This window comes from Gopherus evgoodei, chromosome 2 (genome assembly GCF_007399415.2).
Source record: "Gopherus evgoodei ecotype Sinaloan lineage chromosome 2, rGopEvg1_v1.p, whole genome shotgun sequence".
Taxonomy (NCBI): Eukaryota; Metazoa; Chordata; order Testudines; family Testudinidae; genus Gopherus; species Gopherus evgoodei.
In genome coordinates, this window is record NC_044323.1 from 90,457,693 (window position 1) to 90,601,871 (window position 144,179).

Below are 144,179 nucleotides of genomic sequence, written 5' to 3' on the forward strand. Positions count from 1 at the left end.
ATGACTCTATTAATAATATTCAGACAATTTGCACCAAAAATATATTTATACAAAAGGCATTTAATATAGCTTGATCAACCAAACCATTAGTTTATGGGCCCGCACTGCAAGGATAGCTTATTGCTTCATATTGCAACGCAAAATAAGTAATTAAGTTACATTAGGGTTCAGAAGTTCAAATGGTAGGACAATCATGTGGGAAGCCTATAAACTAGTCTTCTCCTTCAGCCTATGCTTTCTCTACTCATTAGTGTACTGTACATGGCTGTTTATTAGATTTGTAAAAGGGAGAGTAAATGTGACTAAACAAAAATGGCTGTTAAAAATGTTAGTTTCTCAAAGACTTGCACTGTGCCCGAGGTAAATAAAAATAATCTAATAAGAGAAATATGGAATTAATGACAGTTATCCATTTAACATAAATCACTGGATAATACACATTTTGAAAATAGAATGTGTTTATTATTAATGGTCCCAATCCTACAAACATTTATGCACACAAAAAACTTTATGCACAAGTAAGCCCATGAAAATGATTGGGGCAAACAAGGTCTACATTTGACAGGATTGTTCTCCTGTTTCCTCCCATATCCCTTCACCTCTGAAGTTCCGCCTGAGCAGATACCAAAAGAACAAAACAAAACAAGAAAAACCCAAAGAAAAAAAAACTTCATTAAATTTAGAACACATCTTGCTAGGTTTAGGAAATATTGATGAAGGAGATGATCAGCCTCAAAGAAGACTATTATAATCTCCATTTGACTGTATGCCTATAATGCAGAAAAATGTGGATTAACAGAGTGGTTAAAAACTCATGAATTTTATACCCTGCTTACATATAATTGCCCTGGTTGTCATTTATACAACATAATTCTTGTTTGGACTAAATCATTTTTGTGCAGTGATCACAATAGCCAGGATTTGAAACCAGCTGGAAATTGACTTTCAAATAGAATGGAACTTTGACCCTCTTTTCACTTTTCATGTCAAATGAGGGGGTGAGAGGGAGTGAACAGAATGAAATGGTTACAGCTTTTTAAAATATTCATTTTAATAAAAGTGAAATATAGTAGAGTCTGTAATACCATCTAGTCAGTCTTCCTTGATTACTAGTGGCAACTAATTGATTTCACTTGAACTGTATTTCAATCTATGAAAGGACAATTAAATAGACTAAGCCCAAATGTGAAGCTTTAGAGGAAAAGTATTAAAAACCCTTATGCAATGTTTTCAGTTAGTTTAATTTTGAGGGACAGGTTTCTTTTGTTTTTTTGGTTTTTTTTTAAATTCAACACACATGTATAGGGCACAAACCTGAAAACTAGGAAGTGACGCTGACCAATCTAATTTAACTGATCAAGCTGAGTTAATCACAAAAAAGAAGTAAAAAGTAAAAAATGAACCAGATTTTACAGATATCATATGTAAATAATTAACAGAAGGTGTAAGGCAGTAGAGAATCAGACCAGGTATCCTTATTTTTTTTTTGTACAGGGTGCTACACACACTGACTGAGGTATGATTATTAATGATAACTAAATTAGTAATACTGTAATTAAACTATTTGTTTAAATTTTGCCATTTGAATGTATCTAAACACTTATTTCAGATACCAGATTTCAGCTGACCAGCAGGCTGATTCTTATTTACACTGATGCTTCTTTGCACCATTCTGGCAGTGTCCAGGGGCCTTAGAGTGGATGTAAATTATACCCAGTGTGACGCTACTGGGTAGTGCCAAACTGGTATAAGGGATTCAATAGAAATAAGAATCAGGTCCTAAGTTCCCTCTAAGATGTGTGGCTGCGCAGCTGCCTATTAAGCCTTGCGCGGGGGTTCAGGGCTGCAGCAGGCAGAGATGCCTCTCCCCACCGGCCAAAGCACAGACCTGCTGGGTGGGGAGAGGCGTCCCTCCCAGCCGGGCCCAGCACAGACCTGCCCTGGACTTGCCGTGGCAGGGGGAGAGAATCCCCTCCCCCAGGTCGACCCAGCCGCGCTGGAACTGCCAGAGAGAGGAGCCCCTCCCTCGGCCCAGCCCAGTCCCACTGAAGCTGCTGCGGCAGGGGAGAGGCACCCCTGCCGCAACCATAAGCTGCTGTGGCAAGAGAGGGCTGGGGGGAGTCCTCTCTCCCCTGCAGCCCTGGGGCTGCCTGCACCCCAAATCCCTCAACCCTGGCCCCACCTCAGAGCCCACATACCCCACACCCCAACCCTCTGCCCCAGCCCTGAGCCCCCTCCTGCACCCCAAACCCCTTATCCCCACCCCTCCCCAGAGCCTGCACCCCAGCCAGAGCCATCTTATCCCTCTGCCCTCCAGCCCTGAGCCCCCTTCCACACTCCAAACCCCTCGGCCCCACCCCCATCAAGAGTTTTGTTATGTGCACCAATATAGAGGTCATGTGTCATATTACCTCCATATTGGTGCACATAACAAAATTCATTCCACACATGGATGTAAAAAATTAGAGGGAACACTAGTCAGGTCCAAAGATATTAATAAAGTTTAACACAGGTCTGACCAACCCATGTTCTAACATTGTTCCCCAAAATGCACACGTCCTCAGTTTATGGGATTCTTATCTCAACATCCTTTTTCTCCGTACCAATAGATTTTGATCTGATATTTTCCTACTATTATACCTTTTACACTAACATTCTCTTAGTGTTAGATTAAAAGATTTTTTGTAGCTTTGAAATAAAAAATCCCTATGCCACTCAAGAAAGATCAAGGGGACAAGATAGCATAACCTCCAAGATGCATTACTCACTTTCAAAGAAAGATGTGCCTCGATCACTCGCAAAATAATGCCTGGGGATATAGTCACTGACACTCTCTACAGCTTCCTCTTGGAAGACTAATTTTTACATTTTTTTTTTATTAAGAACAAATCTCAGTAAATTGAATAATTGAAACTTAAAACTTAGGAATGAATTTCCACTCTAATCAATATTTTGGGGTTAGGCTCATGATTATGTTTTGTGCCTAACATTACTAGTGATATTTGTAAGGAAAGGAAAATGGAGGTTGGAAGCATTTTTTTAAAGCGTTAGAGACTCCTGATTTGTTCCATATCATTTGGCAAAGACTATTATCTATGTAGCTGTCATACCTGTACCTGACATGATTATAATAAATTCTATAAAATATGACGTTTATGGTGAGTAAAAATACAAAAACACATTGCATGAATTTTTTTATTTAACTACATACAAGTACATGTGAACAATTGGCATAAACCCCATAAAAATACTTTTTTGTGCTGTAACACTATTTAGTCACAATGTTTATATAGAAAGATATCCTTTTTACTGCTTTCTTGAAACTCATCAACATATTTTAAAAAATTCTCTTCTCCTAAGCCCTTTTTAGTGATCCAGTTTCCTTATAGAAACGTTACCAAAAATACATTTTTGTAAAAGTTAAAAAGTTAATATGTATTTTCAACCCTTTATCTGCACCCTCCCAATAAAGCAATTTAAAAAAAAAATCAAATACATAAAATACTGATCAGCTTTTATTCCACAGTTTTCACATATTTTCAACATTTTATTACTACTGTCACAGCTGTAAAAGGTTTATTTCTACAGCATCTATAACTGCTAGATGCAGTCAAGGCTGAATATCTAGTACAGCCACTTAGACCACTGTCATATCATTAGGCTGCTGATTGAACAATTAACATTTATATAGTCTCAAACATTACAAATCTACATTACTTGTGATGTTTTCTAGTGGCTGTAACATATCGAATTTATAACATCTTGTTTGTTAATAGTCTGTACGGTATCCTTGCTCTACTATACTGGGAAGTGAATTCCCCTGTGAAATTAAGTCCTGTATCCACAATGTCAGGGCCACATTATGGTGAGAGAAATAAGAAAAAACTTCAAAGAAGGAAGGATAATTGCACTCTACATGGTCAGACAATTCAAGGAGAGTATATTTAACATTCGGTTTAGTGATTAAATTTACACAAACTTTTGACCATAATCATAGTACAGTCAGGTTGATTTTGTTACAAGGTTTTTCTTCAGTATTATTTGGATACTTTTAAAAACTATTTTTAAAAATCAGGATTAGTTAAATAAAGCTAGATGTCCAACATACAACAGAATCTTTAAACAGGCTTTAATAGATGAGGAAAGAAAATGTGATCTGAACTAGATGCAGCATTGCCTACAGAATTAAGATGTAGCTCTAGCACTGTTAAGGCAGTGCAGAGTTTATTCTATTACCTTACTAAAGCTATATAACAACAAGAATAAATGAAAGATTTTGCCTGAATAAACTATTTTCCCTTCTTAAACTTCACATGTGCATGTCTGGTTGTTTTGAATGTACTAGAATGTTAAAAATCCTTGGGCAATCAGAGGCTAAGCTACCGGTCAGTTGCATTTGTTTAATTATTTTTTAAAATTAATATTGAAGTTAAGGTTCCAAGCACATGCAAAGTGCACATCATCTAAAGTATGCAGTTTCAAGATTGTTTAAAAACTATTTCCATTTAAAAAGACAAACTTAAGGCCTGACATGTTTTTAAAGTGATCCAAAACTATCAGCAACTCTTCTTCAGTTTCTCTTAAAACTATCCTTCACACAGATATGGCTAAAGAAATTGTGTGACTTCTTCAGAAATGTGTGATCAGTATCATGTTATCCAAAGAGGAATACGGGGAGTGATCATCATACTGTGATGGTGATTTAAGAAGTCTGCTGCTAGATGCTACAGCGCCATCCATTAGTTCATAATTACTAGCACCAATGGTTTAAATAATCTTGCTCTGCTAAGACAGACTGACAGCATTGTTTCACAATTTGATTGGTTTTGAGAACTGTTGTTACTTTCTACAGCCACTTAACTTTTTTTTGGATCAGTATTTATTAAAGAGAGTGTGCAAACATATAATCATTTGCATAGCAAACCTTAAGAGACTGACCCTGAAATAGAAATCCAAACTGTCAGGTTAAGGTACTTCTATAATCAGAATTCCTTTAAAATGACAAAAAATTAAAAATACACATTTCCTCATTTTAAGTTTAGTATAAAAGGCGTTTCTGATTTAGAATTTTGATATGGTTACCAGTTAAAGTTGAAAAAGTTTGACAGTTCTTTGCACTGAAGTGTTATTCCCTTGTAACCTTCAAGATTCTGTAAACACTGTTCTGGAATACTGTGTTGAAATATGGCCGGGGATCCTTACTCATAAGGTTACATAAAGGAATTTTGCCAGCATTGGCAGGGTCTTCCACATCCCAAATTTCAGGCATACTGCAACCGGGTCTAGAAAATATTTGAATATGTAAACAAAAATAAAGAAGGACAGGTGAGGAAATGTAATCAAAGAAACATATGGCAAGTTTGTTTTATAAACTAAGGGTTAAAAATGACTGACCTACAAAGGGGAAAAAAGAACTCTTGCTTCTTTATGACGAATTATAGAAAGCACTTAGGTTTTCTTTAAAAGGTTTTTTTCACTTGTCTTTACATTGGAAATACAAGTCAGATTGGAGAATAAGTGAAAAAATGGTTACCTACCTTTCATAATTGTTGTTCTTTGAGATATATTGGTCATGTCCATTTGATTCTAGGTGTGTGCGCACCCATGTGCGTGGTCGGTCATTATTCCCTTAGCAGTGTTCATAGGGTTGGCTGTGGCGCCCTAGAGTGCCATGCTCACATCAGTATATTTGGTGCTGCCATCCCTATGCCCTCTCAGTTCCTTCCTGTCAGCAACTCCAACAGAGGGGTGGGTAATGGAATGGACATGAGCAACACATCTAGAAGAACAACAGTTACGAAAGGTAGGTAACCATTTTTCTTCAAGTGCTTGCTCATGTCGATTCCATTCAAGGTGACTCATAAGCAGTATACATGGAAGTAGGCTCGGAGTTCTTGGTCTTGCAGCTTTCAACAGTCCTCTGCCAAAGCCAGCATCGTCTCGAGCTTGATGGGTAAGTGCATAATGAGACATGAACTTATGGACAGATGACCAGGTAGAGGCTCTACAGATCTCTTGGATTGGCACTTGTGCCAGGAAGGCCGCTGATGACACTTGCACTCTAGTCGAGTGTGCCATCACAAGTACTTTTGCTAGCTCATAGCAGTAGCGGATACAGGCTGTGATCCAGAATGAAATCCTCTGAGCAGACACTGGATGACTTTTCATCCTGTCTGCCACCACCAGAGGCTCAAAGGGAGGCCCCATGAGCAGTGACAGCACAAGGTTCAAGTCCCAAGGAGGGACAGGACCCCAGACGTGAGGGTAGAGATGCTCCAGAGATTTCAAAAACTAGGCCATCATGTTTTGAACGAAGACCGACCTGCCCTGAAGCAGAGGGTGGAAGGCTGAAACAGCGGCCAGGTGGACCCTGATAGATGACAGAGACAATCTTTGTAGTTTGAGGTGCAGCAGATAATCCAGAGAGACCTGGATACATCATTACAACGCCCAGCACATGAACCTTTTCCACTTGGCCAGGTAAGTTGCTCTGGTGGAGGGTTTTCTGCTACCCAACAAGACCCGTTGAATCCGGGCCAAGCATTCCCATTCTTCCGCATTCAGCCATACAGTAGCCATGCTGTCAAGTGCAATGCCACCAGGTTTGGGTGCAGAAGACTTCCATGTTTCTGAGACAGCAGGTCCAGCCAGAGAGGTAGCTGCAGGGGGACGGCTATCGAAAGATTCAGCAGCATGCCAAACCAGTTCTATTGCGACCACGTGGGGGCTATCAGGATAACCTTTACTCTGTCCTGTTTGATCTTCACAAGGACTGTGGATCAACAACACTGGTGAGAAGGCATATACATCAGGGCTCCTGACCATGGGAACAGAAAGGCATCTGACAGGGAGCCCCTGTCCATACCCCAGATTGAACAGAACACGTGGCATTTCCTGTTCTGACAGGACAGGAACAAGTCCACCTGGGAATTCCCCAGAAGATCATACTGACCTCCTCCAGCTGGAGAAACCACTCTTGGCAAGATGAGAAGGTCCTGCCGAGGTGATCTGCTAACACATTCCTGGTCCTGGGCGGATGCATGGCTACCAGATGAATGGCATGCTGCGCACAGAAGTTCCAGTGGTGGAGAGCTTCTTGGCAAAGGGCCAACGACATGGATCCACTGTAAATGTTGATGTAATGCATTGCAGCAGTATTGTTCATCAGGACCTGCACCACCTTGCCTTCAGGTGAGGCAAGAAAGCCTGACAGGCCAGGCAAACCGCTCTGAGCTCCCTTGACTTGTTGAGGTGTAGCAAGTCCAGAATAAGTCAGGTCCCATTTTGCTTTCAGAATTAGGAAGTAGAGGGAGTAGAAACCTTTTCCTTTTATGTCCCAAGGGACCTTCTCCACCGCCCCCAGGTGCAGGATATTCTTGACCTCCTGAACAAAGAATTGCTTGTGAGACGGGTCCCTGAAGAGGGATGGGAAATGGGTGGGGTGGGAGGGAGGGACAGCCAAGAATTGCAGGGTGGAGATACTATCTCTAGCACCTAATGGTTTGAGGTGATCCATGACCAGGACGAATGGTAGGGATGAAGACGACAATTGAGGAAAGAATGATGTGGATCCAGGGAGTTAACGGGGACGTCACTCTCGAGCTCACCTTCAAAATGAGAACTTCTGGCCCCCAGGATGCTTTGCGGAGCTGGGTTGCTTGAGTGAGCAGGAGGAGGAAAGGTGGTGACGACTAAAGCTCATGTTTCTACCCCTTCTCCTTGCAGATTCCTGTTGAGGCCGCCAAGGCCTTGGCAGCGGTGGTGGCCGAAACTGCTTCTTCGCCAATTGTGGGGTATGCAGACACAGCGAGTGAAGGGTGGCCCATGCAGCCTTGCATCAGTCTGCTCCACAAAGAGACCATTCCCATCAAATGGGAGATCATGAATTGAGGCCTGCATTTCCTAGGATGGGCCAGCGGTCTGAAGCCAGAAGCTGCGCCTCACGACTACCATCGATGCAAACACCCTAGCCACTGAATTGGCCACATTCCACACCATTTGAAGGGAGCACCTTGCTGCTGGACCCTCCTCCACCAGGGTACCAAACTCCTGGGCCAAGTCCTGGGGCAGGGACTCCTTGAACTTATGGATAGTCTCCCATAAGTTGAAATTGTTTCTGCTGAAAAGTCTGGTGGTTCACCACCTGGAACTGAAGTCTGGCCATTGAATAAATTTTCCTTCCAAAAAGCTCTAGCCTCTTGGCCTCTATTTTTGGGGTCAAACTGGTGTGCCCGTTTGTCCTTCTCGTTAGCAGCTGAAACGACCAGCAAGCCTGGAGGCAGGTGGGTATATAAGTACTCGAACCCGATGGCTGGCATAAAGTACTTTTTCTCAGCCCTCTTGGAGGTGGGAGGGATGGACGAAAAGGTTTGCCAGAGGACCTTAGGTTTTTTTATGATCTCATTGTGCACTGGTAGTGCAATAAGGGCAGGGCTAGATGCCGAGAGCATACCGAACAGGATGTCTGCCTGTTGAGTCATCTCCTCTACCTCCAGGCCCAAGATCTTGGCCACTCGTTGAAGCAGGGCCTGGTGCACTTTGAAGTCATTTGGCAGGCTGGCCCTCAAGCCCCCCCCCCACCTCATTCGGGAATGGGGATAATGACTGGACCATTGGGGGAGGCACTGGGGCATCATACCCTGAGGGGAAGAGGGTTTTGGGGTGGACACTCACTCTTCTATCCCGACCTCTAAGTGCACTTTGCGCACTGAGCCTGGTGCCGCCAGCTGTTGCTCTGAGGAGACAGCCAATGAATGGTGAGAAGGGGGCATCGGCATCACAGGCATGCTCCACGCACTCCAGTAGGGCCACTGTCCTGGCCACTGGCTGTGTTGCCAAGATGGCATCGCTGAGATCGATGCAGCCTCAGGTGCCCAACTGTGCCAGTGATGCCTCAGCAAGGGGCTGAATTCCCTCTCTGTGCCAGAGGAATCCCCCTCTGGTGATCAGGTGGGGCTGTCGATGTCTGCATCTGGTGGCTAACCATTGCCACTGGAGACTGGCATTTTGAATAGGAGGACCGGAGGTGGGAGGACTGGTACCGCGACAGAGACCGTTCCCAAGCTGCGGGGTGGCGGGGATCTATGCCGAGAAGATGACCAGCAGGAACGGGACAGGCGCCTCCCCCTAGGCGATCTGCGTTGAGAGGGAAAAGACCGCAACTGCGGTGCAGGTGATCTAAGGCAATCCGCGGAGGACCTGGGTTGTGAAGCCGGAGATCTGTGGCGCAGAGACGGAGAGCGTTATCTTGGTTCTGGGGAGCGACAATGTTCATTTGCCCTCTGACGGGGCTTGACAGCTGGCTTGACCTTGTAGAGAGTCTTTACTGCTTCCTGAGACACACATGGCACTGGCGACGCTGGTAGAGGCCTCAGCACACCGGGAAAGCCTTGGAAGGTGTCAACCCCGCCATAAGCCTGTGTCCCCAACTGCTCCCAGGAGTTGGTAGTGGATCTGTTGGGGGGCATGGGGCACCCATTAGGGAGGCACATCCATGTGGCTCTAGTGCTGCCCAAACTGGGTCCTTTGCCTGATACCCCAGGGCCTTTCTTGTTCGGTGCTGGGGAGCCGTCTTTCTTGGACTTCTTTCTGGGCACCAGTGCTGGAGAGTGGTGCCAGGGGTGCATTACGCACCAAGGCCGAAGTGCTAGGGGTACAGTATGGCCGGGAAGGCCTGGAAGCCCGGTGGAGAGCAGTTTCCATAAGGCCCTCAAATGAATGTCACGCTCTTTCTGGGTCCTTGGTTGAAAGTTCTTACAGATGCAAGACTTGTCTTTCACATGCAATTCCCCCAGGCGGCTGCTATGGGGGTCACTAACAGGCATAAGCCTGTTGCAGTCAGAGCAGGGCGTAAAACCTGGAGACCGGGGCATGCTCCACCTGGAGCGAAGTCTGTGTTGGGACTCTAACTTCTAACTACTCTACTTAACGACCACTTAAACACTAACAGCTATGAACAAACTGTTTACAAGGCCCTAAGGCTTGAAGACAGTAGAAACTAAACAGATAGCTCTTGCTAGGCAAGGAAAAGGCACTCTGACTAACCACCACGAGAGGTAAGAAGAACTGAGAGGGCATAGGGCTGGCGGCACTCAAGAGGGCGCCACAGCTGACCCTCCGGATACCACTAAGGCAAAAATCTCAGATGACCATGCACATACCTAGAATGGAATTGACATGAGCAAGCATCCAAAGAAAATTATATTACAAGATAAAAAATATATATATATAGTAAAAAAAATCTTGTTTGGGTTTTGTAACATCTATTTCATTTCCAGGAAAACAAAATTGCAGAAAAAATTCAACACCTTTGGACTTCATCATACATACACATCTGCAACTGCCTTCATAGCATAGTGATCTGCTTGCTCTGCATTAACTTTAATTGTGTTCTACAATTAGGTTTAAGGTTATAATCCTAAAATGTTCACACAGAAGCTTAACTTTACACATATGAATACAGTCAGTCAATAGAACTACTGTGTGTAGAGTTACATGTGTATTTGAAGGATCTGGGCCCAAATTTGTTTCTCGTACTTAATTATGGTTAAGGATAAATGTAAATTCAAAAGGCATATCTAACACAAATTAGCTAATATCTAATGTTCATGTACCTGTGGGTGTTTGAACAACATACCTCAACGTAAAGAGGCTCAGTGACTGTGAAAGTTCTCAGAGTTGTAAAGTCTGTTTTTCTATTCACACATCTCAAATCTGTTTGTGTAGATAGAGAGCCTGGCTCTGTCTGTATTAATTCAATTCATACAGTTTAAGAACTTGTGCTAAATGTGAAATAAATCTGCAAGTTCTAATGACAGGGTTACTATAATTCTCTCATCAACCTCCACAATCCAAAGACAAGATCCAGTATATCCTCAGCTACACTTGGACAGAATATTGATGCTGAATACTAATACTCACTTAGTTCTTCTTATGCACCACGACTCTTCTAAGATGTAATAATTCACTCCTAGTTTTAACAATTCTTTTTTCACTTCTTTTGCTGGTTTTCGACTATACATGGAATACACTATTTTAGTTCTGGCCCTTTGAAAAGAAAAGAATCCATAAAAGTTGTTAGCAAATCAGATGGAAGGGTGGGGAGAATGAAATTATTTAGGATGGATAAAATAGCCAGACTGGAGCCTGGTCTACACTACGAGTTTATATCGAATTTAGCAGTGTTAAATCGCATTAACCTTTCACCTGTCCATGCAACGAAGCCCTTTATATCGATATAAAGGGCTCTTAATACCGGTATCTGTAATCTTCCCCGACGAGGGGAGCAGCGCTGAAATCGGTATTGCCATTTCGGATTAGGGTTAGTGTGGCCGCAATTCGACGGTATTGGCCTCCGGGCACTATCCCACAGTGCACCATTGTGACTGCTCTGGACAGCAATCTGAACTCGGATTCACTGGCCAGGTAGACAGGAAAAGCCCCGCAAATTTTTGAATTTCATTTCCTGTTTGCCCAGCATGGAGCGCCGATCAGCAAGGGTGACCATGCAGTTCCAGAATCAAAAAAGAGCTCCAGCATGGACCGTACGGGAGATACTGAATCTCATCTCTGTATGGGGAGATGAATCTGTTCTATCAGAACTCAGTTCCAAAAGACGAAATGCCAAAGCATTTGAAAAAATCTCCAAGACTATGATAGACAGAGGCCAAGGCAGGGACTCAACACAGTGCTGCGTGACAAGCTAATGGAAAGCCAAAGAATCAAATGGATGCTCATGGAGGGAGGGAGGGAGGGGGGACTGAGGACTCGAGCTATCCCACAGTTCCCGCAGTCTCCGAAAACCATTTGCATTCTTGGCTGAGCTCCCAATGCCTGAAGGGTCAAAAACATTGTCGCGGGTGGTTCAGGGTATATGTCATCAATCTCCTCCCCTCCTCGTGAAATAAAAGGAAAAAAATCGTTTCTTGCCTTTTTTCAATGTCACCGTATGTCTACTGCATGCTGCTGGTAGATGCAGTGGTGCAGCGCTGAACAGCAGCATCCCCTCCCATTTCCTTCCTGATGGCAGACGGTGCAATATGCTTGGTAGCCGGCCTCACTGTCCGTGAGTGCTCCTGGCTGGCCTCGGTGAGGTCGGGCGGGGGCACCTGGGTCATTCCCTTCTTTAAGCTTTGTCTCCTGGAGATTCAGTTCTGCCTGGACTATCATAGCAGCTGGAGGCTGCGCTCCACCTCGTTCTATCTCAAAAAAGTCAGTGTTTCTTATTCATGTATTCTATATTACTTCATCACACAAATGGGGGGATAACTGCCATGGTAGCCCAGGAGGGGTATGGGAGGAGGGAAGCAACAGGTGGGGTTGTTGCAGGGGCACCTTCCCCCATGAATGGCATGCAGCTCATCATTTCTGCGGGATGTCTGGGGTTCTGACCCAGAACGGCTGTGCTCTCTGGTTCTTTAGTAGACTTGCCCGATATTCTAGGCAGGACTGACTCTACCTTTAGACAAAATGTAAAGAAGGGAATGACCTGGGGAGTCATTCCCATTTTTGTCCATGCGCCCCGGCTGACCTCACTAAGGCCAGCCAGAAGCACCCACGACAGCAGCAGATGCTACAACAGGACTGGTAACCGTCTCTGCTAACTTGCAAAGGCAAGTGAATGCTGCTGTGTAACACTGCAATACCACGTCTGTCAGCAGCATCCAATAGACATACAGTGACAGTGAAAAAAGGCTAAATGGGCTCCATGGTTGCCGTGCTGTGGTGTCTGCCAGGGCAATCCAGGAAAAAGAGTGCGAAATGATTGTCTGCCGTTGCTTTCACGGAAGGAGGACTGACTGACGACATTTACCCAGAATCACACACGACACTGTTTTTGCCCCATCATGCATTGGGATCTCAACCCAGAATTCCAATGGGCGGGGGAAACTGCGGGAACTATGGGATAGCTATGGGATAGCTACCCACAGTGCAACACTCCGGAAATCAACTCTAGCCTCAGTACATGGACGCACACCGCCGAATTAATGTGCTCAGTGTGGCCGCGTGCACTCGACTTTATACAATCTGTTTCCAAATACCAGTTTCTGTAAAATCAGAATAATCCCATAGTGCAGACATACCCTGAGATACTATAATGAGGGGGGATGTATAAAAAAGGCAGACCGTTTTGTAAGAAAAGCATGTAATAAACCCAAGTACTCTAACATAAATATGAGTTTAACATTTCTTAAGTTATTTGCCCTCCTATTTTAGGCATGGCACCAGGAAACACTGCAGCTTATTATTTCATTCCGACTGTGTATCACTTGTGGGAGAGAAGCAACGATTTTCTACTGAATTGGCCTTTAGGACACATTTATATTTTAGATGATTCAGTTCCAGCCATTTTGTTCTAACTTCATTGAGATTCATTCCACAGATTTTGACTGAAGTAGGTTACGTTTCTTCTGGTTTAATGAGAAACAAGATGAATGTCCTGGGTGGACCCCTGTTTGCCCTCCCAGGAAAGTGAGCTTCCTTAGATTTGTAAAAAGAGACTTCGAGACAGAACTTGTTTCTTTCCATTTCCCACTAGACTGAACAGAACATGACTTTAGTTTAAAGACAAGAAAGGGTGAGCAGAATCACCAAAAAGGAAAGCCTGGCATTATAATCTACTGTCAATGCACTGGAGTAATGTACATAACCATATAATAACCTTAACAGAATTCTATTTGTCCTTAAAAGAGAAGGTTAGTGAAAGTCTGAAGACATGCAGTGAATCATTTAGAATATTCTCCACAAAACCCTGTCAGTCTTGTGCTCATATGATTGTAGGGTGGGGAAGTAAGGCAAATAGCTGTTTTGCAGACTTGTCCCAAAATATTAAGGCTCTGATACCAAGTAGAGTTGAAGGGGATTGTCTGGAGACAGAGAGCAACATGATCATAGTTGGGTCTTACATCTGAACATAAACATATGATAAACATGTGGCAATATCTGTGTGCTCCCCTTCCCCTATCCTCTTTCCACAAACTCGAGTTGCCAAAGACTGTTGCAATGATACTTGAGGATAAGATGCTAGATGTTAAACTTTAAATAAATGAATTTCAGAAGTCAATTTACACAAAAAGTTTAGGTTCTGAAAATTGCAAGGAAAACAAATTAAGCCATCAAATGTCATATGAATGAACTGACCAAAAAAGTCTGTGCAAAATTTGAATTTCAATCAGTCTTAATAAAAGAAGTTCCTAACTTAATAATCAACATTTAAATAATATGATTTAATACATCAAGAAAACACAACCCTTGTTTACAGTAATATTTAAGTCAATAAAGCTGCAGTCTTGAGAACTGGTCTGTTCACTGGGCCATGGGAAAACAGAGCAACAAGAGGTAGATTTAGTAGCAGGATGTTGCTTCAGACTTCATAATTACACAATATTTTTTATTACTAAGGCTACATTTAAACTTTAAATGCTACAGTGGCACAACTGCAACTGCATTACTGTAGCACTTCAGTGTATTGACGATCTATGCTGACGGGTGGGCTTCTCCCATTGGTGTAGGTAATCCACCTTCCCAACAGGCCGTAACTCAGTCAACAGAAGAATTCTTCTGTTGATCTAGAGCTGTCTACACCAGGGGCTAGGTTGGTTTAACTATGCAACATGGTGGTGTGGACTTTTCATGCCCCTGAGCGACATGGCTAAGTCGACCTAACTTTTTAGTGTAGACCAGTGTTATAACCTTATTCCCAGATTCTGGACCTTAGCGTCCAAAATATGGGGGTTAGCATGAAAACCTCCAAGCTTAGTTACCAGCTTGGACCTGGTACTGCTGCCACCACCCAAAAAATTAGAGTGTTTTGGGGCACTCTGGTCCCACTGAAAAACCTTCCCTGGGGACCCAAGACCCAAATCCCTTGAGTCTCACAACAAAGGGAAATAATCCTTTTTCCCTTCCCCCCTCCAGATGCTCCTGGAGAGATACCCAGACACAAGCTCTGTGAAACTACGCAGAGTGATTCCCCCTCTCCGTTCCCAATCCTGGAACAAAAGCACTTTCCTCTTCACCCAGAGGAAATGCCAAATCAGGCTAGCAATCCAACCCACAGCTCTCCCCTTGATTTCTTCCTCCCACCAATTCCCTGGTGAGTACAGACTCAATTTCCCTGAAGTAAAGAAAAACTCCAACAGGTCTTAAAAGAAAGCTTTATATAAAAAAGAAAGAAAAAATACAAATGTTCTCTCTGTATTAAGATGATACAACACAGGGTCAATTTCTTAAAAGAATATTGAATAAACAGCCTTATTCAAAAAGAATACAAATCAAAGCATTTCAGCACTTATATTCATGCAAATACCAAAGAAAAGAAACCATAGAACTTACTATCTGATCTCTTTGTCCTTACACTTAGAAACAGAAGACTAGAAAATAGAACTACTTCTCCAAAGCTCAGAGGAAACAGGCAGACAGACAAAAGACCTCTTACACAAACTTCCCTCCACCCAAAGTTGAAAAAATCCGGTTTCCTGATTGGTTCTCTGGTCAGGTGTTTCAGGTGAAAGAGACATTAACCCTTAGCTATCTGTTTATGACAACCAGCCTTAAGTCTGAACCATTACCGTGTCTCTACTACTTCTATCCCACAATGGACTATTGTCCTTCAACTTGTTGATGACTATTTTAAAACAATGTTGATTACTCAAATAAAAATATGGTCTAGAACTTCATGGATTTAAAAAAAATTGTGCTAGACAACATGATGATCATTACTATTGTACATCACAAGGCTAAAATAGTTAGAGGAATAAAACTGAACTTCGAAATTTACCTCAGCCCTGCATCTTCATAATGGGGATGATTTACAATAGGTCGAAGGGCAGACAACTTGACACTTGCCATTGTAGGCATTGCTCCTGCAAAAACAGCATCTGAAATATATAATGAAAGACTTATTTAAAGTAAGGATAACAAAAAAGGGGAGAAAAGATTTTCAGTTTCAGATAGCCAAACCAGCATAGTTCTAGGACAATTCAACAGAATAAATGTAAGGAAGGAGAGAATGTTGCACTTAATAAAAAAAATAAAAATCCTTAAATATAATTGCTCTGAAAGCTTGGTTCAAATAGCCTGTGAAGAGATGCTCAAAAGACAAAGGCCAACGACTTTCAAAACTAACTATTTATTTGTGATGATAAGCACCCAAGTACATGAATGCTGTTGCACTTAAGAACACAAGCATTTAAAAAAATATTCATCATATTTCAGGAGAAACTTTTGAGACAAATATTGAACTTTCCTTTGGGAATCTTTTTCTTCTGAATAGAATTATACCAAGATTTTAGCCAAAATGTGATTGTCTTCAAGAAAAAAGGCATACAAGATGGTTACTAACTTGTACTGTAACTGTTGTTCTTTGAGATGTTGGTACAGACATGCACCCAGTACGCTAAGCCAGAGAACTTTGCCTAGCAGTACCCATAGACGCGACATACACATCCTCTAGCTCCTTAGTCCCTCCCTAAGCTATTTAAGGGCAGTGCGGCCCCAACCTCCCTCTCAGTCCCTTCACACCAAACATCAAGAAAAGACGGTTACTCACCTTTGTAACTGTTGTTCTTCGAGATGTGTTGCTCATATTCATTCCAGGTAGGTGTACGCGCCACGCGTGCACGTCTGCCGGAAACTTTTTACCCTAGCAACTCCAGTGGGCCGGCAGGTCGCCTCCTAGAGTGGCGCCAGTATGGCACCACATATATACCCCTGCCGGCCCGCCCGCTCCTCAGTTCCTTCTTGCCGGCTATTCCGACAGTGGGGAAGGAGGGCAGGTGTGGAATGGATATGAGCAACACATCTCGAAGAACAACAGTTACAAAGGTGAGTAACCGTCTTTTCCTCTTCGAGTGATTGTTCATATCCATTCCAGGTAGGTGATTCCCAAGCCTTACCTAGGCAGTGAGGTCGGAGTGAGAGGTCGCGGCCTGGAGTACTGCAGAGCCAAAGGCTGCATCATCTCTGGACTGCTGAACCAGGACGTAATGGGAAGCGAATGTGTGGACCGATGACCAGGTCGCCGTCCTACAAATCTCTTGGATTGGCACGCGGGCAAGGAAAGCCAGCGATGATGCCTGTGCTCTGGTGGAGTGAGCAGTCACGCAGCCCGTCGGAACATGGGCCAGGTCGTAGCAGGTCCTGATGCAGGAGGTAACCCAGGAAGATAGCCTCTGGGAGGAAATCAGCAGCCCCTTGACCCGGTCCGCTACCGCCACAAATAACTGGAGGGACTTGCGGAAGGGTTTGGTCCTGTCCAGATAAAATGCTAGCGCCCGACGGACATCTAGTGAGTGGAGCTGTTGCTCCCTGCGGGACGAATGGGGCTTTGGGAAAAAGACTGGGAGGAAAATCTCTTGGTTAACATAGAAAGCTGAGACCACCTTGGGAAGAAAGGCAGGGTGAGGCCTCAGTTGTACCTTGTCTTTATGGAAGACGGTATACGGTGGGTCCACTGTGAGGGCCCTCAGCTCTGACACTCGTCTAGCTGAGGTAATGGCCACTAGGAAGGCGGTCTTCCACGAGAGGTAGAGCAGGGAGCAAGTAGCTAATGGCTCGAATGGAGGGCCCATGAGCCAAGATAGGACCAGGTTGAGGTCCCATGAAGGGGCCGGAGGGTGGATTTGTGGATAGAGCCGCTCCAGTCCCTTCAGGAATCTCGCCACCATAGGGTGGGAGAAGACAGAACATCCGTCCATTCCAGGATGAAACGCGGAGATGGCCGCTAGGTGGACCCGGAGGGACGACAACGCCAGACCCTGGGTCTTGAGGGACCAGATGTAATCTAAAAGAGTGGTGACGGGAGTCTCCATAGGGCGAAGAGCTTTCTCTGAACACCAGCAGGAGAAACACCTCCACTTAGCTGAGTAAGTAGCCCTGGTGGAAGGCTTTCTACTGCCCATGAGAACCTCCCGAACCGGGGTAGAACAGCGCAACTCGGAGCCTGTCAACCACGCAGGAGCCATGCCGTAAGGTGTAGAGATGGAAGGTCCAGGTGACAGAGCCTGCCATGGTCCTGAGTGATCAGGTCCCGATGAAGGGGTAGGGTAACCGGATTGGCCACTGAGAGGTCCAGCAACATGGGGTACCAATGCTGTCTGGCCCATGCTGGAGCTATGAGAATCACTCGGGCTCTGTCTCTGCGCACCTTGAGGAGAACCCTGTGCATCAGCGGAACGGGAGGGAATGCGTAATACAAGTGGGCTGTCCATGGGATCAGGAATGCATCTGCTAGAGACCCTGGTTCCCGACCCTGGAAGGACCAGAATGCTCGACACTTCCTGTTCTGCCTGGACGCGAAGAGGTCCATCCGGGGACGACCCCACCTCTGGAAGAGTGAGAGGGCGACGTCCGGACGGAGGGACCACTAGTGCGAATGGAAGGATCTGCTCAGCCGATCCGCTAGAGTGTTCCGCACTCCCGGGAGATAGGAGGCGGAAAGGTGAACCGAATGGGCTATGCAGAACTCCCAGAGACGCATGGCCTCAAGACACAGGGGAGAGGACCTGGTGCCACCCTGCTTGTTGATGTAAAACATGGTCGTCGTGTTGTCGGTGAACACCGCGACACAACGACCTTGAAGGAGATGGACAAACGCTTGACAAGCAAGGCGGACCGCTCTCAACTCTCATATGTTGATATGGAGGTTGATCTCTTGAGGTGTCCACAAGCCCTGAGTTCTCTGGGTGCCGCCGTGTACCCCCCAGCCCAGATCTGAGGCGTCCGTGGTCAGGGATGCTGAAGGTTGGGGTGGATGGAACAGGAGCCCCGCACAGACTACGGACTGGTCCAGCCACCATCGAAGAGAGTCCAGCACCCGCTGAGGAACGGTGACGACTGTGTCCAACGAATGTCTGGCCGGCCGATACTGCGCAATGAGCCATGATTGAAGAGGCCTCATGCGGAGTCGGGCATATGCCGTTACGAACGTACAGGCTGCCATGTGGCCTAGAAGGGCCAGACATGTTCGTAGAGAGGTCAGCGGGGCCGCCTGCAAACGTAGAATGATGGCCGACAACGACTGGAACCTGGGCAAGGGTAGCAAGGCCCTGGCCAGGGTAGAGTCCAGAACGGCCCCGATGAACTCTATCCGCTGCATGGGGAGCAGAGTAGACTTGTCCACATTGATGATGAGGCCCAAGGCCGCAAAGAGGGTGCTGATCCTGTCGACATGGTTGCAGACCTGCAGCTCCGATGTGCCTCAGATCAGCCAGTCGTCCAGGTAGGGGAAGACGTGAATGCGGCAACGTCGAAGGTGTGCGACAACGACTGCCATGCATTTTGTAAACACCCTCGGGGCCGTAGAGAGGCCAAACGGAAGGACTGCAAATTGATAATGTTGGCGGTCGACCACAAAGCGGAGGAAACGCCTGTGTTGGGGGGCAATGGAGATGTGAAAGTAAGCGTCCTGCATATCGAGGGCGGCGTACCAGTCTCCGGGATCCAGGGATGGGATGATGGTTCCAAGGGATACCATGCAGAACTTCAACTTCACGATATACTTGTTGAGTTCCCGCAGGTCGAGGATGGGCCTGAGGCCGCCCTTGGACTTGGGGATTAGAAAGTAACGGGAATAAAACCCCTTGCCCTTCTCATTTTGCGGAACTGCCTCTATGGCTCCCTTGACAAGGAGCGCGTGCACCTCCTGACGGAAGAATTGCTCGTGAGAGGGGTCCCTGAAGAGGGACGGGGATGGTGGGTGGGAGGGTGGAGGCGAAGAAAACTGGAGGCGATAACTGGCCTGCACCGTACGCAAGACCCAACGGTCCGACGTTATTCGGGTCCACACCGGGAGGAAAAAAGAAAGGCAGTTGGAAAACTGTGGGGAGGGATCCGGAGGGGAAACTGGTCCTGCGCCCTCGGGAGCACCTTCAAAATGAAGGCTTAGGCCCTGGAGGGGCCTTGGCGGAGCCTTGGTTCTGCCCCGTTTGACCACCAGACTGCCTGCGGCGGTTGTTCCTGCCTCGGCGCCTAGAGAGGTCCTGCTGTGGGCGGAACTGAGGGTACGGCCGCCGCTGCTGCTGCTGGTTCTGCTGCCGGAATGGCCTGCGCTGTGTCACCGGTGTATGCATGCCCAGCGACCATATTATGACCCTGTTGTCCTTGAGGTCTTTTAGTCTAGGGTCTGTTTTATCCGAAAATAGGCCCTGGCCTTCAAAGGGGAGGTCCTGGATTGTATGTTGGAGCTCCAGTGGAAGGCCAGAGATCTGCAGCCAAGAAATTCGGCGCATCGTGAGTCCCGAGGCTAGGGTCCGAGCGGCCGAGTCGGCAGCATCAAGGGAGGCCTGTAGCGATGTTCTTGCTACTTTCTTGCCCTCGTCCAGGATGGTGGAAAATTCCTGGCGGGCGTCCTGAGGCAAGAGCTCTGCGAACTTCCCCGCCGCTACCCACGAGTTGAAGGAGTAGCAGCTGAGGAGGGCCTGCTGGTTTGAGACCCGGAGCTGTAGCGCCCCTGCGAATAGACCTTGCGGCCCAGGAGGTCCATTCGTCTCGCCTCCTTCGACTTGGGCGCTGGGGCCTCTTGTCCGTGGCGCTCCCTGTCATTCACCGACTGGACCACCAACGAGCAGGGTGTCGGGTGAACATATAGATATTCATAGCCCTTCGAGGGGGCCATGTACTTTCGTTCCACCCTTCGAGCGGTCGGAGGGATGGAGGCCAGTGACTGCCAGATGTTAGTGGCGTTGGCCTGGATTGTCTTTATAAAGGGCAGGGCCACTCTGGTGGGCGCGTCCGCGGAAAGGATGCTCACCACCGGGTCCTCAATTTCAGACACCTCCTCCGCTTGCAAGTTCAGGTTCTGTGCCACCCGGCGGAGGAGGTCTTGGTGTGCCCTAAGATCCAGTGGGGGAGGACTGGAGGATGAGGTACCCGCCACTGCCTCATCCGGATAAGAGGACGAGGAAACCCCCGGCAACAAAGTGTGCACGGGGGGTTCCGTGTGGGGCTGCACCTTCGTTTCTGGAGGGAGCTCTGGGTCCCGGTGACCGGACCTGCTGTCTGCTTCCCGGGAATGAGGAGGTCTAGATACCGTCGCCTCCGGTGGTCTGCGTTCCCCCATAGGGCGGGGGGTAACGTGTTGCGGACCCTGGGCTTGGGAATACGCCTATGGGGTCCAAAACCCCCACTGTTGAGGCCCTCGCTCTTGTGGTGGAGGGTCCTGGAACAGGGCCGAGTGTCTGTCCTGTCCCATGGCATAGGCGCTGTCAGTCTGGGAAGAGACTGATGGCTCCCTAGAAGACCACGGAGGCGCTGAGCTTGGTTGGTATACAGCTCTGTGCGCCGAGACCGACGCTCCCCTCGGTGCCGAGGCCCGGTGCAGCGACCTACATCGGTGCCGGGATCGGGACCGGGAACGGCGTGATGACCAGTGCCGAGATCCGGATCGGGATCGGGAGCAATGTCGGTGCCGGGAGCGGGACCGCGACCTTCGATGAGCGCGGTGCCGGGACGGCAGCGGAGACCGGGACCTGCCACCGGCGCGGTGCCGAGAGGTCGACCGGGGAGCTGAACGCCGAGGTGAACGGTTCCTGGAGTCTCTGTGCCGGCGGTGAGACGAGCCCGACCGGGACCGTGCAGATGGCGATCGGTGCCGCGAGTACGACCGGTACCGCCTGGGAGAACGGTGCCGGGATTCCGAGCGGCGACCCGAGCGCGAGCGTTCACGCCTCCGGGGTGATCGGTGCCGGGACTCGGGAGACAGCGCTCGAAGCATCGGCTTACCCCTGGAGGTTACCCGTCCCGGGGGTGCCGGCTGAGGCTGAGATGGCTCCGTCAATGCGATAAAGTCCCGAGCCGAGGCAAAGGTCTCCGCCGTAGATGGTACCCGTAGCTCGACCCCTGATCTTAAGGGGGAGCTAGGAGGGGCTGGACTCGACAGACCTTCCGGGCCCGGAGTCGACAGCAGTCCTGTAGGCGGTGCTGCGGCCAGGGTAGGTGCCGGGCGCTCCACTCGGACCTGCCTGGATGGTGTTGCAGACGCCGAGGGACATGAGTCTGCTCCCGGTGCCGGAGATGGTCGGTGCCGGGGAGTCTTGCCGGTGCCGGAGTAGAACTGGCTGACTGCGCCGCCGGTGCCGGAGACAGAGCCTCTTCCATAAGGAAAGCGCGAAGTCTTTGGTCTCTCTCCTTCTTAGCGCGAGGCTTAAAAGCCTTGCAAATGCGGCACTTGTCGCTAATGTGCGATTCCCCCAGGCACTTAAGGCACGCATCGTGGGGATCGCTCGTAGGCATCGGCTTCTTGCACGCCGAGCACTGCTTGAAACCCGGTGAGCCAGGCATGGGCCCGGTGCCGGGTGCCGGGGAGGGCAACGGCCCACCCGCAAGCGGTGTTAGATAACTATTTACAAGATTCTAACTAACTACTATGCTAACAGTCTATCTACTACTTAACTAAGAACTATTTACAACTAAAAACGACGAACAAGAACAGGAGAGATAGGGACGTGGAGGTCAGCAAGCCGCACTCCACAGTTCCAGCAACCGACACGGCGGTAAGAAGGAACTGAGAAGCGGGCGGGCCGGCAGGGGTATATATCTGGTGCCATACTGCCGCCACTCTAGGAGGCGACCTGCCGGCCCACTGGAGTTGCTAGGGTAAAAAGTTTCCGGCAGACATGCACGCGCGGCACGTACACCTACCTGGAATGGATATGAGCAATCACTCGAAGAACAATTGAGGCTTCTGTGTAGAGTTACCAGAAGGTGTGTCATAAAATACATGTCTGCACCCACATCTCAAAGAACAGAGTTCAATCCTTGAGGGGGCCATTTGGGGACTGGTCCTGCTTTGAGCAGGGGGTTGGACTAGATGATCTCTGGAGGTCCCTTCCAATCCTAATAATCTATGATTAACTATGATTAACAGTATATGTAAAATAACTGTCCTTTCTTTGAGTGGGTGTAGACATGTATTTCACTTAGGTGACTGACAAGCAGTATCAGGACATGTGGCTCACAGTCTATTCTGAGAGCAACTGCAAGACTGCCTTCCCCAAATTTGCATAGTATGTGATGTTTTTTAAAGTTATGGATGGAAGACCAAATAGCAGCCCTGCAAAGGTCCAGTATTAAAATATCACCGAGAAATGCAACTGATATCACTTGGGACCTCGTTGAAGTAGTGATGGTCACATGAAACACTGTCTTTTGGCATAAAAAAGACAAAAAACAAGTTGTCTGGGGCTCAAATGGAAAACCCATGAGGGCAATCAATATAGTGCTAAGGTCCCATTGATGAATCACTTCCTTTACCAATGGAAAGAGACAAGTGACCCCTTTCATGAATCTGGCTACAATGGAATTTGAAAGGACTTTCTACTACTAAGCTGAACCTGTTGAACAGCTGTGGAACAGTGCTCCTCCTGATCTAACCATGCAGTGAGATACTGACCGATTGGAGCTGGATATCAACAATAAAATCCCAGAAAGAGTGAGATAAAGAAGCTTGAAGTAAACTATCACACTGATTGCTCCAACTCTAGCCATGCATGGTGAGAAGGAACTGATGGGGGTCAGGGGGCACCGCCTTTAAATAGCCTGAGAAGGAGCTAAGGGGCCAGAGGACACAAGTGCAGCACCTACAGTTACCTCTAGGAAAAATTCTCTGGCTTTGGTGCACTGGCTACGTGCATACCTGAGTGGAATACATGTCTGCCACTTGCAGAACAGAGGATTCTCACTTAAAGCCAAGTGAAATACAAGCAATGTATCCCAGCATTCCAAATATGTTAGTTAAAAAATGTGTTTAATTTAATGTGTGTCAAAAACCATATCGTGTAATAGCACAATAATATTTTGAAAAATGCAGTTAGCATTTTAATTGGCTTAATCTTGATTCAATTCCAGCATCTAATAAGATTTAACTGCTCCTGACTGACTGCATTTTGACAGATTATTGTTAAAAATTGCTTCAATTACAGCTCAAATAAGGATATCATCACACACAACTAAATAGTTTACCTTGTCTTGTACTAGATTTTATCCATTCTAAAAGTTCTTCCTGTGGCAAATTGCTAAATTCTCCCATGATGTTCCACTGATTCTGAAGGTTTGCTGATCCCTCTATTGCCATTATTGCTAAAATAGCAAAGACCAATGTTTTGGGCTGAATTTTGCCAAAGAGCCATCCAAACAACTGAAATATAAAAGCGAGTTAATTCCCAGATACCTAGAGTATTACATAATATTCATGTCTTATTATTTTAATTTCTCCAGTAGAAACCTGTCACACATATTACAATCAATCAAAAGTTGTTCTTTTAGGGCCCAGTCCCGCTTCTATTGACATCAATAGAAATTCTGCCATTAACTTCAGTGAGAGTAGGATTAAGACCTTAAATATTCACTTAAGTTGACTCCACTGTAGTATGTTACTCCTACTTTTCTTATACTATAAAATAAGACAATATGCATTAATGCAAACTTAAATTTGCAGGGAAAATAAAGTCAGGGAATGCAGCAGTTAAGATTCATTCAGCAATGTCAGCTTCTAAATCTCACATATGTAGTATTTTATATTCTTGTCAAATGGACAGTTCTGTATATTTCTGGTCACGTTAAATGTATTTCATAACAAGATACAAGATAAGTCAACTTTTTTTTTTTTAAGAACTTGCAAGCAAATCAGAAAGGCAAAAGTTAACGGTAGAACTTTACTGTCACATCACATCTACTCTTTCCCTCTTCTACACTGAAAGAGATAGACTTTGTTTGAACAACAGTGCAAGTGGTTTGAAGCAGACTTTGAAGTGCGCACCTCAGTAAAATGAGTACTGTGGAGAGAAATTGTAATTCTGTTTCAACTGTTCTATTGTTGGCTTGATCAAGGACAACCTATCCCAGCCACACTTGACTTAACCCCCCAAGTACCCACAAAACATATCCCTTAATTTTTATTGGCAATTTGTGAATAAAAAAAGCAAGGGTTTACACTTTATGCTTATGACACCTGGTTACACTGTTTAACTGCTTGGCACTAGCTAAATGCATTCCCATTAATCAGAATTTATGTAACTACTGTACTATAAAAGCAGCAGGAATTACCAATCACTGTTAGGCTAAATTATTTAATTTCCAATTCAGACCTCCCAATAAGTCAGCAATATCAATTAAACATGTGCCATATGAGATAACAGTATTTTAATATTTATATAATACAGTGCCTTTGGCAGCTGAGAGGGAACATGGCCAAAGTACCATCTTCCTGCAGGGTACAACATATACTCCACTGTTTCTCCAGAAGAGCTAGACAATAGTCTGGAGCATTCATTGTACAGAGTGTATCTAGCTTCAGCGTGGTTGCAGTACAGGAGTAGGAGGGCCGTCAACGCTTCTTGTTTCTTCTCTCCTCCTGAGTGCTTCTCTACAAATCTGGGCATTAATCAGACCACTAGTTTACATAACCCAAAAGGAGCAACCTGCAGTCTGATGAATGAATGTAGCATAAGGAGCTTCTTCTATGGGCTTGGGATGATTGTTTTAATATTAAAAACTTCTATTTGGAAGGATGAAAAAAAAACTGTAACACCACATTTAGATGGTCATAACTTATGTCACTTTCTTAGGGAAGTAACTGCCCTGAGGGGCCCATGTTTACAACAGAGAACAAAAGTAAGTAGCCCAATTTGTAGAAGTCAGAATACCACAAAACCATTTTATGGACATTTATAATCCTACCAGTCTCTAAAAATTAATATGTCATTTTATATAAATATAATGGTGTTGACCCATTAATTTGACTGCTGATCTGTTTCAGCATTTGGCAGCTCTTTGGCAGACATACTAACAACTACATGGCAATCTCAGTTTGAGTGAGAATGCGTTAGAACATTAAACTCTTTAGTCAGTTTGCTACTTTTCATGTGAAGAAAAACCACAGTCCCATAATGGTTCTATAAAAACTTGATAAAATTAACAGTATTTTGTACATATACACAACCCAAAGTGATTGAACATGCATAAAATGCAACAAAAGCATCTCCTTTTATATGAGGTTGTGACTAGATTAGGATGATTCTCATGTGGTACATGATTCATAAATATGCTCTGCCAAATAAATCTTTAAATGTTTGCAAGGAACATTTTCTTAATTTTCAAGTCCATCAGAATGTTTTCTGCTAACTTTTAAAGTTCCACTTAGGATGGAGTAATTCCTCCTAATTTAGAGAGCAAACACACACAAACAACATACGCTTTAACATCAATGTGTTCCACCCCGCAAGATGCTGCACTGAGCAAACTGTGCTCAGTTTGATAATGAAGGGTTATAATCATCCATGTGATGGCCTGAAAGAAAAACAACCAGCTGCAGAACTAATCCCACTCCACAGATGCCCAGTCTCAGGCTGTGTATTCTCAGACAAAAAAAGGTGTTTTTACTGCAAGGATAACTCCTGTGTGTTAGCTATCATGCTGTAAAACTCTTAGTGGCGACAGAGATTGTAGTTTTACCATGAGGCAACCTAGATGAGGTCAACCACGGATGGGATTATAGTGCTGATCTCGCCTAGCTATTTCACAGCAAAAACAACTGCCTTGTTTCTGCTTAGGAGTTTACAGCAAGATATCATGCATTAGTTATCTCACTGTAAAAAAACCTCCACATTTGAGGTTTTATCTTCACTGACAATCTCCTTCCTACTGGCTTGTCTTGGGGACTAGATCAGATGGTCCAGATCCCTTGCTGTTCTGACTTATCTTACGAAGATTTAGGAACATGTTTTCACCCTTACCACTCTCATAACTGCTTAATCCTGACATCCATCCCACAGATATCAAATCCTCCCAGAACCTTATTCTAGACAAGTCTGGGCAATCGGTTAGTCCTGACTCCCCTCTAATTCTGGTCAGCCCAAAAAGCAATTATTCCTTCTGGTACTTTTTATACATATACAGCCCAATTCTTGAGTCTGTCTGAGCTATTCTTGGCTGAGAACCCAATGGGGCAGGCTGAAAGCCACTTTTACACTTCCTCGGTCCTGGAGGCAGTGCGAGGTCTTCTCATCCCCTTTGTGTAAAGTAGGGCAATCTCATGTCTGCTCTAATCTATGCTGGATGCAAGAGCTCCTAGAGCCATTCCAGTCAGTGTAAGGCATGTTGACAGAAAAGATTATGGCTAACACCAGATTTAATGCCATCATTGTCCCCTACATGTATCAGATGTGCAGCCCCCCTTGTGCCACAGGAACAGGGCAAAGAAACTAGGCCAGGAACAGAGAATCTGGCCCACATTTTTCAGGTGCCACCCACCTTCAAATTAGGTAATGTTCTAAGGGTTAAATTATCAAAGATTTTTCCTTCTCTTGATGCATGAGAAAAATGCTCTAGGAAGAAGCTAGTCTCCGTGTGTCAGACTTAAGTACTGAGCCCCAGTACCCTATCCTGAATGTGTAAATACAATAAATGGAATAAGTACGTACCCTGGACCCTTTAATTAATGAAAGGTTTTATACTCAGTATGCATAAAATGTTAACGTTTGCAGAGTAACTATAAAAATGGATGGTTTGTCATAATGCTTTTCCCCCCACATGTTGTAACACTGGTTAAAAATTAAATTGATGAGTGGATAAAATTTTGATTATTTCAAATGCTCATTTACCCAGAACATTAGAGAGAGTAGTATTTGGACCTCAAATTAATATGCAAATAGCTAAATTATTCAATTAGTCAATCTGAAAACAACCAGAGAAGCAATATACGCAATCTGATGGGGTCAGATCAGGATCATAGTTCTTATGCTCAAAACTGGATAATGCAGATGAGCAATGTATAGTTAAAGCAAAATATATTACATTATGAAACAGTTAATTTATTAGCTTAAGAATCTCAACTTCCACTGATTAAAAAAAGAAAGGCCAGGACATAAAGCTACACAGCATATGCAAGATTATGCATCTAGTGTTTTTGTTTACTTGAAAGATATTACACCTAATGACACATTCTTAGAATTCTCTGCACATTTCTAGTTTGGATGCTATAAGCAATATAAATATATTTCAGTTAAGCACTGAAAAGTAAGACTCAATTACCAAGTTTCATATCCTGTGACGATACACATTCTATGCAACAGAGGTCACTTTGCATTTATAGATAACGTTCATTGAAACCAAACCTATATCCATGTTTAAAATTCAGGAATACTTGCTTGGTAATTAAATTGTAACATACCGGAATATTCGTTACTAGTTACAAACAGCAGTACCTAAGCTTTCAACTTTGGTGTGCTCTGTTCACATCTAATTTAAATAAGAAAGACATGAGCATACTGTGTGAGAGCAAGGCTTAGGAGTGAATTGGAAAATATAGAAAATTGAAAGCCATGACAAGTTTGTCAAAAATATCTGTTTTGCTATAGTTTAATTAAATTTGCAGAGCACAAACATTTAGCTAACTGCTGAAGGAAAAAGAATGTTTGATTTAAACTAGGGCTGTCAATCACAGTAAACTCATGCGATTAAATCAAAAAAATAAATCATGATTTAAAAAATTAATCGCAATTAATCGCAGTTAAACAATAGAATACCAGTTGAAATTTATTAAATATTTTCAGATATTTTTCTACATTTTCAAATATATTGATTTCTATTATAAACATAGAATACAAAGTGAACTGTGCTCATTTTATATTACTATTATTATTACAAATATTTGCACTGTAAAAATGATAAACAAAATAAATAGTATTTTTCAATTCACCTCATATAAGTACTGTAGTGCAATCTCTATCATGAATGTGCACGTACAAATGTAGATTTTTTTTGGTTACATAACTGCTCTCAAAATCAAAACAATGTAAAATTTTAGAGCCTACAAGTCCACTCAGTCTTACTTTTGTTCAGTCAATCACCAGCACAGACAAGTTTATTTACATTTACAGGAGATGCTGCTGCCTGCTTCTTATTTACAATGTCACCTGAAAATGAGAACAGGCATTCACATGGCACTGTTGTAGCCAGTGTTGCAAGGTATTTACATGCCAGATATGATAAACATTTGTATGCCCTTTCAAGCTTCGGCTACCATTCCAGAGGATATGCTTCCATGCTGACGATGCTCGTTAAAAAATAATGCATTAATTAAATTTGTGACTTAACTCCTTGGCGGAGAACTATACGTCTTCGGCATTCTGCCATATATTTCACATAACAGCAGTCTCGGATGATGACCCAGCACGTTTGTTTTAAGAACACTTTCACCGCAGATTTGACAAAACGCAAAGAAGATGCCGATATGAGATTTCTAAAAATAGCGACAGCACTTAACCCAATGTTTAAGAATCAGAAGTGCCTTCCAAAATCTGAGAGGGACAAGGTGTGGAGCATGCTTTCAGAAGTGTTAAACGAGCAACACTCAGAAGCTGATGCAGACTCTGAACCGCCAAAAAAGAAAATCAACCTTCTGCTGGTGGCATCTGACTCAGATGATGAAAATGAACATGAGCTGGTATGGACTACTCTGGATGGTTATTGAGCAGAACGCATCATCAGCATGTATGCATATCATATGGAATGGTGGTTGAAGAGGAAGGGACATATGAATCTTTAGTGCATCTGGCATGGAAATATCTTGCGTCGCTGGCTACAACAGAGCTATGCAAATGCCTGTTCTCGCTCTCAGGTGACATCATAACCAAAAGAGGGCAGCATTATCTCCTGCAAATTGTAAACAAGTTTGTTTGTCTTAGCAATTGGCTGAAGTAGGACTGAGTGGACTTGTAGGCTCTAAAGTTTTACATTGTTTTATTTTTCAGTGCAGTTTTTTTTTGTACATAAATTCTACATTTGTAAGTTCAACTTTTATGATAAAGAGATTGCACTACAGTACTTGTATGAGGTGAATTGAAAAATATTTGTTTTTACAGTACAAATATTTGTAATAAAAATATAAAGTGAACTATACTCTCTGTATTCTGTGTTGTAATTGAAATCAATATATTTGAAAATGTAGAAAACATCCAAAAATATTTAAATAAATGGTATTTCATTATTAACGTGATTCATTTTTTTATTTGCGTGATTGTGATTAATTTTTTAATTGCTTGACAGCCCTAATTTAAACAGATCTGTTAATAATTTCTTAAAAGGTATGGAACAGTAAGACCAAACAACTATTCTTGTGAATCTGCCAAAGAAAAATAGCACTCTGCGTATGGAGTGTGGACTTAAAAAAAAGGAAGTCCTAACTGACTGGACACTGTTTACATGTAAAATGAATTACTACATTCCAAAAAAACAATATGTATCCTATTTTTATGGCTTTAACAGCTATTTTCCGGCCCAACTGCAATTTCTCTTGGTCGCCTTTATGTATTTGAACTCTTTCTTCTTATGCTACTTTTTTTTTTTAAGAGGTTATTCATAATTTTATCAAATGTCTGAACTGTACACAAGGAAAGAAAAGAGCAGAATGTAATATATTAGGCACTTGCAGAGTTAAAAAAATTAGAAAAAATCTCGTGTCATGAATTTTGTCTCCATTTTTAAGTTTCTGGGATAGCGGGGAAAGATGATTCTACAGAAATGTTTTTGTACTCTTATGAGTAAATAACCACTTGGTCTTTTCTCCAACCATGAGATTAAAAAAAAAAAAGAGAAAAAAGAAAAGAAAAAACTTAAAAAGCTGACAGGGTTGAATTGCTGGCTTCATTCATTTTTCTCCAACAGATCCCAGATGATCATGATGGGCAGCTTCTTGACGGTTCTCACTACCTATGGAGCATTGCAGAGTTCATTCTACTATTACCAGTGAAGGAAACAGTAATTGACTACATCAGTAAACTGATGACACATCTCTACAGGCACATCTTATCTAGTGCAAACAATGCTAGCTCCCAACTGTCTCAGTGTTCAAAGGAAGTTGGAAATGGATGAAAGCCACTGGCATAAACTAAATCACAGAAAGCTGTTGATATTAATAAGATACTATTAAACTCATCCCCCCAATGTTCAAAAAGTGAAGGCATGGAGGTGTTCCTGCTGGACTCATTGCTCCTGAATATCCAAATGGCATCAGAAACACTATCTTTCATTTCAACTGACAAGGAGATCTTTGTTCTGGTAAAGTAACATAACCCACAATGATCGAGACTGAATTACTGCCATTCCCTCACTCTAATACTTAAGGCAATTATATGAAAACTTCAGCTAGCTCACCTATTAAATCAAAACGCTAAAGAGTCTACATATCACCAGTACTTTACACCCTAAATAGCTCCTCATTCAACTCTTGATCCATTTTAAAGTACTATTTTTTCTCTCTCTGAAACCACTTCTGTCTTCATGCGCTACCAGAGCAGTTATGAATGACGAGAGGTTCACAGCAGACTAGCTCCTTAACTCTGAGTTAAAGTCTAGCAGAAGATCCTAAACTGTGGCACACATTTTCTATGCTCTAATAGCAGAGTTCTAGTCTTGTCAAGATTTGAGCAAGATACAAAGATCCATCTGCTTACACAGGCTTTCCAATCAACAATAACAAAGCAGCAGAAGAGCCCAACAACATTCTCCTGGGTAACAGAAATCAACACCTAAAATAAGGGAAGAATGAAGAAGAATTTAGGCCTATTTTGTACAGAATTGACTATGAATCAATGTTTTAACCACCACCTACATATCACAATGATGGGCACATTAGAAGTAGGAAGAGAGAGAGAAAAAAGACTAAACATTTATTTTATTGCTTTCCTGGTTCAAAGGGCAACTTTTATGTCAAATTACAATACACTGACATTTTTATGGCTAATTTATGGACCCCTGAAGACACAGTTTTAGAATCTCTATTTTGAGACTCTTAATGGAAGTTCTGTTAAAATACTATTACTCACAAACAAAAAACCCACACCTTAAAAACATTACGTTGCCAGTGCACTTTACAGATGGAGAACAGAGGCACAGAAAGATTAAGATCAAAACTTTGCACTCATTTTGGGTGCCCAATTTGAGCCTAGGACCTAATTTTTCAGGGTACTTAACATTATATAGCACTTTCTATGTATATATCACAGCTCCCACTGACTTCAGTTCCAGTTGAAAGTGTGCAGCACTTAATCAACTCAGACCCCAGGATATCAAGACAGGCACCCAGAAAATAAGGAAGACACAATTAGTGACCACCTATGAAAAATATAATTTACGTGACTTGTCCAGTATCACATGAGAACTCTGTGGCAGAGGCAAGAAAAGAAGCCAGTTCTCCAGGGCTCCATGAAACTGGTTTAATCACAAGATCATCTTTTATCTTCCTGCAATCCCTTGACTCATTTACTACACACCTTCCAACTTTGGCAACAAACAAGGCAAGGGTCTTACAGACAACCACCTCCTTTTCTACACAACCCCCAGAGCAGCTCTATCCTGTTTACTGAACAAGGCAATGGAATGCAGGAAGGGAAAGAACACAAAGTGGTCACATAATAAGTAACAGTTACTAACCTATTCCCTAACTGTTGTTCTTTGAGAAGTGTGGTACATGCCCATTCCACTTCAGTTGCATGCATGCCCAATGCACAGCTGTTGGAGATTTTTCCCTCAGTGGTACCTGTTGGGGTGGCGGCGCTCTGCTACTCTCTGCTACTCTCATGCTGCTGCATGATGGTATAAAGTGTGGAGCTGCTCCAACCTCTTCCCAAGTCCTTCTTAGCGGACAGACTCCAATACAGAAGGGCTGGTGGTGGAATGGACACATGCAACACATCTTGAAGAACAACAGTTAGGGAACAGGTTAGTAACTGTTTCTTCTTTGAGTGATTGCACATGTGTATTCCACTTCTGGTGATTCACAAGCAGTTCAATCTTTATTCAGGTAGACTTCGATCCCACCCTCAGATCAAAGGACTACATGTTCAAACTTGGCATCATCTCTAGATGCTGAGACACTGCACTCTCCAAAGGAGTCATCTGCTCAGGTAGGACCACTGACACTGGCACTGCCCTGTTGAGATTAGATGGCATCTTTCTGTGCCTCTTTCTCAGTACTGGGGAAGGAGTATGGATCCAAGAATTAGCAAGACCACGAGAAGCACTTCTGATGGATGCAGATGTTTGGTACCCACTATGAGTGAAACAGCTCCAAGGATGAGTGTAGGGCTGCCTCCATCAGCAGAAACTTAAGCTTGGCCTCTCTGTCCTTTTTGGATCAAAATCCTTGCAAGGTAGGCACCAAAACATGGACCTGAGTCTCCCCAAGACACTTCAGGCAACTGGAGTGTGGGTCACTCACTAGAACTGGTTTCTTGCAGGAATGGCAGGGCTTAAAACCCAGTGACTGAGTCATGCCCCGGCAGAGGTAGCAGCACCCAGGAATGGGTACTTCTATAACTATCTAACACTATGAACTACTAAATCAAGGAAAAGACTTGTGATAGTAAGACCACACTCTCCAACCACCATCACAGATGGTAAGAAGGAACTGATGGGGTTGGGGATAGCTCCGTCCTTTATACCACTGCACAGCAGCACGAGGGAACAGAAGCTACCTGTGCTGTCCTGATGGGCATTGCTGAGGGGAAAAAAAAAATCTCTGACAACTGCACTGGGAATGCACACACTTGAAGTGGAATGGACATGTGTAATCACTCAAAAAAGAAAAGACTATCATAATTCATGTGCACAATGAGGCTGAATTAAAATTATAAGCAACCTTAATACTGGCACTTCCTAACTAAGTGATTGACTTTGAAACCCGAATAACGTTCCAACCGTTTTTTACTGTTTAATTGCCTAAGTTTCCTAAAAAAACAAACGGAAAAAAGTGTTCCAAATGTGATGTGATATATACTGACACCCATGTGATTCGTCAGTAGGGTTGGAACATGTAGATCCACTACATAGACTTCTGGCACTTACTCTAAGAGAGAAACTGATCAAAATAATTAGGTTGTTAATCACTACATTCACCAGCACTAGAGCGGGAGGAGACACACACTTTGCCAGTATGTTTCACATATATTTGCTTACAGCAGTGGAATGGTGAGATTCAGGAAACATGGGTTCCATTCCAGGCTCTGAAAGTGAGTATGCTTTAACAGGCACAGACCTGTGTCCCTCAAGCTTGAGGCCTTCCCTGCCCTACTATCTCCTTGCTCTAGTGCTATTCTCTTTGTCTATTCTAATCCCTGCCTCCACTACTCAGGGTTCACATCCAAGTCCCAGTTTCTTCACCCAGCAAATCCCAGTTCTCCCCCTGCACCCCAACACTCTTTCAGAACCATCTTCTCTGCCCACTACCCCCACTCCCAGGTTTAGTTCCAGTCTCCTTGCCAGAACAGTCCCAGTCTCTCCCTTCCAACTCCCAGTCACAGTTGCTCTTCCTCCACCACTCTTATTCCTTTCCACTCCCTAGTCTGGCTTTTGTCCCTTCTGCATTTGAATCAGACCAGATTCCTTCTCCACACTGCCCGAGTGCCCACAGGGGGGTCATTGATAGGACAGGGGGCACAGACACTCCATTCTTTGTTCCAGTGCCCAGCCCAGAGCACTGGGAGCAGACATTACTGGGAAAGTCTGGTTTTGACCCTGCTGCCATGCGCTGAAGTATATTCTGTCACTCTGTGGGGCTGGCGTATGTGCAGTCCTGTTACATACAGAAGCTGTGAGGAGCTGGGGCATGTCTAGTTGTTCTGTGGAAATGGCACATGTGCAGTCCAGTCACACACAGGAGTTGTGAGGGAGGAAGCGTGCACTCTGGTCAGCACAAGAAACAGAGAGACGTATGTTCAGTGAAGATAAAATCTTTGGAGATTTACTGCTAAAATCTAAGTCGTCTCTATGTGTGAACTGTGATTTCTCAAAGGCAAATATAGTAGTAGTCAAATTTGGGCTGATTTTCACAGGGATGGTGTCACAGGATAGCTGGTCTCCATGAATAGACTGAGCCCAGCTCCCCTGTACTGGAACAGGTGAGCGTAATTCGGCTAATTACAGAACCTGGGCTACAGTTGGGCCTATAAAGGGCTGCTAGCAGACAGCTGAGGAGGAAGGACTGAGACAGGCTGAGCCATGGTTGGCAGAGGCCACACTGGAGTGAAGTTAACTCCTGTGGTGGGTCCCTGGAGTAAGGGACCAGGGGCCCAAGAAAGCAACCCAATGGCTGCAGCAACAAGAGGAGTTAGAGGAGGCAAGGAAGTTGCCAGGAACTAGACAGCCAAAGACCTTGGGAGGGGTGGCCCTGAAGTCTGGGGGCCAGGTATTGATTTAAGACTGCCTTCTGTTTGTTTACCTTTGTTATAAAAGCATAAATCTCCTTAACTGAGACTAGGTGTGGCAGTGTATGCTTGGAGATGGGGTGCCATGGCAGCTCATCAGTGACAGGTGGCAAAAGGCCACCCCGCCACCCCTGCCCCAAAATGGACATGTTTCAATACCCTGCTTCAATGCATGGAGGTGCTACAGCTTGCCAGGATTTCTGAACATGGATTTTTTTCTTGGAAACCACTGAACTGTTTTGGTGGAAATTTTTCAAACACTCAGCCTGAGATAGACACTTGGCCATGGAAAATTTCATCTTAACAGTTAAAATTTGACAAAGTTATAAACAAATGAAAAGAGGGTATATACGGGAAATTGCCATGTCCCACATATAAAAACAATGCAGTTGCATACTATAGTACTGTGTGTTCTGTACATGACAACAATCAGGGAGAAGTGGATTTAACAGATATTTAACTGTGGTTCTAAAGACAAACTGTATTCTGGGTATGAGGATCACCCTTCAAAAATGTAGAATACTTGTCTGAATAGCCAGTCCCAACAAATATTCCACATCTGAAGAAATCTGGTCTGCTTTTCCACTACAGGTGATTTAAAACTAGAAGAATCTTATCTTCATTTTGCATCCCAGTTCAACTTCAAAGCAAGAATATGCTTTCAACACTCAAGCCTATCTAAAACTAAACTTCCACTGAGAATAGATATGTATGCAATGAATCTAACAGGGAAAAATGGTGATTATACACCAACATTAATTTTTGATAAAATTAGAGTGATACAAAACCAGCAACAGCAATGAAATGTACAATTAAAAGCAAAATGTAACACATGCTGTCCTATAACTAAGCTCAGTACAAGGCACAATAAGACAGACTTATGCTGTAGTTACACTATTCCAAGTGTTTGTTTCAGTTGCAATACTGTAAGTGGAAAGCTGATTTTTTAAAATGAACCTGTGTTTTCATTTTAACTAATAAATATTATAGTTAAAAGATTCAGCAGTTATGAACAATAATAGAGCAGTTTATATAATTTTGGATAAGAGTTCACAGAACAATGTGTTATGGTAACATTAAGGTTTGAGAGAATTGCAGGGTTAAAGTACATCTTACCTGTTTTGAACAAACCAAGGAAGCCATAATGCATAAGTGAGGTGTCAGAAACAGTTTCAGTCTCATAATTAAAATACCAAGTACAGTATATGCCAATAGCTGCAATGCATGGTATACCAGCTGCCAAACAAAAAAAAACAACCACATACACAAAAGCATAAGCTAACATTTTGATACATTTTCATTTGATATTCAAAATACATTTTGAAAAATGCAAAAAACTTATTTAAGAGATTTTTTTAATGTATTGCAAAGTAAAATAATCTTCCAAATTTAAGCAATGGATAAGTAGGTTTTTTTATTCGTCCTCCCTGAGGATTGAGAGGTTTTTTGTTTTTTTTAAGTATGCTTACATGTGAATAGAGAAAGGAAGGAGGAAAACAGGGAGATCAGATAGCAAATGTGAAAAATCAGGACAAGTGGTGGGGGGTAATAGGTGCCTATATAAGAAAAATCCCCCAAAATTGGGACTGTCCCTATAAAATCGGGACATTTGGTCACCCTAGAGGAAAAGCAGCATAAAAGGGCTAGCTGGAGAAATGGCTGGATATACAGGAGGGCAAACTGCAAGACAAGCAGGCAGGCAACGATAGATGCAATGTTCTCTGCATGGCCATCTCCTACCTCACAGGCAGGAAGAGGCTTAGTTATTTAACATACAGTAACTCCTTGCTTAATGTTGTAGTTATATTCCTGAAAAATGTGACCAAGTGAAATGATGGTAAGCTAATCCAATTTCCCAATAAAAGAATTAATGTAAATAGAGGGGGATTAGATTCCAAGGAAATTTTTTTTCACCAGACAAAAGATTATTTTGATGATTGGTTGAAGTGGCCAAGTCAGAGGTTGGGATATTTCCCAGGGAATGCCTTACTGCTAAATGATGAACTAGCTTTTGGCTGAGCCCTCAAGGGTTAACCCATTGTTGTTAATGTAGCCTCACACTCTACAAGGTAGCAGGAATGGAGGGAGGGGAAACAACATGGCAGACAGAGAGAGAGAGAGAGACTGTGTGAGAGAGGGAGAGAAGCGCATTGCTCCTTGAAGTATGCTGACACCACTCTAAGTACACTACCTTGTTAAGTAGATCAACAAGTTGAGACAGCAGCTGCTCCCAGGAAGCTCCCTCCTCCTGAGCCCTGTTGTGTGGTTCCCCTCCCCTCCCCACTTATGGAGATGGTGTAAGTGGGGAGCAGAGGAGAGGGGAACACCCTGACATTAGCCCTCGTCTCTCTCTCCTGCACAGCAAGCAGGAGGTTCTGGAGAGCAGCTCCAAGGCAGGGGGCAGGGGCAGCACATGTCAGTGGGGGGAAGGACAGCTGAACTGCAGACAAATGATAGCCTGCTGGCCGGTTGCCGGTCCACCCTGGTTCCAAGCCCCCCACCCCTCAGCTAGCAACAGGCTGCTCTTCCTGCAAACAGTGGACAAAGCAGGCAGCTGCCAAATGACTTTATAAGGAAGCATTGCACAACTTTAAACAAGCATGTTCTCTAATTGATCAGCAAAGTAATAACGAAACAATGTTAACTGGGAGGACTTTAAGTGAGGAGTTACTGTATCTAAAATACTTAGTGATCCAGAGATGAAAGGTGTGACAAATACAGTTGTCACCATTACTAAATTGTGTATCCAGTGACAAGGCCAGTTATTTGTAACATAGTGCTCTGATACTCTTAAAATCAAATATCAGAGGGGTAGCCGTGTTAGTCTAGATCTGTAAAAGCAGCACAGAGTCCTGTGTCACCTTATAGACTAACAGACATATTGGAGCATGAGCTTTCGTGGGTGAATACCCACTTCGTCGGATGCATTGATCTTAAAATCAAATATCAATAAGTTCAACTCAGAGTATCAGTGCCAGATTTTTACCTCTTGACACACAACCTCAGACACACATTACCTGAGGAGAACTTGTGATAAAAATGCAGCCACTCCAATCAATAACTCTACCTATTTGAATCATTTTAATATTTTTGGATGAATTAAGATGTTTCTAAAGAGCAAAACAGCATGATGCCTCAAAATAAATCAGGAAAATAAATAATTGGGTGCCAAGCAGCTCATTAGGAAGCTTTTTTTTTTTTCTTTGAGCATGGAAGGAGATTCCTGCCTCCAAATTGGAAGCAACTATCTACGGGGTGTAGGCTTATTGGAAGCTATTTTCTATATCCTAACCACTAGATTCTAATTAGTTTTCTAACTGTAGTAAATATGGAAGGATTTTGTACTTCAGCCCAGGCTTCTTCAGTGCAAACTTAATTTCCTCAGTGAATGCTTAATTTCTAGTGATCTGACCCCTCATTTTACCCTAGTCTTTCAAACGGCCTCCTGGATTAAAGAATTTGAATGCTAAAATGGGATATAAGCTGGTCTACCTAAATTTTGATGGCTCCACCCATCATCAAGCAGATGTCATATTAAGTCGGGCTGACTTTTTGAACTTAAAATGGAAAAAAACCTCAAAGAAAAGCCATCATTCAAGAACAACAAAATCAACTAAATACCGAAAAAAATGACAATTACTTATGTTAATAAAATGTTAGGAATAACTGATAAAGATCAGAAAGTAAAGTAATAGGCTTAACTACCACACACAAATCCTAAAACAAACAAGACTACACAGGTAGTCTTCAAACATGTTAAGAAAAAAATGAAAAGTTGGAATCCAGGATATTCTATTTATATCATTAAAACAAAGTGTAAGACTTTTCCGCATTACAAACAGGATGTCTTTTGTATGTGTTATTTTAAAGAAGTTATTCTGGTGACACTAACCAAGGAGTAGGGAATTAGACAAAAAAACTAAACTTTTGAGAAACATCATACAAAGAGAATTCTCATTTAAATTATATTTAAAATGTACCAGTACTTATTCAAATTAAGGAGTCACACATGAAATCATAAAGATGAAGTCTTACCTCACCATGGTTAAAATGATCCTCTCTGGATAAAAAAGAAAAACCACACAAATACATTATTTGTCCATAGCACAGAATCATTAATATGTTCTACAGAACGCTCCTTGTGACATTTATGAAATGATCTGATAATTATATATCACTTATATAGCCCTTCTCAGCCACAGATTTCAAAGCTCTTTACAAGTTGGATAAATATCTTTGTCCCATATTTATGTTTTGGCTTATCTCCAAGGCTGAAAAAGCACTTTAATACTTTAATTACTTCTACAAACAATCTTTACAGCAGATTAGCTATTTGGACAAGGAGCTAGAAACTCCCTAACAAAAGATAAGTACACAGAATATGTCCTACTATGTATTGTTAAAACAAGTTAACTGTTTACTTAGTTATGACATGTATGGTTTCTGGCTCCTTAGGAGGAAATCATGTAAATGAAACATTGTTTTTACAGCAACATATGAAGCTTATTGAGACCTTAAAAGAGATACTTCCAGAGAACCTTAACTTTGCTACTGAATTATTGTAAATCTGTTTCCATAAACTGATGCATGTATGCCTAATGTTCCTGCAGGACACTTGTGAGAAAAAAGAGCAAACAAACAGAAACTATGGTAATTTAACTTATCAATAAGCACAAAAACAAATACTATTTTGTGAAGGCAATACAGTGAAGGAAAAAACAGTTCAATTTAGTGAAAACTCAACAGCTCTCCAAAACCAGGTCAATACACTCTTTTGGATCGAAAGCATCTGGCATATATCAATTCAAATGAAAAGAAAGAATCCTAACATTTGTTTGGTAGCAAAAATAAAGGCTACTTACTGGTAACCAGAGTTCTTTGAGATGGCTCTGCATATTCACACTTACTGGTATTACGCCACCTAGTGGTAAAACCTTTTACAAGCAGTGTCCCTTAGACTCTAGAGCAGGGGTCAGCAACCTTTCAGAAATCGTGTGCCGAGTCTTCATTTATTCACTCTAATTTAAGGTTTCATGTGCCAGTCATACATTTTAACATTTTTAGAAGGTCTCTTTCTACAAGTCTATAATATATAACTAAATTATTGTTGTATGAAAAATAAATAAGTTTTTTAAAATGTTTAAGAAGCTTCATTTGAAATCAAATTAAAATGCAGAGCCCCCAGACCGGTGGCCAGGACCCAGGCAGTGTGAGTGCCACAGAAAATCAGCTCACGTGTCGCTTTCGGCACGTGTGCCATAGGTTGCCCACCCCTGCTCTAGAGTGCTCTCTAAACAACTACAAACCTTCTGCTGAACTGCTCAGTGTTTCTGAACACATTCTAAAGGCAAGGCCATAAAATGGGGTGCTGCACCCTCTACCACCTCAGTTCCTTCCATCACCAACCAAGAGATAAAAAGAGGGCTCTGGTACAGAGCCACCTTGAAGAACTCCAGTTACAAGTAAGTAACGAGTGGCTCTGAATATTTCCACTTATGGGATAGTATCATAAGCAGTGCTGAAAATAACCCAGAGGAGGGAACAGAGTTCTAATTGAATACAGACTGAAGCAAAGCTCTACTAAATCTAGCATCAGGCCTACAGGCCACATTTAGAGCATAATGCTTATTAAATGTGTATGGAACTCCAGGCTGCAGACCTGCAAATTCCAACACCAGTAACTTGTTTAAGGCAAGCAAGAAAAGCTGCCATGGCTCTAATGAAATATGATCGTAAGTACAAGAATTTCTGCTACCACGTGCAGGGGCAGCTCCAGGCCCCAGCACGCCAAGTGCATGCTTGGGGTGACAAGCCGCGGTGGGGGTGTTCTGCCGGCGCCACGAGGGCAGCAGGCAGGCTGCCTCGGAGCTTGCCTGCGGAGGGTCCGCTGGTCCCGAGGTCCACCGAAGCCACGGGACCAGCGGACCTGCCACAGGCAAGCCGCCAAAGGCAGCATGCCTGCCGTGTTTGGGGCAGCAGAATTCCTAGAGCGGTCCCTGACCACGTAACGAAGAACAATACATTGTTTAATCCATCTACATGTATTCTGGAACGACATCATACAACCCATGTGATTCTTAGTGTAAAATATGAATAATCTAATCTAGGTATTTTCATGCAACAGCCCTTCTTGCATCAAAAGTATACATAAAGGTGATTTACCCTCATTAGTATGTGGCTTTGGAAAAAATACCAGCAAATTGACAGCACTTTTGGAAAAATACTGGGACTCAGGCCTAAGAATCACCTTATCTCTATGAAAAGATGTGAATGGTGGAATGTAAAAGATGAGCCATCAAGGTATTTAATTCACTTCACCCTTCTGGCTGATGTTGTGGCAACAATAAATGATGTCTTAAGAGATAAATAATATAACAAACACTCAGCTAAGGATTCAAAACATGACTTCATAAGTGTAGCCAAAACCAAACTGAGATCACAAAGAAGAAAAGTAGGGCTTGGCAAACTGGGCCCACGGGGCTCAGGCTTCCCCTCATTGGCTGCAGTGGGACTTCACTTGGCCGCAGCGCGGATTCCTCCTCTCCAGCCCCTCCCCAGTGCTGGGCTGGCAGGCTTCTCCCCTATCCCGCCCTCCTGGCCCCTTTCCTCTGCCCATTTACTCAGTTGGCCAGCTGAGGACTCCAGTTTCAACCCGTCTCCCATTCCCCAAGAGTCTGGAGTGGTGCAATCTATCACTGGTGGTGTGGCAGCCTGGCCCACCATCACCTGAAGCAGAGCAGAGTCCCTCCAACCCTCCTTAAGCCACTCAGTCTCAAGCAGGGGCAGGGCCCGGGCCCGGGGCCAGAACAGAAATTCTCCATGTGACATGACATGTGAGTGAGTAGGGGGAGCCCGCGGGGCCAGGTAGGCGGAGAAGGGGGAGCTGGGCAAGGCTGGGAACAGAGGGGGGAGGGGATACCCGGAGAGGTTGGGAAGAATGTGGGGAAGCAGAGTTGAGCTCAGAGAGTAGAGCCAGGCAGAGACTTCTGGGAGCAGGTGGGGAGGATGGGCTGGGCATTGAAGTCTTAAAGGGGGGGAGGGAGGGAAGACACGCATGGAAGGGAAGGATGGAAACAGTGAGGTTTCCTTGCTTTATTCTCTTTGTGTTGTTACTTGTATGTGTTTAAGAAGGATGAACTGGTTCCCTTTCTTATTAAACTGCATGTCCCAAGAACCTCTTTACTTTTCAGGACTAGAGAGAGAGCTATTTAGGGAGAATTAAAGGCCATTTGGGAGGTGATGGCCCAGAGCGGTGCAGCCAAGGGCCTGGATGAAGGCTGGATTCAGCCATTGATATCAGCTATTTCTTTTTTGTCATTCAAATAGATTTTGGGTCATGACATCCCAGACATCATGTAAAATGCTTCCCTGTGGCCTTCTGACATGTGCACAGAGGTATCTCACTGCCAAGTCCCTATCCTGGGAGGGAAGACTGCAGGGTCATCTCCCACCTCTGTGCAGCCAGTGGCCTATGCTTACCACTGCAACCATGCTGGAGCCTCCACGTTTATTTATTGACAAACAAAATTTGTAGAATTTTAAAATATTGTGTACAGCATTTTTTATTTTTTGGTGCTGAATTCCCTCAGAAATATGGTGTGCTGGGCAGTTGTGGTGGGGGGGGGGCTGTGAGAGGAGCAATGGGCAGTGAGGTGGGGGTCTGAGGGTGAGAGAGTACTGGGCATAGGGATCTGTGGTGGAGATCTCTGGGTGAGGGACCACTGGGCATGGGTGTTGCTGGACATAAGGGGGTGGAAGGTACTGGGAAGGGGGGCGGTGTGGTGGGACATACTGGCAGCGCAGGGCTGGGGGCACAGGTGGGAGGGAAGTACAAAGGTTGGGGTGAAGGCAGCACTGTACAGACATTAGGGTCAAAGGGGGCACAATGCAGGGGTTACTGGCAAAGGGGGCGCAGGATGGGGATGTAGGGGTTGGGGGGCCAGGGGCACCAAAACAGAAGTTCACTCAGGGCGGCATTTTCCCTAATGCCGGCCCTGAGGGGAATACACATTAGACAAGACCTACATAAATTTCTTAACTGTGTTATACACGAAAAACAATCTACCATCAACTAAAAAATGGTAACCAGAGATATCTTTGAACGTTCATTGGGTAGCTAAGTCAGATAACCCCCTACAGATTTTAAGTGCATTAAATATCCTAAAATACAAGATATAAAAGCTGAGACAAGAGAATCAGAGTTTTCTCTCATCCAAGCCACAAACCTGGTCTATTTCAAATGGTAGCTACACAGTTTTCTAGAGTTAAGAAATCTGACTGCTCAAGAGTAGACAGAGTCTAAGTCCAATGGTCCATCCAAGCCATTAGATGAAGAGACTGTGGATCCGAATTGAGAATCTGAGAAAGCAGATCTGGTGACAAAGACAGATGTATGAAGGCCTCACCAGATAACTGAAGGAGATAAGTAAACCACCGCTGATGTAGCCAAACTAGGGCAATGAGAATTATCTTTGCCCCATCCCAACATATCTTCGTCACTACCTTCTGGATCAAAGGAAAGGTGGAAAGCATACAGAAAATTCCCCGGTGCAAAAGGAAGCCTCTGATATGGATTCACTGTTTTTGCCTGCTCTGGAGCAGAAGAGTCAACACGTTTTGTTGAACCTAATGGAAAATGAGTCCACATCTGGGTGATCCCAACTGGAAAATATGTCCTAAATCAACTGATCCTTCAGTGGCCTTCATGAATTTTAGAACTGTTTCTGCTGAGATAGTCTGCAGTTATATTATTCTCTCCTGCTAAATGCAGAGCCACAAAATAAACGTTGTGAAGAATGCACCAGTTCCATAGTTTGATTGTCACTGCACAAATGAGAGCAGACTAAGCACCTCCATTTGTTGACATAATACATATCAGATGTATTATCCGTTACTCGTTGCACAACCCTCCCATGAAAGAGGGAGGAATGATCTGAGGGCCAGATTGATGTGTTGCAACCCCAAAACAAGGTGCAAGCTTCTCTTTTGAGAAATCCAGTGACCCTGAATTGTAAGATCACTCAGATGCACTCACCAACCATTGTTTGACAGATTCAAAATTACCTTCACCAGTAGACTAGATGCTCTTCTGTATATACAAAAGCTTACAAATGGAGAAGCATTACATTAGGAATTCATGCACATTTATATTGACCCATTATGCACAAATGTACAAACGATGGGCACACAATCTACTTCTACTGGTGCACAACCTTCAGTGAGAGACTGATCTGGTCAGCAAATTTCAACTGAAAACAAAGGAAGTTATTATAATCACTTGTGAGATATTTTGACAATTAAGAATATGTAATGAGCAAAGGGTGGTTACATTAAATTCCAAAATATGGCCCATTCTGGAAAATTGCCACACGACTACTCTCCATCAACATGAAGGACAACTGAAAAATTCCTATGGTAGTCCCCAGTAACGTCATGGAGCCCAGAACTGCCAGTCTCCCCAGCAATAGATTTAAACCTGGCCTTGCATTCATGATAGAATGCACTGGAGACAGAGGGAGGCCAGAAACAAGTGGAGAGAAAGATCTTCGTGGAAACTCTGTAGAAGTCTGAGAAGGAAGAGTTATAAACGGTCAGGAGAAAGACTGACAGACAATCTCCTCTGCTCTTCTCCTTTAGTCAGGTGAAGAAGATGCAAACCTCAGAACTGACAATGCCTGTCTGTTCTAAAGACCCTCTGTTTTTTCACTCAGATCTGAGGAAAAATCATAAGCTGTACAATACACATCAGCTAGCACCAACACAGTAAAACGGACCTGAAACTGGGACTACGGCCAGACCCAAAAACTTAAATGGGACTGATCTGACACAATCCTCAAATCCATCCTTTTGGATCCTGAGGCAGAGACCGGAACAGACTGATTTTGAAGCTAGAGAGACTCTGCTGGAATCAGATGGATCTGATAATGAGGCACATGATCTGGCACTGTTAACAGGGTCTGTCTTATCCACACACCTCTTCCTCTTTGGAACCAAGACAGCCAGAATCGATAGCATGATCCTTGATTCCGACACAGGCACCTTCAAGGGCCTGACGGATGGAGCAGTGGGAACCAAAGCCAGATCCAACACTAGTTCTGACTTCCTGGAACCCTTCAACTGCTTTGATGGAAATCACAGGAGACAAAACTGGCCTCTTGGACTCTGGATCCAACAACTGTCCAGATCCAGAGGGCTTAGCCTAAAGAAGCAGCACCTGGAATCTATTCTGCCTCTCCTGGTAAGCTCAGAGTTAAAAGTCAGGCAGATGCAACACCCAGAAGGAGAATGGCTCTCTCCCAGGTACTTCAAGCACCTAATGTCTTACGCTGGGAAAACAGCAGGGCATGAAACACACCGCTTCATTCTCAGTTTTATCCTCTTCAGTTCCACTATAACCTGGATTAAGATACTAACAAACTAACTACTTACCTACACAAATCACTAAACAACTAACAACACACACTCATGGAGTGCCGGATCCGAAAGGACCGAAATCATTCAATTACATCCAGGCACATGGTTGTAAGGAACTGAAGTGGTAGAGGATGCTGCACATCCTTATATGGCCTTGCCCTCAGAATGTTCAGAGATATGGGAGGAGAGATAGGAAGGACCCTAACCGACACTATTGGGAGAAGGTTCTATCTTTAGGCACCACTAGGCAGCACAGTACCTATAAGAGGGAATATGGAGAGCCACTCAAAGATCATCATTAAGTTTAACATCTTAAAGGTAATACTTACCGTTCACAGAGGTCTTTCTGAGATAAAACCCACACAATATATTTAATTGCCTGTTAACAGAAAGAAAGTTAACAAAATATGACAAATTAGCATCTTTCTAAAGCATTTCTGAACATTTTAAAATTCTAAAATTAAATTAAGAGGGCTCGAGATGGTACGGTTAAAACATTAGTAAAGGTAGTTTTCATTCAATATGTTTTAGATATACATGCCAACAAAGAATTCTTATTAGACAAGCAGCCTGCATCTAGCCTGTCTGTTCTTGAGTAAGTTAAACTGAAATGTTTTACACATAATGCAATATACAATAACAAAAAACAGTTCTATAGTCTGACAATGAGGTACAGAATAAGTGCAAAATAGAACTACAGTACATTTTTCATAAAATTTCATTTTTAAATTGTTTAGAATAAAAATATTCAAGTTGAACAGGACAATTAGGAATAACTCTGGCCCCACCCAACTATAAAGGTCCCACAAGGCCCCAAAATAAAAGGGGGCAAATTAGTCCTAAATGTATATTATGTGTTAAAAACTAGCCACTAATTTTTAAATGGGTGTTTCTACAGGCATGATTTTTATAAGGCAAAATGGAAGTTTTGGCATTCATTTCAGGAGGTGCAGGATCACGTCAGTGAACCATATCATACAGAAGACTGTACAGCATTTATTCAAAAAAAAAATCTGGCTATCATTTCTACTCTAACTTACCTAGCTCTTCCTCATTTGAATGAATTTACTGCTCTCCTCAGTACACCACCAAAAGAGGAACTAGTTAACTCACTAAATGAATCACTTACCTTCCTGGTGATTACCCCAAAAACCACAAGAACAACGGGAAGTAGTAACGTCTTTGTGTATCTTATTGGAGTCTGAAATGCAAAGAAACTTTTATTTCCTTCAAATTTAGTTTTAATTTACTACCATTCTCACTCTGAAAGCTACCATGCTTTATATCTGAAATATTTTTCCTCTAGGTAGATTTAAATTTCAACATATAGCAAAAACAAGGTGAGCTGAAAGGAGATTCAAGACATCAAGCCCCATCCAGCTACCTAATTAGTACTCATAACACTGATACAGCATTTATAAATTAGTCCCCCTATGTTTAAGTAAGGCTAGACATTAAACATTACATAAGTTCTTTTCAATTTCTACTTTACAATTGCCTTTAGCATCTTTTTGGAGGCTTCAATCTTATCTCTAGCTTATTTTCTTTAGTTATCAGTCATAAGGCTGGAACTAAATTGTGGATCATCTCAAACACTTGCCAATTCATTTTTTAACATTCATAAATTTATGACTGCACCAAGACAAGTTTAATGGCCCTAAAAGCATTTTTACTCGTCCAGCCAAAGTGATCCTCTGCACAGACAAGCCACAAGACATTGGACCTCAAGATATGGTTCTCACCTACTTTTTATCTCAACATTTTTGTTATGTATTGCTAATTATATAAAACAAGTAGTATCTCAAAACTTAAAGAATCTGTCCTTGTACAGTACTTACTCTCGCATCCAAATCAAGAGCTCCTTCAAGTCTGAAATCATACACTTCCTATTTCTAACCTCACGAAAATCTAGCTCCACTTGAATGTGGAAACAAAAAAGTCTTACAATGACAGCAAACAGCTCTCAGATTTGTTGGTAGAAGCAATCACAGTTGAGGTAAAATATAAACAAGTTATCTCTTTTGTAAATCAATTTTTAATAAGTTACCTCTTTTTCCATGAAGTCAAACTCTGCAGCACAGGTGTACATTAACGTATCAAAATCCTTGTAGCCAATAAATTTTGATTTTAGCAGGTTACTTATATGCGCCTGGTAGGAAATATAAAGCAAAAAACATCTGTAAATAAGAAATTGATCTCATATGCTGTAACAAAGTGCTTTTTTCATAAACAAACATTTTCCTATTTAGTTCAACAAAAACTCTTTATTAATAGTACAAGTGTAAATGCACTAAGTCATTATTTGGACAGATTAAATGAAATTTTCAGGTTCAAAAATGTTAGGTTTGCTCAAATACATACAGCAGAAGATTACAAGAAAAGTTGATTACCAAGTAACTGTGGTTTATCAAGAGCTTTGCATATTCATACTTAGGGGATACCTGCTTTTTATCTTCTCTCTCCGTCTAGTACCCATGAACATCTTGGAATACATCGCTAGCAAACAGGAGCGGCTAACAGAGGAGCTTTGCAAGGGAGTTCTCTGGATGAAGGAGGAACAATTACGTGACCTTTGGGGTAAGTTTGTTGTCTGTAGTCTGTGTGTTTGTGGTGTGCTTGCTGCTTGACTGAAATATACCACATGGTCTGTTTGTTTGGGGGACCATGTGCTGAGCCTAGCGGCCTCCTAAAGTAGACTAAGAGCTTCTTAAAGAGGCTTTGATCCCTAAGCCCTTTAGCACCTATCAACCCTTAACCAGGGGGTGGAGCTACTCAGGAAGACCAGGGCTTTAAAAAGCCTGGTCTTAAGCAACCAGAGGAGCTAGGAAACAGGAGCAGCTAACAGGGGAGTTTTGGGAGGGAGTTTAGAGGGGGGAGTGTGTGTGTCGGGAGGGGGCTAGATACACAACATTCTTTAAATTTAAAGCCAAAAACACCCCCTGATAAAAACAAAAACATCAACTAAGGAATGAGTTGCAGGAGTAAAAAGAGAATGCAGGCAGAAGACCAACAACAGAGTGGGGTCTATCCAGTTTATCGCACCCAATGCAGCATGTACGATTACCTGCCCTGTGGGCAGATGGCGTATGTGTGCATTCGATGCAAGGAGCTCCTGGCCCTCGGAGACCTTGCACAGGCGTTGGAGACCAGGGCGGCTGAACTAGAGGAGCCAAGGGACACCGAGCTACATAGATGAGACTTTCTGGGACACAGTAGAATGGTCCCACCCCCAGTCTGACAGCCTCTGTGTTGTTGAAGAGGACGACATGTTGGAGAACATCCAACTAGAGCAGAGGGAAATGATCCCATAGTTGGGACTCTCCTTCCAGATGATGTTGCAGTACCTTCTCTCACTGAGGATACCTCTCTGGGGGAGGGAACTCCAGTTATTAGGAAGAGACAGGTAATAGTCATGGGGGATTCGATCATTAGAAACATAGTTAGCTGGGTTTGCGATGATCGGGAGAACCGCATGGTGACTTGCCTGCCTGGTGCAAAGATTGCGGATCTCTTGAGACATATAGATATACTTATGTGTAGTGCTGGGGAGGAGCTGGTGGTCGTGGTACATATAGGTACCAATGATATAGGGAAGGATAGGAGAGAGGTCCTGGAGGCCATATTTAGGCTGCTAGGTAAGAGACTGAAGTCCAGGACCTCCATGGTAGCATTCTCCGAAATGCTTCCAGTTCCATGAGCAGGGCCAGTTAGACAAGCAGAACTGCAGGGTCTCAATACGTAGATGAGACGATGGTGTGGGGAGGAGGGGTTTAGATTTATTAGGAACTGGGGAAACTTTTGGGAAAGTGGGAGCCTATACAGGAAGGATGGGCTCCACCTAAACAAAACTGGAACCAGATTGCTGGCACTTCAAATTAAAAAGCTCATAGAGCAGTTTTTAAACTAACGGCTGGGGGAAAGCCAAAAGGTGCGGAGGAGCACGTGGCTCAGACAGAGGCATCCCTTAGGGGAGGATCTATTAATGGAGATTCTCTATGTACTAGTAAAGATGAGAGGATGGAAAATGATAAAATATGGGTAGGATGAGAAACAATCAAATGAAAAAGAGTCCCATTCAATTACATCATGCAATGGCAGAAAGCTAAAAAGTGACAAGTTTTTAAAGTGCTTATATACCAATGCTAGAAGTCTAATTAATAAGGTGGGTGAACTAGAGTTCCTCGTATTAAATGAGGATATTGATATAATACTTATCACAGAAACTTGATGGAATGAGGATAATAAATGGGACACAGTAATACCAGGGTACAAAATAAATCGGAAGGACAGAACAGGCCACGCTGGTGGGGGAGTGGCACTATATATGAAAGGAAGCATAGAATCAAATGAAATAAAAATCTTAAATGAACCAAACTGAACCATAGAATCTCTATGGACAGCAATTCCATGCTCTAATAATAAGAATACAGCTGTAGGGATATATTACTGACCACCTGACCAGGAGGCTGATAGTGACTGCAGAATGCTCAGGAAGATTAGAGAAGTTATAAAAATAAAAAACTCAATAATAATGGAGATTTCAATTATCCCCATATTGACTGGGTACGTCACCTCAGGCTCAGGGCAGAGTGTAGAGAGAAATTTCTTGACGCCTTAAATGACTGCTTCTTGGAGCAGCTAGTCCTGGAACCCACAGGAAGAGAGAGAATTCTTGATTTAGTCCTAAGTGGAGCACACGATCTGGTCCAAGAGGTGAATATAGCTGGACCGCCTGGTAATAGTGACCATAATGTAATTAAATTGAACATCTCCCCTGTGGTGGGGAAACCACCATAGTAGACCAACACTATAGCATTTAAATTTCAAAAAGGGGGACTACATAAAAATGAGGAAACTAGCACAACAGAAATTAAAAGGTGCAGTGCCAAAAGTGCAATCCCTGCAAACTACATGGAAACTTTGTAAAGACAACATAACAGAGACTCAACTTAAATGTATACTTCAAATTAAAGAGCACAGTAAGAGAACAAAAAAAGTGCCTCCATGGCTAAACAATGAAGTAAAGAAGCAGTGAGAGACAAAACGGGATCATTTAAAAAGTGGAAGTTAAATCCTAGTGAGGAAAATAGAGAGGAGCATAAACTCTGGCAAATGAAGTGTAAAAATATAATTAGGAAGGCCAAAAAAGAATTTGAAGAACAGTTAATCAAAAACTCAAAAAGCAATAGCAAAAATTTTTTTGAGTACATCAGAATCAGGAAGCCTGCTAAACAACCAGTGGGGCCACTGGATGATCAAGATGCGAGAGGAGTACTCAAGGACAATAAGGCCATTGCAGAGAAACTAAATGAATTCTTTGCATTGGTCTTCACGGCTGAGGATGTGAGGGAAATTCCCAAACATAAGCCATTCTTTTTCGGTAACAAATCTGAGGTACTGTCGCAGAATGAGGTGTCATTAGAAGAGGTTATGGAACAAATTGATAAACTAAGCTGCTATTCACCCAAGAGTTCTGAAGGAACTCAAGTGTGAAACTGCAGAACTACTAACTGTGGGTTGTAACCATCATTTAAATCAGCTTCTATAGCAAATGCCTGGAGGATAGCTATGGAAATCATAAAACCCTGGAGTGATAATTCCTCTCCCACTTCTGTGCAAGTAATCCTAGAAATCTCATGACAATACAATATCAAATATATAATATAATAAAGGATAATAAAGCCAAAATAGAAATGTTAAGAACATTTGTAAGGGCTTTGGGACACAATTATCTTAACCAAAACTTCAACATTATTTTTGAAGATGTAGATAAATCTTACTATCTCCTCTCTTCTTTGTATTGTTAATTTATTCTAGCTCTGGATGACGTTTGCCAATTTGTTACTTGCTGCTTATTTTAATGTATTGTTTTATTACAGCACCATTCTCTTTTTCTTCCTCAATGCTTCTGATCAAAACATGCTAAATAGATAAAACGTAAATGTTTAGATTCCATCTTCATGCAAAACCTCTTAATGATAAAGTAGGAGTGCAGAACAATGTAATCTAAATGTAGAATTTACAAATTCAGTTTTTCCCGTGGTTTCCCATAAAGCACGAATAGGTCTTTAAAAAGAAGTCACTAAATTTTTTTAAAACTCCAAAGACAGTTTTACTAAGTTGTTTGCCATGTACCAAAGTTTTACTTAGCAAATGCATAGTCCTACAACAATGGTGGTCAGTAAAGAGCTGAACAAAGTTTCACTTTTCCATGCTAACTCAATTTCTTGGAACATTACATTGGCTCACCAAAAAAGTTACAGCATTCATTTATTGGCTTGGTTTAACGTTTAAGTTCATTTCATTTAGGAAGAAAGGAAAATGGAATAATAAATTAGCAATCACTTTAAATATTGTGCAGTTTAAATATTTTATTTCTCAGAGAAGAAAAAAACATTTCAAGGATTAAATAAGATATGAAGCAACATAACTGTCTAAAATAAAACCTTTAACAATGACTAACATTAAAAAAGCAGCACTTACATCATCAGCTACTCCAAATATTAGAGAAGTCAAATATTTCAAGGTGACTGTCCCAAATAACCAAGCAAATCCTTCAATGGCCTACAAATAAAGGATACATTCAGACTGAAGGAGGAGAACAGAAGAAAAAAAGCATACTGAAGTTGTGCAGTTAGTGGGAAAAGTTCTCTCGTATGTTAGGAAAGGGTCAAGAATAAAGCAACAGACAATCACAAGAAGTTTGATTTGTAACTCAAGGTACACTCCAATAATTAGAGAACACAGTACTAATATTAAATCTTTTCCTGTTGAAACTGAAAGATCTAGTACTGCTTTATGCACGTTGCCCCAAGCACTACAGTTAAGACTCCCTTTTCTCTCCTACTGCATTGAAACAATATCACAGAAAGAGTATAGTCAGCAGAAATGAGGTTTCCAGAAACTTATTTTTATCTACTTTTTATAAAACATTAACATAATGGTTAACAGTGTAAGTATTAAAAGAGGATGAATGATATAAAAGCTAATGGAAAACAGCAGAACTGAGGCAGACTAGTTACAAGTTGAGGCACACATATTGTAATTTTAAAATTTTTATATATCTATATATATATCTATCTCCCATTTTGTTCATCTTTCCTGAAATAGTTGTTAATCTAATGTAGGTAGAGTGTCTTTCTATTTTTAAAAATTATTTCTTGTTAACTACCTTTCTAGAGATGGTATTTCTCAAAAGGATGAAATACATTTGTGACACTGCATCCCATATTCTTCAGAGAGATTATATGATATGATTATGACAATCACAATGTATTTTATGCAAGATAGGTCATGTGAGATCAGTGGAAAAGTTATGATTTGCTGATTATGATTATCCTTCTTATATGCAAGTACCATTTTCTATCTGAAATTAGGAATATTGACTATATATCTGTATTACAAATGTGTTTACACCTGGGGAACGCTCCCTAGGCAAGAGACACTCAGTCTAGATGGCTGGCTGGGAAGGACCCATTCAGGTTAATGGGCCATTAGAAGAAAACTATATGCCTTAGAAGGGGTTAATCTCCCATGGGAGGCCTTCCTGAGGACGCTGTAAAGAGACTCTGACTCATGGCTGCTAGGACCCTACAGAGTCATGTGACCAGGTCACCTGGTACTGGACTCCATCTTGGGAATACCAGTATTTTTCCACTGACTGGTGTGGGAACGATGCTTGGAGACAAAGCATATGTAAAAGCTATTTAAGGCAGGGGGTGACATCATCAAGGTTCTTCACTGACTCCCCACTCAAAGATGATTCTTGAAAACACTAGAGGAACAAGGACTGAACTGGAGGAACTGCTGGACCCAGGCTGAAGGAATTTTTAGCCTGTGAAAGTAACATCTGGGGTTTTTAAGCGGCAAGCAAGTGCAGCTGGTCCCTCTGGAATCTCCGCAACCTGCTGGAAACATCATTTAGGATAAGAATTTGCTACTCATATCCAACTTCTTTAGTATATTAAGCTTAGATTGCGTTTTTGTTTATTTGCTAGATAACCTGCTTTGATCTGTTTGCTATTCCTTATAATCACTTAAAATCTATCCTTTGTAGTTAATAAATGTTTGATTTACCACAAACCAGTATGTGGGACTCTCAACTTGGGGCAAAAAGCTGTTGCCTATTTCCTCTCAACATTGAGGGAGGGGGCAAATTTCATGATCTTATGCTCTACAGATCTGTGTGCAGCACAAGACGGTATAATTTGGGGTTTACACTCCAGAGGGAGATGGACACTTGAGCAGCTCCTTAGCTGTAGCCCCCACAACGCAGAGCTGATCACAGCAATCTGTATGTACTGCAGCTGGGTGTGTCCCTACCTGTATGTGTGCTGAAGCCTGGGAGAGGGTTTGGCAGGCTGGTCACAGCTGTACAGTGTAACGGGTGCCCAGATGGTGGGTTGGGGGGCTCAGTGGTACCCCCGTTCCAGGTGGAACCCATCACAACATTTATTGGCTGCAGTTATAGGAATTGGGACTTTTTTTAGCCTCAAAGTAACAGGAATTTACATCCGTTATTTTTTAATCTAACCAGCATCCTTTAAGATTGGGATTAAGATATGCAAATAATCCCCTATATCATGGTATCCCCTCCAGAATTTTACTGTGTTTATTTTGTTTTGCAACTCTGGTAGGAGCCAATATTTAAATCATACTTTTCCACTAGTATTCTCTCCAGGATGGTGAACTTGTACTATTATCATATTCTTTCAATCCACTGGAGAAATTTGCTGTTCAGATCTGTTTCTCAAACTAAGTTCACTTTGTCAATATTGCCCTGAAGTTCTAAAATAAGAGGGCATACAATCTTCTTTTTAAATCAGAATTGGATTATTTTGCAATTTCCTTCCATAATTCTGTCTTGGAGATAAACCTAGTTTAAGCGGTCCAATTCTTAGGATTTTGTACATAATTGTAACTAACTAGAAAATTCCGGTATTTTTAACTTCTGTTAACTTTATTCCTTTTTGTGTCAGTTTTCCTAATTGATATTCAAAATATCACTTCAAACAATCAGTTCTCATATATTCACTGCATAAAAATACACTGATAATTTCCTGATTTGGCAGACCAATAAATGGTAGTTCTTTTCTGATAAATTCTGTTATTTTATCAATCCTTACCCATAAACTGACTTCTCTTCTACTCATTTTCAGCAATTTTGGACTCAATTCAAGCATACCCTAAAAAAATAATTAAAAATTAATGCACCTATTTTATAATATTTCCAATCATGTTCCAGTAACGCAAAAAAAAGGGATTTTTTTATACAGAGCTTGACATGTCACCACATGAACATCCTTAAAAATTATAGTTCAAACCCATGTAACCTGTCAACCACATGACTGAATATCAGAAGAACTGATACTCTTATTATTGCAGTTTCCATACATTGAATTAGAGCCACTCTTCTCTTTGCCAGGAGAGAATCTATTTTACATAGTTTCTGAAAAAACATCAAAGGCAATACAAGCGCAGAAAGGTTGGCTATTTTCACTAGCAACAAGAAACTTTTAAGTGAGGAATAATTACAGCATAAAAAAAAATGTACACAAAGAATCCCCAAGGGAAGATGAGGTAGAATGACAGAAAAACATTAAACACAGAATCACTAAGTTTCCCTACCTTTTGTTACTAAGTTACAAATTTGTTAAGTTCTAAATTTTCCTCTTGTATGCCCTCTTCACCATCTTATGATAGCAAGAACCCTTACTGATGTTACGAGCAATAAAAATCAGAAATGAGGCATTAACTGAAGAGCTGTAAGAAGCCTACTCTACACCAGACTAATGGCCACATGACATTGAGATTTCATTACAGATGGTCAAACAACAAAAAGGTTTTTTTGTAACTAGGGATATTTTAGCTTCTAGCTAACGAAGGAGCCAGGAGCATGGCTCAGCATCCCTATAGTATAGTTATGTTATTTCTCAGAAGAGATGTAAGAAACAAAAAGTTAAAATAAAAAGACTGAGACATTGGGCTACCCTCCATGCTTCCAAGATGGAACATCAAGAGAGACTGAGGTGGAAATAGGCTCTCTTTAGTGTCCTTCTACTAGCCTTGATTAACAATTATTTTGTCTTCTTCCATCCTGGAGTAAGTACATGATTTGTGTAAGTGAGATTTTTCTGTAAAAAAGAGGGGGTGAGGAAGATACTGGATGACAAACCTTTAATGATTTTAATAATGCTTGGAGTGTGGTCCTGAGTGAGTGAACTTTCCAAGACTGTTTTCATATTGACTTACAATTTCTGATTATTGTTGCTTCTGTTAGTGGTCATTCTGTTCTGTTCTATTTGCAGTTTTGAAAAACATATCCATTTTAAGATTTTTTTTTAATACTGCTTAAGCTTCAAACAGAAATTTACTGAAGCCACAGCTTTCATTTTAAAGTCCAATCAGTTAATCATGTATAGCTTGTGCGTCAGATGTTCTACAAAATTTGCCAGCATATAAATAACTTTTAGTACATTGTAAAACATGATTGTTTTAGCCTTACACCTGAAAAAGTATAAGTCCATGTTGAGTTTCTCTCATGTCAAAGCTTTGATGTGTCAACATTTTATTGACTTTATTAACACTTCTCCCAAGACTAAACTTATCAATCTCATGGAAGTATATTTTCTATTTAGAAAAGTTACAATTCTCCATTTAATGCGCCAATCCATAGATAATAGTGCAGAAATACATTCCTAAGCATCTGAAATGAATTCTTCCAAAACTTACCCAGATAACTGCTAAAGAGGCAGCATAATATGATGTCAATAACATTGAGTTGCCAAACATCAAAATGAAACACAGTGCAAGAGATGCCTGAAATAAGAAAATACAAAACATCTCCAAATATCTAAACCATCAAGTAATTCTCTCAAATACAACATAGTATAAATAAAATAATTGATAACTGACAGCAATACCATGGTTTTCTTTAAATATATCAATATCTACATACTATGCAGCAACTCTCTGAGCTAGAGACCCAGCTTACAGAACTGTATTGAGAAAGGTTAGTAATAAAGATTTAAAATGATGGCAAGATAGCAAATGTGAACTACTATGATAATATAAGTTACATGGACTAAAATATTTAAGAATAGAATATATTTCGACCCCAATGATTTTTTTTTCATTCTTTTTAAATGCTATTCCTGATGTTTTATTCATTCTTTCCAGTTATTTTACTAGGTCACTTATATATGCTGATTGTCCACAGGATTCTGAAAGTCTGACTAAGTAATAAAGAAATTTTGAGGAGGAAAAAAAGGGAGAGGTTACTCACCTTGTCCAATAACTGGAGTTCTTTGTGATGCGTGTTCCTTTGGGTACTCCACTTCAGATCCACATGCACCCTGTACCTTTGACCACAGATTTTTGGTACAATGCCTGTTTGGCCTGCACATGCACACTACACATGCTGTACCTCGAACAGAGGCTGTATAGACCTGTACGGGGAACCACCCTCTGTTCCTCCTCTACTGCAAAGTCCCACAAAGGAAACTCCAAAGCAAAGGGGAAGAAGGGAATGTAGTGGAGCACCCAAAGGGGGACACATCTTGAACTCCAGTTTCTGCACAATGTGAGTAATCACTCTTTCTTTGAGTAGTGTCCCTGTGGGTGCTCCAATTCAAGTGACTCCTTAGGTCAAGGAGACAGGAGGTTTAGAACAGAGTCCAGCACTGAAGAGAGAACTGCATTGTCTTCTGCAGCATCTGATCTAGCAGCATGAACCAAAGCATAACGGCTGGAAAATGTATGCACTGAACTCCACATTGCAGCTTTGCAGAACTCTCAGCAACTGGAACCTTTTTGAGTAGGGCTACAGACAGACTGCAATCAAACAGAACATGCAATCCCTTGCAGGGGAGTTTGAACATCAGCCAAACCATTACATGCAATAATACATCCAGGGAGTCTCTCTGGGAGATAGTGTATTCCCTGGACCTATCTTCAATAGAAACAAAAAGTCATGGGGACTTCTTGAACGTTCTGGTTCTGTTCAAGTAAAAGGCCAATGCCCTCTTAACATCTAGCGTATGGAAGATAGCTTCCTGTGTAAATGAATAATGCAGTTTAGGAAAGAAAACTGGAAAGTGAATGGTCTGGTTTATATGAAATAGAAGAAACCTCAGGTAAAAATTTTGCAGGAGGCTGTAATTATACCTGCTCCTTGGAGAACAAATTCAATGGAGAACCTGGCATTAGAGCCCCAGTCTCTCCAACCCTTTTTGCAGAAGCGAAGGTCACCAAAAAGACTGTCTTCATGGACAAATGTAACAAAGCATGTAGCTAGTGGCTCAAAAGGCAGTTTCATGGGATGGTTAAAAACAAGGTTGAAATCCCAAAGCAGAGTAGATCACTAATCTGTGGAAAAAGGTTTGTAAGACTTTAAGAATCTCATTGTGATCAGATGTGTGAAATTGACAAACCGCCTAATGGTGAGTAGAAAACTGTTACTAATGCTAAGTGAACCCTGATGGAATTCAGAGACTTGATGTTTTCAATTCCAATAGGTAATCCAAGATTCTGGAAAGAGATGACTGGACAGGTGAAAGATAACAGAAGTTACACCAAAGATGACATCTTCTCCATTTCTGGAGGCAAGTGCGTCTTGTAGATTTCTTCCTGCTATTTAACAGCACATGTTGTACTCCCGATGAACAGGATGCCTCTAATCTTGAGAGCCACTGAAGAGCCATGCTTGGTGTTGCAGAATGTTCAGATTGGGGTGAAGTGTTTGACCCACATCCTGAGACAGTGAAGAATTGATGGGGAGTTGGCACAGAGGGCAAGTCTGACAAGGTAAGGAAACAAAACTTGTCTTGGCCAAGTTGATGTAATCAAAATGACACTGGCTTGGTTGTGCCTGATCTTGTGAAAACTTTTAAAAGCAATGGAGTTGGTGGAGACCCATAGAGAAAGACCCTTTGTCCATGTAATGAGAAAATCCTCAATCTCTAGGAGATGCCCGAGTCATCCTTTAGAACAGAATTTTCTTCACTCCATGTTGCCTGCAATGGCAAAAGATTCCAAAGCTAAGACTACTTTGTTGGACACTTGAGAGTCCAAGTCTCATTCGCAATTTAGGGGAAAATTCACTGACAGGCATGGCTCCTCGAAAGGAGAGGCACCTCTTCAAACTCACGTAGCCCAGCATCTCATATTCAAGAAAAAAATTTGGACTCCTCAGAATGAGGAAAAAAAAAAATTTTGGAGGGGAGAAAGAAAACGAGAACAGTTCCAATAACTATAAAGTATCCTATAAAGTACTAAACTACATACTATAACTCTAAATAGAAAACAGGCACACAGTAAATTCCAATTCTGGCTGAAGGCAGCTGAGAAGGAATCAAGCATGTTGGAACAATTTTTATAGTGGAGGTGCTGCTGAAGGAATATATTTGGTGTTTATTAGTACTTCAAGAAGGGGGTGTGGCAGCACCCCTAATTCCAGCATCACTAGAAGGAACTGAAGGCTGTTTGCCCACACAGCCCTATATAGCCTGGGTATGGGGCAGGAGTATTTGTAGGGCGCATGAGCAGGCCAGACAGGCAATACTACCAAAAATCTCTGATCAAAGGCACAGGGTGCATGTGCCCCTGAATTGAAGCCCCCAGAGGGACACTCAAAGAACAACTTTATATTTCTGCCAAACAGAAAGCTGTAGATTTCAAATAAACAACACTATCAAAACTGGTAAACCAAAAATTTGATGCAGCATTTTCTTTGGCCATAGACATACTTAACCATATCATAGTTTTCTCCACTATTTTCTTATACAGTTGTAGCTGCCAACTATACTGTTCTGGCAAGTATTATTCTGGATTTTACAAAAAATTATGGATTCACAGGCCCAGCCAATGTCTCAGAAGCTATAACAGCTGATATTGAATAGGGGATGTGCTTCCAGAATCCATTAGAAGGTAAAGGACAGAATCCATGAGGAGACTAACACCTTAAGAATCAGTTGAACCCACTGTGAGAGACCATAATTAGCAAGGAAAAAATCTCTAAGAATAAATTAAAATCCACTGGATGGAGTAACAAAGTAAACCATTAAAGCCACAGAAGGGATAGGGGAGACACTATAAACACATTGGAATGGGAAGAAGTGGAGGATGGTGATTGAGAATCAATTGCTGGGAAAAGAGAAAAGAATTCATTATCAGGTGTGTAAGAGAAGGACAGAAAGAACCAATGGGGGAAAGATAAGCATAAGCCTATATTAAGTTGTTTCTTCTAGTAGGTGAGCTATAGTTCTTTGGATTCTCAATAATCTCCTCCTAACCAGAATATTGTTCAAGAATGCATTATAGGGCATTTCTTAAGTCCTAATGAATGCACCGCACTTAAAGGACATGTTGGCTGGGCTTGCTGAGGGAGGGCAGCTGTGCTTTGTGGCTGGAGGGGATGGGGAGTGAGGTTAGAGACTGCTGCAAAAGGTGAATAGTGGTTAGTTTTGTGGTGCTGACTCACTCCCCAGGAATGTGAGGTTGGAAGGTGCAAGTCCTGGCGTGGGAAGCTCCTTTTTTCCACGCAGCATTCAAGGCAGCACCCACTCTCCCTCCCCTAGTGGAGGCAAATATCGGGTTGGGTTAGGACTTGCTGTGGACATTGTGCTAGTCACTCCTCTTTAAAGGGGGCTGGGATGGAATTTTTCCCACACCACCAGATTGGCTTCGGTGGAGTGAGGTTTTTTCGCCTTCCCCACAGTGGGTGTAAGGAATGACCTTTTCTAGTAAGAAGAAAGGGTAGTAGGCTATATATCGCAACTTATTTTGTAAGTGTGGGGTGGACGTCCAGTGCAGGTACTCCATAGGGAAGACATCCAGTGACCAGATAAATAGTCTGGTAGAAGTACTCATAAAGGAGGTGCCGGGTAAAGGAACAGAACGGGGAAGGAGTGTTGGGGACTCCTATGCTTGACACGGCAGGGAGCCAACTCCCCCCCCGCCCCCCGGTCTCATAGACACCTTACCCTCCTATGAGGGGGGTGAATAGTAAGGTCCAAGCCATGTGTTGGCTGGAGGGACTTGGATGGAAAATGAAGGGTGCTGGTGGAAGCCCCAGGTAATGATTTGAATAAATATGGATTTGCTTGCACTGTACACTTTATCTGCCTGCTAGTCCCAGACCTCTATATAATAAATTTGAGGCCTGATTAAAACCCATAACAAGTGTCTCCTGTCCTTCTTTCGGTATACCCAGACAATGAAGTGTATTATAGCAATCAGACTCTTCAGGAAGAGCCTGAACACTATGGAAAAATCCAGAAAGTCATGTGGTAGCAGATATTTCTCAAAATACACAAACACAGAAACTTGTCATGGCACCAGGTTTGTATAATTTTTGGTGGTACCCAGAACAGGTCCAAGTACAGCCATCCCGTCCATAGGATGGACCAGGGCAACCGCCCCAGACCCCACGCTTGGGGGGCCCTGCACTTTAGGGGGACGCAGGGTCCAGGGCAGCCTGGGAGGTTAGCAAGAGGCCTGGCAGTGACCGACCTGGCATCCGGGAAGACCAAATATAAGAACTAATAAATTAAGCTTGCAGGTAATTTACTTATATGTTTGGAACTACCAGGAAGTGGCCAGGATAAGGAGTGAAGGACCATCACCTCCAACCTTCATGTTTTCTCAAGCTAAAACATCCTGAGATTTTGCTCAGGACTAACGTAATCATAAAATATTTTCTCATTTCTTATTTTGAAGTATGTACCAGAACATTTTTGGGGCTGTCATATGGATAAGTCATCTTCATGAGCAGGGCTGGGTTGACTCTCCTGTGAGTCTGGGGCTATTAGATTCTCTGGGGCCCCTGTATACAAAAGTATTTTCCTTAATTTAAAACAAAATCATCACAATTATGGCATTGAGGGTATTAACACTATACTAAACTTGCCTTTTCATTAGCAAAGCCATTCTATGGTTACCTATCAGTCTTAAAACATGAAGAATATAGTTAATTCAAAATAGCCTACTTCTTATCTTAGAATAGCTGTTATATTAATTTCTTTCTGGGAGGGATTTTGGGTGCAGGAGGGGGCTCCAGGCTGGGGCAGAGTGTTGGGGTGCAGGAGAGGCTGAGGGATGCAGGCTCTAGGAGAGAGTTTGGTGCAGGAGGGGATTTTGACCTGGGGTAGGGATTGGGGTTCAGGAGGGAGTGCGGGGTCTGGGAGGGAGGTGGGATGCAGGACAGGGTGTGAGATGCAGGCTCCGGCTGGGAGCACAGCAGAACTCAGGCAGGCTGCCTGCCTGCCATATCCCACGCTGCTCCTGGAAGCGGCCAGCTGCGGACACCTCTCTGCATGCCCCTGGGGGGGGACAGTGTGTCTCCATGCGTTGCACGCACCTGCAAGCGCCAGCCCTGCCAATGGAAGCTGTGGGAACAGTGCTGGGGGGAGGGGCAGCGCACAGAGCCTCCTCTCCAGATGTGCCAGCTGCTGGCCGCTTCAGGGAGCGGTGTGGGGCCAAGGCATGCAGGCAGCCTGCCTGAGTCCTGCTGCAAGACTTTTAGTGGCCCGGAGATCACAATCAACTGGCGGAGGCTCCAGGATTGACCTGTTGATGGCAATCGGCAGTTTGGTGACCACTGAATTGTATATAATTATGGATTTATTTTTGCGGGGCTCCCTTAGTCAGAGGCCCTCAGCTGCAGCCCCTAAAGACCTGTGTAAGTCCGTGGCCCTGTTCATGAGCTGTTCCAATTAACAGCTTTGAACTGGCCATGATATTGTAGCAGAAGTGAACATAGCTCTTTCATTAAAGGGAAAACAAGTCAGCACACTGTTAATGATTTAGGATATTAAAATACTTGGTTTACATTTACCTATTTGTCTAATCACAAAAATATTTATGTATTAGCAAGACGTTTAGAAAATATCTACTTCTAAGACAGATGAAAAATGTTGGTCTACCAAGTTTGACAGTATTCTTTTAAAACCAGCAGATTTTTCTTTCTTTCCAATACATAATTAGCAAAGGCAGATAGTGTTCTATTTTAAAAAGTCATTTTTGTGCATCTCAAGGTCTGTGTATGGACAGGGGTCTATTCCTTTTTCGCTTCACTCTTAATCTGACAGTAACTCTTTACACTCACAACTAATCAAAATGTCTAAAACTAGCTTCTCTTGACTAGCTGGTTTGACTAGATTAATTTTTTTAAAGGAAGTATTACCATATGTGCACAAAGTATCTTCTGTAACTTGAGAGAGTCAATGTAACCCACAACATACACAGCAAATAATGAGGCTATCTGGAATTAAAAAGAGAAGATTAAACTAATTGAAAACTATACATTCATACAGCATAAATACGTTATTCAGCAATAACCCACAAGCATCTGTAGCTCCTTTTAATGGCTAAAGGCCTATCAATTTTTGCAATGGCTTATTTTGAAAGAAGGTGGGGCTGTGTATAACACCCAAAGAATACAAAATAACACAAACATTTCAAGAATAAGATTTAAATTAAAAGAAAAAGTTGCTTTACTAATGTTAACGATCCCCACTTGTATTAATAATTTGCTCTTAGATAGTACCTCCCATTTCCTGATAAAAGAGCATTCATTATTATTAGTCTAAAAATCAGGAAATATTATCTCCACTTTACTGACGAGGAAAATGAGGCACAGAAATAAAGTGACTGCCCAAGGTCATGCATGACGTTTTTGGCAATGCTAGGAACCAAATTCAGTTCTCCAAAGTTCCTGTCCACTGTCTTAACCAGCAGAGCACCCCTGCTGCCTCTGCCTTGATATTCTGAAAAACGAAGGTCATTTTATCAAACATTTTTAAAATAAACATGAAACATTTTTGGTGGCCACCTGCAACTAATTTTCTTCTTTGTGGTTAGGAGACCCATCCAGCCTTGCCCAGATTGTTTCATTCAAAAGCAGCACTTGCTACTTCAAAATACAGCAGCCCAAAATAGATGGGAGAGAAGAAAAGCTCCTGCATTCCAGGCACCTTGGGTTGACAAGGAGAAGAGAGAGAGAGAAGGGCATCCCTGCTCCTCAAAAATACAAGAAAAGCTGAGGACACAAATACTTGTGGGGGAGAGCATCGGGAATAATTCTACCAATTACTTCTCCACATTATCCTCTTATCCAGTTATTCATTCATCTCCCAGCTTTTAATTTAAGAGTCATGGGTATTTTGCACCCTAGCTCAGGATAGCAGATGCTTAGGAAGGTATGAGTGCTTTTTCTATGCCTCTCATTCTAACCCCAACTTCTTCAGGATGATATTTAATGCAGCAGCTTGTTGTCTGCAGACCCAAATAGGGAGCAAGACTTCTGCTTCCAAAAGGGACAATTACCTAGAGTCCAGAATGCATTAAAAGTCACACATCGTTTAAAACAAAGAACCTGACATGGGTTAGTAATTAATTCACCATGTCCCTATATTTTATTTATTTTTAAGAATGAAGTCAGTCATTGCAGCAACGCTTTGAATCAAGTAATCAAAGCACTTGCACTTAGAAGCTACACACAAAGAGTAATTTTTCAGTGGGGAAGCTAGATATGATGACCAATGCTTTGTGCTGTGAAATCTAAGCCCTTACTTTTCCTAATCTACCTCCTATTGACTGAAAAATTGCTAAAAGCCCTGATTACAGAATTTTTTTTTTAAATCTGTGCTAATTAGCACTTCTGGGCTTACATTTTTCTCTAATTCAAATGCATAAAGATAAGTATGTGCTGACTAGAGATATATTTAACAGACACTTTTAAACTACATTATATACTCCTGGGGGAAGTCTGTGCCACTGCATATGCGCAGAATTCATTCCCCCCACAGATTTCTTTGCCTCCCCATCATTTTTTGCGGGGAAGCAAAGGGAAGCCACGGGAAGCCACAAGAGCGGTCACATGCCAGCATGGTTTCCAGTGCCCAGAGCAGCTGGCAGAGACGTAAATCTCCAAAGGGGTTGGGGTGGGGATGCCCATAGGCATAGTTTGGGGAGCACAGTCCCCTCAGATGCAAGGCATAGGGGTATGCAGGGTCACATGCCACTGCCCCACCCCCCATTTCTGTGAGCACAGAGCTGCCTGGATGAAGAAGGGTTCCGCTACGGCTAGCGGACTCTGCAGCTGGATGCCATCTCCTGAGTCGTAGCGCTGGTCGGGTTCCCCTTCTGCATGCTGGAAGCCATCTTGTTTTCTGTACAATGGTGAGTTTCCACAGTGGGACAGGGCAAGAGAGGTGGATTGGGGCAGGAGAAATGGGAGAAAGGGGGTGGGAATAGGCATTGGAGAAGGAAGGAGGATGAAGGAGTTGTGAGAGAGGAATGTGGGACTTAAGGGAGAGGGATAGTGGCAGTGGATAGTGGGAAGAGAAAGGGGAAAGGGATAGGACATGGGGAAGAGGGGGAGCTCATCATGCAGCATTCCCTCAGCAGCAGCACTGGAGCTCCCCATTAAGCAGGCCCATCAAACCCTCACTCCATCGAGCCCCACCCCTTCTGCACCTGGACCACCCTAATGAGCCCCCCACACCCAGACTCCCACCTCAATGAGTCCCACTCCCCCAACACCCAGACCCTCTTGCTGAGCCCCCACACCTAAACCACCCCTGCCAAGCACAATCCCACCATACCCAGACGGCCCCTGCTGAGCCCCAACCACCTTCACCTGGATCCCCTGCAGAGTCCCATTGTCCCTGCACCCGAACCCCCCCCAACAAGCTCTTGTGCATCCAGATCCCACACTGAGCCACCCACTCCCAGACTGCCCCACACAGAACTCTCTCACCCCACACCTGGGTTCCCCCAAACTAAGCCCCGCCCCACTTGTATCCTGGCGGGCTGAGCCAGCCTGCCCATCCCTGGAGTGCCTAGCACAGAGGGACAGGACCCCACGGTGTTTCTGGGACTGGCCCAACCCTTGCGCTGTGTCAGGGTTGGATGCACCCTCATCACCGAGTCCCTGTCCTGGGGGGAGGAAGGGAGGGCTCCAGAGTGATCTTCCACTTCCATCCAGCAAGTGGCCTGTGCTCCCCACTGCCATGTTGGAGCCTCCAGATCTATTTATTAACAAATAAAATTTGCAGCGTTTTAAAATATTGTGCACAGAATTTTTATTTTTTGGCATAGAATTCCCTCTGGAGTACTTAAATCAGACAAGTTCTTTGCTGCTGTCAGACAGTAATTACTGTACCTGGTGGCAATAGGTACACCAAAAGTCAACACTATCCATGTAAAATTCATGCTGGAATATTATATGTTAAACATAAAAAAAAAATTTCCAAGACATTTTAAAATAGTTCCCTATTTGTATTAATCACCTTAGTTTATTAACATAATTTTGTAATTTTAATAAATTGATTGTACTCAGATTTTTATTTTTACTTTTTAGACTTCAAACAATTTGGGCAGTGAAAGTAAACATGTTAATTTCACTTTCTGGTTCTAACGATTGGGAGTTTTTTCTTAATATATGCATTTCTAGGACTAAAAGGCAAATTACTTAAATTTCCATGCCTAAAAATTTTTGTAACTGAAATATTTTATTAGTATCATAAAACATTTGTTTTCATATATGGTTTTGCAAAACTACATTTGGACTATTTCTGTTTCTCTGGAGGCAGAAAAATCTGGGAAGGGCTCAAAGTGGGCAGGCCTATGCTCAAATAAGGACAAACATTCCGGTATACTTTCCATCACCTTAGAGAAAAAAACCCACAGTTAAGATTGTGGGACAAGAAGGGGACAATTTTGAAATAAACTTTGGAGCTGTTAGGACAGCATTGAATGTGATGGTGCAATATGAACCAGGGAGCAAGAGAAGTTTGGCTGCTGCATTCTGGACTCTGTTTAGAGAACAGATATCCAGAATGAACGTAAAACCAAATTTTGGTTACTGTGCTACAAAATGACAATGGTAGATAAAACACATCAGAAGTCCTATGAATTCATTTGACTGTAGAAAGCAGTTAATTTATCTAAAGAAGATAAAGATTCTACCTGAATCAAAGTTTGGCAATGAACTACACATTTGTCTAAACATACAGTGTATAGTGTAATACTATAAAGCTTGAACTTATTAATCTGAAACTACATACACACTATGCTATCATCCCATGTACAGGAACAGAGGCGTGTTTAATAGATCCATGAATATTTTGGTGATATTCAATAAAAATTGTCTTACTTGTGTCAGAAGGACAAACTGAGCAAACTGCCAGGGAAGCATGAAAAAGACATTAGAAACACACAGTGCAATCAAGCTTCCTCTATTAATATTCGGAGTCCTTAGGAAAAAAGAAATAGAATAGATACCAGTAAGTTAAACTATAATAGGCTTTTGCATTTCATCCAAAAAAGCATCAGAGAATAGTATCAAAAAATTAAAAATTGCCTTGTAACTGGACTTGCAATATAAATTGACAACGGTGAACAAAACAGTTTAAGTAACTTTTGTATTAATTTCCATGAGAATATATAATATAAGAATAATTAAAATAATTAATTCTGACCCTTGTTATTTCATAGCTTACCTTTTGAAATAAAAGAAGAAGTTGAAGTAAACAAAAAAGTGCTGAGTGACCCCACTAAGCAAGCCATAAAGAACATTCATCTCAAAAACTGTAACATTTAGTTTAGAATTCCTTTCAGGCTTTATGAAGTGTTCCAACTCTTCAGATGTCTCTAAAGGAGCCCAGACTGCCTCATTCTCATTGATGACATGACAGCCAGATGCATTACTCAAGTGACACAGACATATTTTGTGCAATACTTCTAGTATAGTATTATAAACACAGGGGATATATCAATGGTATTTGCTAACAACAGTTCAGAATTTGACCTCACCATATATCATTACTTAACCTTCACTTGTCTACCCACCTATGGCGAAATGAAAATATGGCAATTATTTGGGACTATATAGGGCTCTGTCCTCAAGGGTTACTGGCATCAGAAAAAGGTATGTCTATGGGAAAAAGAGTAGAAACTTTCTTGCCAATCTGTAACAGTCTGGGGAAACTGAGGCAACCACCTATGAGGTTTGAAGACTTCCAAGGAAGGACAATCAGTTCCATAAATGAAGAAGAAAACTGCTTTCATGGAATATAATGCTAAAAAGAGATGAAAGCCCAGCTCATTCAGACTAAACTGTTCCATCTGCTAGAAGACAAGAAATAAACTAGATAACTCAGCTGCAGCCAGACTTTATATTGGGGTCTAATGTCACAAAATTCTTTAATGTCATCTATCAGGAGGATTATAGTTATAATCACTTGTGTGAATTGACCCATATGTCCTTCCTTGGAAGTTCCTGAACTTCTTGAATGGTTTCCCATTTTCCCAAACTGCTGCAAGTCAGCAGGAAAGTTTTCTACTCCTTCTCCAACAGACATGCTCCTCTGTGATGCCAATGACGCCTGAGAGCAAGGCCACGAATGGTTGCCATGCTTCCACTCCTCCACAAGAAGACAATTGGGGATGAAATTATATATGAGGCTACGAGGCAGGTGAGGCAATAACTGTAGCTAGTTGACACATTCTAATACTCTCATCTGAATTTGCACTGACCCATGGTGTCCTCTGATTCCATTTTTCTATTACCTCAGTGACCAAACAAATACTTCATAATGAAAAAGCATCAAAGTTTCAAAATGCCCCCATGGATTTCTGTCAGAGTGACAGGGACCACAAATTAAAAGTTCCATGGAAGAGCCATCTTCTGGCCATCTTTCATCTGCTGTGGAGAAATGGAACCTTGCCAACCAGCTGGAAGGACGGTATTGTGATCTCACTTTATAAGGGCAACGGACTGAGCAGTGAATGTAAGAGCTACAGACCGATCACCTTATTGTCCATGACAGGGAAGGTGTTTGCAAATGTTCTGCTGGCACGTTTGGAGCCCCTGCTCAGTGTTGCTCTCAACAATCAGGCTTAATGAGGAACAGTTCCACATTAGATGACACCAGCCCTCCGCTTGTTGTCAGAGATACACCATGAGTTCAAAACCCCCTGCACGTAGCATACATCTACCTTACGGCTGCATTTGATTCAGCTGACCAAGTCGCACTATAGAAGGCCTTAAAGGGCATAGGTGTCCCAATCACTTTGCTGGACTTCATTAGCAAGCTACATAATGGAACTACTGCCCATGTACATCTGGAGAATCGGATGTCAGCACCTTTTAAATCAGTATTTGGTGTCATGAAGGGCTGTGTCTTGGCCCTACACTCTTTTGTTGGGCAATGGATTTCATAATGAAGTTTCCTTTGGACTTCAGAATAAGCAGATATCAGGAATAAAATCCCTTCCTCCATATGGCCCCTAACTGCACCAGAGTCTGCACTTCCTGAATTAGTATAACCTTGTGAGAGTTGTCTGTGAAAAGGGTCAGGGAAGGGGGCAGGAGAAACAGTGAATTGCAGGGTATATCCCAGTTCCAGTATGCTTTGAGTATCTGACGTAATGTGGGTCCAGGCATTTAAGTAGTGGGACAACTTGTTGCCAAAGGGAGAAAAGATGTCTGGGAGTGGGTTACTGCCCTCAACCAAAGAATCAAAAAGACTGCTTGGAAGTGTAAAGTTGTCTCAAGGTCACAGAAATTGAAGGAGGTTGAGACAGTGGTCTCTTCTTTTGAGACCTAGGATGCCTTCTAGAGCTTTTGGGCTGTCTCACTGGGTAGTACAGATACCTCTGCTGGGTCTGATTGATTTTAGGGTTATCCTGGAATCTTTTAGTGTTCAGAGCTTCCTCTGTTTTGCCCCAAAACAAATCTGAACCTTCAGAGGGTGTGGGACTTCAGCTGGTACACTCGATACCTGCTGCCATGAAACAGGGTGCATAGTGATGGCTGTCACGAGTTGCTGAGTCTGTTTCATCTAGCACAACCTCTGGAGAGGAGTGGGCAAACAACCCTCACTTATAAAAACCTTAAATTCCTTGTTCACTTTATCAAGTAGCTTATTCTGAAATTTAGGTCTCTAAAGCACAAAGGGGAAGTGTGAGGCATTCAGACATGTTATGACAACTGATGACGGGTGGAGAACGGGGGGGGGAAGGGAGGGCAGCTCTGCCCACCTCCTCCTTTATGCTCTTGGCAATTAGCAAAAGCACACGAAGGGTTCGTGAGCCTTGCCCCAAAAAGTGTAATGCTATGGGAAAAAAAGTTATCCAACTCTGGTGCACTGGTGCCCAAACATCTAGGGTGAAATGACAAGGGCAAACACTCAAAGAATCATATATATGATTTCTGGTTTGTACAGTAAGGCTGTGTCTAAACTAGGAGTTTATTTCATTACCAGTGTTACCAACCCCAATGTAGCTCCACTAGCCCAGTGTTAAAAATGTTGTGATAATGGGAGCCTACCCTAAACCACTAGTATCACTATTACTACCAGTGGTGGAGACCCTTTGGTGTTAGCAATAATGGGTAATGTTTGAGGGAAAAAAACTAGTATATATAAGATCATAGCCTCTAAATAAATGCACTGTCTCAGGGATTCTGTGTTTTAACTCTTCACTCTTAATAACCACACATAAATTGGAAGCTACCTGAGAATGTAGGTCAAAAGCAACATCTGAAGCACAAGGAATGGGTATGAGAAACTTTCACGGAGGGGTGGAGTCCACATCACACGCGTGCACTGAAAATAAGAACTGAATTAGTTCATAGTATGTTCTGCTACATTTTAATTTTTTCCCCGCAATGAATTTATCAACTATGAAAACTGAAATGGTACAAAAACAAAGTAGATGAAGACTCAGTCATAAGTCAACGAAACGTGTCATAAGACAAGATACAAGAGATGGAAGAAAGGAGCATGCATGCTTGAGTGAAGATGCAGCTTTGGGTCTCTAATGGTTGGGGCAAGAAGGGTTTAACCACTACTACTGGCTCCTTCTCTTGATATTAGAGAACTGCAGTGGGAATGATATCTTACTCTTGCAAAAACAAAAATCTGACAGCCTGGGAGCAGTTTTATCCACCAAGAACAAAGATGCCGAAGTAACACAGGTTCTCCTCACCTCCACTTATTTATTATGGCCATATCTTGCAATCCCTTATTTACAAAAACAGTCTTTGCTGAAATCAATTAATTATGCATATGAATAAGGACTACTCAAACAACAAGACTGTGACTAGCTAATACAGCAACGCATAAAAGAGTGCAGGGGAACAGAGTGAGGCCAACACAACTGTATGCCTACGTTAAGTCTCCCACACTGTGGCTCAGGCATGGAGAGAAGAAAGCAGACACTGTGCACCCAACAGCTGTGCAGAATGTACAGAAACTTGACTTTGCCCATCAACACACAAGCCAGTAACATTGAGCAGCTGAAACTAAGTGTACCTGTTACATGGCTGCTGTAAATTACTCCCCCCATCGCAGAGCAAGTGATTAGAAGGTAAACCAATTGTGATTGAACCACAGTTTCTTCTCAGAATGCTCTTGGGGTAGCAAAGCATGTGCCACCTCATATGTGCTAGGTTGAGCCTTTAGGTTCAGCCCTATATAAGGATTTGCAGAAATCAGATCCTTGGTTTTCAAAAGTCAGTTCCACCCAGGAGTTAACTAAAACTTTATATATTTGAATATTTCTTTGCAACATTTTTCCATTTCAAATTAATGTTATTGTGCAATTATGCACAAGAGGCTTCATGTTACTTCAACTTTTGAAAGATGTTCCTTCTTGTATATTAGCAATTTAACTGTGTTAGAAAATTTATGTTTGAAAGAAACCTGCTGTAAGATGTACTACAAATTCAATACAGTATCTAAATATAAAATCTTTTAATAACATGAAATATACAAGCAAAGCTAGAAGAAAGGTTTAATTACCAACAAACAGCTATCAGGTACTTATTTTCCCATCCAAAATTTTAAAAGTAATCTTGAACAGACAAAGTACATCTTTCCTTTATATGCATTTACTGTGGCAATGGAAGGGGAAAGACTTTAGTGGACTTCTACTAATACTGAGACTTTTACTGAGGAACTGCTGGTACAATCAAAGGGTTTCTATGGACTTTTATTCTCACATTAACTTACATATCAGCAATATTCTCTCTCCACCCCCATCTGTGTCTGTCTTGATCAATAACTGATTAGACTGCATAAAGTATGGTAGCATTTAGTCTGCAGCAAGATTATGTGTATCTTAACCAACAGGGGCCTAAGTTCCCCCCTAAATTTGATGATAGTCTCCAATCACACTTAAGAGGCCAATTAGTGCTATATGTACTATGCTTCTACACAGCAGCAATTCCCAATATCAGAAAAAACAGTGAAACAGAGTACGAGCCCAAAAGCAGCTCAAACTTGGCAGAACATGGAGGAACAAATTTAAGTCATCAGATGTCCTCTACTAACATGCAAGACAGGAGGATACAGAGTTCAAGGGACAGATGCTGTGCAAAGGAGGCAGGAGACAGGTAGAGAATTTAAACAGAGGAAGTGCTTTAATCAAGGGAAGAGAACAAAATCCAGATTTAAGGAATGAAAATGATTATGAAATATTAAAACATCAGCTGAAAAAAGGAAGCACACACAGATGGAATAATAAGAACAAGCTGTTGAAAACGGAGGCAAAACTAGAAAATAAAAAGTTTATTGAAAAGAAGATATGAAGAAAAGAAAAACATTTTAAAGTGCAGTTCCACTCAGTATAGTGACTAAACACAACACTGTGCTGCTCCATGTTTGTCCCTAATTTCCAAATCAAGTGTGTTCAATTGACAGATTTTCCCCCCCTCTCCTTTTTATTTATTTTAACTGTCAGTCATGCAAACAACTCCTGATCAGGGTCAGCCTGAATTCTCTCTGACTCTTGCATCACTGAAGTAATAAAAGGATCTTTAGAGAAAATTATTTCCCAGTTTATAACTGTTCATCCAGATAACCTTCAGATTAAACCCTGAGTAATATCTGTATAACCTCATTAGTCTTCAAATGATTTTTAACAGGTGTAATCAAGTGGAACTTAGTAAACAATTCTTTTAAGAATTAGCAAGCAGGAACTGAATCACGCTCACTCTCAGCTGTATTGACTCTGCAGCACAAAAAGCTTATTTTTTTTGGTGAAGTAAGTGATATTATGTTAAAAGCGCATATACTGTTATGTGCTTTCATTTTTTAGTTATTTTTTTGAGAGTACAGCCACACTTAAAATGTACCTAACTTGCAAGATACAGAAAGAAAAAAGTAGTAAAAGCAAAAATGATACATAGGATGAGCAACCAAAAAAAGAGAGCATTTACCTTATTGCTATATTGACTTTACCATGAGTTGTGCCATTTTCCTATGCTTGAAATGTAATATCACTGTAAGGTAAATGTTTCTTTTTCAAGATAGCCCAAAGCAGCACATTAATATTTTATTTTATGCCAAACAGCTATTTGATATCTCATACACACACACGTATGTGATTCCTTTAGCATTTTGTTGAAGCCGTTACACTGTTAATCTGTGATCAAGGACAATGGCACCCACAGTTCTATGCATGTTACACATGGTGCATGCCATTGGCAGAGAACTCAGGGCTCAGGCTGCTGAAAGGTGCGGCTGGGAAAGGTGCCAATGGGGAGCCCTGGCAAAGAAGCCAGGCCCACAGCAGCAGAAAGAAGGAGCAGTGTTGGCTACCTCACTGCCCACTCAGATTTGGCCCTGCAGCCCGTCATGACAGTGAGGCAGACGATCAGATCAATATTGAGTGAGTGGCATTGCAACCTGGTGCATGGGAGTCACAGTGCCACTGAAGTTTGGCCCGTGGCTTCTCTGTCACGACAGGCAGACCTCAGGGTCAAAACTGAGTTGGCAGTGGAGTAACCAGCACTGCTCCACCTCACCACAGCTGGCATCTGCATCAGGGCTCCCATACAAGGGGCCTTCTTAGTTTTGCCCCACTTCCAGTGGCTGTCTCTCCTCTGCTCTTCCCGCAGGACTCACTAGCAACAGCCTCAAGACCTGCTAGTACAGGGAGATGTGGTCAGTGCCCACATACGGGAGCTGGCCAGGAGAAAGGGGAGGCCTGAAGGAGGCAGACACAAAGGGCTTTGGTTTTATGAATTTTGTGAAAAATTTCTGTGTGCACCTCTAAAGAAGGAACTAATTGGAAAAGTCAAAGGACAGTGGTTAACTTCCACGGTGGGGTGCGGCACATTTATACCTGTCTGCTACCCTTAGGAATCAGACGTTTTTAGAACTTGAGAAGCTGTGCCAGTCCCACACAAGTGAGAATCCTGCACAAATGGTATCTTCAGAGAATAATTATTTTTGAACTTCCATTTGAAAGATATTTTATTAGCCATTTAACTCCTCGGGTTTTTAATTACTCTTAAAAACAAGACTGTTTCAATAACATCTGTCATCCATTATCAAATAGTTAAAGAAGCTCTAATACCTTTACCAAGCTCATAGACCTTTACCAAGCTCAGCTGAGAAAACTGGAAAAGGCAAAACTAGTTTCAACTCAGGATGGAGCCATATTGCAACTAGATTCAATCTGAACGACAAGACACAAAGGTAAGCCAGGCAAACAACTATTACTAACCCTCCGTACCTGTTGTTCTTCAAGGTGTGTTGCACATCTTGAAGTTGTACCTGCCCAGCAGGCCTTCTGGTTTGCGATCCTAAGCTGCAAACCCCCAGTAGAATAAACCTTTCTTACCTAATAAATCCAATTTCTTGGGGTCCTTTGCTATAGGTGTTGCACCTTGATGCCATGCCTTTCTCTTCCATTGGTAGCAGATACCACCAGGGAGCCAGGTGCGGAGGGGTAAGATGAGTGTACAAGAACTCACAGCTATGGGCAGGCACGAAGTATTTCCGCTTAGCTTTTTTTAATATGGGGGGGGAAGGGAAGCAGGAGTCTGCCACAGGGCTTTAATGGGGTCCATAATGGCCTCATTAAGAGGTAGGGCTACTTTTGATGGGCCTGCCACCACTAAAACATCAACTAGACTATGGGAGGACTCCTTCACTTCCTCTTGGTGAGCCCTATAGTCATCCTGGGGAGGTGACATGCCCGCTCCTGACACGGCCTCATCAGGGGAGGAGGAGGCCAGAACCAGCTGAGGACACTCTTCTTCCCTTTCCACATTGGAGGGTCCTGCAGAACCAGTTCCTGAAACTCAGCACTGAGTTTGGTACCCAAGTCTGGACTGGGCGTTGCACAATGGGGTGGTGGTGCTCTTCTTTCGGAGGCCACCAAATAGCAGCATCTTGAATAGGATCACTTAATTGAGGGAAACCCCCACAGGTTCCAAAAGGTACTCAGTGCCAAATCTGACCAGCTCAGCTTGGAGGAAGGTCTCAACACTGCCTCCATGAGTAAAAACTTCAGCCTGGCCTCCTCGTTCTTCTTCATGCGATCTGGCAGCCATCCCTGATGTGCGCCTCTCCCCAGCACTTCAGGCAACTAGCGTATGAGTCACTTGGAGATACAACATTGTTGCAGGAGGCAAAGAGTTAGAAGCCCAGTGACCAGACATGCCTCAGCACCAGGTAACGGACCAAACTCCACTAACTAGCTGACCCTGACACAAACCACACCAAATTGACTAAAAACTGACTATTTACAACTATATACAATTATAGGAAAAGGAAGACCACTGAGAAAGCTTGCTGAAGCAAGAATAATTCCAGTGATTGTCATGGGCAGTAAGAAGGATCTGAGGAAGTGCAATGTCGGCTGGGTGCTTTATACAGGCACTATGTGTGCACAGCACCCCAGAGGACACTTGAGCTGCCCCAGTGGGTACCACTGAGGGGAAAATCTCTGATGACTGTGCTCAGGGCACGCAAACACCTACAGTGCAATGCACACATACAATCACTCAAAGAGCACCACGTTTCTAAGTAAAAAACCAGAAACATAGCCAAAGGGCACTTAAAATCATTTATTCTTTCAAAACTCAAGAAATGACAATAATGGTAGGAAAAAAATCAGATATTTTGGATTAAACAAATTTTTCTAAAGCTTTTTTCAAAAGCTTAGCATTATTTTTCTGCACAGACAGACAGTTTCTAAATGATATGTTGCCTGATAAAGACTATAGTATACTAAATATTAGTATACTGACAGAAAATACATTCAACTGCGGCTATCTGAACCCTGAATTATCTATTATGTATTCACTATCTACCCTTCCTGACTTTCAGATAACTAAAATGATATTGTATAAAGCAAACTTGCTCTATTTGTGTGTTTCTGAAGAAAGATATATTTTGTTTTGTAAAATTATGAGGGATTGTTAGAGGAGGTATCTGGAAGGATACTGATGGGCAACAGCGGTAATTGTCAAACAAACAAATTCATTGTGAGAGTGATTTTTAGAGGTCTGTACATGCATCTTGAGATTGAAAGGTGCAGTTTTTTAAACTGCAGGAGAAATAAATAAATATTCTAGACGTCAGAATGAACACTTTTATTTATGAAATCTCTACTGACCAGAGGGTTCAAGCCACATTTCCAAGATGTTAAAACACCTAAAGATGCAAGTTCTCAGTGACATTTTCAAAAGCACCTATGCTGGTGAGGCACCTCACCTACTCACACGCTTTTGAAAATTCTACCAGGTGCCTACTTGCATCTTTAGCCACCTAAATACCTTTGAAAATGTGGTCTAAGTGCTGTATAGAATAACAAAACCGTATGAATATACATCAAACAACTCTATGTTCGGCACAAGAAAGTTAATGCAACATTAGGGACACATTTTAATAGTGCCAGTGATGGTATTCAAAGCTACAATTTTTGTTCTTACAGCAACAGTAACTATGCAAACATAGTTTGAAATCCTGGCCTCTAAGAAGTCAATGGGAATTTTCCCCACTGACTTCATGGGGGCTAGGGATTTCACACATAGTGTTGTCTTCTGAATTTACTTCTTGGGTGGAGATGGAAATCAGTTTTTAGCTTCCTAATTTTTGTGCAATTAAAATCTCAACCTGACATATACATCAGGATATGTTTCTCCACAACCCATTTCCTATACCATCTCCCTTATACTTCAGAGGGAGAAAAGGGAAATCAGAAGAATATTATTCAAACAAAAACCACCAACTACACTTTCATGGAAAGCTCTCACAATTATATTCAGATAAACTTGCATGGATTATATTATTAGGCAATAAGAATGCTATTTATCTAAATTCAGTTTAAGGGCATTTAGAACAAACTAACCAAGAATGTTAAGCCAGCCTCAGAAAATAAGAAATGACTAACTAGTATTCATGTTTCTAGGTTACAACATTTCTTATATGTTCTACCTTCCCTCATTAAAAAAAAGTTAGCTGAAAGAGAAATAACATCAGTGCACAATATTAGTTACTGAGATTGATGTTTAGTTATGAGGGAGTTTAAAATAGGGGATTTCTATTAAGGAGTTTATCCACACGTATGTATATGGGAAGTGAAAACTGAAATTCAGTGAAAAAAAAGCTGTTTCTATAATGGTATCTTAAATACCACAAAAAGTTTACATTCACAGGTACTTTCAAAATACTGCATATTTTTCTTTTCAATAATGTTTTCTTACCTTTAAGCATAGGCTAAGATATAAACTACAAGCATTCTCTATTTTCAAGTAAAAATCATACACTTGATTTAGTCTAAAACAATCAAAAATGTCAAAGTCTAAAAGACCTACCTCCCCATGATTGAAAAAGTAGCACAATACCGTAACTAGGCCTCCTAGACGGCTCCCACTGTGAAAAGAAAATGAAAAGTGAGTGCAACAGAATTTCATAACGTTCAAATAATATCTTCCGAAACCCAAAATCACAAGATTTGTCCACACCCCAGAATATTTAATCTTTCACTTTTAAACCCACAGTGACAGACTTTTATATATATATATTTTTTTTTTTTTTGAGGGGAGGAGGTAGAAGAGAGAATTATAATGTAAACCAGTTAAGAGCCTAGATAGGCAGCCCATATTAGATTTAGAACAGTCCACCCTTGCTCTGCACCCTTGTATTGCATCTCTTTCCTGCAGAACTCCTCTGAATTTTCCTTACCATTAATACACATCCAGTGGAATAATCTGGTTACCTAGCTCTACTGCAGGCTTTCCTCTTAGACCAATATTTTTAGAGGCAGCAACTAATTATCTGTTGGTCTTTAAGGTGCCACCGGACTCCTCGGTTTTTTTGCAACTAAATTAGGTGTTCCTCATTTTCTGAGTGTCCAAAACTTGACATATCCAGAGCCTGATTTTCAGAAGTGCTGAGCATTTGCAACTTCAGCTGATGTCAACAGGAGCAGCAGATTCTCAGCACCTCTGGGGAAAAAAAATAATCGGGTCCTAGGTGTCTCAGTTTGGGCACCCAAAAAATGGACACTCAAAGTTGGTGGACACTTTTGCAAATTTTGGTCTGAATCTGTGCCTTGTGATGAACTGGGGCTCTCTCTGTACAACTTATGAATTCTGGTTGATATTGTGAAGTTCTATTACAAAAACCTGATGTATTATGAGTACCTATATGTATACAGATACTATTGCTGACAGGTCCTATAGCAGTTACACACCAGACAGATACCATGAGGAATGTTTACGACTCAATGACTAAAGCTGTGAGTCTGTCACAGAGGTCTCAGAAGTCATGGATTCTGTGACTATCCTGGACCTCCGTGACTTCTGCAGTGGCGCCAGTGCGACTGACCTGCCACTGCTGGGGCAGTCTTGGGCCAACCCCCACCCCCGCAATGCTCCTGGGCTGCCAGCGAGCACCGTGGCACCCCTCTCCAGAGCACCTGAGATTTAGTTATATATAGTACAAGTCATGGACAGGTCACAGATCGTGAATTTTTGTTTATTGCCCGTGACCTGTCCATGATTTTTGCTAAAAATACCCATGACTAGATCTTAGCCTTATCAATGACCATGTTCAGGTGCAAACACCTGGGACAATGGGCAAGCTGCACTCTTAAAAAAACCATGTTAGCTGACTCCTCAGAAAGGAGAGGGGAAGGGAGAAGCAGTGCAAACTTACCAGTAGAAGAACAGGCCAGCTGACCAGGAGGGGTTTAAACATACAGGCACACAGGAACAAAGGGTGTGACAGGAAGAGGAAGCCTGGGGAATGAGGAAGGTTGCACAAGCTGGGTATATAAGAGGAAGAAATGCAGGCTGCTGCATATGGATAGTCTGAGGAGGGGGCTTCCTGAATGCCTGCTGCCTTCTGTACCCATATGGTTCCCCAAAGGCTCACAAAGGAAGGGTGAGCTAGTGAGGAATATTGTGGTTTCAGATGTTTGTTATTTTGTCTGACCTGTACTATCTGGTGCTTTACATGATTAAGTAAAGAGCATAAATGTGTTAGGGCCTGTGCAATGTATGAGTGTGTGTTCAGTTTCACAACTGCTGCACGTTCCTGAGAGTTAAAACGTAACTAGAAGCTTCACATCTTTTGGGAGGAGTCCTTGGAGAAGGGTATGTTTAAGTAACTGGGTTATCTCAGGGGCCAGCATTCGTCAGGGGGCCTAGGACAGATGAACTGAGATCCATCCTTTCCATGAAAGCATAACAGACTGAGTCTGTGCCCAGGAAATGTGCCAGAGGAGCCAAAGGAGGAAACAGGGCTGCAGCCCACTGAGACCTTGTAAGAATCCAGAGCAGCAGAGGCTTGGATTTCACTCACAACAGCCCTAGTGAGTGGCATGAGGTGCCATTTGCTAGGATATGACACACCTCATTTTCCCATTTGTAAAGTGAGGGATAATATTTCCATACTTCAGAGGCATTAAGATGATAAATTCATTAACGTTTGGGAGGCACTCAAGTGGCCATGCTAATGGACACCACAGAAAAGTTCACGAAAAAAAAGCAATGTCATATTCATCGCAGCATTTGGATGGCATGAAGTAAATGAGGAATGGGTTGAGTATAAAGTATAAAGAGAAATCATTACCAGCTGCCTCCTTTGCTGAGCACAGTACATCCTGTGCCTTGAATGAGATGTAAATAGATTGTCATAATGAATATACGCAAGGGGCAGAATTAAGATTGCTCTGACTACATGAAATACTTCGCAGCCTTCTCATCGTTCTTTCACATTTTTTCTAAATGGAGTATAATACAAACAGAGTTCCATGGGAGTGGAGTCATGTGAAAACCATCAGCCTATAAGCTAAATTATCTCTTTCCTCAGCAATGACAGAATGCACAAAAGCCTAACTGAAAACCTGTAACAAAGGCTCAGTCCGGCCATTATGATCATCTAGTCTGACCTCCTTTGCAGGACACAGTACTCCACCCACTCAATTCCTGTAAGTCCTCAAATCATGATTTAAAGACTTCAAGTTACAGAGAATTCAACATTTACACTAGTTTAAACCTGCAAGTGACCTGTACACCAGTGCAAGTGACCTGTGCTGTAGAGGAAGACAAAAACAAAAACGAAAAAAACAGGATCTCTGCCAATCTGACCCAGTGGAAAATTCCTTTCCAAACACAAATATGGCAATTAGTTAGACCCCTGAGCATGTGGGCAAGACCTACCAGCCAGACACCTAGGAAAGAATTCTCTGTAATAACTCAGAGCCCTCCCCATTTAGTGTCCCGTCTCCAGCTGTTAGGGATTTTTGCTACTGGCAGTCGCAGATGGGCCACATGCCTTTGTAGGCAGTTCCATCAGACCATGCCTTTAATAAACTTATCCAGCTCAGTCTTGAGGTCAGTTAGGATTTATCCCCACTGCTCCCCTTGGAGGACTGTTTCAGAACTTCATTCCTCTAATGGTTACAAATCTTCACCTAATTTCGAGCCTAAAGTTGCTGATGGCCAGTTTATATCCATCTGTTCTTGTGGCCACATGGGCACTTATGTTAATTAATTTCTTTCCCTCCCTGGTATTTATTCCTCTGATGTATTTAGAGAGAGCAATCATATCTCCCCTCAGCCTTCTTTTGTTTAGGCTAAACAAGCCAAGCTCTTTGAGTCTCCTCTCATAATGTAGGTTTTCCTTTCCTTGGATCATATCTGTTCCCTTCTCTGCACCTGTTCTAGCTTGAATTCATCTTTCTTAAACATGGGAGAGAACAATTGCACACAGTATTCCAGTGGTACTAACACTTCTCTCAATCTCTCTACTGGAAATGCCTTGCCTGATGCATTCCAGGACTGCATTAGCCTTTTTCTCGGCCCCATCACATCGATGGCTCATAGTCATCTGTGATCAATCAAAACACCCAGGTCTTTCTCCTCCGTCACTTCCAACTGATACATCCCCAGCTTATAGCAAACATTCTTGTTCTCAGTTACTAAATTCATGACCTTACACTTTGCACTATTAAACTTCATTCTATTTTTATTACTCCAGTTTACAAGGTCATCCAGATCTTCTTGTAGGATTTTCTAGTCCTCCTCTGTTTTGCCAATACCTCTCAACTTTGTGTTATCCACAAATTTTATTAGCACACTCCTTGCTATTGTCAAAAATAAGACTACATTTTTAGCTTGAAGCCTACCCAGTCATATGTTCTGGAACACCTGCCAACTGAAATTATATTCAAAATTATTTCATAGTTTTATTCATGGTTCAAAGTATTGCATACCTTCTGAAAATTCAGACTGATAAACTGTGCAAAGTGGAAACAGTTTTCATTTGAAGACAGATTTTAGAGTTTATAGAACATGATAAATGCTCACAGAAGATCTAAATGACTTCAAAGTTTCATTTACAAACATGTATCCAAACAAAACACTAAAAGGTATAAAGGTCAGCACAAAGACAACAGTAGCGGTGCCGAATATATATAAATAACATTGATATCTTCCACACTAATAGAAATTTCTGCTACAATTAATGATAGCAAGTGTTTGCAAAGGCATCTGGATATATGTTGAGAAAGAATACTAGTCAAAACCTGTCAATTGTTTGATATTTTAAGTCAGAAGCTAAAAAGCAAAGACTGCATCTGAAAAACCAACAAGATTTGCAAAATTTATGATTGAAAGCAGTGTCCAGCTGAGTAGATACAAGTAGTGTAGCTCCGTTGACTTCAGCAGAGTTATGCCGATTTATACCAGCTGAAGGATCTGGCCCCACTTTCATAGCTAACTGGTTGAAAATAGTGAGTAATTTTCCATCCATAATAGAAATTGCTTTATTGAGAACCTGAGTAACAGGTTTACAATTTCTAAATTAGCAGAAATGGAAATTAGAATGTACACTTTATCAACACTCTGAAAAAATATAACTATTTTGCAAACCTGTTGTGGAAAAATTGTGTAATTCAGGTGATATTAATATTGATTTCTGGCTTTCCAAAGTTAACCAAACCATATGGTTTTCTGTGAAACAAGGTATACAAGCAGAAGTGAGAAAGAACATGTGTTATCATTCAAGATATAGCGCATGAGTGAAAAATTAAAAACAAAGGAAAAACTAGCAATAGCACTGAAGCAAAGAATAATCCTAGGATTTTGTAACTGAGCCATGTGCACAGACATTCACATTTTATAGCATAGCCAGTGGTGATGGGATGAAGCAATGGACGGTTCTGAGGAATATTAATGGGAGAAAGGAACTTTGCAACACACCAACTGCACGCTGCCAATTCAAAGCCAGAGGCAATCCAAGACCTGTTTATTGGCTTCCACAAAACTAATTTTGTGGTCACAGCCTATTCTGACAGAAATGTAATCATATTGTCAGAAAATATCACCACAATAAACAAACAAACCAAAAAAAAAAAAAACCCCACACATATCCTTGATACCAGACTCAACTGCAAGGTCAAAGTCTGAATGGTCATGGATACAGAAGACCCTCTTAATCACAAGGCAATCTGTCCCGATCAGAGTTGAAGCAAGCTGACAGGGCAGTTGGGGATCTTGTACTGTTAATGCTTTAGTTGTACCTCTTATATAGAGGACTTCAGTTTTCAGGACCATTATTTCTGTACTTTTCATTAGCACTAAATTCTCTCTCATGAGTTAAAGGAATAATGAAAGAAGATTAAAGGAAACAAGACAAACAAGAGAAAGCAGTAGAATCTGGGAATACTTAAGTCACCATATTCCAATATGGATTTAACAAATATAAATAGGAAAATTAAGTTTTCCACAACTCTATATTGGGCAGAGTAACACCCTGTATACAATATTGTAACTACATATGGTTCTCTTCATGTATGTGTAAGTTTTTGGGGAATGTGATGGGTGTCCACCCCACACTCACCCTGAAGGGATTAATGGAGGCCAGATGGGCCAATTAACTATTAGGCTGAAGGTTGACAGGAAAGCCCTTAATAGGGGAAGCTCACCTGTGAGGGAACAGGCAGAACTTCTATAAAACCAGGAAGCTGACAGCAGGAAAGAGACAACAGGAAGGTAGTCTGCAGTCACTCCCTGGGAGAAGGGAGGTGGGTTTGGGAGCTAGAGAGACAAGTAGCCCAAGGTTGCTCCCTGGGAGAAGGGTGTTGAGAAGCTAGGAAACCCACAAGAGTGGGGAGAGCCAGGAGGTAAAAATGCAGCCCAAGGAGTAAACAGCATGGTTGGGGACTGAGCAGACTTTGGCTGTGTGTTGTACAGACCCTTGGCTGGAACCTGGTGCAGAGGGCAGGCCTAGGTTCCCTTACCCACTACTGGGGAAGTGGCACTGGTGGGGCAGTGAAATGGAAGATTCCCTCGGTCATTGTGGGAGTGACAGAGACTATGAAGGACTATATCTCGGAAGGGGGTGAAAAACAGTGAATGAGCTGGCAGGAGGGCCAAGCCACGAAGAGAATATCGTGGTTCCAGGAGCAAGAGAGGAGCTACAGACCAGAGAGAGGAGAGAGAGAGAGATATGGAGTGACAGCGTGAGACTGTAGGAAGTGTCACTGACCTCATAAGCTAATTCCCAGAGGCTAGGACAAGGCCATTCAAGCTTATTAGCGAGTGGAGCATCTTGTCACAGGGAAAGAGGGTTAATGAAATCATGACAGTCTTCTCCAGACTGTTGGGCTCCTCTACATTAAAATACAAAAGCAACATTTACGAACACACATACAAAAGAATAGTAAATGTCTATCCATCTCTGTCTCTCACACACGCCTCCTCCCTACCTCTTGGGAAGAAGGAGGATGCTGTCTATCTGTGATATCAGTCTCTGCCTAGTAAGTGTGACAAATGGGGGGCGGCTTCTGAGTGAGAGAATAAACTCAATTTTTGTCCTCCATATATATCAGACATTCCTAGTTTCTCCAAGGCACTGTCTTGCAACTCTACCCTTTCTTCCACAGCAGCCTGGCAATTACAAGGGGCATATCCACATCACTCTACATGACTTTTCCAATCCCCATTTTGGATCTTTTTCACCAAAGATGAGAAAGCACCTGCCTTTCCTCATTGTTCTGCCAAGGATAAACAGCAGAGTGAAACTGACATGATTACCTATGCTAGTGCTGCACATAAGGTTTCAATTAGGTTTCACTTCGTAGAACTATGAGCGGTAGCAGAGGTATGGTGGTATTGTGGCTGCAGATGCATGATAATGTATATATTCAGTCAGCTAATATTTCCAAAGTTATCTTTGCAACCAGAAGGCCTAGATATTATTTTTAGTGAAATCTTTACACAATTCTGGGAAAGGGGTGGCAGTGATCCTCCTCTCTTTTCAGAAAAGCCTTCTATTAACCCACAGTGAATAGGTGAGAAAATTTTTCAATCCCATCAACATTAGTCTGATATATCCTAACACCTGGGTGTACTTGCTGTTATAATGTGAAGCTTAAGTAAACAAAAACAAATCAATAAAATACAAAAAAAAGACTATAACCAAAATATTAAAGGCTGTCTGAAAATGTATTTTTCTTTTAAACTTAATAATCAAATGCCCAAACAGAAAATGGCATTTGAGCTACTTAAATATGCTTTTTCTACAATATTTTTAATGATTACCCTTCACCTTCTTCTCATGTGACACCTGCGTGTGCTCATCAGATTGTCATATCCACAACAAAATATTGCTAGAACATGCATGCTACTGAAAAAAAAAACCACCACCATCTCCGTCCCCACCCCTCCCACACCCTTTCCTATGCTTAATATTCTATTCCTACAAGGCAAACATCAGAAAAATTTAAGGGGAAAGTTACAAGCTATCTATGTGGAACAACTGTCTGCAAGTTCAGTTTTTAAATGTTTTGATAAATATCTGATACCTTATTTTATATCCCATAAAACTGGGATAGAAGGTACAATATTAGTTTTGTGTTCTAAATTGAACTGATGAATTACCAATTTGATAGGGAAAGCAAAAAATATGGAAGGCCGCAGTTTTTCTGAGTACTTATCTGAAAGTAAGTCACCAGATAATTTTCAAACACCGCCTTCTAGGAGATTAAAGGAACAATAATAAAAAAAAAATTAAACTTCTCTGTTTAACACAACCAACTACATTTCAATATTAGCATTTTTGTGCCAATGATCTCTTATACCTAATCTAGGATTCTGGTACCTAACTTTCACTCTTAAGGAAAAATAGCCAACATTATAATTAAAGTCTTAAATTAGTTTTCACATTTCTTGTACACAACATACATTTGCAACTCTTAGATGTTGCATCTTGAAAACCTGAGGCTAAGATGGACGTTACTTTTTGTGATTAACCATTTAGAAGGGGCCTATAATTGACTGAACTGACTTTTGTTGGCTCTAGAGTCTCATTTGTTCAACAGAAAAACTTAAGGGCCTGATTCACTACTCCAGTTTTACATCAAAGTGACTCGATTGAAATAAAATCCAGTGGTTTCAGTGGAGTAACAGCAGCAGATAATTGAAGTGCAACTGTACTCACAGTGCAACACCCAGCTTACTGATGCATCAAGAACAAGTATCTCCTATCTGCAATATCCCAGAGAAACTGCCAGTATCCAACAGAATACTAATACAGTATTTCAAAGGAAAATTGCCAATGCAGAATAGTCAGAAAGGAAAGTAGTATTGTGTGTCCAAACATGAACAATGTTTCAACTAAGAGGGAAACTTCCTTCTGGGTGTTGAAATGGACTCCTGATACCAATACTTTCAGTGTTACAAAGCTGAGCCAAAAAACAAAGAAATTTCTCACCCAGAATATCCAAAGTCATTGATCATTGAATTTCCTCATAAATTGACTAATATGTGAGTATATTATATTAATATGAATAGTGAGCTACAGTAGAGTGGTAATACCTAGATCAAACTTTTTGGTGACAGAAGCCCAGGCCTCCTTCATTGAGGTCAGTCTGAGTTCTTGCCAGTACCTTCAACTTAGGGTGACCAGACAGCAAATGTGAAAAATTGGGACGGGGTGAGGAGTAAAAGGAGCCTATATAAGAGATCCAAAAATCTGGACTGTTCCTATAAAATCAGGACATCTGGTCACCCTACATCAACAAGACCACAAATGATCCCCATACTTGTTGCTTTTATGTTATAATTTTGTTACTCTATATTCCCTCTATTATTTCCCCCCCAAAAAACCCAAAGTTGCTGCAAATAAACACCATACTAACATTCGATGACTTTGTTAGCATGGTATTGTTTGACAAAAATCATCTTCACATTAAACCACTTGAACAAACCTAAAGACCAAACAAATTTGTTTTAAAGTAGGCGAATGTTACACCAAAACGTTAGTACTAAATCTAGTACTGAAACAGACTGACTAAAAAATAATCTGATGTGGACAAAAAAAGTGTTAAGCAGCTACACAGTACGTTCTGTTTTTCTGGAAATATGGAAGTACTACAGCAGTGCCCTCTTGTGTTGCTGTACAGTAATAAGGTCTTCATTTTCCTAGAAAATAGTGTTTACTGCTTTATAATTCAGAAATATAATTGTGCTGTGGGTCAAAAGAGAGATAGGAAGGTTTAGCTCTGGAGTAATGTTTTTTTTAAACCAGTACTATTTACATTAATTTTGGAGTTTTGAAGTTACAAGAGTACAAAACCTGTCCAAGAATAAACAGTGGTTATTTTGAAAGCACTTTGTCTTTAAACAGCTCAAAAAATTGCTGATTTTAAAAATTAAATTTTGTAAGCTGCAAAATTAGTCCACAACATGGACTTATGTCTTGGGAAATTATTGTAAACATGATCAGGATATTAAACATTTACAGATCTTGACACAGTTCACACTTTAAAAGTATTTTCCTTTGTGTTTTTAGTTTGCATACTTTCTGTCCAATTGTTAACTAGCTCTTAAATTATGCAGTATTTTAAAATTATATACAAAAACTAATTCTGCTGACCAAACAAAGGATAAATCCTAGTTTATTTTTTGTTACAATAAAAAGCAATAAAATAATGCAGTTTAAAAAAAAAAACTCCTGTAGAAGCGGTTAGGGGTTAAAAAAAAAACAACAGATAAATATTCAAAGATCCTGGAGCCACCAAAAACCGTATGTCATGCAGAATCAATGAGGTCCAGGTACAACTCTGTGGGGAGAATTAAAAAAGACTCCTGTAGAAGCAGTTAGGGGTTAAAAAAAAAACAACCAGATAAATACTCAAAGATCCTGGAGCCACCAAAAACCGTAAGTCATGCAGAATCATTGAGATCCGGGTACAACTCTGTGAGGAGGATTAAACAAATCAACAGGGTGCTGAAACACTCACAAAAATAGATCTTCTATAGAACTACGCAATGCTGTATCTAAGATATAACCTTTCCATTACATTAATACTAAAAATGTCAAAATCAAAAACACGTGATTAACAAAGAAACAAAGGTGCTGCCTTCAGAAACAAATTAAAAATAAGAACTATGGAAAATAAAGATAAATATAGTTTAAGGAATATACTGAAAGTAAACAATCCATGATATAATACTACAGTGTAAGTACCAACTCTTAATTGCATTATGCATGCTGTAGCATTATATATGCCTACCGGGAGCATTAGCTTACCACAAGGGAAGACAGTTTAGACTACTGAAGCACAGAATAGTATTGAACTCCCAGTAAGCATAATCTTTTCCTGGAAAAAGTTATTACAGGGTTTGTTTGGGAAGAGTATTGGGGGTCTTTCTTGGAGGAGGAGAAGGAAGATTATATTTAAGACTTTGCTAACTTGGCGGTTTGGTGATAACAATGCCATACTACTATGCGCAAGTTGCAGAAGGGGGACAGCACACACATGCACATAAAAAAAGGATAGGAACTATACACACTGTGGATCTCTTGATCAAATACTGGGCTAGTGTGGAAGGAGGAGAGGCACAAAATTAATTTTTTTTTTTACTTTAAAAAATAGGCTCTTCAGCCGGAAGCTGCATACTACAGGTTTCTGAAAACTAGAAATTTGAGTTTTATTATTTAATTAATTAAGTCATATTTATGAGTGTTCTGTACTGAAATAAGAAAGACCTGATTAGGTAGGTTTCAGTTGGCCACTTGCTGGTTGCAATGAAGGGACTGCTATTTTTGACTTCCTAGATATGATACGCTGAAGTTCAGAGACAATTAATTAAAGAAAAAATTATTTATAATTAATTATTCAAGGTAGTGGGAAGAACATAAAAAATAAGCTATAGTTTAGAGGTAGCGGAGGGAGTAGGGCAAACAGTGGTAACTCCTTGAGGTACAACACAAGGCCTAAATTTTCTGTTCTTCACCGCTTTGGCTAGAGGCGTAGAAGGACTGAAACCCTCACAAATTGCACAGGCGCTAGAGCAGGTACTTTCCATTATCCAAATGCAACTCTTCAGTCAGTTGAAAGAGCAACAAAGATAGAGAGCCAAGATCTCACTGCTGGGGCAACGGAAACAAAATTAACAGGGTCCTTCCAGGTTCTCCATGTTCTGGGGCACCCTACAAACAGAATCATTTCCATCCTACAACCAGAAAGTTCCTGCAAACTATTTCATGAACAGAAGTTAGCATGGAGGAAGACTGATAAGCTTCTTCTGGTGGTTAATTGAGCTTCTGGCTCTCACTTCCTCAATCACTGATTAGCCAAAACTGCCAACCTGATTCTATGCAGCGTAGTTGTAGCCATGCACAGATCCAGGATATTAGAACGACAAGGTGGGCAAGGTAATATCTTTTACTGAACCAGCTTCTGTTGGTGAGCAAGACAAGCTTTCATGCCACACAGACCTGAAGAGGAGCTTTATGTGGCATGAAAGCTTGTCTCTCTCATCAACAGAAGTTGGTGTAATAAAAGATATTACCGCACCCAACCTAATTCTAATCACTTCAGAATGGTCTGCCCTTTGATTTTTCATTTCTCATGCAGATGTATAAGCCCCCTCAATCTCCAAGTAGTCAAGAATTACAGCCATACTAGATTACCAATTGTTTATCTAGCCCATTGTCAGAGACAGGATACTGGACAACAACAAATGGTTCAGGGGAAAGGAAAAAAAAAAGAAACCCCTAGTGGACATTCATGGAATCATTTGCCATAGAGAAGTTTTTTTCATAAGCCCTAGCAGCTACTGGTTGGCTTATGCCTTGAATAAGGAATTTAAACCCTTGTTTCATCATTTACCTTTTTTTTATATGTATCTGTAAATGTATATATGAGAGTATGAATGCTCTCATACTCAATAAAAATGTCTAATACTACCAAGTTATTAGCTTCCATATCTTGTAGCAATTAATTCAATTGGTTGGTTATTAGGAAAAGGGGGAGGTTTTAAAAAAAATCCTTTCATCAGTTTTAAGTGTGTTGCTTTTTTATTTCATTGGATGATCTCCTATTCTTGTATTATGGGGGAGGGAAAATAGGAGCACCCTATTTTCTCTCTGGCATTATTTTCACACTAATGATATACCATCTTCCTTTATAGAGGACAGTGGAAAATCCGGAGGATCAGCTTTTTGAAGCTCAAAAGCAGCACTTGGTCCAATAAAAGATATTACCTACCCTATCTTGTATCTCAATAGATAACACTTCAGAAATCTAAACTTCTATACAACTTGAACTGCAGGTGGCTTGTATTTAAATTAAACTATTTAATTTCACTACTGAATCTCTGAGTCCAACTCAGGAGACAAATTATTGAGAACTTAAAAGACAATAATGAGCTTTGAGTGACATTAGAATAAAATGTGGATTTTACTTTAAACTGCCTGCAGTATCCTCAACCTGACAGGCCTCCCTTGTACATAAAGGTTATCTGTTGCCTCAGAACATGCTGCATTCATCTATTAGAATATCAAATATACACACACACAAAAATCAGATGAACCTCTGTAGCACAGGAAATACAATATCACCCCTGAAATTTGAGTGCCCAGAGTGTAATAAGTCATTATCTCTATACCACCAGCCCATATTCAGAAGAGTACAGAAGCAGAAAAGCAAAGAGCAGAGAAGTAAAGTAAGAGACCAATTCATCTATTGCCCACTCAATTATTATTTGTTTCTGCACCAGTCTTATGGGAATAAAGGGAAGTACCAGCACATCATGTTCAATAGAAAAACAGAAGCGTAACCAAGTCCATTTTGGTTCCTGAATTGCATACAGATACTGTAAATAAAAACAGAAATTCACAACAAGAGGAAATGTATGCAACTCTTTGTTTCTGTAAGATTGCACCAACTGAGAAGGAAATAAACCTCAGTCATATGGTTTTTAGATAAGTACCTTAAGTTAAATCAATAGCCATGTTAAATAGCACAGTACAGCTGCAACCAAAGCAAAATAAAACTCTGGATTTGGTTAGAGTAGGGGGTAGGCAACCTATGGCACAGGTGCTGAAGGCGACACGCAAGCTGATTTTCAGTGGCACTCTCACTGCCTGGGTCCTGGACACTGGTCCAGGGGCTTCTGCATTTTAGTTTAATTTTAAATTAAGCGTCTTAAACATTTTAAAAATCTTATTTATTTTACATACAACAATAGTTTAGTTATATATTATAGACTTATAGAACGAAACCTTCTAAAAATATTAAAATGTATGACTGACACACGAAACCTTAAATTAGAGTGAATAAATGAAGACTTGGCACACCACTTCTGAAAGGTTGCCAACCCCTGGGTTAGAGGTATAACTGAACATCTACATTTAAAAAGAAAATGTGTTACATTAATAACTGAGTTGATGATGTCAAATGTTATTAAAAATGTATACTATCCTGCTTACTGATTTCCAAATGCTACCTCCTTGATATTTTTATCTTCTCATATTTGCTTAGTTGTCATCCAAATTAAGGGATTAACTAGTTCCTCTACAAAAACAGTGTATGTTGAATACTAACATGTAAATAATGCCTCAAAATAATTGCTTCACTGAATATCTCAAAAAACACATTTCTACTTTAAAAAGTTATTAAAATGTTTACAAACATTATAATTTTACTAAAAAACAAACATCTGTTACCGTTGAAATTACTTTCAATTACTTTCAAAGAATAACTGTCTTACCTTAGGTATGTGCCATATATGAAGAACAATGACATCATTACTCCATTTAAAAGAAAGATCACAGCAACATAAAAAGAAGCAGGGTCTCCCAATCCTAACAAACAGCAATTAATATACAGATATTGACAAAAATATACTAATAGGACAGATTTTAAATGTATATCTACTCTAGCATCAAAAAGTCAGAACAACATGTTATATAGAATGTTACCTTACCACATGTATATAGAGAAAAATTAAAATAATTTCTTTTTTGATATCTCCAAGCTAACTGTGGGAGTAGGTAAGAGGACTGCACCACCAGAAAATCTGTGAATCAGATGCAGTCTCAAGGCATTCAAAAACAAAAAAAGTCCTACAATAAAGATAATTTAAATAGCCATGTTCAATACATAAGGGCTGGCAAGGAAAAGATGACACCCGGGTCTGCAGACATCATTCCCTACATGCTGAAAACATAGGAGGGAATTTCTTCAAAACTGAGGATGAATTGGCTGGCATGTATGGAAGCCCTGATAAGCATCACCATATTACCTCTTAAAGAAGTCAGGAGAATAATTCAAAATATCTTGCTTTTGATTAAGTTAGATAAAAAGTGAATTGTTCTGTCTCTGAATGGAATCATTATTTTTTGGGGTAGCTTAAGAATAATGAAGTACTAAAACAGTTACAGCAGAAGTGAATTAGGTTTCTCTTAATAGAGGGCAATTCATACATGCACAAATCCCACAATATACATTTACAATTCAAACTAATCAATTAACTTTTTATTCCATTACCAGTAGTTTTAACATTTATATTTATTTAAAAAACAAAATGATATACCTCTTAAGGTAAAATCGGATTTAAAGTCTGTTCCATAAAAGTTTTTAAAGATTTTTTTAATTAAATGTGAATCTTATTTATACAGCTCAGTTAAATTATAGCATATTTCTACATTTCAAGAGACAAAATGAAAAGGCTGTTTTACAAGACGCCTTTTGTACGTAAGGTATCATAAAAAGCTCTATCACACATTATCAAGCACATTCCTCCACATCTAAAACAGCAGTTGGTCATGCCCAAGCTCTGGGAACTAAAGATCAGATACAAGATCTTCACATCCGTTCCAGACCATTTAAACTGCGTGAAAGATCCCGATTACCCCAGGAGAGGATTCCCCCAGTGCAACCACTACGGAAAACACTATGGAAGGCTGCCTTCTGAAACTCCCTCACAAGCTCTGGTGTATGGGACGTGTAGAAGGCAGGGTCGCAGCACTGCAGATATTTGAGTAGCAATGTTACCCAGACAGCAGCCCAGGGAGGCTTGTCTAAATTATGCCAGTGGCCACTGTGGCCCTCAGAGCAACCCAGAATTGGAAGGGCTCAAAGACAGCTTAAAACCAATTTAGGCTTACCTCCACTACAACAATTGATTGAGTTTATACCCTTGATTTACTGCACTCAAGCTAACCAAGCTCAAGTGAGACAGACCAAAATGCAAAACACTCCACTTTCACAGTGGAATTTGGTTAGCAGCTGAGGAATTACAATTCGAGCTGCTGCATGCCCACTACATTACCAACTCCTGTGTACGCAGCATTGCGGCTTCAACTCAGCCTCCTCAACAGGCCCATTAACTCAAGCTAGACATTTTTGCACATGGACAAGAGTTGGGTTAGAGGCAAAACAAGTTATAGCTCAAGCTAGTGCTGCAGTGAAGACAAGCCCCTAGTTCTCACCACCTGGGCTGCAAGTTCTGTGCTATACCTCTACAACGCATAGCACAAAATCCCTCTTTTTCCATGTTTTTCATATGCTATGTGGCAAAATTCACTAAAACACTGGCTTAACTAAATGAACATGAGTCAGTGATGAACATACACTAACATTACTGATTCCAAAAGACATGCAAAACCACAAGAATACACTAAGTGAAAAAAACTTGCCTTCACAGCTTTCAACAGGACTAAGCCCTTCTCCTCTGTTTACAGTCCAGCATGTCTTGGTCTGAAGACCAATAAAATCCATTACCCCTGTGTATATGCGGTACCAGCTGGCTAGGACCACCTGTGTAGAAAATAGGATTTAAAGTTTCTAAGTAGGAACTTAGATCTAGAGATTAATACTATACCTAAGGCAGCCTTTCAAACAGCCAGGAACCAGTGAAATACCATGAAAGTGTTTCCAAGGTTCTACATTTTTAATTTCTACAAAACTAAGCATTTTGGGGATGATTCACTCTGAATACCAACATAGCTCTATTGCTCAGCATTAGGCCATGTCTACATCTAAAAGTTTGCAGCGCTGGTTGTTACAGCTGTATTAGTACAGCTGTATAGGGCCAGCGCTGCAGAGTGGCCACACTTACAGCAACCAGCGCTGCAAGTGGTGTTAGATGTGGCCACACTGCAGCGCTGTTGGGCGGCTTCAAGGGGGGGTCCGGGAACGCGAGAGCAAACCGGGAAAGGAGACCCGCTTCGCCGCGGTTTGCTCTCGCGTTCCCGGAGCCACCCAGCAAACCGCAGGGAAGGAGACCTGCTTGCTCGGGGTTCCGGGAACGCGAGAGCAAACCGGGAAAGGAGACCCGCTTCGCAGCGGTTTGCTCTCGCGTTCCCGGAGCCACCCAGCAAACCGCAGGGAAGGAGACCTGCTTGCTCGGGGTTCCGGGAACGAGAGAGCAAACCGGGAAAGGAGACCAGCTTGATTACCAGAGGCTTCCTCCTTCCACGGAGGTCAAGAAAAGCGCTGGTAAGTGTCTACATTGGATTACCAGCGCTGGATCACCAGCGCTGGATCCTCTACACCCGAGACAAAACGGGAGTACGGCCAGCGCTGCAAACAGGGAGTTGCAGCGCTGGTGATGCCCTGCAGATGTGTACACCTTCAAAGTTGCAGCGCTGTAACTCCCTCACCAGCACTGCAACTTTCTGATGTAGACAAGCCCTTAGTGTTAACACTATACCTGCTTAACATCGGAAGTCTATATACTCATCAACCTAAGGCAGTGGTTCTCAACTTTTCCAGACTACTGTACCCCTTTCAGGAGTCTGATTTGTCTTCCATACCCCGAAGTTGCACCTCAATTAAAAATACTTGCTTACAAAATCAGATCTAAAAATACACAAACGTGTCACAGCACACTATTGCTGAATGACTGCTTACTTTCTCATTTGTACCATAACACTATAAAAATCAATTGGAATATAAATACTGTACTTACATTTTAGGGCACAGTAAATAGAGCAGTATAAAGAAGTCATTGTCTGTATGACATTTTAGTTTATACTGACTTCACCGGTGCTTTCTATGTAGCCTGTAGTAAAACTAGACAAATATCCAGATGACTTGATGTACCCCCTAGAAGACCTTTGCACACCTCCAGGGATACACATACCTCTGGTTGAGAACCACTGTATTCAGAACCATGCAGGAATTGGTATATTTGAACATTTTATTGAAAGAACTCTATGGGCCAACTTTGCATAGCAGATGTGTCTCAGATGGTCCCAAATTTTGCCCACAAAGTTGGCAAAACATGCATAGAACAAGTTGTCAAACAACAAAGTATCCAAATACCCTATTCACACCCCTCTAACATAAGATTGAATTCATCTGACCAGGATACCTCTAGATATCTGACACAGAGAAATGGTTAGCATGAAACTGAGATATCTCTTTAGGGAAAATAATCACACAGACATGAAGAATTGCATAATGTTCTTTACGGATCACTAAGAAAGAAGGAGAACACAATAAAGCTACCTCTTGGCATGGCCAGAATAATAGTAATAGTAATGGACAAATCCTGAGTTCCGTATTCAGGTTTTTACTCCCTTCTTATTCAGGCTAATTCCTATAGAGAGAATTGGAATTTATCTAAGGACCTCAGAATTTGCCATAATACCATACTTCCATAGTACTGCCTTCCATTCAAAGATCTTAATGCATTTTACAATCAAGAATGAATTAAGCCTCAACACTCCTGAGAGATAGGAAATAGTATTATCCTCATTTTACAGATAGACAATCTAAGGCACAAAAGTCAAGGCAAGATAGAAAGTCTGGCTGAACTGAAAATAGAACTTAGGCTATTTATTACTGAAAGCTGTGCTTTAATCACAAGACCATCATTTATTCAATTGCCATCACAAAGAACATCTAAACTGACCAGAGGAAAAACAAATTCAGATCTTCAAGAATGTCAGATACACTCATAATTAAAGTTCCAAGCAATGAAAACTGTGACCTAACATAAAAGGTAGATCAAAGAAAGTTGCACTATTTTGTATATAAGCTAGATTCATAAAAAACTTGATTTAGTCAGATAATGAAATAGTCTCAAATATTCGTAAATACAAAGTAATAGCAGGCAATCTTCCCTAAGAGTTCCATGTTTTGCATTTATTTCTCAACATGGAAGTCAAACTATGATTCATAGATTAAGGTCAGGATCTAATCTAATCTCCTGCATACCACCAGCCAAAAATCCTCACTCAGTGATCTCTGCATCAAGCCAATAAAAAAATTGTTATTTACTCTACAGTAACTGTAGTCCTTCAAGATATGTTGTTCACATGCACACAACCTGCTCACTAACAGTGCCTCCTAAACAGTTTCTTAAAGAAATGGTTGGTGATGTGAAAGAAACAGGTTACCCTGAGATTAAGCGGCATCACCAACCTGCCAGTCTTCAATAGAGGGAAGAAAAACAAGAAAGCAAGGGAAGAATGAAAACAGATTGCAACTGAAGAGTGGAAAATTAAGGTGTGAAAAATGGCTACAGTTTGATTGACTGCTACCTGCTTGAAATCAGTGAGGGGGCACACACCAGTGGAAACCAAATCATAGAAACATATAATAGCTACCTAATTTAAACAAAGAAGTTACCATACAATACTTAAATTCAATTACAATATAATTAAATGTTTATTTCAGGGAATACTTCTTTCTGCCCTATAGCAGTATCACCCTTTTCAGCACAATCTTTACTTTCTAAATAAAACACTAGGACATTAACCAGAGTTTTCACAGAAACAGGTGCTCCTTTCAAAATATGGCTTACCTCTGGATAAAGATTGAACCTTTTTAATGTGTTAATCATCAGCGGATATTCGGTTAGTTTATCATTCATAATCATCCACATTCCATTCCAAAATGATGGTGCTTCAACAATGGTCTTGAAATAGGAATAATAAAGGCCCTAAAAGGATACATAACTTAGCAGAAATTAATCAGGTAGTACTATTTATATTATCCTACATAAGATTCTCTTTTTTAAGTGGAATTCATTATTATAAGACTAAGACAAAGTTAGTCAGGATAACTACACAATTTTCCAAGTTTCTTCATGTTAATACCATTTTGAAACTCAGTTGTCCAAAACACCCAGAGAACTTCCATTTTGTCTCAAAAGAAGCATGAAATACTATAGAGAAAGGTAGTTAAAAATATCCCATGCAGTTAGGATATACGTTTCATTAACAAAGTGACAGAGAAACTGGTACATGGGGGTAAATATTAACTTTTTAAATGTGTGCTTCATTAATTAATAACTTTATAAAGTTATGAAATATGGTATTTAAAATTGTACATATTTTATTGTACATTAGGTCACAATATCATATATTTAAAATAAAATATTTTTGAAAACCATTTGAAAGGGAACTGAATTTATATAGAAATTGATAACTTAAAATTAACAGAAATATGTTTCTTATAAAGCATTTGTATATGTTATTTTTTCTTGCTGTGGAATTTTGGAAGTTATACAATCAATTATTGCAGACAAGCTTCCAAGACTATAACGTCTCTTTTTATTTAAAATTATTTAGAGGAAAAAAAAGATCTAACCATTTCAGTGCGAAAAGCCATCTCTCTTTCCAGCGTCGAGAGGTGAGAAAAATGACGGTCATTTTCAAAAAGAGTTGTAATATGACACCTGCATGAATAAAACCTATTCAGTTTCAATGTTCGGGTTTTGAAACCAGTACTGATTTATACATACCAAAGCCTTTAGTAAATATTTTCACATCAGAAAACACAGCAGACCTAATGCAGCTACTGTAATTCAGTCTGATGTCATATTGATTACTTTCCACTCTCTCTCTTCACACTATCCATTTTAAGTGAGTTAACTAAAATAAAGAGAACGTGAATCTACAAGTGTCTCTTGCAATACCATTAAAAAGGGATTTTTTATAAAATCAAATACATATATACATAATATTTTATAATAAATATAGTGCAAGAGACACAGGGATCAAAAGCTAAGTATTCTTAGAACTAACAAATCTGACTTCAGGGAAGGACATTCTGATGTATGCCCACCAAATCAGTGAATGGTCTGGGGGGAGGGAGCGAGGACACTTGCCAGAGGAAATATAGAGTTTGCCTCTACAATTATGCTGAGTAGCGCTGGCTCCTTCTCCAGAAGAGAGGGGAGGAAAAAGGAGCAGATCAGACAGAACAGCCAGGTTCCTCTATCCCTTTATTAGGAGGAGGGAAGTTGCAAGAGAAACAGCACTAGATACTGTTAGGTTTGGGGGTTTCGTTATAGGTTTTGGTGGGTTGAGTTTTTTTATTTTGTTTTTTTTGGAGGAGGGAATTAGAAGGCCTAGGGCAGCAGAATGGCTGGAGTTGCTACAGTTTTTTCCACAGATAGGTAGAAAAGCAGTCACTGATCCTTTCACAGATATTGCACCTTTAAAAAGTGGGGAGTGGGACTGGAGCTGAGGTCTTAGGAAGAGCAGAAGTAACTGGGAGGCAAAGAGCCTACTGTGCATACAAGAGAGCTAGCATTAAGCAGAGAAGCCCTGAAAAGAGGCAAAATGGGATACAGAATTAGTGCATTTATTGATGGGCAGAATTAAATGGGGAACAGAAAGGATTTATTTGGGGGCTCTCAGAACTGACTGGATGATAGGAAGGAGTGCCAGTGAAAATATGCATGGCTTTGAGGGTCACTGCCATACAGGTATTTTGCACCCACACAGTAGACTCAGCCCTTGAGCAAAACATTTAGGGGAAATCTTTCAAGTCCAGAATCACAAAAACAGAACAATTCTATGTTAAAGATGACAACTTTCACTGAAAGGAAAGATATGAATCTAAAGGATAAATTAGTAACCCCAGTGGCTTATCTATCTATCCATCAATCCATATATATCATACTTCCCTTTGTTTTAACATAGAAATATTACTAATTACTTATATCAACCTTAAGTCAATAAAAATAATCTTACCAGTGTAAAACTCCTGCAAAAGCAGCTGTTTACAAAAAAAAAAAAGGGGGGGGGGTGAGTGTCTTCATTATCAAACATTTCAACTTAAACAATGTTCTTCAAAATAATTACAGAACAGTTATCAGGGACTTGCACACTGGGACAGTGCTCATCTCAGCTTCTAGGAGAAGGAAGGAATAGGAGTAACCTGAGCTGCTTTTAAGATGAATTTTTTGACCAACACTTAAGCATCTGGAATTAAATGGACAATATTAATACATAATACTTCAATACATACCATGGATCATTCAAATGGACCAATTAGAATTCAAGCCATTTATTTCAAATGTCAAGAAAAAAAATAAGCTGTTAAAAGCCAAATGTCACAACTAAACTTTGCTGACACAGTACACTTTAATACATCTAAGACAGCAATACTAGTCAGATTTTTTAAAAGTAATATAATCTACAGTTAGCAACTTTTATGTCACAAGATATCTTGTATTGAACAAAAACTAGAGGCAAAACAAAGCCTATATGACTAAAGCAAAAAACAAGCACAATGTCTATGTATTATGTCAAAGAAAAAAGTTACTTACAATTACACCTCTACCCCGATATACCCTGGGCCTCGGGAGACAAAAAATCTCACCATGTTACAGGTGAGACCGCGTTATATCAAACTTGCTTTTCCCCCCCACCCCATTCCTTGTTCCCTGACGCCCCATCCAGAGACCCCCACCCCTAATCACCCCCAGGATCCCACTCCCTACCCAACCCCCCTGTCCCCTGACTGCTCCGATCCCTATCCACCCCTCCCCGTCCCCCGACAGGCACTCACCGGCAGTGGCAAGAAGCGGAGCAGCCTGGCTCCAGTCCACTCCACCCTGCCAGCTCCCAGCCACGGCACTCCACTTCCCGCCGTCAGTGAGTGAAGAGAGGTTGGGGAAAGGATGCCCCCCTGCATTCACCTGTGGCCCGAAGTGGAGCGCCACGGCTGGGAGCTGGCTGGGGCTGGGCTGCTCCGCTTCCCACTGCAGGTGAGTGCAGGGAGGTTGGGGAAGGATGCCTCCCGTACTCACCTGTGGCGGGAAGTGGAGCGTTGCAGCTGGGAGCTGGCGGAGCGGAGTGGGCTGGGGCCGGGCTGCTTTGCTTCCGCCGCTGCTGAGTGCGGTGGGGGATCCTTTCCCCCAAGCAACACGGCCAGGGCCAGGTAAGCAGAGCGGGCTGCTCCAGGCCCCCTGCTAATCCCCTGGGCCACTCTGGGACTACGGGGCCCCCAAAAGTGCCCTCCCACAGATCCTGCCCCCCCAGACAGCCCCCCGAGACCCTTTGCCCCTTATCAAACCCCTGCCCCAACACCCTTAACATACTGCTCAGAGCAGCATGTCAAAGCTTTATCGTGTTGTATGCGAACCCGCGTTCTATCAGGTCGCATTATATCGTGGTAGAGGTGTACTATGAAAATCTGTAATAAATGGCACAGAAAAACATTCCTTCCCCAGTAAACAAAATGCAGCTGAAAAAAAAAATCTATCTGAAAATAACATTACATATCGCTTTAAATAAAAACTTAAATGTTTGGTCATATAATTTTACACTAAACTTAAAATATTCTAAAGTTAAATATTTATAAATTTAACAAATACTTCTAGAGTAAATTACATATAAGGGTAGTCTAGTAGTCCCTGTGTTATTTTTTAATTAAATTCAATTTTACAGTTTCAACTTGTCACAGATTTTAACCTTACATACATCTACAATGAGCAGTGTAAAGAGAAAAGATTCACAGTTACATACAACCTCTAATTGTTTTTCATAATGCATTAAAACCAAATTTACAGTATTTCAATTTTAAAACTGAAATTAATTACATATTAAAACAAAGTATTGAAATTGTGTTTCACTTCAATCAAAGGTATTACATATATTTCATAGAGAAGCATATTCTTTAATTCAGCAGAAAAAGTTACATTTTACTGAATCCGTTTTTGAAGTTTGTATTAGTATTAAAATGTAAACACATTCACTTACATTAGGTTTTACAAGAATTTCTTATAGATCTTTTATTCAACTTCACAAATGCCGTTATTTGTTGTGCATATATGATGAAACTATGTCAATAATATCATGCTTGCTTGCAGTCATTACCTCCATATCTACATTTCAAAAGGCGGTGTGAGCAATTTTGCTCTGTTACACCATTGTAAGTTGAGTAGCTTCATTGACTTTAGTGGAATTATTCCAGATCTACACATTTTTTTTCCATTTATAGATCTGGCCCTGGATATTTTAAATTACATCAGAAATACATACTTAGTATATTTATGAAAAAGGCCACCTAAGTGTAATTTGTGAAATGTTCAAGGAGATTAGAGAGGCTATAAAAACTCAACAACAATGGGAGATTTCAACTATCCCCATATGGACTGGGTACATGTCACCTCAGGCTCAGGACGGGATGTAGAGAGAAATTTCTTGACGTCTTAAATGACTGTTTCTTGGAGCAGCTAGTCCTGGAACCCACAGGAGGAGAGAGAATTCTTGATTCAGCCTTAAATGGAGCACAGGATCTGACCCAAGAGGTGAATATAGCTGAGCCACTTGGTAATAGTGACCATAACATAATAAAATTTAACATACCTGTTGAGGGGAGAAACGCCACACAATCCCACCATGGTAGCATTTAATTTCAGAAAGGGGAACTACACAAAAATGAAAAAACTAGCTCAACCAAAATTAAAAGGTACAGTGCCAAAAGCGAAAGCCCGGCAAGCTGCATGGAAACTTTTTAAACATACCATAATAGAGGCTGAAATTAAATGCATACCTCAAATTAAAAAGCAGAGTATGAGGACAGAAAAGTGTCACTATGACTAAACAATGAAGTAAAAGAAGCAGTTAGAGACAAAAAAGGCATCCTTTAAAAAGTGGAAGTTAAAACCTCTCGAGGAAAATAGAAAGGAGCACAAACTCTAGCAAACTAAGTGTAATTATATAACTGGAAAGGCCAAAAAAGAATTTGAAGAACAGTTAGCCAAAGACTCAAAAAGTAACAACAACAAAAATGTTAAGTACATCAGAAGCAGGAAGTCTGCTAAACAACCAGTAGGGTCACTGGATGATTGAGATGCTAAAGGAGCACTCAAGAGCCATTGCAGAGAAACTAAATGAATTCTTCGCATTGGTCTTCACAGCTGAAGATGTAATGGAGATTCCCCAGCCTGAGCCATTCTTTTTAGGTGACAAATCCAAGGAACTGTCCAAGATTGAGGTGTCATTAGAGGAGTTTTTGGAACAAATGGATATATTAAACAGTAATGAGTCACCAATATCAGATGGTATTCACCTAAAACAGTGGTTCTCAAACTTATGCACGGGTGACCCCTTTCACAGAGCAAGCCTCTGAGTGCAACCTGCTGAAAAATTAAAAACACTTTTTAATATATTTAACACCATTATAAACGCTGGATGCAAAGCGGGATTTGGGGTGGAGACTGACAGCTCATGACCCGCCCTGTAATAACCTCACAACCCCCCCCCGAGGGGTCCTGACCCCTAGTTTGAAAACCCCTGACCTAAGAGTTCAGAAGGAACTCAAATGTGAAATTGCAGAACTATTAGCTGTGGTATTGTAACCTATCATTTAAATCTGCTTCTGTATCAGATCAGAGGAGGATAGCTAATGTGATGCCAATTTATAAAAAAAGCTCTAGAGGCAATACCTGCCATTACAGCCAGTAAGCCTAACTTCAGTACCAGGCATACTTGTTAAAACTATAGTAAAGAATAGAATTATCAGACACACAGATGATCACTATTTGTTGGTGAAGAGTCAACATGGTTTTTGTAAAGAGAAATTGTGCCCCACCAATCTCCTAAAATTATTTGAGTGGGTCAACAAGCATATGGACAAGAGTGATCCACTGGATATAGTTTGTCGGGATTTTCAGAAAGCCTTTGACAGGGTCCCTTCACCAAAGGCTCTGAAGCAAAGTAAAATATCATGGGATAAGAGGGAAGGTCCTCTCATGGATCAGTAACTGGTTAAAAGATAGAAAACAAAGGGTAGGAATAAATGGTCAGTTTTCAGAGTGGAGAGAGGTAAAAAGTGGAGTCACCCAGGAGTCTGTACTGGGACCAGTCCTATTCAACATATTCATAAATCTGGAAAAGTGGGTAAACAGTGAGGTGGAAAAATTTGCAGATAATACAAGAACTACTCAAGACAGTTGAGTCCAAAGCAGACTGTGAGGAGTTACAAAAGGATCTCACTAAACCGGATACTGGGCAACAAAAAGGCAGATGAAATTCAATGTTGATAAATGCAAAATAATGCACATTGGAAAACAAATAAAATGATGGAGTCTAAAGTAGCTGTTACCATTCAAAAAAGAAATCCTGGCGTCACTGTGGATAGTTCTTTGAAAACATCCACTCGATGTAGAGTGGCAGTCAAAACAGCTAACAGAATGTTGGGAATCATTAGGAAAGGAACAGATAATGAGACAGAAAATATCAGATTGCCTCTATATAAATCTATGGTATGCCCACATCTTGAATGCTGTGTTCAGATCAGGTCGCCCCATCTCAGGAAAGATATATTGGAATTGGAAAAGGTTCAGAAAAGCGCAGCAAAATGTATTAGGGGTATGGAACAGCTTCCATATGAGAAGCGATTTAAGACTGGGACTTTTCAGCTTGGAAAAGAGATGACTGAGGGGGGGATAAGATAGAGATTTATAACATTATGAATGGTGTGAAGAAAGTAAATAAGGAAATGTTATTTACTCCTTCTCATAACACAAGAACTAGGAGTCACCAAATCAAATTAATAGGCAAGTTTAAATCAAACAAAAGTAAATATTTCTTCACACAATGAAGTCAACTTGTGGAACTCTTTGCCAGATGATGTTGTGAGGTCAAAACTGTAACTGGGTTAAAAAGAGAAAAGTTCCTGGGGTATAGGTCCATCAGTGGCTATTAGCCAGGATGGGTAGGGATGCTGTTCCTAGTCTCTGTTTGCCAGAAGCTGGGAATAGGTGACACATAGCTGAAGTTGTGTATCTCTGATCGCCCCCGTGCGGTAGTGTAGACGAGCCCTTAGGAGATATCATTAAGATTAAATACCACTATCAGCAATATCACGCAAAAATTTTACATTACATTAATCTTATTTTACCACCAAATAACTTCAAAGATATTTAACGGATAAATAATTTGATATGTTTGTTGATTTTATTTTACTTTTTTTAACTTTAAGATCCAGCATTTTCATTTAACATGGCAAACACATTTTACAATCATTTTCAGTAATGTGGCAGTAAATTTAATTTTTGTCTCATAAGCATAATAATCAAGGAATCATCTTCCTCTACTCCTCAAAAATATAATAAATTTGATATTATATCCATGTATAGTTAAGTGCTCTTAAGATAATAATGCCAACTAACAAAGTGTTACAAAGATTACGGTATTGAAGCAATAAAGATCACAAGCTAGGGCATGTCTTGGAAAATAATGACTGACAAGAAGTAAGTTGATGATACTAAACTTCCATCTGATGCCATTAATCTCAGCCAGTTATTAATTTCTCCTGTAATGCCATTGTCCCAGGACACTTACTACCATATAAATAAAAAAAATTGAAAAATATGGGGCTATTTCCCCCTCCTTTTCCAAAGTTACATTCTGAACTCCTACACTAACAGAGTAATAATTTTCATAAATTGTATGGGAAAGAGGATGTTTATAATGTTAAGAATAAAAAGATTTAGCTGACTGAATAATTAGTCATTTATTACAATACAGACGCATTTCTAAGGAATTATGAAAAATCAAAAGTGTACACACAGATGCACACATATATGCACACCTCATAAAAAGTAACAAGTATCAGATGAATATGAATACATTAGTCTTGAAATTTGCATTTTAGCTTGCATAAAGGATTGCATAAAGGCTTAACTGTGCTCTCATTTAAGACAACACTAAACATTACTGAGAAGTCCATTCTAGATATTTATTTGTGAGTGAGTGGCGCACGAGCACCAGAGACACATACACACAATGCAACAGGAATGATAACTATCATGCAAAGAAGCATCAGGGTTCCCCCTCCCCAATTACATTCCACACAAACTCCGATATAGCACATTTTTATAAAGCAGTGAGACCTTAAGAGTAGTTGTTTGTCTCCTTACCTAGTATAAAAGTGAACCATATCTTGCTATCTGCTCTCACGATGAAGGCCCCTTTTTCTTCAATAAGTGCTGTAAAAAGAAAATAACTGTCTTAGCAGTATTTAGATTTAAACTTCAAACAATTAAAAGCAATTTCATTTAAAAAGACTGGTTGCAGGCTGCACCATTAATAGTCTATAGCCACCTTGACTTCAAAACAGCTGAGATAAACTGGTTACAGAGTGAATAAATATATTTAAAAACAAAAATCAAGGTGACTACAATAAATATTTTGTTTCTACAGAGTTTATGAGAAGTGTTTTTAAAGACATTTTGGACAAAAGAGAGACTAGTTAACAAACTAGATTTACATTTGAATTGTCCAACTTTGTAAAATAAAGTTTTGACTTTTTGTCTTTTGCACCAATCAATCCCTCAATCCTTTCACCAGGCACCGTCAAGTGCCAGGTAGATTATCCCAATAGTCATGAAGCTAAATACAATTAGCATTTTTTTTAAAAAAAGATGTAGTTTCTGATGCTGTACAAACGGTGTGTAATGTCCTGTATTGTTTTGATAAAAACCTTCAACATTATAAGGTTTGTTTGTTTTTCTCCTGCTTCATCGCTACTACTTCGGGGTCCTTTCTCCTTGGGCAATTGACTCTTATAGGAGTTGGAACAGTGAAACTGACCACACACGTCTGACTGCTGTCAACTCGTTAAATATACGGGGGAGGAATAGAAAGAACCCCCCCCACACACACACACACTTTTTCAGTTAGAGAGTTACCCTGAAACACAATTTCCAGGCAAACTGGTTTCCAATCTGCCAGCGGCCCTTGGACAGCGCGGGACATGCGGGGTGTTAAAGCCTCTCCTGCCCCAGGGGCTGCGCTGTCTGCCCGGGCGGGTGGCTGCGTGTGTCTGTCGCAGCAGCGCCCCAGTGTGCCGGGGACAGGAGCACGGAGCCGTGGCAGGGAGAGGGACCTCGGGGCTGATGCTCCCTGCGGGGAACAAATCCCGTTAACCCCCCTTCTCAGCGGGGGCACAAGATGGAGCCGGCTTTGGGCACAGCCCCCTCCCCTCGGTCCTGCTCACCTTGGAGCCCGTGTCTCCAGCCCCGGAGCGACCCCTCTCGGCCCAGGCCCAGCAATTCCCTCACCCTCTGGGCCAGGGGGCGGCAGGGTTTCTGGGGCTCGCTCTTGGCCCCTTTCCTCCCGGTTCCTCCCTTCCGCATGGCGCCGGCCCCGCACAACAGCTGCCTGCCTGGCTGCTTTAGCGGCAGCCCGCGGCCGCTCCTGGGGCTCGCTCCGGGCTGGGGCGCCCCAGTGGCTCGCGGCGGGGGCGGCTGAGCGCCGAGGGGCTTGAGCGGCGACTCTTTGTGTCTGCCTCGGGTTTGCACGACCATCTCCGCATAGTCCCTGCTAGCGGGGGCGGGGGCGGGGCCGGGGAAGGGCGACGCCCCGGGGCGGTCACGCTCCGCTCCTGCCCTGGCGGAGCTCAAGGGGTGGCGCTGGTGCTGGCCCGGGCCGCGCCGCCTGCTCCGCCCCGCAGGCCACGTGGAGCGCAGGAGCCGAGTCTCGCTCCCTCCCCTCAACAGGCACCGGGCGTTCTGCTGGTAACTGTCACAGCAACGGCCGGGCGCGCGCCAACGGCTCAGCCCGGCCTTCCTCTGGCTCCACCCTCGCTGCTCTGACCCCGGCAGCCGCCCTCCGCCAGTGCGGCTCTGCCTGCCTTGGCCCGTGCTGCTCTCCTCAGCCTGCGGCCTCGCTGCTGCTGCTGGGAAGCTTGTCCTGGTCGCCTTGCGCCTCAGCCCCCTCCTTCGGGCTGCCCCTCTGTTGTCGCCTCCCCCCTTCCTGGCTCCCTTTCTCCCTCTCGCTTGGTCGATTTCATTATAGGGTGACCAGACAGGGGGGGGGGGGGGGTGTAATAAGATCCTAAATAAGAAAAAGACCCAAAAATCAGGACTGTCCCTGTAAAATCAGGAGGGGGTGGGGGGTAATAGGATCCTATATAAGAAAAAGACCCAAAAAAATCAGGAAATCTGGCCACCCTATTTCGTTAAAACCTTTTCTTTAATTCAGTAAAGTGCTGGAGCGGGAGGTGAATGGGTGGGGCTTTGGGTTGTTTTTAAATGTCACCTGGAGCAAAATGGTCAATAGCTCCCCAGCCACAGGAGATGGCTGCCCTGGCCCTCCCCTGTATGGCTGGCTGTGGTTTAGACGGGCATTTGTTACAGCGATTGCAACAGCCTAGTTATGTCCGCCCACAGCTTTGTGTGGTTTATGGGGCCCAGATGCTCAACTAGGGTAAATATGCAGAGCTCCAAAGGAGCTAATAGAGCTACACCAGCTAAGGAGTTGGACCAGGATTTAAAGTCTCTGGCTTTCATGACAAAGGAGTTGATTTTTATTTATTTATTTGCAAGTGGGTGTCAGTGAATTATTGTAAGCTTCTCTCTCTAAAAAAAAAAAATCCCACTCATGCACATTGTCACATCTAGAGAATACTTTATAGTGTGTACTGTGCTGTAGGACTGGGACACTTGCTGGGGTACCAGAAGACTGTATTAAAGCATATCTGAGTTCTAGGGTTTTTTACTAAGCAGTCTGACTCCTTCAATTTTTAGGGGATGGAGAGAATAGCATAACAGCAGCACCCAGTATAACTGATTTCCTGGAAACATGACGTGGATAATCCTACATATTCTCTGTCTGGTCGCTGTGTATGCGTACCTCTGGAACCTGAAATACTATTTCACAAGTTTCTAAATCAGTCTTCTTAAGTAAATCACAACCGCTATCATTGCACCTCCTACACCAATAATTATAATTACTAAGAATTACAGTTCCTCTTTCTCCAGAGGTGCAAATACAGCACTACGGTGACAGGAGACTGTGTTGCAGCAGAACTCTCCTCTCCATCCCAACTGTGCTTATTTGGCCAGGGGACTAGTGAGGCCAAATAGTATCAGATCTGAAAGCAATGTTAAAATATATATTGTTTAATTTACATTTTTAGAATGATTAACTAGAACACAGAGTAGGGCCCCCACCCACAAATACATATCCCTTTACTGTAGCTTTTCCTCCAGATTCCTTTCATTGTTTCTCTCTGACCCCTGATTATTGTCCATCCTGTAACTTATGTCTGTTCCAACCACTTACACTCCTTGGTCCTGTTCTGTATGTTACCTCTGTTCAGCCTATCTTCTGGTGCCCTTTCTCTCTCTCTATTATATCCTGCTTCTGGGTTTTCTAGTTCATGCACTTCTTTCCTTCCACATCGGCAGTTTTGCAACCTGTCCTAAAACTTACAAAACAGTTCCTATTTTCATGTGCTGCTCCTGTTTCCTGAGTATATTTTAGGAATCTTAATGTTGGAATTCAATTTCATATTGGTCACCAGTAAGTTCCATCACAATAATATCCACAGCATGAGTGAACAATTGCATCTCAGGCTCAGCTACCAAAGTAAAGGGTACGTTATAAAAGATACAATGATAATGTAAAATAAAAAAATATATAAGACAACAAAAATATTAAAATGATTATGATGAAAAGCTGGGTGAAGTGAGGCCTCGGGAAGATATGTGGTTTACCCAAGGTCAAACAGGAAATCCATCACAGAGCTAATTTCTTCTGATTCCTAGTCCTGTGTTTCAATTTCAAAATCACACACTCCCTGCATCCATACTTTGAACAACTCTTTTCTAGTCTAATTGTATAGCAGGAAAATATTTGGGAGTGGGAGGGTAGCATTGTTTTTTAAATAAGAAAAGAAACATGCAGGGCCAGCTTTAGCAAGTGCGGGGCCCGATTCCTGGTGGGGGCAGGGCTTGTACTCACCGGGCGGCGCTCCCAGTCTTTGGCAACACATCAGATTGCCAGCCAGGAGAGCGGGGCCGTGGGGCTGCCGCGCTCTGGCCAAAGCTCCAGCCGGGGCTGCGGGGCTGCTACGCTCCGGTCGGAGCACTGGCCAGGAGAGCGGGGCCGTGGGGCTTGCCATGCTCTGGCCGGGGTCGCAGGGCTGCCGTGCTCTGGCCAAAGCTCCAGTCGCCGTCGCAGGGCCACATGGCTGCCACGCTCCGGCTGAAGCTCCAGCCGGGGCCGCAGGGCTGCTGCGCTCCGGCCGGGGCCGTGGGGCTGCCGCACTCCAGCCGGAGCTCCAGCCAGGAGAGCGGAGCCGCGGGGCTTGCTGTGCTTTGGCCAGCACTCTGGCCAGGGGAGAGGAGCCGCCACCGAGATGAGTAAAAAAAATTTAAAAAGCACCTAAGGCGCGGGGAATCAGGCGAATTGGCCTAAAGCTGGCCCTGGAAACATGAGATCAGAAGAGGGCCTCATTCTCCCTGATTGAACTAACCTCATTATCTCTAGACTGATTTTTGCCTGCATATTTATACCTGCCCCTGGAAATTTCCACCACATGCGTCTGATGAAGTGGGTATTCACCCACAAAAGCTTATGCTCCAATACATCTGTTAGTCTAAAAGGTGCCAAAGGACTCTGTCGCTTTTTACAGATCCAGACTAACATGGCTACCCCTCTGCTACATGGGACCAGAGGTTTCTGTGACAATTGAAAAAGAGAAAGAAAAGATGGAGTACTGGCAGGAGCAGATTTAATAATGGTCAAATGCCAACTGGGGTCTTCTCTGTGTTGGGCGCTCCTGGACCCCTCGCTCATCTGAACATCAAAGGGGTGCAGTAATTCACTCAGCTCTGCAACTCTTTGATCTAACCCATATCTGTCCATGTCAGACTCTAGAGCTCCTGCTTAGCTCTGTGATTTTTCTAACTCTCTTATCTGCTTCAGTCCCCCACCTCATGGGCCTCCAGCCTCAGTTCCACTACATTCTCTCCCTATCATCATTGCATTCACCTTGCAACCTGTTTTCACACCCTCACCCGAATGCCAGCCAGATACTATGTCAGACCTTACCATTGGAGAACACCAGTTTACTTACCAGCTGGGAGTGTAGTTTTCTGCTGCAGCTCTTAGGGACACCACATGAACTTTCCTGCCCAAAGGGAAGAGGCAGCAAAGGTGGATATATGCACATCCAGTTCTGGCCTGCTCTAGGCCCACTGTGTAACTTAATCAGCCCAGCCTAGGAGCAACAGTATTACCCTTGTGTTGTGGCCCCAACAAATCTTGGCAGGGCCCAGCATGGAGCTTATGGGAAAGGCTGCATAGAGCACGCTACAGCTGCCATATGCAATGTCTGCCCTGGAGTAACTCTCGATTTGCTCGCTACAGGCCCTTTACATCCCCCATGCACTGCCACAGTAGTGTATGGGGCCATAGTAGAGCCCAGAACAACACGCTGGGTCTTTATTCTTAAATTTATACCTAGATAGTGCTAAAGGACCTGTGTTTCTTGTGCTGTAAGGGGTGTCCGAAGAGGGAGTAAAAACCCATCCTCCTGGACAATTGCAGCAATCCTTGCATCCTATCTTCCCTATATCTCTGTCCACTTGCTGTTTGTTCTAGTAGTCTTAGCTCTTTGCACATGCATTTATCTGTCCAGTGATAGCTATTAATATAGGTTATATGCCATGTAAAGCTTCCAACAGTGTGTACCATAGGAGATGGGGAGCAGGAAATGGGAATCCAGGACTTTTAAATTATTTCTCTTATTCGGAGCCCAAGATTTTAAACTGTTGATTCTCCAAATTGTACTTGTGGTCATCAAACACAAAAGATAGATTTCTCTGCCATTTAGTTGCAGCTTATTAGATATGAAGCCTATACAAAAGAAAAATAATTAAAGCATTTTATATATTTGAAATAAAAACAAGGCTATTTATGAGACCAAACAGCTAAAAAGAATATTGTAAAATTCTATTCTACTCTTCCTGTCATCTGATTGTTGTCATCCTATTTTGCCTTGAACCATAGCTATGTTTGCCTGTTGACTAGATCACCTGGTCCTCATAAAAACCAGCAAGTAGCTCAGTTGAACTGCAGGAGTTCCTAGGTCAGGTGATAGAACCCAGTTTATATATGACTGATTAGGGCAAAGGGAAAAGAACATGTCTGATACAATTGACATTGTGCTATTCTGAAGAACTAAAATTGAAGTCCTGAAAAAAAGGAGACTGGCATCCTCTGGCTGGAGGATGTTCTGGTGCACAGGCTGTTGAGTCAGCCTGCTGGCATACACTCACTCTCACTATTCCATCAGTTTATAATAGGAGCCAGATTTTTTTAAATAAAGTAGCAGCCATCTGTCGACAGATCTAATCACGATTATTATTTTAAAAGAGATAGCAAGGAGATGCAATTTTATGTATATTTGTGACAGCAGAGATCAGAACACTCTTACATATTCACCTGGGGTTCAGTTCTCCCTCTCAGGATACAAATAACTCCCCTTTAAATCAATTGGAATTGTTCATATGCTGAAGGGAGTGAAATGGCCCAAGAGCACCCCCAGCCTGTGTCCCCCGGGGCCCCACCCAGGACAGGTGGAGGGTCCATAGCTCCCCACAGCTGCCTGGACAGCTCTTACAATGCCCCAGTTGTGGCTCTTTGGCCCCCAAGGCCCCACCCCCCAGGCCGGAAGCTGGAGCCCGGTCAAGGTAAGAGCCATGCAAGCAGCTGTGGGGAGCCACAGACACTCTAAGAGCCCTGGGAAGGGTGGGGACTGCTCTCGGGCCCCCCAACCCAGGCAGGTGGAGGGACCTGGGCTCCATGGCCTGGCTCCAGCTCTGCCTTCTGGCTTGGCTGGGGGTGGGGCCTCCAGGTAAGAGGCAGGGCAGATGTGGAACCACAGAGGGGGCAGCGCCTCGTGCTTCCCCCACACATACACTTTTAGGAAGAATCCATCGCTCCAGCTTACAGGCAAAAGACTTAAGAGTTTGCTGAAGAGATCACTGGCCTGCTGGTGTTAATTGTTAACAAATCTTTGAATACTGGGGGAAATTCCAGAAGACTGGAAGCATGTAATATGCAAATATTCAAAAAGGATGAGTAGGATGACCCAAGTAACTATAGGCTACTATTGGTTAGCCTGACATCAGTCTCATCAAAATACTCAAATGCTGTTATAGGATTCAACTGATAAAGAATTAAAAGAAAGGTACATAATTCATTGTGATCAATATAATTTTATGAAAAATAGGTCCTGTCAATTACTGATTTCATTCTTCAAGGTTATATGTTTGGATGATAAAGGAAACTACTTAGATGCAATAGACTTTTGTAAGGTGTTTGACTTAGCAATGCACAATATTCTGATTTTAAAATTAGCACTATACAATAGCAATAAAGCAAACGTTAAAAGACATCCCAAAGTAATTATCAGTAGGGAATCCTTATAAGATGGGGGTATTTCTAATGAGGTTCCACAGGTATCAGTACCAGGCCTCAGACTATACAACATTATCTGGAAATAAATATAAAATCACCACTAATAAATTTTGTAGATGACACAAAGATTGTCAGAGTGATAATGATGAGGATGAGTTATACAGAGTGATCTGGATCATTTGTTAAGTTGGACCCATTCAAACAAAATATATTTAATATAGCCAAACTACAAAATTATACATCTACAGGGCTGGGGGCACTGCACCACGCTGTCTGGCTGCCCAGCGCTGGACTGGGGCTGGAGGGTGCTCTGGGCTTCTGCGGGGGCAGGGGAAAGAATGGGAGGGGAAGCAGCAGGGCATCGGACACAAGGGGCAGGGCCGGGAGGCTAGCCTCCCCCAATGGCTGGGTCACCAGCCATCTATGGGTGGCTACCAGAGGAGTGAGAAAGGAGCCCCTGCCAGCAAGCTACTAAAGAGCTGCCCAGAAGTGGGCAAACTGACCGACAGGCCAGAGAATCTGCAGAAACTCAGGGAAATGTAGAAAGATGCTTAGGGCACTGTCAGAGTTGAAGAACACAGATCCTGCTTATCTAGCTTGAGAGTCTTGAGCTGGAACCCAATGGATTAGGCAGGCCTGAGTTCCCCTACTAATGGACTTGGGAGTGAAGAACGAGTTTTCAGACTCCTGAGAACCAGGAATAGACTGACAATCATGCTAGGCTATGTGAGCCTCAGCACTGTGCCATGCTTGTCCAGAGAGAGAGTCATTGTGCTGATGCACTGTCCCACAAGATCATAGTGGACAAGTAAATCAACATGCGCTACCAGTCTGATGCTGTGGCAAAAAGGGCAGGTGGAGGGAAGTGATTTTACTTCTGTATCTAGCTTTGGTGAGACTGATATTGGCACATTATGTACAATTCTGTTGTCTACGGTTTAAGAAGCAGAGTTGAAAATTGGAGAAGGTGCAGGAAAGCATCACAAAATCTCTCTCAAGAAAGTGCCTTACAGTGCACTTCATGAGTTTGATCTGTTTAGTTTGTTAAAAAGAAAATTTGTAGATGACTTAATTACAGTATATAAGGACCTTAACAAAGTGAAAATATCAGGTTCTATAGCAGGGGTGGGCAAACTTTCTGGCCTGAGGGCCACATTGGGGTGGGGAAATTGCATGCAGGGCCATGAATGTAGGGCTGGGGCAGGGATTTGGGGTGCAGGAGGGGGTGTGGGAGAGGGTTTGGTGTGCAGGAAGGGGCTTAGAGCAAAGGGTTGGGGCAGAGGAGGGGTGCAGAGTGTACAAGGGGGCTCCGGGAAGAGGGTTGGGATGCTGGAGGAGGTGCGGAGCACAGCAGGGGGCTATGGGCAAGGGGTTGGGGTGCAGGAGGGGTGCGGAGTGTAGGAGGAGGTTCTGGGTAGGGGGCTCAGGGCAGGGGTTGGGGTGCAGAATGCAGGAGGGGTTCAGGGTGCGGGGTCTGTCCCGGCACCGCTTACCTGGAGTGCCTCGGGGGTGGCAGTGGCACACAGCGGGCAGGGCCGGCTCTAACAGTTTTGCTGCCCCAAGCAAAAAAAAAAAAAAAAAAAAAAAAAAAAAAAAGCACCGCCCCGCCGTAATACCCCCCCCCCCACGAGCGCTGTGGTGCCGAACTCCCCTCCGTGCTGTACCACAGAAATCCCCACCCCCCCGAGCGCCGCGCCACCGAAACCCCCGCCTCCCTTAGCACTGCACCACCGAAGCCCCCGAGCACCGTGGTGCCGAAACCTCCGCCCCCCCCCCCCGAGCACTGCACCATGCCGGTTGAAGCCCCCGCCCCCCAGAGCGCCGCCCAAAGCCCCCGCCCCCCTGAACACCTCGTCACCTGAAGCCCCGCCCCCCAAGCCCCCGCCCCGAGCACTGTGCCGCCAAAACACCCCCCCGAGCGCCACCTGACTGAAACAAAAACAAACAAACCAAAAAAACCCTCCAGCGGTGCCCCACTGAACAAAACAAACAAACAAACAAACAAACAAACCAAAAAACTGAGCACCGCCCCGACCCAAGGTGCCACCCCAAGCACGTGCTTGGTCAGCTGGTGCCTGGAGCCAGCCCTAGCAGTGGGTGCAGGCAATGACAGTGCATGGAGACTTCTCCCACCCCCCCTCCACCAGGGGCTGCAGGAACATGGTGCCAGCTGCTTCCAGGAGTGGTGCAGGACCTGCGTGGCAATCCCACAGGCGTGATCGAAAGCCCTAATGGGCCAGATCCAGCCCGCGGGCCGTAGTTTGCCCACCCCTGTACTATAGGGTCTCTTTAACCTAGCAGAGAAAGGCATAACAAGAGTCAATGACTGGAAGCTGAAGCCAGACAAATTCAAATTGAAAATAAGGCACTAAATCAGTGATACTCAGATCTTAGTTCAGGAGCCAAATTACCCATCAACATTACCCAATAAAACCACAGTCGTGTGAATTCATTGTTTCATTTACATACATATATGTTCTCACAGGAAAGTGACTGACCAAAAATTCTACAACTGGTTAATAACATAGTAAATGGTGAATAACTTAGATTGCCTAATAATTAAATCAGTTTTAATATCACGTGCTGCAGAGAGCTGCAGGAGACACATTTAAGAATCACTTGCAGCTCCTGAACCTCAGTTTGCATTTCACTGCACTAAATGTTAACTATGAGGGGGATTAACCATTGACCACCAAGGGAAATGGTGGATTCTCCATATCTTGATGTCTTCATATCAAAACTGGATGCCTTTCTGGAAAATTTGCTTTAGTCACACATGTTCTTGGGTTTAATACAGGAGTAACAGGGTGAAATTTTATTGCCTGCACTATACACAAGCTCAGATTAGATGATCTGATGGTCCCTTCTGGCTTTAAATTCTATGAATCTATGAGTGATAGGCTAAACCTGCCCAAATATCTTGTAATATCCTTAATAATAATAACAAAGATGGCTGTACTCTTTTTACCTGGCTTAGTGAGGGGTGTCTAGTTCTTCTGTGTGGGGATCCTCCATCCAGCTGTGCTCGTCCTCATCCAGACTTCCAACTTTTTGAAACTGGAGCTGCAAGAACAATTCATCAGTGAGTTGCAGCTGATTTTTTTCTCAATTAACGAGTAAATAAAACAGGCTTAACCTTTAGCATGAAAATCCACTGAGTCAGAGATTTTCCAGTTATTATAGAATTTAGGTCAAATTCTTCCCAGGTGCAAGCACACTGACACCAATGGAGAGTGATATCAGGAGTGAATTTAGCTCATTGTATTCAAGAAAAGAGTAACTAGGGAAAATACCACTTACTGTATTTCCTTGTATTACCATCAGCATCTTTCCCTGGAGAGAGAATCCCCCTCTTGATTTACTACTGCAGGTGTAATTTGCACCCTAACCTGCAGTAATAAATCAAGTCTAATTGATGAAAGCTGGAAATGAAACTGACTGAAATACCTGTCAATGAATTTTCTACATTTAAGATCTTTATATATTAAAATATTATTTAGTGTCAGATTTTCAAGGTTTGAATGGATCTGTGAGTGCATTAAGTATCCAAATTTGTAGAAATGTCATGCTCTACTAGCCTAAAGAAGAGCTCTGTGTAGCTCTAAAAGCTTGTCTCTTTCGCCAAGAGACTAATAAAAGATATTACCTCACCCACCTTGTCTTTCTAATGCTCAACAACCACCATTAAAACCTGTTCTTAGTAATAATCAGCTTGCTAAAATGGTATTCATATTAAGCAGATATAACCAGCAGACTCAAGGCAATTTTATATAATGATCTAAAATGGGGAATTGTGCGAGTTACGGCTAGACTCTAGAGATCTGAGCAAGATGACATTTCAGTCATTCTTCTATACAGTCTAAATTGAGCAGCACCTGTACTGTATTGCTACTGTGCCTGATCCAATGCCCACTGCATATTATTGTCTTGAAGCGGCTTACCATACATTACATGTTTTTTCTGGGATTCTCATGAAGTAATTTAGGATGGGATCTCTCTTTTATCCAAAGTTGATTTTTTTAGAAGAGTGATTCCAGCAAATACAAATGGTCCAAAAGGCTAACAAGAGCCACATGGTCCTTTTTCCAAGGTGATTTCAAAACAATCTTAACTATAATAACCGAACAACATACCCAGAATAAGGGGAAATGCCTTCGTCCTTTCACTCACTCACATGAGCACAAATCAGGAGGGACTCCATTTAAGTCAACGAGTAGCTTCACTGAGTTTCATTGAAGCTCCGTGGATGTAAAAGATGAGAAAATAAAATTATTATTAATCTGATCTGTGGGGGTTACTGGCAACCCTAAAATTAAGATTGGGGCTCCAATGTGCTAGGCACTGTACATCATAAGACATAGTCCATACCCCAAATGGGTAACAATCTATAACAAACAAGGAACCAACAAAAAGATGCAGAGCAGGATACAACATGCAAGTAAAGTATCACAGTTCAGGGCTACTGCACCTGTATTTCCCCTCGGTGGGCCAGCAAGGGCACCCACTCTAGGCTTCCAACTCCTCAACTGTTACCTTTCTTGGCACTTCACTCCATTCTGGCCAGGGTATTTCCAGCCTGCACAATTCCCTGCCTTCATCCTATCATTTCCAGCAGAGAGACAGGCTATGCAAGCACACCTGCTTGCTTTCTCTTCAGAAACTGATAACAGAGGGATTATCAACAGTTATAAATACCACACTGTTCTTTCTATACAAGCCTATTTTATTAAAGTAAAAACTCAGAGACAACATACTAAAAACAATAAAATACCTACATGCTAATAAGCCTACCAGAGATCACTCCAACCCTAACATGGGCTCCAGCTGGAACAGTCCTTCCAAACCCCTCTCAAGAGGTTTTTTTTGTGCTCACAAGTTCACCATAGCCACAGCTCAGAACAAGCACCCGGGGTAAATCAGAACAAGCCTCCACAGGGTAAATCGTTCCAACCTTTCTCTAAGTAGTAGGGCCATCTATGGACCAAGGGTTGTGTCCATTTGCTGGATCAAGAAAGTAGCCCTGAACCAGTTTAATACCACACTATTTATCCAAATATCCTTTCTTTATCTGTTGGTCCCTGGATAATTCAATTTGAATTAATATATGCACACCTCTCCGGGGGTGGGGAGTAACTTCAAAGCATTGATACTGGAAGAATTACATTAGTATCCCCCTCTTACTAGAGAAGGTACATACAATAACACATACACAATTACAGTTTTAATACAATTGACCCCAAAGGTATTAAACCTCACTCAATAAGGTTTAACTTAATTCAATAAAGTTTATTCAGGATATTGTCAGGCCCTCACAGGGAGATGAATAGGCACTAGTACTGTCAGTTCCATTTGTTTGTGGAGAACTGGGTGGCAGCTAAGACAATCAACAAATTAAGGACAGAGGAGGGGAAAACAATCCAAATCTGTACAACTGTTGTATACATTTGTTATGTGTTCTTATTTTCCATGCTGTATATGCACTTTTAAAAAGTTACACATTGTGCTTTCATTGCAGCACAATGTGATGCAGTTGCTAAAAAGGCTATCATCATTCTGGGGTATATCAACAGGAGTGTCATATGTAAGAGGTAATTATTTCACTCTATTCAGCACTTATGAGGCCTCAGATGGAATGTTGTGTCCAGTTCTGGGCAACGCACTTTAGAAAGATGTGGAAAAATTGGAGAGAGTCCAATGGAGAGCAACAAAAATTATAAAAAAATAAAATAAAAAACCTGATCAATGAGGAAAGGTTAAAAAATCTGGACATTTTCAATCCTGAGAAAAGAATACTGAGGTGGGACCTGATAACTATCTTCAGCTATGTTAAGGGCTATTATATAGAGAACCATGGTCTAATGCAGTGGTAGGCAACCTCTGGCTTGTGTGCCAAAGGCGGCATGCGAACTGATTTTCAGCAGCACTCACACTGCCCAGGTCATGGCCACCGGTCTGGGGGGCTCTGCATTTTAATTTAATTTTAAATGAAGCTTCTTAAACATTTTAAAAACCTTATTTACTTTACATACAACAATAGTTTATTTATATATTATAGACTTATAGAAAGAGACCTTCTAAAAACATTAAAATGTATTACTGGCATGCAAAACCTTCAATTAGAGTGAATAAATCAAGACTCGGCACACCACTTCTGAAATGTTGCCAACACCTGGTCTAATGTTCCTTATGTCCACTGAAGGTAGGACAAGTAATCACCGTAATCTGCAGCAAGAGAGATTGAGGTTTGAAATTAGGAAACACTGTCTAACTATAAGGATAGTTAATTACTGAAATAGGTTGGTAAGAGAGACTGTGGCATCACCATCATTGGAGGGTTTTAAGAATAGGTTAGACAAGCACCTGTCACAGATGATCTGGGTTTACTTGGTGCTGCCTCAGCATGAGGAGAAGGATTAGATGATCCTTCATTCTCCCTTCCAGCCCTGTATTTCTATGATTCTATCATAATCTTGGCCTTCCAAGAACATTGATCTGGGCATTGCAAAGTGCAGCTGCTTTTGCCTCAGTTACTATGACTACAGACAATACTTTTTCTACCTTCCATTCATTATTTGCAAATCAAACACACATTGAACTCTTGTTCTTGATGATTAATGTCAGCAGTTTCATCCATCATCACCACAAATACCCCCTATCTTTTTCACTAGCCTGGTAGTCTGTGTCTGAATTGTCTTGCTGATTATTTCATTATGGGTCCCATGACTTGAACAATTCAAACCCTTAGAGCCAGGTTTAAAAAATTATTATGCCCATACACTTAAAAAGTTGTTGGAACACATTTCTACTTTCATTTTTGTCACATTCATTAGAGTGTCTAAATGGAACAATTAGCTTACTTATTATCCTTATGAAGTCCAAATGTCTGCCAATGTACTGCCTATTCAGCCTTTTCTCTTTTTCTCCCACCAATAAAGCAATTTCTTGAACCACAGACAACCAAACATCTATTGTTTTCTTTCAGCTGAGATAATCTGAGTCGATGCCTCAGCAAATGAGCTGACAGACAGAACCTTTTGTCCGCTTTCTAGGAGTACTTTTGAAGTTAGAGTGCCCTTTTCTGACAAAGGCATCCTCTTTATTTTTGAGACAGTGTTATGCATCATCTTACAAGTAAAACAGAGTGCTGCAGCTTTTGAGACAATGTACTCAATAAAGACTAACAAGCAGGAGCATACAAAATATTCTGGGACAAAACATCCATATTTGTCTCAAGATACATTTACATGCGACTATGTACCTAACTTGAAGAGCATTATCAATTTTTTACTGTCCAGAAAATGGGATGTTGGGGGGAACTTATTTGCTATCTAGTAAGAATGCTTTGCCAGAATTGGAGCTACTACAAAGGAAAATATGTAAGGAAAATACGCATCTGACTTCTTTGAGTATTTATACGCACCTCACTCATAGCAATTACAGCTGACTAAACTTCATACCTCACTTCAATGGCAGGGAATTAACACTGTACAGCTTTTATAAAGAAAATAGTTCAGACATTGTATAAAGCACTGCTGGGAATAGAAGTCAGTTCTTAAATATGTCAGACCTACATCTCATTTACTTAGGTGTTATCTACACTTAAAATGCTATAGCACTTCAGTGTAAATACTACCTATGCTGACAGAAGGGATTCTCCTGTCGGTGTGGGTAATCCACATCTCCCTGAGAGGGAGTAGCTAGGCCTACAGAAGAATTCTTCTGTCAGCCCCTCACTGTCTGCACAGGGACTTAAGTTGGCTTAACTACACTGCTCAGAGAATTTTAGAAGGAAAAAGCCCCCTTGTTGGACAGTCTCGTAGATGGTATCAAAGACGGTAATAACTCTCCTTTAGGGTAAAAGAGAAGTTAGCTGAGATGAGCTCAAGCTGTTGTTGCTGCTGCTGTTAAAGTCTGATCCCAGTTCATTTCAGATGGTGTTTGGGATTCAGCGGGAGCTGATAGGGGTGGTGAAGTCATCTGAGTCCCTCTTTCTAGCCTGGTCTGGTCAGGACATGTCTCTGGATTAAGAAGAAGAAGGACTGGAGTCCAGGAAATGGTGGGAGTGGCAGCCCTGAGGGTGAAACTTGCTCTGGTAGTCTCCATGTGTTCTTCTGAATAATCCCCCCAAAGCCTGTTTCTGTAAGGACCCAAAAACAGGAGTGATGGTTTGAGTAGTCCATTCCCTTATTATTTTGTCCATCAATTAGGCTTCATATTTGACACACCAATTTTTGTTCATTAATTTCTGATTCCACATCTTCTGTTTTTACTAAGCATGATTTCAACATAGTCCTCTAATTATATCAATATGGCTTTTTCTTTGGACTACTTTAGTTTCTTTGTCTGGTTTTCTGGCACCCATTTATTACATTCATTATTGAAAACAACTTTACCCACTTTTCGTCACTCTGGGAGAATGTCTTTAATCAAATGAGGGGCTTTGGAAGGCTGAGGCATGGTTACCAGGTCTAGCTGGCTGGACTGCATGGTCCCCCTGCCCAACAAAGGTGTTAGGCATGGGGCCTTCATCTGAGAGTGAACCTGAGACCCATAGAGCTAGGAACAGTGATCAGTCACTACCTAGACCTAGGGGCTTAGAAGCACATGAGCTGGCTCCTGGTCACCAGCATCAAACACATGTTCCAGAGCCTACAACAATTATAGTAAGATATAGCTTTATCTGACATAACTTCTTTCTCACACCAAGTCATTGGCATTCTGCAGCATGACTGGCTGTTCCAGCCAGGATCCAGCCATCACAAAATCAAATAGCAGATTTCTTTGTTCCCTCAGGAGATGGAGCCCCAAAGTTCCTTATATGCCCAAAGTTTATCTTTGACTTCAAAATCAGGAAGCTGTCCTGGAGACTCAGCTCAGCTTGCTCTGCCAATCAGGGAGCTGATGCCATGTTAATATTGCAGTCTTCTGTGATTCACATTGCAAATGATCATCCTGAAGTCTGCGATAAAAATGAATAGTCCATTTTCTGTGTCTGGTCACACCTGGCTCGGTTTACACCTGAGTCAAAGTGGTCTTTGCCTTCCTCTTTGTCTGGAAAAAACTGTTTTGCCTTCTTTGCCTGTTTACAATCTCCAAAACATAGTATCAGAGCGTATCTCTAATTTCACAAAGAGCATCATTACACACATGTTGCAGTGATATTGCTGACCAGCGTGTTATTAGTTTTCAAGTGATACATTACAAGACATTAAATAAATATCATGCCAACAGTGTGTGTGAGGTATATTGAGCTGGTAGAGCCAGCAGAGTTTTACTGTTACATACTGGGGACATCTTTGCCATCTGACATCTGTGCTCTGAGGGTCACAATATTGATGTCCCTTCAGTGCTACCCATAGAGATCGGATACTGTCCTGGACAATTGATGGTGTTAGCTGACACCCCCTGACAGGACATACATAACCAGCATCAACAAACTATGGGAAAGAGATCAGGACATTGACACCATCAGCACACTGCACTATCGCCAGTTTCAACAGTGAAGCTGATGGAAATCAAAGAGGATACTGAAAAGGATATTCAACTACTGTACAGACAGTCATGAGAGCAATACTAGAAGGTTGACCAGAAAACAAAACCAAGTACCAGTAGTAGCAGAACCATTTTTTCAAATAAAAGATGAGCTGAGTGTGCAGGATAGAGTTGTAAAAGCAGCAAAGAATCCTGTGGCACCTTATAGACTAACAGACGTTTTGGAGCATGAGCTTTCGTGGGTGAATACCCACTTTGTCACATGCATGTGATCCAGACTAACACGGCTATCCCTCTGATACAGGATAGAGTTATATTTCGAGGACAGAAAGCTGTTGTCCCTGCATCATTACAAAAGGATGTCATGCAAAAAATAGTATCAGAGGGGTAGTCGTGTTAGTCTGGATCTGTAAAAGCAGCAAAGAGTCCTGTGGCACCTTATAGATTAACAGACGTTTTGGAGCATGAGCTTTCGTGGGTGAATACCCCCTTTGTTGGATGCATGTCATGCAAAAAATACATGCCCCATACCTGGGCATTGACAGCTGTTTTAGACAGGATTGAACGTGTGTTTACTGGCTGGGAATGAATACCTGACTATATGTGATAACTGCCAGCAGAAAAAGACCCTGTTCTACATGATCTGCCCATCCAATCTTGGGAAAAGGTGGGAGAGGACAGATTTACATCAAGATAAAGCAGTACTTGATTACAGTGGACTAGAATTCCAGTTTTTGGGAGGTTGATGTCATACCTGATACAAGAAGCAAGCAGTGACTGGCAAACTGGAGACCCATTTTGTTGTAGTCGTGGTGGCCCTAGGATGTTAGAAAGACAAGGTGCATGAGGTAATATATTTTATTGGACCAACTGCTGGTGGTGAAAGAGACCAGCCCTGAAGAACTCAGTGTAGCTCGAAAGCTTGCTTTTCACTAACAGAAGTTGGTCCAATAAAAGATATTACCTCACACATCTTTCAATAGGTTTTGTTATAGATGTTTAATATTTTCTAAAATGTACAAGAATTACAAATATTTTACCACCAATAATGCATAAAGACCATCATAGCTTAGAGCATGTCACATTTCAGCCATCTGATGAACTAGTGCATGTGTGCCTTTGTTATGTTGCCTTCCACTTTTGTGTCAGTTCTGAGTTTTTTTGCTTTGCTATACTAAGGCCTGGTCTACCGGAGTGTGTGTGGAGGGGGGATAGATCTAAGAAACACAACTTCAGCTATGAGAATAGCGTAGCTGAAGTCAACGTATCTTAGATCGACTTAGACTCACTTACTTTGCATCCTCGCAGTGCGGGATCAATGGTCGCTGCTCCCCTGTCGACTTTGCTTCTGCCTCTTGCTGAGCTGGAGTTCAGCAGTTGACAGGAGAGTGATCGAGGATCGATTTATCGCGTCTACACTACATTGCTACATTGGTTTACAGCAGCTGAGGATCTGGTACAGAATCTGCGCAGGTAAATTTGGTGGGACTTGATTGAGGGGACTGACGGTTACAAAGTTGATCATTGGCTCAGACATGGCCTAGGTAGGTAACAATTAAAAGTAAACATTTGATGGCTGTTTGGTGCTGTTCAATGTTGATTAATTAGATAACATTTGTAAAGTGCTTTGAACATAAGTAGCACTCTGTTAAATATTTATTACTGTTAGTAATAAACTGGTGAGCTCATTTTTTGATTCAGGTGCAGGAACACCTCTATTTGCACATATTTTACCCACTCTCCCCTTTGAACAGTGTACAATAGAATTTAAAATAAAAATATGAGTTGCACACCTAATCCACTATGCATAGAGTTCACATAACGAATGCTCCACAGCCTCTGTAGGGCTGTCAGTAATCACTACATGTGAAAATGGCATTATGGAACCAGCAGAGGGCACTGGGACTCTGTTAAATAAATAATCCTGAAGAGGAGCTCTAAGCTTCTCTCCCTCACCAACAGAAGTTGGTCCAATAAAAGATATTACTGCCTCATTCAGGTCGTCTCTCTAATATCCAGGAACTGACACAGCTACAACTACACTGCATAAACACAACATAGTAATTTAAAAATATTTATTCATTCCTTTTCAGGGGTCACTTGTTAGTTTGAAAACATTAGTACTCAAGGAGAAATATCATACCAAGATTTTATTTCCTACACTTTATTAGTTTTATAATTACAAACGAACACTATAGCAGTCATTTATTGTGACACACATTGCGAAAAACAAAACTGTAATTCAGTACAATTTTTTTATTATATTGTATATCACAATATTATAAAGAAACTGTTAATATACAGATTACAGGGAAAATTTTCAAACTTGGCTAGGTGATTTAGGATCTTATATCCCATTTTCAAAAGTGATGTAGACACATAAGAGAAAAATTTATTTTGCTGATATAGTTTATTTTGTTCAGGAAATTGGTTTGAACTATATCAGCAAACCCTTTCTACTTCAGGGTTGGCATCCCAAGCATTCAAAACTTATTAGTCAGGACCCCTTAAAAATCATGATATTATCTTAATCACAAGATTTAAAAAATAATAATTTGGGGGTACTTTTATTTTCCATCTCATTTCTGAACATTTAGGGTGCATGTGGTCCACATTTTCCAGCATTTCTCTGCAATTATGAGGGCTAGAAATTTAGTACACCTCTACCCTGATATAACGCTGTCCTTGGGAGCCAAAATATCTTACCGCATTATAGGTGAAACCGTATTATATCGAACTTGCTTTGATCCACTGGAGTGCGCAGCCCCATGCCTCCGAAGCACTGCTTTACCATATTATACCCGAATTCATGTTATATCAGGTCGCATTATATTGAGGTAGAAGTGTATTTAATGAAAACTGAAAGTCTTGGTTCCAGCAGCTGCGGCTTTAAGAAAACATACCAAATATCACAAGACTTGTGAAAAAATCACGAGTTGGAAACACTGGGTGCTTTTGAAAATGTTGCCTTAATTATGAAATGAAACGTCTTGGTTTATAGATTAGATTTAGATGAGTGTAGCCATCTCAAATTCAGATTTAAAATTAGCTTCCTGTGTCACAACAGTTTATCAGGATAGAGGATCACAGAGTCAAGTGACCATGGGTCAAGCAAAGTAAATCAATCAGTTCACGTGCTCTTTGAATTGTTATTCTGGAAGCCCAGTGAGAAGAGCTGAAGCTATACTTACTTTTCATGAACAGATTTCCTTGCTGCAGAAAGGATGCTGAGAGACTTTTTAAGCTGTACTTTTGTCTTACATAAACAAAGAACAATTTCTTCACTGAGAATCAGGTTTCTGTCTTCTCTACCAAAGTGTCTTTATTCTTTTAGAATTATTTCCCCTAATTAAGTGCAGCATCGTATGTAAGATTTTTGCAAAACACTTAGAATCTCCCTACTACTCTTTTAAGCCCTGTGTTTGCAAAGTCACTTCACGTGAGAAATCTGTTTACAAAAATATGCCATTAATTCAACATCAGTGACATTTAGAACAGAACAAAAGTGAAGTCATTATTTATTTTAAACTTATTTATGTCATGTACTCTGTTAGTGGATGTTTTGCAGGGCTCTGTTTCTTTTCTCTGCATATCTGCAACATCTTGTTGCACTTATTAATTCTTATGGTTTTCATTATTTAAACTAAGATGATATACAGTTCTCTACTTCCTTTTCTGGGGCTCTTTGTATTTCTGTCTGTGTGAATGATCTCTCCACTGGGTGCGTGCTCCTCTCGTGTTGTGAAACACGGATGTGATAGAAAGCCGTTGTTTTGGCCCCATGAATTATCTTTGTGTGTTTGAATCACTGATTTCAGCTGCAGTCCTGCAAGTAACTCCATGCAGGCACACCCCTGCATCTGTGCAGCATCCCAGTGAAGTCAATAGGAGTCCACCAGCACACTGTAACTTTCAGAATCAGGTTCGTAAAGATTAGTTCTTCCTGCCTTTGAGTCCTGAGTCAGCTTAAGCATGAACCTAAGTACTTTGCTGAATCAGAGCCATGATAACTGGTGCAACTAAAATTTTGTTGCATGCCCTGGTTCTTCTCAGGTTACATTATTATAAAAGTCTTCTTGCTGGGCTACCGTTGTCTTCTTTAACCAACTTACAATTTGTTTATAATCATGTGGCTTGTGTGATTTTTCTTCTTCCCACTGTTTTCTTATGACTCTGTTCCATAAACGTCACCATTGCCTTCCAGTTTCCCGGCAGTACACATTTATGTGCTGTTGGCATGCAAAGCTATTTGTGTGAGAATGGCATGTTATTTGCTTAATTTATCTATACTTACATTCACACCAAACACTGGCTCTGGTGCTGTGTTTCTGATATATTTCCATAGTAGTATGGTAAAAATCTGGATTTTTCCTTTTTTCAGTTGGGGACTTTGCCTATTTTTTCCATTTTGGTGAAAGTGTCCACCTCATGAGATTCACATTGGTGACTCATTTTTTCAGTGTAACTCAACTCAACTCATTTTTTCACGTCTTCTTTTAAGAACAAGACTTCCCTATTTGGGAAATATTGCTTTACCAAATTTGCGCTGAAGTTTAGATTTTAAAAAAGAACCAATATGATTGACATTCTTCCCATATTTTCTTTGGGAGTTTTGTCTGAGGAAGGACTATGGTTCACATTAAGCACTGAGGCGTGATTAAGTGCTTCGCTGACTCAGGACTTGAATATAGACTTCACGACTGATCTATTGCACTTAATTCCTTTTTAAAAAATGTTACATTGTGTAGTTATAAAATATTTTTTCTATAACTGTACTTTGGTGAGTCAGATGCAAATAGTGTCTTTAAAAAAACAACACCCTGAAAATCCACAGATGCCCTGGTACATGAAGGTGATTTTGGTGAGTATCTAGCTGACTCTAGAAACCTCAGATAGAAATTATGAAATGGCCCAAAGAACCATAGAATAATTAAAATAATCTTCAGTGTCTGAACTACATGCTGATTCTTTACATTAAGGGCAAAGCCTGCTCTTTCCACTGAAGGTGCTTTCTTGCTGTAGCACTGGTATGGTTGCACTGAGCAAGGAGGCACAGTGCAGGGTGTGTACACTGCCTGCCAAAGGTGAAGCTCAGCTCCACAGGACCTCTCAAAGTGCAATAGTAGGTCAATGGGCATAGCCACTTGCCTACTCAGGCCCCCAAATAGTGTTGAATGTCTGCACAGGAGCCTCTGTGGAGCTGGGTTACATGACACAAAGGTGGTGTGTATTTCCTGCTTAGGCTAACAAAATCTTGTACTAGTTTTGCTGCAGAAAGAAATATGAGGAGTTTCTTGTGAAATACTGAAAATTTTGTAAAATTTGGAAAAAAATCTCACCTATTCATATTTCCTTGTTGCTGGTTCATGTTAGTAGCCTCTTCCATTGTAGAGGCTAGGTGTGGGTTTTCAAAGCATCCATGGTCTGGAAGCCTCAACATTATCTCCTAACCATTCAGCCAGGATCTCCAATAGGAACTCTATATACGGCATAGGAGAGAAAGGTAAGGAGGTAGACTTCCAGGTGGGTGTGATGTGCAGAATGTGAATAGGGAAGCATTATTTACCAATTTACATAACCCAAGGACCAGAGATTACCCAAAGAAATTAATAGGCAGCAAGTTTAAAACAAAATAAAAATCTCTTCACACAATGCAGAGTCAACCTGTGAAACGTGTTGCAAAGGGATGCTATCAAGAGCAAAAGCATAACTGAGTTTAAAAGAGCATTAGATAAGCTTATGGAGGATAGGTTCATCAGTGGTGACTAGCAAAGAGGTGAAACACGCAACCCCATGCTCTGGGTGTCCCTAAAACTTTGACTGCCAGAAGCCAGGACTGGACAACACGGGATGGATCACTCTATAATTGCCCTCTTCTGTGGGTGGCTGGTGACCTGGCTGCCTCGGGAGGCTAACCCCTGACCCTTCCCCTTCTGCCTCACCTCTTTCCCTCCCCCTTTCTACCTCCCCCTCTCCCTCAGGAGCCCCATGCATCTCCACTGTGGCTCCCCAGCCCCAGCATCGGACAGTTGGGGGTGGGGGGGGTCAAGGCCCCAGCACTGGTGTACCACAGTCTTAGTGCCCACAGCCCCTGGGTGGCACAGCCACAGCACTCCCAGCCTCAGTGCTGTGGGCAGCTGGGCAACATGGCTGCCGTGCCTCCAGCCCCAGTGAAGAAGACCTGAAGAAGAGCTCTGTGCATAGGCGCCAGATTCTTCTGGGCCCACGGGGTGTTCAACTCCTCCCCACTCTGCTCCAGATCCCTCTCCCACCCTCCCTTTCCCCCAAGACTCCACCCCCATTCCACCTCTTCCCTCCCCAGCTCCGCCCCAGACCCTGCCCCCACCCCACCCCTTCTCCCAAGTCCCCACCCCCTACTCCACCTCTTCCCTCCCCTGTCCCTCCTCTTCCTGTCCAGTTCTGCCCCCTTCCCCGAGTATGCTCCATCCCCACTCCTCCCCCTTCCTCCCAAAGTCTCCTGCACACCACAAAACAGCTGATTGCAGTGGGCAGTAGATGCTTGGAGGGAGCAGAATTAGTTGATCAATGGGGATGCCAGTGGGTGGGATGCACGGGTGGGGAGGTGGGGAGCTGGCTGCCAGTGGGTGCTAAGCACTCACTAATTTTTTTTCCGTGGGTGCTCCAGCTCTGAAGCACCCACAGAGTCAGCACCTCTGGCTCTGTGTAAGCTTGCCTCTTTCATTAATAGGTGTCAGTCCAATAAAAGATATGACCACACCCACCTATATATCTTTTAGCCTATATATGTGTTAGTCTTTTCCCTCAGAGGTCATCTGAGCTGGAAAACATTTTCACTGACTGAAAACTTAAGTAGTTGTCTGTTCAGCAGTACTGGAAACCATGCCAAGATGTCTTGAGTGCTAGGCAAGATATATGGTACATACTAATTCATTTAAAGACAACTGAAAAATTATTAAAAACCTTGTAAAGTAAATTACAGGGCACAGATGTTAGACTTTAATAGTTGCATACAATAATACATGGCATTTCTGGTGTGTTGTGAAGTGAAAGAGTGAAGAAAGCCAAAGATTTTAACCATCTGAAAAGTCTAATAATCTCAAAATTCACTGTTTGGAGTGACTATGTAAATGGGAATGATTAAATAGTCATGCCCATGTATCTCCTCAGTATTACTAATATGTGAGTAGTAAAAGGGGTACCGCAAAAATTGCAAACCAATAGGGAGAAAGACTTTTTAAACAAAACTTTAAGCAGACTGATAAAGCAGCATGATGTTCACCATTTTGTTATGAAGTCAAGGTGAGGGTTGTGGAGCAATTTAACAGAACTTCAAAATCTAGGATATAGAGATATTTCACATCCCACAACACCTTTCACTACATTGATGTGCTACCTTAACTTATAAAGAGTTACAAAGTGTGTAACTTGTAACTCTTTATAAGTGTCTTTTGTGTGTGAGTGCTCCTAGCCAGCCACTCCTGAATTATATTGAAGAATGACACCAGCAAATTCCCAGTCCCAGACTTGTCCCCAGAATTGTGCATCTTGTACTGCTCAGCTTTTTCCTTCTGGACAACATATGTCCATAAAAACTCCATCATTTCATTAATAGAAAATGATATACACAACCCTGTTATCTCAAATGGAGGTTCCCAAGCAAACACAGTGGTTTAAATAAAACAGGTTTATTAACTACAGAAAGAAAGATTTCAAGGGATTACAAGTAACGAGGCATAAAAGTGAGAACTGGTTACAAAGAAATAAAAGGTAAAACATAAACTAATACTAACTTAACAAGCTAAATGAATTCAAAGGAAAGGTTTTTCTCACCACATGCTTTTACTGGCTGAACTCCTTCAGTCAGGACCGCTTCCCCAGTTCACTGATGCTTCCTTTGTTTTTCAAACATTGTTGATGTCATGAGTAGAGATGAGGGGAGAGAGGTGATTTATATCCTCTGTTCTCCCTTCTTATAACATTTCTCAGCTTTGGGAATCATCTCCAGCTGGGTTCAGGTGACAACAAGTCTGCCTGCTAAGATGTGAATTTCTTGCTCACACCCGTCTTCCCTACCAAAGAATGGCCACTCAATCCGGTAATAGTCCACTTGATTATGTTGACACCTAGCTGAGGTGCTGGCTAACCTTTTGTCTCTGAGGAACTGGTTTGGGCTGCTTTGGTCTAAACTCGGAGCATGTCTCAGTAAAATCTTATAGCTTTACATACGATGTTGCTATACACATTTTACCATTTCAGTAGATTATGAGTTTTGAAATGAAACCTCACAAGGCATGCTTTGTACAAAATGTATTATAGTCTTGTAAACATGATGAACATAAGGGTACAGTCTGTCACAAGGGCTAATACTTGTCCAAATCTGAATTACTGGATCATATGAACAGTGCTATGGCTAGTCATCCCAGACTGCCTGAGGTGACCATGAATTATGACCCTGTGGATATAAAAGTTAGATTTAAATCCCTCAATGCTACTTGTACATTTTCCACCGGCAGGGAGATCAGTAATATTTTGGATTTGGGCCCCAATCACAGTGTCCAAAAAATCCCCTTCTCATCAGACATTACAAGGGGGGTAGGTTTCCACTTTGAATCTATACACAGACATTGTAGAACACCAATTTGTGGGGGACTTTTCCATTCCCCTATTATTCTGCTTCCCAACCCAAGGCAGGAACAACAAGTTTGTGACCATCACCTACAATAAACCACATTATTTCAGTGGTAATGGTGTCTGTGTGGTGATTAATGACAGGGAAGTGAAGACAGATCAGAACAGACACATCTAATTTCACCTCAGCTATGTGATCATCAAGCTGCACTTCTGTTCCCAAAGACAGCAAGGTTTTAAAACCCAAAATGATATGGTAACTCTAAAAAGTTATGGGGACCCCCACCATCTACAGAAACTATTACAAAGCCAGGCTGGATACACGCTTCCTGAATATCATGGGGTCCCCACGATTTATGAGGCTGGTGTGGGTGGAATATTCTGTAGCCTTTTTTGAAAAGCCATACCGCTTTTGAGGAGGCGGCTGGAGATTATTAAAAGTAAAAACAGCTGCTCAAAACATAAACATGGTAGGCCACATCTCCTGAGCTGCTCTGAGGAAGGTAGATAATCTGTCTACACAGGAGGGATCAGGGATGATGTACATTAAAAGGAGGAAGACAAAGAGAAATGCTTCATACCAACGATGCGTGGGTCCCCTGAAGCCCTTTGAAAGAAGCTCTTTGATGCACAGAACTTGTCATAAGGACCAAAGACCAAGAGGAAGCCCAGGAGAATGAGGGGATGCTCTCTATCTGGTAAAAGAGATATATTCTATTCAACATGGCTTTTGTTCACTGTGGAATACATCAAATCCAAACTAGACATGTTCCAAATAGCCCCTACACAGACCAACATCAAGAGAAGCATCTACATCGAAACCACCTCTATCAGCCATTACAGAGACAACCCCTGTCACCATTTTTATAGCAGAGAATAGCATAGATTATATGGATTTAAACAACAGGTTGCTGTACCTTTGTTGCACGATTGTAAGAGAAGATGGAACCGCCTGCACCAAGGGGGCTGAAGTGGGCCAGGTGAATTACCCTTGAGTGTTTATTTTCAATCAGTTAGATGTCATGTTGGAAGACTGCCTCATAAGGCAAAGCAACAACTGTTACTTTTACAGGGCCTTTATAGATTTGATGCTCAATTACCCTACAACACCCTCACCACACAATTTTCCACTTTCATGTTCTACAAAGACAAGAAGCAAAGGAGCTGGATGGTGAGAATCAAGGGTTTGAGAGGAGGGCAAACCTAACAATCCAGAGTGGGATGATAGAGCTGTTGGGTTACCTACACAGAGACTTGTTTTTTCAAGAAAAACTTTTGTTGAATGGCGTGGATGTGAAAATTAAACTGACATGACGTTCAGATGCCTTCTGCTTAATAGGTGATGCAACGGAAAGCGCTAAACTGCAGAGTATATCAGCATCTCTTTTTGTGAGGAAAGTTTGAGTGGCTCCGGGCATCTGTTTGGGGAACTCGGTGATCTTTCTTACCACTAATGTTAAATACCCTGTATACAGTGTAGGAATGGAAGTGTTTACCATTCCCGCAAGCAGCAGGGTCAGTAATCAGGTGAACCTGTTCTTGGGAGAATTACCCAAAATGCTTATCCTAGGATTTGTGGATAATGATGCCTTTAGTGGAAATTACATTTAAAACCCTTTCACTTTAAACATTACGATAGTAATTTTGTGGCCTTGTAATGGATGGTGAACAGATACTTGCCAAGCTTCTACAACCAAACTTCAGGGTTGGGAACTGCATGAAAGAGTACATGAATCTGGTACAGACAGCCGTTAAACACATGAAAGATCATTCTCTGTTAAGCAACCATGAGGAGTTTGCACAGGGTTACACCTTATTTGCTTTTGACCTGTCTCCAGACCAAGAAAGCACTGATTGCTATTCCCTGATTAAAACTGAGAGCAGAAATACATTTTGGGAAGCCTTTGACAGCCACCGTCAATATGATAGTGTATGGCGTTTTTGATAGCGTTGAAGATAAATCAGAGGAGAAACGTTCTGTACGATTACATGTGAATATGGACACCACACAACTATCAAGTGTCTTAACAGCGAACCTTTATACAAAAGAGAATTTCTTAGATGTGTTTTCTTGCAATTGGCTCCCAGGAGGCAGGCTGCCTCAGACACCCCTAGGTTTGGTGGTCAACATGCATCCACACTACCAACTGGTTGAACACAAGTATGCCTTGTACCTGGTGAAGTGCAACTGCAGGGTGTTTTTTGACTCATATGGACACCCCCCAAACAGCGTGTTCTTTCCTAGAAGCACTATGAAACTTTTAAACAGAAATGCCACCAACACTGCGTTTCATACTAGACAATTACAAGACCCCTATTCTGTTGCCTGTGGCTATCACTGCATGTTTTTCTTACATCACTGTAGAAAAGGTTTATCTTTTGACCAGATTTTAAAACTGTATTCTAATGACTTAATGCAAAAAGACCAGATAGTGATGAATTTTGTAAAAAATAAAAAATGTTAAGTCTCAGGTGTGTCGAGGCATGTTCAAAATGTTTCAACAAGCCCAGATATGTATATCTTGCAATGAATTTCATAACCACATTCCTCAGTAAAGAACCCTAGATGAGGGCTTTAAAGACCATTGATGTCTGGTGGAGTGGAGGGGTAGGTTTGTTTTTTTACGATGACCAATTCAGAGAAAGTACATGTATATATTTATTTTTTGAAAAGTATATAAGTGTTTTATTTAAAGAAAAACATTACCCTTTTTAAAATTACTTTTTTAAAGCATGAAAAATGTTACACACTGAGCCGTTCATGTCTTTAGTTAATTTTCACTTTTTAGGAGGCAAAAGACTAGTTGGTAGTTTTTTTCCTTGGTCAACCCCGGTGTCAGTGGTTGAGGCCTTCAGGCATTCCAAAAGGCATTCCATTTCTGTAGGCCACATTGCCCAGGACAGAAGATGGTATATTCAGCTCCACCATGGCATTCATAAACACATCTCATTCTTTAGGTGCACGTCTAGTGGGAACAGAGCTTGTCTGGGTGACAGCCCTGACTAAGTCAAGCATGTTAGAACCATTAAGCCACCCAGCCTTTATACACAAAAGCCCTTTTATCACTCCATGAAGATGTATTTTATACTGACTCAGCTTATTTAGCAATACTAATGCATTTTTATAACCCCCCCCGTACATATATTTTGCTTGTTTGTTTTGTAGTTTAAGCAGTTTTGTATTTTAAGCAATGGGTGGGTTTTGGTGAGAAAGATTGTAGAGTTAAGTTTTGTGTTTTTGATAAATTTTGTAAACTGTTTATTTGATGCTAAATTGGAACATCTCTGCTTTCCTAATCAGGCCTGGCCAGCTCTGCTGATAATGCCATAGTCAGAGCTAGAGAGACACCTCTAGCAGAACCACTAAAGAACCAGGACTCAGCTCTGAGACCTTTAACTACAACAAAGCCCACACAAAACAGCAGCAATCCACAGACAGAGCACCAGAACTGTCCAAAGCTCAGATATATCAAGCCAAAGGACAAAACCAAGGTGTCTGGAAAAAAACCAACAATAGAAACACAAATCTCGTTCCTCAGCGACAGACACCACACCAAGCCTGAGAAAAATAAGTGAAAACACAGATTTATAAACCCAGAGGATATGCTTTAGGGATTGTGAATTAAAAAAAAATCAAAGACTTAAACCTAATGCAATGCAGGGATATGTCCTTATCACAGGCATCAACTTTTCCCAGTCCCTGTGGGTGCTTGCGTCCCCTCCCCTCCCCCGGTCCCTATGGAGCACCCATAGAGTCAGCTCCTATGGTCTTTAAGAAGTATCTGAAAATTGTTATGACCTATTCTCCTGCTTCCATAAGCTAGGTACAGCTCTTCAGTATTCTAAAAAGATTTGGGAAAAACATAATGTACTGTTCAGATAACTGATGGCCACTGTATCCTCAGAGGTTCTAAAAGAAAGGATGACTGGAAACCACATAAAAAATGCTAAAGAGCTTGTGGGTAACTTTGAAAAATAATTCATTTTTCCAGAGGATGGTTCTGGTTCTGAGCCTGCCTGACTAGTCGTGGAAAGGGGCACAGGTAAAAGGGACATCCTCAAGGGTACACATCAGCTGAGGAGTAAACAGGGGGTCAGCTTTTGGGGGATAAGCAGACTGCTACCAAAAAGTTACGAGCCAGGGTTGTTGTAAAAAAAAATTTAAAAGTCTAAAGAGGTGATGAGGAAAAAAACAAAAAAAACAGAGGAATGCCCCCTAGTGGAGGCTCTCAGACTGTTGTGTTTAAGAATGGGGGGGCAGTATCTGGCACCAGGTTCCTGTGGGTAGGCAGTGACTCTCACACACAGTCTGATTTAAAAATTCCCCAGAAGACTCTGTAGATGGGTTCCTATCTACTCTCGATGATCCTTGTGGTGGCCCCTTGGAGGCTGACTCTCAAATAGCGCCTGATGTTTCTGTAGAGGAACCCTCAAACAATCTTGAAAAATGCAGATGCAGATTCCCAAACAGATGTGAATATGGAGCAAGTGAGAAGTTGGCAATGGGAATTACCTGGATTTAGGGGTGAAGTGTATTGTGAGGAATTTCATTTTGTCAAACTTGAGTGAATAAATGCAACCCAGCATGTTGTGAAAGCCATACACAGGGGGATACAGTTGGTTCTTGATGACATTAATGGTAGGCTAGCCCTCGGATGAGTATATTTAGTTATGTTTAGAGAGTCATAATTTAACTAATCCTTTGTTTTTAGTAAGAAGAACTAGGGATGATCTGTCTGCTAAAGATTTTTTAAATCAAGCCTCTGAACTGTTATAGAGTAATAGAGAGGTACAAGTTGATGGGATATTATGCCTTGTTGTGACAGTTGTAAAAGTACATGGGCAGAGGTAGCTGTAAAGTTTTAAATTCCATCCTCAAAACGTCCATAAAAAGAGAGTATTTTGTAGACTTACTTTACATCAGTACTTTGCAGGCGTATTTGTATTTTGCAGGCGGGGCCTTGGCCATCATGTCTGACTGTAAACTTACAGACACAGAATTGTTAGATGGGGCGAGAAAGCTGCATGAGAAACTGGGATGGTCAGATCAAAAAAAGATTATGCTCAGTGACATAGCAGTGTTTGAACAGCATTTACAAATCAACATACACCTGGTGCTTTATGTGGCAAAATGGGGGTGTTTTTTTTAAACAGGTGACCCAGTGTATCCCAAAACTTTTTGCACCGTGAATACTACTATGGGGTACTGGATGTGAAAAAATTTTTTGGGGTGAGAAATCATTGTGAGTTTTGCCACACAGTGTACAGTCACAACCACTCTTGCAGATATTGTTGCTGCCTCTGCTTGAGCACAATGTGTGCAGACAGTATGGGGGTGCAGCTGAGATGTCCTAGCTGTAGGCTGTATTGCTGGTTCAAAAAGAGTGCTTAGTCAGACACGTAGACTTTTCATCAAAAAAAAGTTGAATATCTGTCTAAAACTTTATGTGCTATGTGCTAAATATCAGTTTTATGCAAAAGGAGGCACTTTAAGCATGTCAGGGTTTGCTCACCAGTGATGTAGACAATCATCTGTGTTTTATGGACAACATTAAAAAGCCTGAATCATCAGAAAAGCATATTTTTTTTACCATTTTGAATGCATGCAGGAGGGCATGTATGTGCCCAATCACATTTTTTACTATGTCCCTAAAGCCAGAAAAATCCTGGGAATTTAAGGATGAAAAATGTCTTTTTACCATTGTTAAGACCTTTATAGGGAAAAAGTTCCAGGACTACACATTTACAGCACACAATTCTACAGGGACTGAGGGAAAGGATGTGTATAGAACTGGTAACTCAGCATAGTAAACTAATGTATGTGGAAGTTAGGGCCCTGGGCATTCATTTTATAGACTCTTTAAATTTCTTGCCTACGAAGCTTAGCAAGCTCCCACAGGCAATAGGGTTTAAAGGTCACAAAGGGTATTTATTTACCACACTTTTTTTAACACTTTAGGAAAACAAAATTATGCGGGGCCTATGCGAGGACTGGAGCACTATGGCATTGACTGTATGATGCCTGGTGAGAAAGCAGAATTTGTAGACTGACATTGGGATACCCATATAAGACGTTTGATTTACAGAATGAGCTCACGTATTATTGTCAGCAGGATGTCAAAATTTTGAGACAGGCCTGTATCTTGTACAGAGAAGACATCCTGCAAATGACAGAGAATGGGAGATATTGCAGAGAAAGGTCCTAATAAATTCATAGAGGTAATATTTAATATAGCTCCTTTCCAGGACATAACATTGGCATTTGTCTGCATGGCTATGTACAGGTTTATTTTTTTACAGTGTAACACCATAGCTCTTCTCCCTTCAGACAGCTATCACAGGCAGAAGAAGAGATATTTGATCCTGGCTATTCAGTGACTGTTGGATACTGCTCACAAAGAAAATGTACAGCTATGGCATGCATTACAGAAGGGTGGATAATTACAGGTAGGACCCTACTTTCTAGACTGTTTTGCTGTCATTGACTGGGAATACATGGCCTTTGAGTTTAATGGGTGTTTTTTCCACAGCTATGCCACCTGTTATCATGAAAAAGCACAGAACTTTATGACAGGGATAACTTTCAGGTTTCTTTATTATAGGACACAGCTCAAGACTGATTATCTGTAAAGACATGGGTATGTAGTCAGTACCCTCTAGGAGAATGTGTGGGAGGCAATGATAGAAACAACTAGGGAGCTTGCATATTTCTTAAGCAAAGCCCAACTGCCCCAACCTCTCTGGTGCATAGGGATGCTCTTTTTGAGGGAAGACTAACGCTATCTGCCTGTATTACAAACCTAATCCCAGGGAAGAAATCCACTATTATGATTTTACCAGCCTGTACCCTTTGGTAAACAAAGCCAGAGAATACTCTATTGGACACCTCAATATCATGCATGATAAAGTTGGACTCCTCATAAATTATTTTGGAATAGCAAATGTTAAAGTGTACCCACCATGAGGCCTCTTTTCCCCATTGTTACCTATCACAGTGGGTGGCAAACATATGTTCCCACTATGTCAGACCTGTGCAGATTCTGAGAAGCAGGAGACATGCACTCATACTGATGAGGAGAGATCTATCCTGGGAATTGAATGTGGCCATAGCAAAAGAGCACATGGTGGTGAAATTCTTTGAAATCTGGCATTCTGAAGAGAAATCTGAAACTTTTTTTCCAAGTACATAAAATTACATCTTCATGAGAAACAAAAGGCTTCAGGGTATCGCAACTGGTGTATGGACAAAGAAAAACAAACTAAGAACTTTAATGATTTCTACCAGAAAAAAGGTGTGTGTTTATGCCAACATGAGATCACGAACTCTGAAAAGTGCCAAATTGCTACATTCTTTGTGGGGTAACTCGATGGTCTTACTTACCGCTAAAATTTGGCCAAAGAACAAACCTACTCAATACGATCATCATGCCAGCCCCTTATGAACTTTTTCAGTACCTATTTCCCCCCAATTATAAGGTTTCACCTTACAAGTTTATCAACAATGAAACAGCTTATGTATCTTGGAAGCACTCAAAAGAACACTACATGGTATCTGGCAATATCAACATCTTCATAGCTTGTTTACCCACCACTTATACCTGCATAGAACTATATAACATGTTAGACAGGTTGCCAGAGTGGTGCCTGTACCATAGAATCATAGGCCTGGAAGGGACTTAAGAGGTCTTCTAGTCTAGTCACACTGCAATCAAGGCAAATGTTTGTCTAACCTGCTATTAACAATGATGGAGATTTCCCAGCCTCCCTAGGCAATTTATTCCAGTGCTTAACCACTCTGACAGTTAGGAAGTTTTTCTTAATGTCCAACTTAAACCCCCCTTCCTGCAATTTAAGCCCATTGCTTCTTGTCCTATCCTCAGAGGTTAAGGAGAACAATTTGCCTCTCTCCTGTACTTGAAAACTGTTATCATATCCCCACTCAGTCTTCTCTTTTCCAGATTAAACAAATCCAATTTTTTCAATCTTCCTTTGCAGGACATATTTTCTAGACCTTTAATCATTTTGGTTGCTTTTTTCTGAACTTTCCTCAATTTGTCCACATCTTTCCTGAAATGTGGTACCCAGAACTGGACACAATATTCCAGGCCTAATCAGTTCAGAGTAGAGCAGCATTACTTCTTCTGTCTTGCCTACAACAGTCTTGCTAATGCAGTCAAGAATGTTTGCTTTTTTTGCATGAGTGTTACACTGTTGACCCATATTTAGCTTGTGATCCACTATGACCCACAGATCCTTTTCTGCTCTACTCCTTCCTTGGTAATCATTTTCCATTTTGTATGTATGCAACTGATTATTCCTTCCTAAGTGGAGTACTTTTCATTTGTTCTTATTGAATTTCATCCTATTTACTTCAGACCATTTCTCCAGTTTGTCCAGATCATTCTGAATTTTAATCCTATCCTCTAAAGCACTTGCAACCCCTTTCAGCTTGGTATCGTCCACAAACTTTATGTCTACTCTCTATGCCATTATCTAAATCATTGATGAAGATACTGAACAGAACCAGACCCAGAACTGATCTCTGCAAGACACTACTCAACATGCCCTTCCAGCTTGACTGTGAACCACTAATAACTACTCTCTGGGAATAGTTTTCCAACCAGTTATGCACTCACCTTATAGTAGCTCCATCTAGGTTGTATTGACGTAGTTTGTTTAAGAGGTCATGCAAGACAGTATCCAAAGCCTTACTAAAATCAAGATAAACCACATCTACCACTTCCCCCTATCCACAAGGCTTGTTACCCCTCAAAGAAAGCTATTAGATTGGTTTGACATGATTTGTTCTTGAGAAATCCATGCTGACTTGTTATTTATCACCTTATTATCTCCTAGGTGTCTGCAAATTGATTGTTTAATTATTTGCTCCATTATTTTTCTGGGTACTGAAGTTAAACTGACTGGTCTGTAATTCCTCAGGTTGTCCTTATTCCCCTTTTTATAGATTGGCACTATATTTGCCCCTTTCCGGTCCTCTGGAATCTCACTGTTTTCTAGAACTTTCCAAAGATAATCACTAATGGTTCAGATATCTTCACATTTGGTCTTCCTCTTGTTTCTAATGTATTTGTAGAATGTTTTCTTGTTACCCTTTATGTCTCTAGCTAGTTTAATCTCATTTTGTGCCTTGGCCTTTCTAATTTTGTTCCAACATACTTGTGTTATTTGTTTATATTCATCCTTTGTATAAAGAATTGCTTTGTAAATACCCTTTTATTGGTTTTGTGGACAGATTTCCTGATGCTTTTAACAATGACAATTTGTTTCCTACCAATAAATAAGTATGATTATTGTAGATGATTTGACGAACTCTGCTTGTGAAAGTGATGAAGAGGAGAATCAAGTATGTGCATCACAGGAACCTGAAAATTATGTATATAGTTCAGAAGTTATTTTGCCAGGGAAAAAAGTCAGACAGTTAACATAAACACAAAGTACCTGGTTCTGTTCACAAACCCCAGGGATAAATTACAAATCGCTACGCTTGCTCAGCAAATGTACCCAAGCAAGGGATAATTCTTCCTGGAAGCTTTTGAGGATGCTACCAAAAGATCTTATAGGTACATGGTAGTGGATTTATATGCTTCTACACCAAAGGCTTATAGATTAAGAACTAGTCTTTTTCCTACAGACTGGCCGGCAGTTCTTTTCAAAGTATACACAATAGCTGAATATAAAAAGAGATGAATTATCAGCAGCGCCTTTTTAATGTCCAGGTTTGCTGACCAAAAATATGTCTAGCTGTGTGAAGAGAAATCTGATCCTTTTAAAATTACTTAGCAAATCACCCCCACAGCAAAGGAAAGCTATACTGTGTTCTGCCTCTGACGATTTAGTAGCAGCCATCTCAGAAATAGCACTCAATACCTTAAAAGGAAACATACTTTTGACACAGAATCAAATGTGTGTGCTGAAAAATAGGAAAATTTATAAGAACTCTGTGTAATAAAAGGGTCTCACATAAAAGAAAGACGCATCTGATGAAGCAGACCACTGTTAAGGTTTGGAATCCCTCTGATAATGGGGCTTTTAACTAATTGATACTGAGGCATGCATTAAAAATGAACCTGGCATCCAGCAGGTTGGAGCAGTTAAGGGCCCCCCCTTCCAACAGAGGAAAACATCAGAATGGCTGCAACTCACTGGACACTGAAATGAAGTCTATTCGTCAAAGGACTGACTTAGCTGAATATGAAAAGGCTAAACTTTACTCTGCCCGGCTTCAGAGGTAACTAATACACATGAGACAGGGTGATGTGGATAAAGAGAAAATAAATCTGTTCCTACCAGAACATGAACAGAGCATGACTGCAAAACTCCCAGAAACATCAAAGAACTCAGACTCTGTTGCTCAGGAGATGTTGGATAACGTGACTAGGCATTATACAAAAATGCGTTAGTATTGCTAAATAAACTGGGCCAGGATAAAAATACCTCTTCATGGAAAGATAAAGAGGAGTTTGTGCACAAAGGTTGACAGTTCTAATATGCACGACTTAGGGTTGTCAGTGTCACCCAGACACATAGTGTTCCCAATAGATGTGCACCTAAAGAATGGGACGTGTTTCTGAACACCATGGTAGAGCTGAACTTACTATCTTCATTATGGGCCACACAGCCAACAGAAATCTTTTGGAATGCCTGAAGGCCTTGACTGACAACACCAGGGCTGATCATGAAGCAACACTACCATCCCACTTTTTGCCTCCTAAAAAAGCAAAGATTGGCTTAAAGACCCGAATGGCTCAATATTTAATATTATTCATGCTTTAAAAAAGTAATTCTAAAAATGGTAATGCATTGCTTTAAATAAAACACTTCTAGACTTTTCAAAAAACTATGTGTACTGTCTCTGAATTGGTCAGTGTAAAAATTTCAAACAAAAAACTCTCACCAAACATCAATTGTCTTTAGAGCCCTCACTTGGGGGGCTTTATTGCAAAACATGTTTATGAAAGTCATTGCAAGATATATATGTCTGGGCTTGTTGATACATGTTTTGAGCGTGCCTCGACACACTAGAGATTTTACATTTTTTATTTTTGTTACAAAATTCATCATCATCTGCTCATTTTGCATTGTCATTGTGACTCATGGTGCCTGGGGCCATATGTCCTGACTCCATGGGTGCTCTGGGGCCAGAGCACGCACAGGGAAAATTTAGCAGGTGCTTCACACCCACTGACATCCAAATTCCCCCCTCCTCGCTTCCTCTCTCCCCACCCACCGTGTGCTGCATCCCCACTCCCAGCGCTTCCCCCTCGCTGCCTAACAGCTGTTTGATGGCGTTTAGGACTTTCCAGGAGGGAGGAGCAGGGACGCAGCACGCTCAGGGGAGGAGGAAGAGAAGAGGCGGGGCAGGGGCGGGGACTTGGGGGTAGGGGGTGGAATGGGGGCAGGGCGAGGGCAGTGCAGGGGCGGGAAGAGGCAGGGCAGGGGCAGTGGGGGAGGGTCGAGCACTCACTGGGCAGAGGGGAAGTCCATGCCTATGCCTGGGGAAGTCCTCACTGGAAATGCCAAGGTCAGGGCAAGCTGAAAAAGGGAGAGCAGATACTCCCAAGACTGGTGGGTAACACTGAAGTTAAACTCCCCAACCAGTCACCAACTGTGCTTCTGATTCCCCACACTGGGTAGCAAGAAAAGAAATCACACAGCCCTCTTATTGCATTCCAGTTCTCCGGCTCCCATTTAGCACCGCGGTCCAGTACAGTGAGAAGTTATTTTAAAACTCTGCTTACATATACAAAAATACATATACCAAAGGGTCAGCCATGTCACCAGGTCACTACAGGTTTAGATCTTACTCAAAATACCATGCTGCCAGCCAATCCGTTAGTGTCTGAAACTAAAGGTTTATTATAAACAAAAAAAAGAACAAGAAGAGAGATGGTAAACGGTAAAACAGTCACATACATACAAAAACTTCAAAGTCCATATATCAGGTTCCTAGCAGTATTGGTGAGTTTGCTGGCTTGAAATACATCCACAGATGTATGGGTCATTCAGTCCTTTATTCAGAGCTTCAGTTTGTAGCAAAGTTCCTCCAGAGGAAAGAAGCAGGACTGAAGACAAAATGGAGAAGATGCAGCTGCCTTTTATAGGTTTTTGCCATGCGGCCTGTGCTTCCTTTGTTTCAAACAAAAAGCTACCCAGCACATGGTTTGCAGGCCTTAGAGTTCTGTCCATAGGCAGCCCCTGCATGCCTAGCTGAGTCATAAGGTGTGTCTGCCTTCTCTCAATGGGTCAGTTGTATAGCTGATGGTCCTTAATGAGCCACCAAGTAGCTAGGCAAAGCTGATGCCCAAACTGAGAGTGTCCCCCAGAAGCATAGCCCAAGTTTGAAATACAGACATACATACATATCTATAACTCATAATACAAAGGTGATACAAACACATGAATGAGATTGTCATATCTGGAAAATTATAACATTTTTGCAGATACCGTACATGGCATATCTTGCATAACTCATTGCAATTTTATGATATTGATATTCATAGTATTCTCTAGTATCCCCCAGATTCCATACAGCGTCACAGTCATTACAATACAATTTTAAAATCTGGTCAAAAGATAAACCTTTGCTACAGTGATATAAGAAAAACACACAGTGATAGCCACAGACAACAGAATAGGGGTCTTGTAATTGTCTAGTATGAAACACAGTGTTGGTGGCATTTCTGTTTAAAAGTTTCATAGTTCTTCTAGGAAAGAACACGCTGTTTGGGGGGTGTCCGTATGAGTCAAAAAAATCTCTGTAGTTGTACTCCACCAGATACAAGGCATACCTATGTTCACCCAGTTGGTTGTGTGGATGCGTGTTGATCACCAAACCGAGGGATCTTTGAGGTGGCCTGCCTCCTGGGAGCCAATCGCAAGGGAACATATCTAAGAAATTCTCTTTTGTTTAAAGGCCCACTGGTAAGACATGCAATAACTGTGTGATGTCCATATTCATATGTGTGGAAACAGAACGTTTTTTCTCTGATTTATCTTTGATGTTGTCAAAACCCCCATACATAATCATATTGATGGTGAGTGCCAAAGCCTTTGCAAAATGTATTTCTGCTCTCAGGTCCCCAGTTTTAATCAGAGAACAGTGATTGGTGCATTCCTGGTCAGGAGATAGGTCAAAGGCCAACAAGATGTAACCCTGTGCAAGTCCTCCCAGTTGATTAACAGAGAACAATCTTTCATGTGTTTACCCGCCGTCTGTAACACACTCAGGTACTCTTTCACGCAGTTCCTGGCCTCAAATTTTGGATATAGAGGCTTGGCTGGTATCTATTATCTTAGAATCATAGATGATTAGGGTTGGACGAGACCTCAGGAGGTCATCTAGTCCAACTCCCTCCTCAAAGCAGGACAAACCTATCCACATACAAGGCCACAAAATTATGATTATAATGTTTAAAGTGAAAGGGGGTTTTAGAGTAATTTCCACTAATGACATCATTATCCCCAAATCCTAGGACAAGCACTTTCCAGCTGTTCAATTTACCAGACCATACCAATCATTTCACCAGTAGTCACTTTTTTCTCCCTTTACCTGTCTCAGCTAGAATTTTTTCAATCCTGTAAATCCTGTCTTGCTTGGGATTAACCACCTTTAATTCTTCAGCGTAAAAAGATGCAGTCTCACCCCTGTAATCTTTTAACTGGTATACTGGTCTCTGGCCCTCAGTGAAGGTTTCATCACTAGGAAAATCTCATCTGTAAACATTTGTACATAACCTTTTTCAAAAGCTCCTTTGGTTTTACATAGTCTTGTATGGTCACCTTTTCGAAAAGGGGCTACAATTGTGTTTATTTTAAAACTCTTCATGAACCATTTCCCATACATTCAGAGAATCTGAGGGGTTAACATCAGTGGGTTTGGTATGCATAATTCTGTGAAAACTCTGATTGTACTTTAGGTAATACGTCAATGTAGCGAAAGGTGTTGTCGAACCTAAAATATCTGCACATCCTAGAGTTTAAAGTTCTGTTAAATTGCTCCACTACTCCTGCTTTAACTTCATTTTTAGTAACAAAATGGTGACAGCATGTTGCCTTAACAATCTGCTTAAAGATTTATTTAAAAATTCTTTCCCCTCAAATTGGTTTGTAATTTTTGAGGCACGTGACTTTCACTGAAAATAGCTTTAAGGGCATTGGATACTTCAGTGCCTGTCTTGGTGTTTTAGGCCTAAGGCCCAGGCATATTTAGATAGAATGTCTATCACTATATAGAGATATTTAAAACCACGGTCGTGCTTGCAGAACTGGTGCATATCTACCAAATCTGCCTGCCATTCTTCAGCTGTATCTGAAACAACAGTCTTGTTTCTTTTAAAAAGTATTTGAACTGGTTTGTGTCAAGTGTAAGCATCCTGGTCAGAAAGCCACGCTGTTACCAGTCTTGTATTCAAAGTTTAACTATGCTTTT

At 41.7% G+C, this 144,179-nt stretch overlaps 1 protein-coding gene across 5 annotated transcripts; it reads right to left on the minus strand.

Annotated features, from left to right (window-relative positions):
- Positions 1-3,181: 3,181 nt before the first annotated feature.
- On the minus strand, positions 3,182-105,760 carry DPY19L1 (dpy-19 like C-mannosyltransferase 1). 5 transcript variants are annotated; one of them, XM_030551345.1, is made up of 23 exons: positions 105,414-105,758; positions 104,335-104,403; positions 98,153-98,177; positions 96,762-96,849; positions 95,974-96,111; positions 92,858-92,978; positions 90,928-91,021; positions 77,230-77,287; positions 70,131-70,222; positions 66,769-66,868; positions 62,794-62,871; positions 56,343-56,429; positions 54,737-54,796; positions 52,095-52,175; positions 47,659-47,760; positions 46,741-46,812; positions 45,941-45,990; positions 39,234-39,258; positions 36,315-36,434; positions 23,959-24,133; positions 15,779-15,878; positions 10,921-11,046; positions 3,182-5,282 (listed from the first exon to the last, which is right to left on the minus strand). In XM_030551345.1, exons 1-23 carry the CDS (start codon positions 105,721-105,723, stop codon positions 5,126-5,128), a joined length of 2,328 nt encoding a protein of 775 aa, XP_030407205.1. In that variant the 5' UTR covers positions 105,724-105,758; the 3' UTR covers positions 3,182-5,125. The 5 variants fall into 5 exon arrangements, 4 of the variants coding, with proteins under 4 accessions (XP_030407205.1, XP_030407206.1, XP_030407207.1 ...); XM_030551346.1 differs by lacking the exon at positions 54,737-54,796; XM_030551347.1 differs by lacking the exon at positions 36,315-36,434.
- Between the last annotated feature and the right edge of the window lie 38,419 nt (positions 105,761-144,179).

Bases quoted from the DNA above. Each gene is read 5' to 3' on its own strand.
- DPY19L1 (XM_030551345.1), bottom strand. From the start codon at position 105,723: ATGGTCGTGCAAACCCGAGGCAGACACAAAGAGTCGCCGCTCAAGCCC. The intron at 98,178-104,334 runs GTAAGGAGACAA...TTTTGTAAACAG, and splicing joins ATGGTTCACTTTTATACTAG to CTGCTTTTGCAGGAGTTTTA. The intron at 66,869-70,130 runs GTAGCTTCCAAT...TTTTTTCCTAAG, and splicing joins CTTTTGACCTACATTCTCAG to GACTCCGAATATTAATAGAG.